This window comes from Sciurus carolinensis, chromosome 10 (genome assembly GCF_902686445.1).
Source record: "Sciurus carolinensis chromosome 10, mSciCar1.2, whole genome shotgun sequence".
Taxonomy (NCBI): domain Eukaryota; kingdom Metazoa; phylum Chordata; class Mammalia; order Rodentia; family Sciuridae; genus Sciurus; species Sciurus carolinensis.
This window is the reverse complement of record NC_062222.1, coordinates 103193311-103337489: the sequence shown is the minus strand read 5'-3', so window position 1 is coordinate 103337489 and position 144179 is coordinate 103193311. Positions and strand designations below refer to the sequence as shown.

At 33.8% G+C, this 144179-nt stretch overlaps 1 protein-coding gene across 1 annotated transcript; it reads right to left on the bottom strand.

The window, feature by feature from the left end:
• Window positions 1-47778: 47778 nt before the first annotated feature.
• On the bottom strand, window positions 47779-141478 carry Gabrg1 (gamma-aminobutyric acid type A receptor subunit gamma1). Its single transcript, XM_047567570.1, has 9 exons — window positions 141276-141478; window positions 119706-119854; window positions 105549-105616; window positions 73268-73488; window positions 72296-72378; window positions 70047-70184; window positions 69768-69920; window positions 64519-64730; window positions 47779-53550 (listed from the first exon to the last, which is right to left on the bottom strand). The coding sequence occupies exons 1-9, from the start codon at window positions 141377-141379 to the stop codon at window positions 53281-53283; spliced, it is 1398 nt and encodes a 465-aa protein (XP_047423526.1). The 5' UTR covers window positions 141380-141478; the 3' UTR covers window positions 47779-53280.
• Window positions 141479-144179: the final 2701 nt, after the last annotated feature.

Below are 144179 nucleotides of genomic sequence, written 5' to 3'. Positions count from 1 at the left end.
TCAAAATACTTTTCAGTAAAATAGTGGCTAATCAATTGATTATATGGTTCTGCTTGAGCACCCATAGATCTTGGTATCTGAAAAGGGGTGGTACCATAACCAATTGCCCTTTGATAATGAGGTATAAGGGAAATAGAAATCTTGGTGTTTAATTTTAGATGGTAGTATTAATGAATTAAGTTATCTGTTGTGGAGTGGAATGAGCATAAGATTTAGAAGAAAGTTCTCTCATTTAAGGTATAAATTTGGACAAATCAATTAACCTTTCTCAGCCTCCTTTCCCTTGCATGCAAAGTGAGAATTAAAGTAAGATCTCTTTCTCTAGTTATGGTGAAGATCAGATAAGATAATGAATACAGAAGAGGCTTTCTAACTGTAACAATATTTGAAATGTTAATAGAGCCACCTTTCTTATTAGTGTGTGAATTTCTGAAAGCCAGGACCTTATCCACCTCAACTCTTCCAAATGTTTAGTTTAAGACCTATACTTAATTTATACTCTTTGGAGATTTAAGAAGGAAAAACATATTTAACAGGCAAGATTTTTTGCTTTGGCAGTTATATGCCTATGGTATGATTTTTCATAGCAAATTTTCATTTTGATAGAAATGTAAAAAATATTTCAGATTTTGTGAGGCATTTCTATGTCCTTTGTATGAGCAGGAACAAAGGTTAAGAGGCAAAATGATTTTGTGCCCTCTTTCATATCGATAAAGTTTTGCTTTATTGAGCAGGAATTACGGAGACACAATTGCAAACATGCAAAGTAGTGTAACAGGGGTCCACTTTTGAACATAACCCTTGCTGCTTATTTTAAAAGGAACATATTTTTCTTTTCCTCTTCTCCCTCTCCCCCTCCCTAACCTTGGGACAGGGAACAAGATTACCTGGAGTTATCAGTTCTCCACAGGAAGGAGATGTCACCAGAAGAACTAGGAAGTGACTATCTCCCAAATTAATAAGTGAATTTCAACACACCTTTGGGGCACATCTGTGGACCCCTGGTCAGAGCACATGTGGAATGTAGCCTTTGATTAGTTTCTTTAAAAGCCCTCTCTTTTCTCTGCAGAATCACAGCCTTAAGGACAAGAGTCCCCTGTGCTTCTCCTTTGCTAGCAAAGCAATAACCCTTCTTTTTCCTTTTTCTCAACACCGTGTCATCATTATTGGATTAGCATCAAAACAAGGACCAAGTTTTTGGTAACAGTAGTAATAGGCTGCCACTGTGCTTGATTCCTTCAGAAAGCTAAGTTTGTATGTGTCCAGGAGGAAACAAACTACTTGCACTTTTCAGAATTTAAAATGTTATCAAAACTTCTTTTAGGAGAAGTAGAAAATACTGGGTAGTGGGAAAAAGAGAGAAAGAGAGAAAGAATTATAAATAAAAGATTCTAGAATATATAGAAGCTAATTGGGCTTTCAAGACAAGCTACTTTGAAATAGTATTTCAGCTCTGTTTCAATGTCTTTATCTATAAGAGTGAATAATAATAATATTGTTTTCATAGATTATAGTCAGAAATAATTGTCTCAATATATTAGAAATATTTTATGAATTCCTATGCCTTGTTTTACTCTAATGTTTATTGTGACGGGTTGACATATTTGACTCCATAGAAATGTTATAGGCCAAGCTAAATGGGCAATGACTAAAAACAGACTCCATTTTACCTTGAGACTCCATGTTATAAAGGAAATGCTTCTCCCATGGCAACGCCCAGCCCTTTACCCATCAACAGTTGCTTAGCATGACTTGTTTGGCAATAAAAAAATTACAAAATGGCAATTCTTATATAATGAAAAATTGTTCTCTTGTTGATTCCTAGTTTCCTAAACAATGTACCATGTTAATGGTGATGTTAACAGTGATTGTTTAAATGTTAGTAACCATTCTTTAGTTTGTACCTAAGTAAGGTCATTTTGACCCACTTCCCCCTCTGCTGATGATTTCAGATTCCATGATGTTTGTTATGGGGTGCAACTTAAGAACAGACCCATCACCACTGAGAAGTCCGCATTTGAGAGTATTTATTAAGTTGGCCAGCTAACTGTCTCACACAATGCCCCAAAAAAAATGGCTATTGGGAGAACAGCCCCGACCACAGGGTTATAGGGGTTCTTATACCAAAAATCACATCAATCATAAGTGTCTGTTGCTATGATTCAAAATTACAAACTAACATCATGAGATCATCGACAGAGGGGGAAGTGGGTCAAACTGACCCTTACCTAGGTACAAACTAAAGAATGGTTGCTAACATCCATACAATTACCGTTTACATGGTACATTGGTTACTACATAGGAGTTGCCATTGTATATTATTAAACATATCACACTAAGTAACTGATGATGGGTACAGAGGCGGGGTCTTCCCATGGGAAAAACTTATTTCCTACATAACATAGAGTCTCAGAGCAAAATGGAGTCTGTTTAGTAATTTCCCTTAGAGTCTGGCCTATAACATTCTCATGGAGCCAGATCTGTCAGCCCATCACAATGTTAGTTTGTAATTTTGAATCTTAGCAACAGACACTTATGATTGATGTATTTACTTATGGTATAAGAACCCCTGCAACCCTATGATCAGGGCTGCTCTCCCAATAACGATTTTTGGGGCATTGTGTTGTGGAAATGACAAGACAGCACTCAGAAAGTAGGAGAAACCAAACTTTATTTTATGCCGGTGGGCCCAGAGGAGATTAGCACTCCAAAATTCTGAGCCCTGATCCGCAGTTTCTCACAATATTTATAGGTTATTTGATGTCATCTTAGACCCATCCTATCTTTGGGGCTTTTTCCTCTTTTTTTTTTTTTTTTCTTTTTAAATTCCCGATCTATGCAGCTGAAGGCCTTATGCTGGATCTCTAACATAAAGCATACTCACAGAACAGATAAGAAGAAACAGCTCTTCTCACAGACAACTATTACATTTCAGGAGGGAGTAGTCAGACTCTTGGTGCAGTTATTGATAACGCAAAAGGTAGAGACCCTCCTGGAGAAAGCCTAAGAGAGGGGAGGGGAACTGACTCCTTCCCCAGGCATTGAACTCCTACCATAATCTTTTTGCAATTTCATTTCACAACAAGGTCTGATTTTGTCATCACAGTGTGACAGTCAGTTGGCCGGCTAATAAAGACTCTCAAATTTGGACTTCTCAGTGGTGATCGGTCTGTTCTTAAATTGCGCCCCATAACATTTATTTTAACCTAAAATTAGAGATGAATAAAAGACACTCAGGACATCATAGAGCATCTTTGAGCACTAACTACTGAATAGATTAGCATCTGTAAGTGCAAAGGCAAATTAAGAAATTGTCCATACTACAAATTTGATGTAATTTCCTGTCAAAATGTTCATGTTATTCTGCCATAGAATAAGTAAGGTCCTGCTTCCCAATAATATTTTTCATCCTTAACAAGATGCTGGTTCAGTCCTCTCTATGTCACTTGCTTCCTTTAGAAATTATAAAAGGACTTTGCTGCAGGTTTGGCATGTAAAGAATGCCCAGCCATAACTGTTATATTGATACTGCCTGCTTTTGGGACCAATTCTGCTTCCTCAAATGCTGAAATATGAACATTAGAGAAGCACACGGATGCAAGCATATGTAGAGCAGGTTTTATTTAAAGGAAGTAACCCAGACTTCTCCTGGGAGGGAGAAGGGAGCCATGGTTGGTTTTCTGGTATCCCAAGAAGTGAGAGTGGCCTGCCTTTTTTATAGACTAAAGTTTCCTTTGTTCACATGTTCTCTCACCCCTTATCTTTCCTTCCTGCTTACATGACTAGGCCCAGGAGATGTTGGTGGGATGGCCAAAATATGGGAAGCAGATGGGCAGGTGGAAGGGCCAAATGGAATGATCCAGGCAGGTAGTGGCCCAGGGGGCATTAATTTGCAATTACCTGTCTGCAGGCTTTTAGGAGGGGTAGTATAGGCAGGTAATCTTAGTGATCAAAGGGTTCTGGAGACACTGACATTCCAATATCCCAGAGGCGGAATCCAACTTCCCGGATCTAAACTGGCCTCCATTTTTCTATTCCACCTGATCACCTGCCTATCCTAACTGCCTGTCTAACTCTGGCTTTAATACGACCTTCTTGAGGTGGAGGTAGTGGGCCCTCTGCCATCTTTCTGCAAATTTAATGCATATGGACACAATGCACAGATTTCCACACCAGGAGTGGACCCCATTACCAGGGTCAAAGATCAGATTGAAGCAAGAACAAAGGACAGGCATTTGGTGTAGATGGATGATAGGGTTCCATCAGGAAGATGGAAGCTGATTTGGGTCTTGGGAGGTGGAGAATGACTCCAGGGAACTGAAATACTAATACCTCCAGAGCCCTTCCGCCTGTCCCAACCTGTTGTCAAGGTGATCTGCCTACAGGGAGGGAGGAATTGTTCCTCCCTACAAGGGGATGTTAATGAATGCCTCCAGGGTTCCTGCCTGGATCCCTGGGCAGCTTTATTCCCCCTTGGCCCACCTTTTGGTCGTGGGTCATGTTTGCAGAATGGGGCAGGAGAGGCCAGGAGAACAAAGAAATCCCAAAATGTATAATAAAAGGGCAGGACGCCCCTACTTCCTTGAACACCCAGCTCTGGGACCTCTTTTCTGTGGAGAAGTCTTTCTCCATTCTATCCTTAAATAAAATTTGCTTTCTACACTTGCCTCTGCATTTCTTGGGTTGTTCAGTTCTCACATTTGGGAAACAGAACTCTTGGCCCTGGTTGATTTTCATCACCAGCAGTATCAAGATGAGAAATGTGCAAAAATCCTGAATTGTGTTCAACAACCCCCTCTGCACCTGCACAGGCAACACTCAAACTATAGAAATTTGAAACACATATCTTCAAAAAAGCCAGTCCAGGAGCCTTGGCCCACATCTGTTTCTCTTGCTCTGGAGCATAAGCCCTCTGAACCCTCATTAATCTGCTACTGTTTGCCTCCTAGTGATTTTTATCTCAAAGTCAGCAAAAGAACACTGGATGATCACCAATAATCCTTCACAGATTAAAAAAAAAAAAAATCCTGAAATTTGTATGAGACCACAAATGAAACCAAATAGCCAATACAAACTTGATCAAAAAGAACAAACCTGGAGGCACTATGCTACCTGATTTCAAATTATATTACAAAGCTAGAGTAACCAAAGCAGCATGATAATGACACAAAAACAGAGCAGCTCATGGATTCTCTGTTCTAGAGTCCATACACGAGTCCATGTGTTTTAGAAATCTTTTTGTCACCTTGATAAAATATCTGAGTTAAACACCTTAAAAGAGTAAGATTTATTTTGGTTTGTATTTTCGGAGGTTTTAGTCAATAGTCTCTTGACCTCTATGGGCCTGTGGTGAGGCAGAACACCATGGTAGGGAGCACATGGAAGAACAGAGTGCTCAGCTCATGGTGGCCAGCGAGCAGAAAGCAGAGAAGGAGCTGGGGACAAGCAGCTAGGGATGAAATGTACCTTCAAACTCAGGCCCAACTTCAAACCGTCTCCAACTATGCCCCACCTCCCAATAGTGCCACCAGCTGGGGACCAAACCATCAACACCTGAGCCTTTAGGGTTCATTTCAGATCCAAACGGTAACACCTTGCAACTCTGGATAACTGGCAGAAGAATCAACTCAAACTTTATTAATACTTAAATATGAGACCAATTAGTTTTATACTTATGAAGAAAATAGGAAAAAGCTCCATGACATCAATATGAATAGTAATTTCTAAGGTATGGCCCCAAACACAAGAATAAACCAAGGGAATTGCATCAAGTTAAAAGCTTGTGAGTAGCAAAGGAAACACTCAGAGTTCAAAGCACAACCCCTTGGGAGAAAATATTTGCAATCTTTACAACAACTAAAAAGATCACATCCAAAATACATAAGAAACTCTACTCAATAACAAGAAAATAAATAACCATATTAAAAACTAGGCAAAGGACCTAAATACACATTTCTCGAAAGGAGACAAACATCCACCAAATTTGTCAAAAAATACTCATCAGCAAGGGAATGCAAATCAAAACCAAAATACCAGAATGGCTATTATCAAAGACAATAAATAAGAAGTGCTGGTGAGGTTATGGAGAAAGGAGAACCCTGACATACTGTTTGAAGAATTTAAATTGGTGTGGCCATTGTGGAAAACAGTATAGTTTCCTCAAAAGATGAAAAATGCAGTCATCATATGATCTATCAGTTCCAATAAAAATAAAATCAATATGCTGAAAAGACTTCTGTCCTTCCATGTTCATTGCAGCACTATTCAGAGTAGCCAAGAAAAGGCAAAACCTAAGTGTTCACCAAATGATAAATGGAAAAAGAAAATGTGATACATATACACCATGGAATACTATATCACACATTAAAAAGGAATGAAATCCTGTCATTTGCAACAACATGGATGGAGATCATGATGTTAAATGAAAGGAGATGTTAATTCAAATCAACCATCATGCACTGAGAGACAAATACTGCATGATCTTACTTATGTGTAGAATTTTTAAAAGTCAAATTCATAGAGATAGAGAATAAAATGGTGACCAGAGGCTGATAGGAGGGCAGTAGTGGATGGAGAAAGAGAAGATGTTGGTCAAAGGGTACAAAGTTTAGGCTACAAAAGAGGGACATGATCTAATGAACAACTATACAGCTGACTATGCTGAATGCATTGTAGACTCCCATATGCTAGAAGAGTGACTCTTTAATGAACTCACCAAAAAGAAATTATATGTATGTGAAATGTTATATATGATAATTAGCAAATTTGATCATTCCACAAAATATACACATATAGAAGCATCACATGATATCCCATATATACTTGATATAATAATATATTTATAATATAGTTACTATTTGTCAAATAAAAATAAGTTTGCTAATTAAAATTAAGTAACCATTTTTTTAAAAACGGAATGAAATTCTCCCATTACCTTCTTAGAGCATTTTATTTAAAACAATTTTAAATTCTTTTTCCATTTCTTTGTAAGATGCATAAATATTTTTTAAAGTTAAGTATGCCTTTTGTTAACTTCATACCTAGGATGATTTTTCTCAAGCATCTGAGAACTATCTCATGGGAATGTAAATCTCCAAGGCAAACGAACTTCTATTACCCAGTCTCTGTTGGAGAGTAGGCACTTAACTTGAACTGTCTCTGAGTTATAATACTACCCTTTAAAAAGGTATGAAAGTTTATTTTTCCTTTGTATAAAGTCAATTAACTAAGACAGATGATCACTGCAATTACCAGGTGAATGTAAGGTGACCTTTGCCAAAGCTACTACTCTAAGAACCCAGAAACCACTCCGGATGTCGGGAACTCACATATGAGAGTTTATTAAGCAAACAGGCTGAGTGTCTCCCTGCAGGGTAAGAGGAAGAGAGAGAGTGTGTGCGCACAAGAGAGAGAGTGAAATGGAGGAGAGAACATGAAAACGAGGAGGAGAGAGAGAAAAAAAATCGCAGGAGAGCCATTCTTAAGCAGTGGAATTCCGCTGGCTAATAGGGGACCAATAATGGAGAAGGATACTTGCAAGCTGACTGATGAACCAATAACTAGCTAGGATGTTCACAGACTGACAAGGTAGGTTGTAAATTGGGAGGCAGGGAAAAGACTGCAGCTTAAAGGGCAGGGGAGCAGCTTTATATTATATTATAACTACCAAGTCCTCTTACTTGAGGTCTAGTAATCATCTATCTGTATTAAGAGCATGTTGCCTTGTTCGGGTGTATAAAATTGTGAGATTCCACTTTGCAAAGAGCAGCTTACTTGTGATGTTCATCACTTTCAGGATTAATGCTTGCTCAATAATAAAACTGAGTTCTTTCTCTGCTATGTTTATGGAGAGGTTTTCTGGGTTGGCAAAAGACTGGGTTCAATTATATTTTGCCAATACATCTTTCTTTTTAATACATGGGTCAAGAAATACTTGAGCATTTATATTTATCAAGAGGAATCATGATGACTGTCAAAGAAGTTCTTGATTACTCCTTAACTCATGCTTTTATAGTTTTTTTTCTTTCCCACTTATAAAGCTGTAGTCACTGACAAGTGTACGATTTCGATAAAGCATTTTTCTGAAAGTGTTGGCAGAGAACTAAATCCATCAGAATCATTTGTTCTTTTGATAAAAAAAGTTAAAAGTGCATATGATGTGGGGCCCATTTGTTCTTTTGATAGAAACATTTTAAAATGCAGATGATATGGGGCCCACTGCATCACACTTACCTGAAGAATTCTTTTCTTCTACCTTTGGGACCAAACCCATATGTGTGCTAGGCCTGTACTACCACTGAGTTACACTCCCAGCCACACATAAGTAATATTTAAATTCAACTTCTGAATCCTCTTCCATTTGATCATCATTAAACAATGAAAACAATGCCTACTTCTTTGCGTTGCTATGTGAAGAGTAATTTTTGATGTAATAAGTTATTCCACTTTTACTAACACTGTACCATGACTTTGCTGTTGTTATTCATTTTGTCTCAGTCTTTGTAATCTGTGTTTATTAAAATTTCACCACATCTCTTGCTTTCAGTAAAGACATCTGCTTGCAATTTGCTTGTGAACGTGACTAGACTAAGTCACAGAAAAACTGTCAATTTAAAAATATATATAAAAATAAATTTAAATTGTCTTAAAAAGAAATGGCATTAATATTTACAATTCCCAAGAAACTACTTCAAGCCAATAAGAAAACATATTAAACCTATAAGAAAAATAGACCAATAATATGAACAGCCAATTTGTAGAGAAAGAAATCTCAATGACTTAAAATATATGGAGAAAAAAATGTTAATAACCCTACTAGTAATTAGTAGGTCAAATTAGAAACACATATTTCATCACTCATGCTATCAAACATTATTAGATAAACATCAAGTGTTGAGTTTCATGTGACAAAATATTAACCTATATGAGTTCCCCTTAGTGGAAATGAAAAGAAATACTTTTAATAGTGTATAGTAAAATTAAATGTTTATTTCTACATGAGCCAGCAATTCTTCTCCCTATCCAAACATACATAAGAGCTCAAAAGAGAATCTTCCAGAATGTTTACTGCAGGTTTGATTGATTGAAAGAGAGTCAGAAACAATTTAGGTGTGAACCAGTTTCACTGTGCACTGGTTACCATGTCAACCCAGTGCACCTGGGCTACTATTATTACTCAGACAAGTTTGGTGAGATATAACACACACACACACACACACACACACACACACACACACTACAAAGAAGTAATAAAACTTCAAGTTTCATTACTTACAGATAGATAGTAAGGACCAACAAAAGCCTAAGATTCATGATGAACTGATCACCCAAGAATCAGGAAAGCTGCCAAGGATGAATGGAGTCTTGTGTGCAAATGTCCCATTGACCCATTTGAGGAACCTGAAAAACAAACTGCATTGAGTTTATAACCTGAGGGCAAACATGACACTTTGATCTAAAGTACTAAAAGACATGTTCCAGGAGGGACAGGAACAGAGTGTGGGCTGTTCCATCCAGCTCTTACTTATCTCAGGATATTACATATCCAGTACATTTCTATAGCTATTCTTGAAATCTACAAGCAAGCAAGAAAGGAGAACTTGATGTGTTTCAGGTCACTAGGAAGACTGTCCTGCACAAAGTATCTCTAATTAGAATAGTTAAATAAAATGTTGTGAATATATTCTGTAGAATAGTAAGCTGCAGAAGCAATCCAAAACATAGAATAGCATTTATATACTAAAGTGGATGGATCTTAAAAATACAATGTCAAGTGAAAAATTAAATGTAAAAATAGATCTGTAATACAACACAACACAGCATAAGCAGCAATATACAGATTAAAGTCTTCAGACTTCAGAGCCATATTTTCTGGGTGTGACTTCCTGCTAGCTATGTAATCTTAGGCAAATCATATAATTTACCACTCCTTTCATCAGATTCCAAATCTCTAAATGTAGAAAATAAAAGGACCTGTACCATAAAATTTTTTCAATGGTTAAATGAGGTAAAAGAAAAACTTCAAAAAGAGCCTGGTACATATTGAATTGAATTATTCTTAGAATTGTAAGATATTAATTTTATTTTAATATATATCTAAAACATGTACATGCATCCAATGACACTGTATACTTTTTAAAAGATCCAAATAGTTTCCTAATGATATATGAAAGTGGCACTTCACTTAAAGTAAAGGTGGGATGGGTATAGTAATACAGCCACATCAATGTTTATAGCAGCTCAATTCACAATAGCTAGATTGTGGAACCAACCTAGATGTCCTTCAACAGATGAATGGATAAAGGAGCTGTGGTAAATATACATAATAGAATATTATTCATCCATAAAGAAGAATAGAATCATGGCATTTGCAGGTAAATGGATGGAATTGGAGAATATCATGCTAAGTGAAATAAGCCAATTCCAAAACACCAAAGGCTGAATGTTTTTTCAGTAAGTGGTTGATTGATACACAATGGGGGTCAGGAGTGGGGAGTAAGAAAAGAATGGAAGAACTTCAGATTATGTTGTGGGAAATGAGAGGGGGGAAGGGGCAGGGGTATGAAAGATGGTGGGACACGACAGACATCATTACCCTATGTACATGTATGATTACACGAATGGTGTACAACCATAGAAATGAAATGATGTACTCCATTTGTGTACAATGAATCAAAATGAAGTTCATAAAAATAAAAAAAACTAAATTAAGCAGGAAAATAAATGAAGTAAAATACAATCTAAGAAAGAAGATTTGTAAGTACTAATGATGATATTAAAATCATCCCATGAATTGGATTCCCATGCCACTCCCTTTTTCCTGCTTGCCTGATTCCCAAACTAATTTCTGATTAGGTATCTGTATGTGAAGATGATAGACTGCCTTTGCAAACATGTTTGCTCAAGATTTTTTTGAATTATGAAATATTAGCAACTCCAACAGTGTTCTGCTTCTTTATCACGCTAAGTGAACTAGGCCGATCCCAAAAAACCAAAGGCTGAATGTTTTCCTTGATAAGTGGATGATGATATACAATGGGGTTGGGAGTGGGGAGTGAGAGGAGAATGGAGGAACTTTAGATTACATAGAGGGAAATGAGGGGGGGTATGAAAGATGGTGGAGTGAGACAGACATCATTACCCTATGTACATGTCTGATTACACGAATGGTATGCATCTACATCGTGCACAACCATAGAAATGAAATGATGTGCCCCATTTGTGTACAATGAATCAAAATGCAGTCTGTAGAAAATAAAAAATAATAATAATAAAAAAATACAATAAATAGCACACATGTCAATGAATGATTTTAAGTCTTGATGTATAAATATAATATGTGGCATTTTTTTAAACAAGAGTAATCATTATCCCCAGTATTCATACAAGATAATACTTGGAAATCTATCCCAGTAAAAGCCAGTTCAATAATACCATAACAATAAAATGTTATTTTATACTGTGTTAAAGTTGTCAATATTAATAACCTCTTTTTATCTCAGTACTTCTTTGTATTTGTTGAAATTTCAAAAAATACGTTTTCTATTTCTTCATTGCATAAATATGACGTGGTAATTAGGTTTACCTCATGTAATGTGTCAATTTTAATATGTAATGATATGGTTCAAATAATAGTTATATACTTATAGCAATCACAAAAACAAGTATAGATGCTCCTAGACTTATGATGGGACTGCTTCCTGATAAATCCATTAGAAATTTGAAATACCATATATCAAAAATGCATTTAGCATGCCCAATCTAAATAACAACATAGTCTAGCAACACAGAATGCTGCAGAGCATGAGTGAGTTGTTCATCCTCATGATCACATAGAAACTGGAAGCTTGTGGCCCAGCATCTCTAAACAACATTCTACTGCCTGGGAAAAGATCAAAATTTGAAATTCAAAGTACAGTTTGTATTCAATGCATTCATTTCAGAACCACGATGAAGTTAAAAATTATAAGTTGAGCTGTTGTAAGTGTGAGTCCATCTACAAAGAAGTAGTAACAATTTTTTTGTTGAAATATTGAACTTTAGAATCCATCAAAACTGCTCTGGGCATTTCTCAACTTCTTTCATAATGGACAGTAAACTTAACATTAGGTGTTGCTATGAGATTTAAATTGGGTTCATGCTAATGTGAACCAGTTTCTCTGTGCACTGGTTACTGCCTTGTCTGGGTCTGCTGAAAGAATAGACATATACTCAACAAGTTGCATGAAGTACATTTATTACCTACAGATGGGCAGCAAGGGAATCATTATGAGCCCGTCCTACAAGACCCAGAAAAGCTGGTCAGGGTGAATGGAATCTCATTTCTGTGTGTCCCACTACACTTTAGCTGAGGGACACTGAAAAGCAGACCATCCTAGGTTTTATACCCCAGGGCAATGTGAATTGCTATCATAAAGTGATGAAGGACATCATGCTTCTGAGGGAGGCTAGGAATGAAGCGCTAGTTCTGACTAGTTGCTCCTTATCTCAGGATGTTGCACTCCCTACACTTTCTACAGTTATTCTGAGAACTTCAAGTGAGAAAGATGAGAAAACTGGGTGAGACAAAGGCCACTCGGAGAACTATGCTGCAGTTAATTAAGTGTGCAATATGTATTATAAACAACTCGATATTTACTAAGGTGCCATATCATGTATAAGACAAAATATTAAGCATAGCTTTATATTAAAATATGACAACAAGAGGAGTTTAGTTGTATTCAGTAAGGATTACATTTTTTATAGAAATGGAGAAAAATGTTTGCAGTTTCCTAGTGGTTTTTTTTTTTTTTTTTTTTTTTTTTGATGTTAGCAGTTGACAGCTTGGTCTGTAAAAGCATTAATCAGAGCTTTGGGATTGACATTTCAGTACAAGATCTTCTCCTGACATCTCCTGGGGTAAACATTATTGCTGTTCAAAAAACATAATGACCATCACATCATCCTGCAAAAGAAAATAAATGAAATGACATGTTTTTTTTTCCCCCCTGTTGAATTGTTTAATGCAGTTTACATTTGTATTCAAAACCAAGGTCAGAATTTTCTGTAATCAGTATGGGTTTTTATCTTTCTTTTCTTTTTAATTGGTGAGCTTTGAAGTATTATCTTTTTCATAGAGCCTTTGTTTCATGTAAAAAATGTTCAGGACAAAGGTTTATTTTTATGCAACTACTTGTTTATTATGCATATAAATTATTTTTTCCATGTTATTTAATAAATCATATTGTTTGATGTTTACACAGTATATGTTATCTAAAGATAACAATTCATTTCTCAGGGAACTCAGAGGAAGTCAGAAAATCTCCATGAAATAATATACCCAATATTTATGAATAATGACATTTTGAAAAAATACATAGTTGACATTTTTGAATTCCATTTTTGAAAGAATTAAAGTCAAATGCAATTTCAACAGGTCAGCAACTAGTTTCATATTACTGAAGTCAGATCTACATATCAAATTGGAGTGTATAGTGAATTTAGAAGAAATTGTTTGTGTTGCCAACATATGATAAAAGAGTCTTACCTTTCAATTGTCATCCAAAATATAACAGCCATCTGAATTCCTATCAATTACATAAGTCATCTGGGACCAACATGGACAAATTAGAACTTAAATATATTTTACCTTATATTGTTTTGTTTAACAGTCTGAATGCTGTAACCATATATTTTACTACTTGAAAAATAATTAACAGTGTTCTGAACAATATTGAGAATAGAAGTTTACCCATTGCAAAACACAGTAAATTTTTTCAGGTAATCACATTTAATGTTTAATTAAGCTATTAAGGGACAGTATGATATACTGTCAAAGAATACGGGTCTGACACCAGATACCTGGAACAGGATTCTGACACTACTACTGTAAATCATTTAATCCCCTGTGCATTAGTTTCCTTAAATTTAAAGAAAGGATAATAACAGTTCACAATTGGATGGGTGATTGTGAGGATTGAGTATAATAATACTGGCAAAGCACATGGAGGAGTGATAATATGCAATAAGCACCTAAAATAATTCTAAATATCACAAGTCAATATCAAGAACCAAGTGGGATAAGTATTTAGAAAAATATTATATTTGGGTATACTAATATTTCATAAATCTATTTGACTATTTAAAAGATATCCATGAAAAAATATGTAAATATTTAATTCAAAAAGGATAAAAATACATTATTAACAGAAAATAGTAAACTTCCTTGATAAAGAAAGCAACGTGTACTGAAAAAAAGTGAAAAAAGGTTTTATTGTTTTCAAAGTAGTTAAGATATGGGAAAATATAAGGTTGCATATAGGGAGTTTACAATGAAAATGACATTCTTTTATAATTTATAACATAAATTTGTAATAGCCATTGTATAAATAATTTGAAAATATTTATCATGAGAGGAAACATATTTTTATTACTTGTCCTAAGAATATAATTTTCTAAATTTGCTATTAGGTCAAAAAATGTTCTAGGCAAAATGATAGTATGACATAATCTATAACACTTAATTTTTAGACCATAAAAATACAAAAGTTGTTGTTAGGTATAATAGTAATTTCAGTTATTAAAATATTTGTGAAGTGTATTTGTTTTAGTAAGCTTTTTTGTTGATGTGACTGAAAGGTTCTGACAAGCACAATTGTAGAAGAGAAAAGGTTTATTTGAGGGCTCAATGTTTCAGAGGTCTTAGTCCATAGAAGGTTGTCTCCTTTCCTCAGGGCTCGAGGTGAGGTTGAACATCATGGCAGGAGAGGGCGGCAGAGGGAAGCAGCTCACATCACAGTGATCAGAAAGCAGAGAGCATCTCCACTCTCCAGATACAAAATATATACCCCAAAGTCACACCCAATTCCAATTTCCTTCAACCACACCCTACCACTTCAGTTACCACTCAGTTAATCCCTATCACGGGATTAAATCACTGATTGGGTTAAGATTCTTACAAACCAATCATTTCTCCTCTGAAACTTCCTGCATTGTCTCACACAAGAGCTTTTGGGGGACACCTCATCTCCAAACCACAGCAGTATTATAGCAGGAACTATACTTATCATGAATAATTAATCTAAAAAAGAATACAGTACAGACTATGTAATATGATCACAACAATGTAAAACAAATAAACAAATGGCTGAGAGAAATACATCAAGATATAATTATAATTAAATGTTTTGCAGATTAAAAAATCTTCATAATTATACATATATCTTTCTAAATGTTTCATAATTTATGTATTGAACAGATTATGTATAAAATGAGAGATAAAACTAGTTTGGAAAAAATAAGTAACAAGCATTACTGAAAAGAGTATGTGAAATAAAATTAATTAAATGCTTTAGAAAAAATCTCATTTTAATTCTGCATATATTTCTAATAATATATCATGCCACAGCTTTAAAAACACATGCATTCATTTTTGTATAATCATAATGGATCCCATGGATTTTTTAATTAAAATTAAAATTTTAAATTTAAATTTTATTTACTTGTTTATTTTAAACCCATTATTGACCTGGAAGGTGAGATTTAGAATAAAAGGATAATTGACTCCAGATAACTCATAAAGGATAGAGCTGGAACACTGGTATTCTGATATTAAACATGTGTCTCTTGCTTTGTATTTGTGAAATAACTTCTCTTTTTTTGCAGGAATTGGAGGAATATTCATGGATTTAAAAAAAAAGAGTCATCCCCATTTTGTTATTCAGTTAAGGGGCATTTATTGAACTTTCAACCTTTATTTGTTGTAGAATAAATACTGACTTGAAAATAGGAATGGCACAAGCTGTTATGGTTTGGAAGTGTCCCCACAGGCTCCTGCGTTAAAGACTTACTGGCTTGAGGGCACCCTTGGGTGGTGGTGAACCTTCAAGGAGTGGGGCCTATTGGGAGGAAGCGATATCACCGGGGGCCTTCCCCGTAGGGGACATGAGATCCCAGTTCCTTTTTCTCTCTCTCTCTCCACCCACTTCTCTCTTTCTTCCTTTGCTTCTTGGCCACCACGAAGTGGTCAGCTTCACTCTACCATAAGGGCTCCACATCATGATGTTCTGTCTCACCACAGGCCCAAAGCAACAGATCCAAACCATCAGACAAAGTAAACCTTTCCTTGTAGGGTTTCTTCCATGTCCAGCATGGGTGAGGGAAAGGGTTTCTGTCAAAGGACTGGGTCAGATGTAGATTAATCGCTAAGAAGTGTATTTAATAAAATAAACACAAGAGACAATTATCTTTTTAAATCGAAGAGGTTGTGACAGATTGAACCATGCTAAAATCTGACTTCTAACAACATGGAAGAATCTACCTGCCCTTTATTTATAGTTGTACAGATAAAGTGGGACCAGGAGATGCTTCTGTGAGGAGCAGGATGGGGTGGAGTTAAGGAAGTCATTTACTTTAGCGGGTCATACTAGTAGAATTAGCATTTTCTCAGTCGGTGGTTGAGTCACTCTGCAGAGAAGTCATATACCCCAGGCTATCTGAAACAGTCTCTCATCACTGCCAGTTCCTGGAAGTCAGACTTCCATGTCCCATAGCTCAACCAAGTCTGCTTCTGCTAGTCATGGATGGTTTCCCACATTTGCTCTTATTTAGTTGATTTTCTGAGGTATTTTGTCACAGACACAGAAATTTGAACTACATCAAATAAAGAAGAATGAAATTACGGTATTTGCTGGTAAATGGATGGAACTGGAGAACATCATGCTAAGCAAAATAAGTCAAATCCAAAAAACCAAAGGCTAAATGGTTTCTCTGATATGTGGATGCTAATTCATAATAAGAAGGAGGAGGCACTAGGGAGGAATAGAGTTACTTTAGATTAGGTAGAGGGGCATGAAGGGAGAGGAAGGAGCATGGGAGTAGGAAGGATAATAGAGTGAAACAGACATTATTACCTTATGTACATATGTGACTGCATGACTGATGTGATCCTATAATATTTACAATCCGAAAAATATGAAATTATACTCTCATTTATGTATGGTTGATCAAAATGCATAAATGCATTCTACTGTCATGTATAACTAATTAGAACAAATAAAACAAAATTTGAAAATTGAAACAAAAAAAAAGATACCAGGAAGTGGGGTTGTTGTTGCCATGACTACATCTAATGATGTGCTTCAAAATCTTTGAAATTGGATTCCTGGAAGAGCTTGAAAAAGTTTGAATAGGCAGGTTGGAGAAAGCCTGGAATATATAGGCAGAACTTTAATGGGTGATTCTGTTGGGGGCTCAGAGTCCAGAATGCTGAAAGAAACACAGAAAATAAAGGCCAGCCTCATGAGGTTTCAGATGGAAATAATGACTATATTGGAAACTGAACTAGAGACCACTTATGTTACATTTTGGCAAAGAACTCATCAACATTTTGTGCATGTCCTGGGCTTTGTTTAGTCTGAATACAAAGGTTATGACTAGCTTATCTGGAGGAAGAAATTTCAAGACAACACAGCTTTAAGGCAGTGGCATGGGTATTAGTGGCTACTCTCAGTCAAATTTACTGTGAGCATCAGGAACACAATTCAAAGCAGAAAGATTTGAGAAACTTGCAGTTTGGCTAGAAAGTGAGCAGTGTTTAAAGCTACTGTCAAAGAGGGTGCAGAGAAAAAAAAATTCAAAAGTAGCCAAGTGCTTTGTACAGAGACAATAGGACAGATGACTTGACAACATTTCAGGGATCAACAAAATCCCATCCAGGTATAGAAATATAAATTCATATAATATATTTTCCTTTGAACAGAGAACTTTTGGGCACCATGATGACTGTGTGTCCTAATGAATTGTTTCTCTGTGATGGATTTCCCTTGTTTAGCTGTCAATGCACTCAAGATTGTTGGAGCCATGGCTGGTCCAGGGCTTTGGTAAAGCCATTGCAGCAGCAGACTTGGACATAGTCCACATGATGCTGATTTTTCAGTCATGCAGAATACAAGATTTATGGGTTCAAACAGGCTTCCACTGAGGCTTCACAGGAAATCCCTGGAGGCCAGGTGGAATGTGACAGGATCAAAGTACCAGCAAGCAGCCCCTTATGATGATGCATGAAACTGTACGAGTGAAGCTAACATTACAGCGGACACCCCAGTGAGTTAGAGATGCCAAAGAAAGCTACGCATAGTGAACAGTGAGTTCAAAAGAGTGGCCATGTAGGTTACAGTCAGCAAGGCCTTAGGGTAGGCTACCCAGCACTTTGGAACCTATATTATGCCACCATGTGTCCTGAATACTGGACATAAAGCTACAGGAATTTTGGGTGTTAGTCTTGCCATGGTCTGATCCCTTCTTTCTGTGCTGCTATCCTTCCTCTTGGAATGGAAATGTTTATCCTGAGGACTATCAGTACTGTCTTGAGAGTATATAACTTGTTTGATTTTTTCCAGACACTCACAACATAGTTTGCCTTGAGTCTCAGAGGAGACTTTGGACTTGGACTTGGATTTTTTTTTGGCAATGCTGGATCAGTTCAGAATTTGGGACTCTTGGAGAATAAATTAAATGCATATTACATTCTGAGAAAGGAGTTTTGCAGGGCAAATGCAAATAGTTATGGTTCAGAAGTGTCCCCCAGATGTTTATGTGTTAAAGTCTTAGTCCCCAGCTGATGGCCCTTTTGAGAGACAGTGGAACCTTTAGAACATGGAGCCTAGTGGGAAGAAGTTATATCATTGGAGGCTTGTCCTTGAAGGGGATGTGGGACCTTGGCCCCTTCTTCCCTTCCTCTCTCTCTCTCCTTCTTGGTTACCATGAGGTGAGCAGCTTGGCTCCACCACAGGCTCCCCACCATGATGTTCTATCTCTCCACATGCCTAAAAGCAACAGATCCAAATAATCAGAGACTGAAACCATGAACCAAAATGAATTTTTCTCCTTTAGGTTGATCCTTCAAGGAATTCTGTCACAATCACAGAAAGTTGACTAATATACAACCATAAATCCATGAAGTGTGAAGTCATTAAGGTGAGTTTGAACTCATTATGTAAACAAATTTAGAAAATACCTTTAAAGATATGTGCCAAACACATGTAAGAAATGTCATCTTAAAAGCATATGCAAGAGCTACAATTAAAAGGTAGCCGAAGTGTATATATACCACAGTTTCTTTATCCATTTATCTGTTGAAGGGCATCTAGGTTGGTTCCACAATTTAACTATTGTGAATTGAGCTGCTATTATTATGGTATTTGTAGATAAATGGATGGAATTGGAAAATATCATGCTAAATGAAATAAGCCAATCCCAAAAAACCAAAGACTGAATGTTTCCCTGATAAGTGGATGATGATATATAATGGGGGTGGGGGAGCAGAGGGTGAGAGAAGAATGGAGGAACTTTAGATTACGTAGAAGGAAATGAGAGGAAGAGGGGCATGAAAGATGTGGAATGAGACAGACATCATTACCCTATGTACATATATGACTACATGAATGGTATGGATCCATATCGTGTACAACCATAGAAACAAAACAATGAACCCCATTTGTGTACAATGAATCAAAATGAAGTCTGTAAAAAATAAAAAACAAAATAAAAAGCAAAAAGGTAGCCAAAGCACAAGAAACTCAACTTAAGGAGTCAGGGGAAGGCTTCATGGAGGGGGTAACCTAGGAATATCATTTTAATGAATTAAGAAGGTAAAGGAAGAATGCCACAGATCAGTTTTCATTTTAGAGGAGCAGCCAGTAATCCCATAAACAGAACCACAGTGTGCTCAATAGAGAGTAAATGCAGCTGGGAAATGATTTTGAAATATTTTAGGTAATTCAAATGAGATTAAAATATATGGAGTAGGGGAAAAGAGCATCAAACAAAAAAAAGGAAATCAGTTTCTAGTTTTCATTACATTAAGCAGGCTAATATTGTTAGCCCATTGTTTGCTGAACTCTGTACTAGTTACAGTTTGCAGCAAGTAGAAAGAACAGATACAAATCCTGTGGCAATAGAGCTCAAGGTCAAGTGGGTAAACATAAATTTTTAAAATATATGATATTTAATTTAATTGCTAAGGAATATTTTGTGGAAGTGGCAGTGAACTAAGGCACTGTACAGGAGGTATGAGTGACATTTGAGTTCTGGCCTGTAGTTTTCAGTAGTTAGATTTAAGGTGAAGGTGATGGTTCACATGAAGCAAAGGATCTGCAGTTATAAGGCTGAGAGGTATACATGAACAAGGGGGTGGCTAGATGCATATAGGTAGAAAATGCAGGGGAGGTAAGGGGAGTTCAAGCTAGACAATCAGAAGTAACTAGATAACAGCCTTTGTTGGGGGGAGTAGAGAGTTATTTTAAGGGGAAAGGAAGTCACATAAGGATTTTATAGCACAAAGACTGCATTTCAGACTGATTCCTCATTTATCAGCATGCAGAGTGGATTAAAGAAGACAAGTTCAAAGACAATGATACTAATTTGGTAGGTGTTGTAGTAAACAAGGAAAGCGATGCAGATGCGTCAAGTCGCTAGGGTCATTTGGAGTAGATAAATCAATTTCACTTAACCTCTCTGAGCTTCCCTTTGGTCTTCAAGCAAATAAAGATGTTAACCAGATGAACTGGAGCTACCTTTCTGATGGAAAAATTGACCCCAGAGTGTTAAGTTGGTATAGTACACGAAAATGAGCATCCCATCCTTAGGAAGAGAATTCAGAGAGCAATGCAATAAAAATTTGATTTAACACATAGTATGAGAGTTCAGGATGCATGAATTTGAAAGAGAAAGATAAAAAGCAGCCACAAGAGAAAGAAAGGAAAACTAATAAACTGAAATGTCTATCTGCTGGGAACTGCTTCACACAGGCTTATTTGTGAGGATTCCTAGGGGAAGAGAACAAACTAGAAGAGTGTGAAATTTTCATCAGTAAGCTCCAAACCACATAAAAACTGCCTCCTTCTAAGTTTATGCACAAATTTCATACCAAACGGATTTCATTCACATTTGTGGAATGCTTTCTCCTTTGCCTGGTAACCTTTCACCAAAGCAAAAAGGGAGACCTGTTACAGGTCTAGAGAGGATTCTTTTCTCAAGGTCAATTTTTCAGCTCCTTTGCTCTTGTGTGTACAGTTTAACAAGGAGTGAAGATGTATGTATAATTGTTTGGCTGTCTTGTGTTAGTGTATGGAAATTCTGAGCAAGGATTTCTTTTTTAATAGCATATGAAAGTATATCCAATGTTTTACTCGGCTTTCTTGTTGCTGTGACCAAAGAGACTTGACAAGAACAATGTGGAGGAGGAAAAGTTGATTTGGGGTTCATGGTTTCACAGGTCTCACTTCACAGATGGCTGACTCCATTGTTCTGGGCCTGCAGCAGAACATCTTGGTGGAAGGGCGTGGCAGAGGAAAGCAACTCAGGACATAGCCACCAGGAAGCAGAAAGACCTCTGTCCACCAGGGACAAAATATGCATACCCACAGTGACCTGCTTCTTTTGGTCACACCCTACCTGCCTACAAGTATGCCCAGTTTATCCCTATCAGTGAATTAATGCACTGATTAGGTCAAGGTTCTCATAACCCAGTCATTTTACCTCCAAACTCTGAACTTCTGCACTTCCTTTCCTTGTCTCACATATGATCTAAACCATAACATCCAGGTTCCTTCAATTTTTAGCCATAATGGAGAAAGAACTGGATACAACTCCTCATATGGCCTATTATTGTATTCTATTCCCTCAATTCTATCTGCCTACAATTATGTTCTTTTCTCCCAAGGGGTCAATACACTTTGTTTCTACATGGTTGCCAAAATTTCTTAATTTGAGTGATCCTGGGGCCAGACAACCCCTGACTTAGGCACTCTTTTGTCTTCTGCCCTTATCATACATAGTGTAGTTATGATTAGATATATAGGAATCATAAACTTGAAGGCTTTTGGAGAATCGAATAATCTAACATCTTTATGTTGTTGCTAAAGCAACTGAGTTGGAAGTTTTCTGCTTTCCCTACCTTCTCTTCCTGACCTTGAAAATAGAAAAGGGATGCAAAATACCAAGAATCATAATATTGAAGGAGTCTCCTTCTATTTCATCCACCCCTCTAGTACTATGGATGCATCATCTTTGCCACCATTCTGAAGTCCATGCATAAAAATTCAATAGTATTTGTGTGAAATTTTCTAATTCACATTTTAGACTTTTCCTGAAATTTAGAATACTCTCTGCTCTTATCATCACAGAATTTTCACCCATGTAATTAAGGTGAAATCATTGATAAAAATTCAGAAATTTATCATTTTAATAAATATTATTATTATTTGTGTCCCTATAAAACTTTATTATTTATTTTTCTGTGACTCCTCTAACATTAACACTCCTATGTCATGACACTCCTGACTTCATTTGATACTGTAACTCATCTTGATGCCAGGGCCCCAGTCTTCATTTTTGTATTGCAAACATCTAACACAAAATAAGCAAGCAAATAAATAATTAAATAAGGGCTGGGTGGAGAATTTCAGGATGAATACATCCTCGTTTTTAAAGTAAAAAGAAAGTGTCACCTCTATTAAAGACAATTTTAAATAAGCATACATTGGTAGCTATATCAAAGAATTGCCTTTAAGATATCCTAATTTTACAAGTTTTGTTGCTTAATGAAAGCTGAGAAAAATTGGAATGATTTATGCAACTTCCAAAACATTCAAAATTTAATTATATAAAACCAATAGATAAAGCAGCAAAAGAGGCTAGATAATTAAAGTCATGTATCCTCTCATTTAATGATATAATAATAGTATTAAGAAACATTAACTAGAACTCATTTCTCATACCCAACAAGAGAAATAATCTATCTATCTAGGCTATGCAAAGAATTTGTGTGAGTTTCCATTTGTGTAAGACAATAGTGAACATGGCCTTTAGCCACAATTATGTATACTAACTTCAATCTCTACATCTTCAACTACTTTTTATTCATTCAAATCTGAAGTAAATTTTTCACACTGCAGAAAGAGGTATAGTGAAAGGTTTGTCACATTGTAATTCCAAGTCTTTATACATCAAATCATTGTTGTTACATAAAAGAAAAGAAATGCTTTGTGACTCAGGAGGCAACAATTTGTTTCCTGGATTTGGTTTTAAAATGAGAGATCTTATAAAAATGATTATTAGGTCAGTGACTAGGACTGCTTAATACTTATAAGAATACAATCTACATTCTGTAAACCAGAGTCAGAAATGAACCCTATTAGCACACTACCCTCCTTTGGATGTTTCCAGAAAAACTGTTCCTTGGATGCTTCTTTTTGTCAAGGCAGCATAAAAATCCCTGTGTCCAGTTTGCAATGTGAAAAATCAATATTCCCTTTAGTTTTACACTTCCAGAGCATACTTCTGCAGACATTATCTAGAAAAACATTTCTCAGAATGCATTCTGTGGAACACCAATTTGATTGGATTTTGTCTGTCTTCAGAGGAGAGATATAGAATGTGGCATTTTCCAAATTTACTGACAGAAAATCTTTTCTTAACAATAAAGCATCTCATAGGAATAGTGTTCCCTTAAAATCACTTAGAAAAATCTCTTCCATGCCAATGGAACTAGAAACAATAGAATGACAACTTATTAGTTGAGAAAACTGATGAGTTCAAAAGTGAGTCTTTTTTACAGAAAAAATTCAAGTGATATAATTACTACTTAGTACTGATAAATTTAATGCCAACTGAGTGTTTTAAGATTTGTCCTTTCTCTGTTCTGTATACTTATCTATCTATTCTCCTTTGGTGAAAACCCTGACTTCTAATAACATGACAGATTTCAATCATCTTCTCAGTCCTATAATGCACATAGCATAATTCCTACCTCTCTACCTTGAAAGGATATAGAAGCAAAGCAAACCCAGTCATAATGCCCATACCTCACAACTGTGTGTTGGGTTCTATTTTTTTTTTTTTTTTATCTTTTTGCGGTACAGGGTATTGAACCCAGGGGAACTTTAGCACTGAGCTACATCCTCAGTCTCCTTTATTTATTTATTTACTTATTTTTTTTTTAATTTTTTTTGAGAGACAGGGTCTCACTAACTTGTCATCCTCCTGCCTCAGCCTCCTAAGTTTCTGGCATTAGAGGACCTGGCTTATATGTTAGGTTTTAAATCTGGTTCTCCAAAAGCACACCAGGAGTACTTGGAGAAAAGGTGATTTGAGGGAAAGCACTACATAATTCTAGAGTATTTTACTGTGCTAGAAAGTATATAATAGCTAAAAAATAAGGAGCCATATCTAAATGGCACAAGAGCCACTTTGATAAACCTCCCATTGACTGACCTGAGAAAATAAATAAGGATATTTCTGAACTATAACACATTGAAGGTAAAAGAATTCATGAGTCTCATATTGTGAGGGTGAATGTTATATGTCAGCTAGACATGGTCACAGGGTACCCAGGGTCAAACACAATTTGGGGTGGAGGTGAGGGATAGGGGTGATTTTTTCTGGATGATATACACATTTGAAACTGTAGATTGAGTAAATCTCATTTCTCTCCTAACGTAGATGAGCTTTTTTTTTTTTTTTTTTTTTTTTTGCGGTGCTGGGGATTGAACCCAGGACCTTGTGCTTGCGAGGCAAGCGCTCTACCAACTGAACTATCTCCCCAGCCCCCATCTAGATGAGCTTTAGCCAATCAGCTGAAGATCTGAATGGAATGAAGAGTGGACCCTCCCACAAGTAAGAAGGACCTGCTCCCCTCTGATCACTTAAACTGGAACTTTCTTTCTCTTTCTTTCTTTTATCTTTTTTCCTGGTCCTCAAATTTGGTTCTTCTTGGGTGTTAGACCAGTCAACCTTTGGACTGGTATTTATAACATTGGCTCTCCTGGTTCTCAGGACTTAGAACTCATGTCAGCAGTAAAAATCAAGGAAATAATGAAATAAGGGAAAGATTTTCTTCACAATAGAATGTCAATTAACAATTACTAAAAAAAAGAAAATGATGGAATTGGAAAAAATACCATTATTCCACCATTGTAGTAAGAATAAATTCAAGCAAGAATATTATAGTGTTTTTCTATATTAACTATATTTTAATTCATTGTAAGGGAAACTGTGAATGATAATTGTCTTACAGAGTCTACACAAATATAAAGAATAAGAATCTGATTTAACTTTCCTATGTGCATATATGAATATATCATAGTGAATCTCACCTTTATGTAAATACACAGGCACTAACTAAAAACAAAACTGTAAGTAAATAGCAGAAATATCAGTAGAGTAGAAGGAACAGAATAGTGGAAGGAAGGAGGGGAAGAAAAGGGAATGTATTGGGGACTGAATTAGAATTAATTATATTCTGTGATTTTATAATTATCTCAAAATGAATAATATTGTCTTTTATAACTAAAAATATTCAATTAAAAACATGTTTTTCTAGAAGAATTCTGTTGACTATCTGGTAGCAATGCTGATTTTTTCCCACTGAAAATATTCGGTATTTCATAATGTGACTTTTAACCAAATATTTAAATTAAATAGCTTATTCTCTACTGCTGTCTCTAATCTTTAGAGTCATTAACTCTTTTCTTGATAAATTCTAATATACCATATGTTCCTTCCAACTTTCACTTTTGTATATTTTTAACCAACTGTGCTAGGAACAAAGAATAAAATTGACTATTTACGTACACATTTCATGATTTGTAATATTTCTATAGTTGTTTTGGTTACATATATCTTCATTAACCACCTGATATAAAGTACTATTACAATCATTTTGATTATTTAAAAACAGTTATATCTAATAAGTGAGTAAAAATCAATTAGGTAACCTATAAGAAACAATAGGAATCTTAACTTCCTAACAGCACTTTTGTGAATTTATCAGTAGTCTTCAATTCAAACATGTTTTATAATGCTGACTAAAAGGATCATGTAACTTTCTCATTCTAAGTTCATTCATAATATTTCAGCAGACTTTGTCTTCATAATGACTAATAACATTGTAATTCCATAATTGAGGTCTATTTTCTATTTTTTTATATCTTTTTCCTTTTTGAATTTCTAGGAAGATGTAAGCATGCATTATAAACCCACAAGATACTTTTGATTTGAGATTTCAAAACTAAATATTGTAATGGAAAAAGCCAAATTAATTTGCAATTTTTTGGAATGTATATCTCACATTTATACATTTATCTATTACATACACACATATATTATAGTTTTTTATATAAATTTTGAGTGTTGTGATTAAAACCTTAGTGTAGTCAGGTTTCCTGTCATAATAAACCTTTATTGCATCAATACTTAAATATCTAATTTGAGATAACTTTCAATGCTACAGATTTAAAGTGACATTTCAAAGAATAAAAAACGAAATTTAGCATGGATTTAACTGGACCAAATTATAACTGCTAAATCATTGCTTGATTTATCAAACTCACTTTTCTTCTCTGGAATAGGAATGTCAAACATGAATGCATTTGAAATTGATTCTCTGTAACTGGAACATGTACTTTAGGAAACATCTACCTAGAGAACCTCATTTTCTTTTTGTAGATTATAGTAACAAGCATTATGAGATGTAGTTGTCAGAACTTGTCACTGCTTTAAAAAGTCCAGTGTTGAAGAAGAACAGAAAAACTGCTAACATTTTCTGATATATCTACATATCCCCAAAGTCAACTGGATATGAATTTAGTCCTCCTTTTAAAAAGCAGTGCAAGCAGTTCTGTTCTTCATGATAAAACAATTATAGCAAATACAGCATATGTTTAATTCCTTGAAATTTGAATATATTCATCTTATAAACAGCACAAATGTAAGAAAATTTTGCCAGTTAGCTTGGTAAGGTACTTTAAGAACAAACCAGTCTTCTAAATCACCCCAAAGCAATTTTTTGAAAGGTAGAAATAGAAATGATATTATCACAGGTAACTATTGTATAATTAGAAACTGATTTCTGAATTGAAGACTCAGAATCATAGGAAACTTATTTCAAGACAATCTGCTTCTTCTATAAGAACATAAGATATGGATTAATTTTAAATAATACTATAATATAAGGATGGTTTACCTGGGATTACTTTATTGATTAATCACAATTAAGATTAGATAAACCAAGTCCTGAAAAGGGTAAATCAAGGAATTGGCCTAATTTACCTTTGATAAAGAATGGCTAACTGAGATCCTGCTGTAGAAGGAATAAAATGAAAATTTTCAACATAAAATCATGAATGGTTGAATAAATGAAGATGTTTGAGGAGTTTGTTTCACTTGAACAAAATATCTCATAAATTATTTTTGTCCCTATAATAATTACTCCTACACAATATTTTTATTTTGCTAAGTATATTGACTTTATAAGAACATTAGACTTCATCTTAAGGTGATATTTGAACAGAGACCTAAAGACAGTGAAGAGACTAAGTATGAAGAGAACATTTTCAGGAAGAGAGCCTGCTAAGAGAAGACCAGGCCTGGGTGTGCATAGTATGTTTGAGCAAATTACAAAAAAGCCAGTGTAACCAGGGTAGGTAGAATAAGGGAAGGAGTGGAAGTGGATGAGGACCAGAGGTAGCAAGAGACCAGTTCATGCAACTTTGTAGGACATTTTAAGAATTTTGGACTTTTTTACCTGAAAGAGATAGGAAGTCACTAAATTGCTTCAAGCAGAGGATTGGAATGATCTGATTTACATATATTTTAAAAGGATCTCTTTGAATGTGACCTGAAGGTAAGAATATTGAAGGGAAGTTTAAGAGTCCATTTAATCCCAGAAAGACATGATAGGAGCTTGTTACTATGGGGAGAGTTTGGGATATACAAAGATGTTATAAACCTGATATATTTTTAGGTAGATTCAACAAGACTTGCTGATTGTGAAGTTTGTCTCAAAAGTGAAATTAAAGGACAATTCTAAGTTTTTTAATCTGAACAACTAACTGGAAGAGTTAAATTACATTAAAATGGAGAAGGCTAAAGGAGGAGCATATCTGAGTAGAAGGAAATCAGAAGTTTGATGAAGATTTATTTTTTAATTAATTAAATTTATTTTTCAGTACTAAATACTGAACTCTGGGTCTCATACATTCTAGGCAAACACTGAGATACATCCAAACCCTTTTTATTTTCCTTTGACCCAGGGTATCTCTAGGTTGCTTAGGCTGGCCTTGAACTTGCCATACTCCTGCCTCAGCTTCTCTCGTAGCTGGGATTACAGGGTGGGCCACCATGCCCAGTGGTGAAAATTTATGATTCCCATTGGCCAACCAAGTAAAGATGTTAAGTTGGAGGCTAGATGTGGGGTTCATGAAGGAGGTATGTGTCTTTAGATCTCATTTACCAGATGAAATCACCTAGGAAGAGAGTGAATTAGTAGAGAAAAGAATCTAAGGACTGAAATCCAAATACCATTCCCTATGCTCTAAAAATGTAATACAAGATATGACTTCCTTTACCAGACCTATCAGGTTCCATACTGAAATGATTGAAAATAAAGACATAACTTTGAGAGGAAAATAAAGGAACAGTGTTTGCATTTGTTATGAAATGCCATTCATCTTATTCTTCTTTTGGTTTTGTTTTGTTTCATTTTTTTCTTTAGGAATATAGAATATATTTTGGATGCACAGAAAGAAAATAACTTTTAAAAGGAGTCTGGCTACTAGTTAAAAAGCTATTTAGGAATTTGTGTTATTGCCTGACTTCTGTCAATAACAAAGTCTTTGTCTGGAAGGCCTTGCAGAGGAAAGCAGTCCTCCCCGTCAGACTTGGGCCCAGTTGATGCACTGCAGCCTCTGTGGGAGTTGAAAGACTCAGGCCATTGTCACTGGTTAGATTCTTTCTAGTATCAGGAGTCCTAGTTCCAAAGCCTTCATAACTAAATCTCATTAAGTGGGCAGAGGTCAAGTGCCTCCCCTTAGGCCTCTGTCTTAGTCCATTTTTTGCTGTTATAATAGAATGTGTAAGACTGAGTAATTTACTTCTTATAGGTCTAGAAGCTGAGAGGTTGAATATCAAAGTACCGGCATCTGATCAGGGCCTGCCTCATGTCATGACATAACCAGGAGGCCTCAGGTGGGGAGAGCAAGCTGTAAAGCAAGCTCTTGATCTTCTGGCAAAGCAACTAATCCCATCCTGGGTTCCCTGCCCTATGAGTTCATCAAACCCTAATTATATTCCAAAGACCCTACCTCCAAATGCCACCAACATATAAATTTGAGCATTGAGTTTCTAACACAAGGACTATTGGGGACACATTCAAAACCATAGTAGTCTCCTCAGGAGGGAAGAAGGCACAATCATTGAAGGCACTTTCCTCTACTCTTACTCAGATGTCAGTACTTTTCCACTCTTGGCCCTTAATCATTGGCCCTCCCCTCTAACCTCGCAGTTCATAAAATTTCTGAAGCCTTTGTTCCAGGCTCCCTCAGTAACAAGAAGATCCCCACAGTTATGGTCATATACCAATGTGCCGTTCCATGTGGTAAAATGGAAGAGCGTGTAGATGATGTCTTTTCCATTTAAGGCTCTGTTTTTACTACCATAGTAAGTATTAAAAGGCTTGACTATTTCCTTTTTGGCTTATTACATTAATTCAACTATCCCAACACCTGGAAGCTCAGTTGAACTGACAATGTAAATTATGCTTTTACATATTTTATCAGAACAAATTCATTATGTTTTATACCAACCTTGTGTAATTTTAATTTATATTGAAGAATTGTTCTATATTTGACAGTTATTGTGATTATGATTTTCTTTTCTTTTCTCTCTCTCTTTCTTTGCTATGCTGTGGGGTTGAACCACAGCGTCATTTGTGCCAGGCAAACACTCCACCACTGACCTTAATCCCCGGCCCAGGTAGTATGATCTTCTTAGCAATTCTTGATGCTCAGAGAGTTATTCTGAAAATCCTATAAATACCTTTAGTGGTCAAAAACTGTTCTTCCCTTGTGTTAGTGCTTTCATATTCCCACTAATGACTTGGTGAATGAATGAATGATTGAGTAACTCTTCTAGCAACATTGCTAAATAATCATAGCCCCAATGAATTAATGATACACCACAAAGTTGGTGCTATGGTTTGAAAGTGTCCCCCAAAAGCATGTGTTGGAAATCTAATCCCCAACCTTATATTGAAATTATGAAAGGATGAGTTCAGCTCCTTCTCTTTCTCCCTCTCTCTTCTGCATACACCATAGGAATATGCAGAAAGAGGATCATTATCAGATACTTTCCCCTTAGTCTTAGACTTCCTAGACTCCAGAGCAATGAGCTAATACATTTCTGTTCATTACAAACTACCCAGTCTGTTAATTTTTTTATAGCAGCACAAACAAAAACCCTTAGTATTGTAATTATAAATTATCTGAATGTAATACCAATTACTTAATTTCCCAAAACTTATTTTTATTGTTTATTTAATGTTAAAATAGGTAAACAAAGTTTAATCTACATTAAAATATGTATTTTAACATAGAACATGTTTTAATTATTTCTTAAGAAGAAAATACTGAAAATTCTATACATTGCAATGCTATTTTGAATCTAGATATATAGAAAAATATTATTTATGGGTTATCATGGCAAGTGAGATGCTTCATCAGAATTTCAACATTATTTAAATTGTCATTAATTATATTTTTAATAATAGGAGTCAAAGAACTGATATAGTTTAAACATGACAAGTACAGTTTGATGAAATTTGTGTGGAATGAAGTTAAGAAAGCTGGTTCAATTTTCATCTCATGAACTTGCTGACTGATGATTTTTATTAATATCCCTAAGTGTGAGTCTCAAGATTTTTGTCTCTAAAATTAATCACAATATTATTATGGGAATCAATTAGCTGGTATAGTTTAAAATGACTATATATTGTGTTCTACTGCCCAATCCTGCAATATTACTTTTATTGCAATGTCAAATTTGCTAACGAATCATTTGAATGTCTTACCATGTAACAGGAAGTAGACCATGCCTGGGAATAGGAAGTAGACCATGCCTGGGGAAGTCTGATACCTTCCCACCTTCAGTGTCTTTGCCCTTTGTTTTCTTAATTCTTATGAAGTTTATGACCACAGATAATCCTTTATCTGAAGAGTATTTGTTCTTGTGATTCTAGTCCATCCTCTCCATCCTCTCCCAAGAAAACTCTCCTTCGAAACTTCTTCTTCCTTCCTCACCTCCCACAGGGTTAGATTATCTGAACTGGTCAAAGCGAGAGCTCACAAATCCAAGAAGAATAGTACTGTGGCAGAAAAAGGGGTCAAATAAATATTTGGCCTTAATATACTACTTCTTTAACTTTCAGAGAATAATTAGCCCTTATTTCATTAACTGTGTGTAATGGTTAATTTGAATTGTCAACTTGATTGGATTAAGAGATGCCAAAGATTAAAAGACTTCTTTGTGTGTCAATGAGGGTGTGTCTAGGAATGATTGGCATGTGAAATAGAAAACTGAAGTGGAGAATCTCCCTAAATGTGGGCTGCATTGTCCAGTAGATTGGAGATGTGGATGAAATGAAAATTGGAAGAACAAGGAGGCAGCAGCAGATGCAAGCTCGATTCTTCCAGAACGGGTTCTTGATTGCTGCTGTGATCACCTGAGGATTATCAGACTCTCATTCCTTCGCTCTTCCAAATTGGACTCTGCCAGTGATTCTTCAGAGAGTTTCCAGAAGCCTTCAGTCTTGGACTTGGGTAACATCATTAATCCCTCTTGTTCTGAGGAGCATCTTGGACTGCATGGCTGCTGGTTCCTACAGATGGCAACTATTGAGACTTCTTGACTATCTCTTAGCATTATGAAGATCAAATGAATTAAGTTTCCCTAAAGTACCTAGCAAACAGTAAGACCTATAGAACATAAGTCAATATTACAGTTCAGATAAACTCTTCCATGTTAGCCCAAAGAAGGCAGTGAAGACTTCTAAAAACCTCCTCTCCTTATTAGTAGAGTCTGAGTGCTTACCAGACCATTTCCAGAGATGAGATCTCCTCTCCATTGCTGAGTACAAAGGAATGCATAGAGGTCAGGATGGGGTAGGAGATTTTCTTAGTTGGGGAGAAGCTACATCTTTATAATTTGCAGAAATATTGTGATAGTCAGGTATAAAAATATAATGTTAAATTGCATAATTTTAAAAGTACATCCAAAGAAGAGATGGTAGTAGTAGTCATTAATTTTGTTTATTAGGTGTTTTCAGTTCTCTAAAGTTAATTTTTCTACTGTTGGTATAGTGATGAGAAACGCTAGAATTTTGCCCATTCATTAACCTGAATCCACAATGAACGTGGATCCCAGACAATGGATGTGAGAAATAAACTCCTATTGCCCCAAGGGGGCGTTGCTTGTTGGCATTGCATAGTCTAGTCTATCTGTACTAATACAATGTTTGTACTCATTTTACAAATGAGAATACAGTATATCAGATAAAGTATGTTACCTGCTAATAGACATGCAGCTTTTATATAATAGATAGCTGCATTAAACTTAGCTACCTGTAATTAACTCAGTGTGACTGAAACTTGGAGGCCAGCCTCCATCAATAACTGACAGCTGATTTAACACCCTCCTCATGTGGGAACTTACTCAGAGAGAGCTCCTGACAAGGGCAAGTACATTTCCCAGAAAAACTTACAGTGAAGAGATAAGCTAGGATAAAGAGAAGGAAAAACAGATTTGAAAAAGTAACTAATTATTACTCTGTTAAATGAAACTAATAAATATCAGCCAGTTCTCCTCCCTTCTCACAAGATCCAAATTCATTAATTTATGCAGTAATGAATACTGACATGTTCCAGAAACTCTCCTGTGGAAAATTTTGATAAGAAGCTCACACGTGGTTCCTGCCCTTAGGTAACCTAGGTCTTGACAGGATTCAGAATTAATAAAATACATATGGGAAAATTTCATAAATTATAAAATCATATCCCTGCATAATATAAAAACCCTTTAAAGATAAAGGTATGTCTGTTGTTGTGAAGATATTTCTAAGAGAAGATAACAATAGTAAGAATGGGCAATAAAGAAAATAATTAGAGGAAAAGAATGAGAGAACATTAATTAAATGTAAAATCTTAAGGGAAAGTTGTTATGAGGTAAATACTAGTATATGCTAGTTTTCTGTCTGGAAAATCAAAACTTGTAACAAGAAAATTATATAGCAGCACATGTGTTATAAAGCAGAAAGCCTGGAATCTACTGACCAAGGTAATTAAAATTTGGCTTGACTCATTTGTATCATTCATGTTATTATCTTTTTTTTTTTTTACTATGTCACTTAATATTTTTGTGATATGATATTTATCACAAAATATTTATTAGTTTCATTTAACAGAGGAATAATTAGTTACTTTTTCAAATCTGTTTTTCCTTCTCTTTATCCTAGTTTATCTCTTCACTGTAAGCTTTTCTGGGAAATGTCCTTACTCTTGTAAGACTCTCTGACTGATTTCTCTAGCAAGTGCATTGTTCATCATAGACATTTAATGATAAACTACACCTGAGTTAGGTGTTCTTGCTTTGAACACCTAGAAATATCAGATATTTAAAAATAAAAACTTGGGCTGGGTTGTAGCTCAGTGGTAGAGTGCTTACAGAGCATGTGTGAGGCACTGGGTTCGATTATCTGCACCACATATAAATAAATGAATAAAATAAAGGTCTGTTAACAACTTTAAAAAATTTACAAAAATAAAAAAATAAAAACTTTATTAGTGTTGGCCCCTTATATTTACATCTTAAAATATTAAGGAATGTGTAAAATATAGATAATGATGACTTAATGAATTAAATATTAACTGAGATCATCTCCAACTAATTATGAATAATTACTTTGTAGGTGTATACATTTCTGTGCAGAATCTAATGAAATATGTTTACTACATTAACAGACATTAACTCTGATTTCTTTCCCACATTTTTGTCTGGGTTTGGAACATCTTAACCTTTGTATATTAGCACTTCAGAAATTAAAATGAATTCAACAAAGTTCATCGAGGTATCTCTAAAATGGTGCATAAACCTTCTCCAGATAACTTGACTTTAAATATTGATTATTTTTATTTACTTTCTCTCTTATGCTTCTTCCGTCTATTAAACTGCATGTAATAGAAATTCATGCCAACCTCTTTTTTATTTTATTTTCATTTCAACTTTATTTCCAATGGTTGTGATAGTTTAGGTCACCTCTTTCTTTTTCTAGTCTCCTTCTAACAACACTTTCTGAGATTCTGTCAACATAATTGGCGTTACATAGGTTACAGATTCACTTTATAGAATATTTTGCAGATTAAAAATATGAGGAAAATTTGATTAACTAATTCAAACATGGCCTTTAAAATCTGCGATTCAAGTTCATGGCATATATTGTTCCTTTCACCTGTTCCAAGCACTGAATAAACTGTACAGTTCTTTCCTGTGTGTTGAAAGGTGACTGTTTAGAAATCAGAAAAAGTTAATCAGAAAAAATTGGACAAGAGAATGATTCACATGAAGATTTGCAGCTGTAGGGAAATCTAATTGGATGGAGAGTTTTTCCTAGCAGATGACGTTGGTCTTCAGTGCTCCATTATTGAAAGGCTCAGCTACTCTCCTGTCAACTACTCTCCTCTTCTCATCTTTTATGTATCTTAAATGAATAAATCGCTTTGACTATAGTTTCTATTCTGTCTTACTTTATGTTTGTACAAACATTATTCTTTCACAGACATTTATTGAGTCCTATATGCACATCAGATCCTGTAAGTGCTGGGATACAATGGATAAATGGCATGGTCTCTGTCATGGATATTGCAATCCAACAAATAAATGCTCTAAGATAATGTCCCATTTAAATTTAAGAAATAATTGCTATGGTGCAATAGGTGAAAGACTCTACTGGGAAAATCTGGTTTAATCTTTAAATAAGAGATTAAGAAAGTATTCTCTGGGGAAACTGGCAAGCTGAGATGAAAAGAGTACTCGGTTTTACTAATGTGGATTCCTCTCAAAACTAAAGATTGTGGGGGATGGTCCCCCAAATCAAAACATTTTAAAGACAAAGAGAATTATTTTAAAAAGGAAGAACTGCCAGGCAAAGTGGCACATGCCTGTAATTCCAGCAACTAGGAAGTCTGAGAAAGGAGGATTGCAAGTTTGAGGTCGGCCCAAACAACTTAGTGAGATCTGTCTCAAAAATAAATAAGTTAATAAAAATAATAAAAAACTTTAAAAAATCAAAAAGAAAGAACTTGTTACTGCCATGAGCGATTGGGGCTTAATTTTGCTGGGACCTTTTGAGAAAGGTGTGGAATGTCTCCTATAATTTTTTATCTGAGATTTTATCTCAGGAAGAACCATTTTACCCAATGATTGAAAGTTCACTCAGAAATTTTTAACTGCCAGCATTTCTAGACTGTACCTATGCATGCCAATCAGGCTTCTACCTATCTGATTACCATAACATTGTTTGGGGAAAGGCTCAGCGCAGAAAGTCAATGATACAAGTCACAACAGTGAGTTAAGAAACTGTCCTCTAGAAGGGATTCTGTATCAGTTTACATACATTCCCAGAATCTAGAACCAGATAGAGACATATTGTCTAGAAATATTAAGTCAGACTCAAGAGATGTTGGCCCACCCAGTACCACTAAAGAATACTTAATGTTCAAGAAATGGAACTTGCAGACATCCAGAGAACCTGAAGAAAAATGGATAGAGATGAAGGTGGAGTAATGGGAGAAACAAAATGTGTAATGACATTAGTTTCGTATTTTTTTACTAAAACAGTAGTAAAGCTCTAAAATGTGCTATACGAGACTTGTGATCTAAATTATGACCTAATTATATGAGGCTTGTGTTCTAAATTCTCCATACCTATTGAAAAAATAGCTAATTTCCTGTGCTTTCTTTAATTCACAGTCTTGATATTGAGAATTAGACTGCTAAGATTTTTTTTTACACAAAAAAATATTACCTAGATCCTGTCATAGTATAGTTGCCCTTGGTTCCTAGTCAGCTATATTTGGAGAAGTCCAGGTAGTGACAAGAATTATAATGGTTATGATTGACATTAGATGTATCAATCATATTATAATAAGTACTATAATTGACACCCTAATGTCAATTAAGACATTAAGAGATTTCTGCATTCTTTTTACCAACTAGATAATAGAAAAATGTACTCCAACACATTCTTATCCAGTCTTCTCTCAAGGCAGAGAGGCACCACCAATAAGCCATTTGTACTATCTACATATTATGTAGTCAAAGAAAGGGCTTAAATAGTCTATCACTGAAAGTAAGAAGAAGGCAAACATCAAAGCTACAGAATTTGGGAAATGATGAGCAAATTGTGTGGGCTGCTAACATTTAGTTCATGAGCCTGAACGATGTGTAGAGGGCTCAGTGATGCACACCTCAATGGCTGGGAACCTAGTGCAGCACCATTATTGAGATACTCAGGACTATTCTAACAGGTGACTTAATGACATCTCACTAACCTTGCTAAATCTTTCTTGGAGCTATGCTGCAGTCTTAGAATCTTCCTATCTGATTAATCCTTCTTCATTTCCATCACAGATATTAGACACCATCATGGTCTGTCTTCTCTGGCTCTATTCCCTTCATCCTTCTCTGGCAGTACCACCAATACATTTCTTGCATGCCTATCTCCATGTTGGCTTCTTCTTGAAGAACCTAAGTATCACACCATATGTTTTCTCCTGCACCTCACCACTGCATATGCACCAAGAAATGAATTCCTTTAAAGGATGAGTTTTGGGTATTTACTTCAAATAAGTCACATTTAAAAATGGATATAATATTCCTAGAGTTTGAAATGCAGGGATAAAAAGAAAATTATCAAGCCTTCTGATTTGATGAGTTTATCTTGCTACTCTTCATAACATCAATTGTATCTGAAATTGTTTGATCATTCTTAATTCTGAAAGTTGAATCTCATCACTCCAAGAATTTCTACACTAATTCTTAATACTAATGGATGCCATGCTGTGTGTGGAAAAAGTCCCTGAAACAGAAATGAGTAACAGATGTTTTTTCAGGTATTGGAAAGATTCTTGATTTAGATTTTCAAAATGAGGTTCAAAGTACTTGTACTGTATCTAATTGTGCAGAAACTGGTAAATGGGAACTGAGTGGCATAGTTAATGTGATTGAACATTGTAGAGAGCTCTGTTTTTCTCTAACTGGACTTTTTATCTGGTTTTCTATGAAAATACTAGGGTAACGATTACTATTAGTGGAAATATGAATATTGTTCATAGTCAGGATTTTATAAAACAGACAAACAGGAAGTATGGTTAAGCCTGAAAATTGTGTATTCTTGAATAAGTATCCATTGAATTCAGTAGAACTTTTAGAAAAGATAGTTCATATTCAAAAGAATTGAACATTTGAAATAATCACTGGAACAAGTCATGGAGTTAAAAAACCTGAGTCGAAGGATTTTGTTTGTTTATGGTAACTTATAACAACTAAGAGACATCGCCTAAGAAATCATATTCAGACTCTAATAAATTGGAATAGGAATTGAAACCACAGTGAGATTCTGCAGTACTTTGTGATTATGGCAAAGGTGTTATTTCCATTTTTGCTCCTTAATGGAAAATTTGGAGTAAGTGGAGTAGGTAAAAATTGTTTGTTACTTTTATGACTTTTTAAGGCATTATTTCATTAATAGCTGTTCTCATCAGTTTTGAGGGTCTTTAGCTTCAATTTGTTACTATGGCTAATGTACTTTTGAAATGATAGTATGTTTGTGTTTTTGGTATTTTGTAATTTGGAATAAAATATGGTTCTAAAACAATATGATTTAGAAAAATAATCCTTTATGTTTGTATTACTATTTGACATTGAGAGTTGCTGTTTCTAATGTGTCTTTTAATGCTTGTTAATTTATTTTGCTTCTAATAGAGTTAGCCACATTTTTCTTATCATTTCCATATAAATTCATGAAAGAAGAATGTCTACACACATGCACTTAAGCATATGCATGCATACACACACTATATTTAATTTAGGGTGAATATTAAAAAAAGGGTAAATAGTATACAGCAAAGAACATGGGTATAGATTTTGCCACTAAGATAATTCAAGTTCAAATCTTACTCTGCCATTTATTACCAATATGACCTGAGTACATGTCTCTAGTATCAGAACTTTCAGTATTAATTTTAGAATAATAATTTTCACAGAAGGACTTCTGGAATTAATGTAATGAAATAATGTAATAAGCATTGACACTATTTAAGCCCACCCATGTTGACAAGGATCTTCTTCCCTGACCTGGTTCCATTTTTATTTTTGCCCTGTTACCACTCAGGAATTTTTCAAATAGTAGAATTGAAGCAACCATAAAAACAGTTCATAAGCTTTAAAACTGGCAATGAGAAAAAATGTGTTGCATAAAATTTCCTTGTGAGAAAAAAATTAAAGAGGGAGATTGTGTAAATATTGATACTCAACTTATAATTAATTTTTATAAATTACAGAAAATAATATTTGTTAGAATCCCTTTAAAACATGTTCTTTCATTACTGTACCTGATTTGAAACTTCTTCAATAATGGTAAAATTGCCTGAAAGAAATAATTAATAAATTGTTTTTGAACTGTTATTAAAATGAAATATTAAAAGTACATTTATATATAGGCACATTTATTACTGTAACATTTCCTGTAAGTCCTCAAGCTACCAATATTATTTTAAATCGTCATACATCTGAGATGTCATATTAAATATTCAGCCTGTGCAAATGAAAATCTAGCACCAGGAAAAATGCTCTCTGAAGCTATATCTTTGTGATTTCTGTGAGGCATTGCTAATCACAAAACTCCTGGAATGTCATTTTAGAAGTTCATAGTAATATGTAGCCAGTGATATTCTCTGTCAGCCATGAAAGCATTTTTGCTGAATTTTATTTGCTAGAATTTCATATAAGAACATATTGTCTATACACATTAATGCAACAGGGCTATAGTTTTCCTTATTTTTATTTTCTTTATTTTAAAGGAAATTTCTATGAGAGTCATGCTGAGTGTTTTTCAAAAAAGTTTATGTCAATTTTGCTCCTTAAAATGTTGAAACAATTGCCTATTAAATTTCTCTTGACTCTGGTGTCTTTCTTCCTTGATTCACATTGTCATTGTAGCTAATGTTGTCTTACCAATCTTGAATATTCCATGATGCCTTGTTAATAGTATTGTGTAATTGGCAAAGCATTTGCTGATGTCTCAAGTCTTTATTTGATATTTTATCTTTCTTAACTTTTCAACTTTGGTTATACTAGATGTATTTTTAAATTTTTTATTATTTTGCAGATAATTTTTCTATTTTACTCTTAATGACTTGCCTGTAAATATCACCCAAGTGCTATCTTACTTTCTTACATGATCAATCAACACTCCACTGGTGACACCAGAAGTATAGGAGTATTTCCCCACTCCTGAGAAATATCCTCCAGCAGACCACACCAGCTTCAATTCAATTCTGATACAATCTACCTGGAGATAGTGCTAGATCTCACAAATAAATGGCTCGATCCCACCCAACTGCCCACTTTTCAGACACCAGTTGTGAATAGTAAGTTGTCAGCTATACCTCTGGCCTGTTGGCTATAAATCAGGGATCCCACTACCCCTTCCTAAAGTTCCAATAATTTGCTAGAACAGCTTTCGGAACTCAGAGAAATATTTTCCTTATGATTATTAGCTTATTAATATAGGATCTAATAGGATAAAGATGAACCAGATGACCAGATACACAGACCTACCTTAAGCATGCTGGAGAACACTTATGTTAGCCTACAAGTGGATAAAATCATCTGACACAAAGCCAGTTTTATAATAAAGGATTGAACACCTGGTATAATTTTTCAGAATACTGTCCAGAAAGAGAAAAATAAAATGGTTGAATAAATATACCCTCACAACATTGTAAAGTACAAAAATCCTCAGCTTAACTGTTGCTAGTTGACAGCTATCTGTTCAGGGGAAAGAAGAGTCTAAGCAGAAATAATAGCTTATGCCAATATTCTTAGCTGTGAACATCTTGGGTCTTTAAAATGGCAGTAGACCAACTTGCAAATGTTGGCAGAGACAAATATTATAAGGATTTCTAGGAAATAAGCAACTGATTTAATTTATATTAAAAACAAAAGCAAAAAATATTTCAAAGTGCTTTGTGAATTAATGATGGCAGAGGAAAAGGATGGAAGTGGAGAAATTTACTGCTGAGCAGATTCAGGAGTTCAGGAGAAACAATGCAGATGATATTCCCTACTTTGGAGCAATAAAGCTAGAGAGAAATGAATTGGGAAAGTATAAACAAATATATTAGCAGGCATGCACATGTACATTTCTCTCAAGATCTTGAAATAAATATTTCTTTAACTGTCTATAGTTGGGATTCATACTTTTCAATTTGCTACCAGATCCATCAATTTACCAATATGAGCCAGGATGCATCAGAAATTATGTATTTAGGTAATTTATTGACCTCATAATTATTTAAATTAAGAGATCAATATATGTTCATCCATTTATGAAACCTGTACATATTCAGCATAATTGGAGGGACAGTACAATATAAATGTAGATTATAATAGCATTACTATTACTAAGGAATCCTGGACACTATCACTTAAGGTGTCTTAACTTATTTACATAATTTTGGTACCGGTGATTGAACTCGGGCACTCCACCACTGAGCCACACTCACAGCCCTACTTTGTATTTTATTTAGAGACAGGGTCTCACCGAGTTGCTTAGTGCCTTGCTTTTGCTGAGGCTGGCTTTGAACTCACGATCCTCCTACTTCAACCTCCTGAGCTGCTGGCATTGCAGACATGACTTACCTTCTTCTATAGGAGAGAAGTTGTTACCGCTTAATAAAGTGCCCCAAACTTACTGCACTGAACACCTACAGAAGTAAGCTCAATATTTGTAGATCAAGAATTCAGATGTGGCACAGCGGGAATGGTTTGTCTTGATTTCACCACATTTAGAGTATTGGTGGAGATGATTAGAAGGCAAGGGGCAGCTCCGTGCCTGGGGGCAGGAGTTTTCTGGGCATATCTTTGATCACAGGTTTAGTATTTGATTGTGACTATCAAGTGGAACTTTTGTGGGCCTAATGGCTAAAACATCGACACATTGTTTCTCCATGTGACCTATCTGCATGGATTCTTTTGGGCTTCCTCATGGAAGGTTGGCTAGAGGTAAGACCTTGTAATATAAAAAAATAATGCAAAAGTTGTGTTACATTCGATAACTTCACCTTGGAACACTTGCTACATTGCTTCCATCAGAGTCACAATCCCACTTGAATTATGAGGAAGTAGTCTAGGTCTGCTCTGTTAATGATAGGAAGGTCAAAGTCACATTATACAAACATATGCTTTGGGAAATAACCTTAAAATAATTTCTGGACATCATAATCTACCTCACATCCAGTTCAGTAACTAACGGACTCAGAAAATATTATAGAGGCATCTTCACGTGTATAACACTTTAGTTTAAATGCTACTTTAATTTTCTTCTCGATAGTTTAAGAAATTCAGGTCATGGTTGAAAACTATGCCATTTAAAAGCCATTAAGAAACATACATATTTTAGAACACTAGAAAAAGCATTTTAGCTTCTTATTAGCTTTGCCTATGATGAATCACAACATGAATCAGCTTTACACTAGGAAGTCAGTACTGCTCAATAAACTAATCAATGAACTAAGCCTTGAGCATATGGTAAGCCCTTTACTCCCTCCAAGATATTTTAAGTTTCATCAAAATAGTTCAAACCAAATGCATATCCAAGAAATGATTTTTTTCCAATTCCTCTGAAAGTTCTCATAATATATTTGCACGTATTCTTGAATGCTTGCTTTCTTAACTGTTCAATAAATCTACCAGAATTTATTGGAATTAGCTCCGAGAAACCCAGGAAACATAGTGCAATTGGCTCTTCATGATCACATATTTATTGACAAAGTTTAAGGGGGTGATAAAAATATTGGATTATGACCTACATATAGATCAGCACCAATACACTCTTCTTCTAACATATGCTTAGCATGATAGAATATGAAAGAGAAGGTTATGGGAGGTATATTCAAATAGGCATGCCTGTCTGTTAATAATAATTTGTTCAGGTAAGTCTCTGTGCTAAGTTATTCCCACCATTTACTTACTTTAATCTTGCAATATATTGGTATAGTATTTTAAACAAATACATTTTTTTTCTTTGTATTATTTTTTCAATAGATGAAGGGAAGAAATCCTGGGATAAGTCATCTAAGGTTTATATGGTAAATCAGCAGTAGTGTATGATCCATATTCATTTCAAACATCCATTTTTGCACCTCCAGGGCTTGTGTCTGAGTTCCAGAGATGAAGACAGAGAAGGCCAAAAGCTGACAGCTCTCAGGGCTGATTTTATACATCATCCTAGTTTATTCCTTAAGAAAAATAACAAAGTCTTGATGAAAACATCTCCCGGGCACTTTCTTACGTGTTGTTAATGAGAGTGGATCTTATGGTCACCTCTAAATTATTAAAAACTTTAGGAGACAAATATTCTTTTTGCCTTTGCTTCCATAGTAGAGAAAGACGAGGTTTTCTGTGAAGGCCCCTGACAACACTTGGCAGTGTCTACTGCACACCCTGTAAGGTCAGTGCTGTGTTGCCATCTATACTTTACAGTTGACATGAACACAACTTGGAGAGCTAAATCATCTTCCTAGAGTCGCATGTTCAGCCACTAACAGAGCTGGGGCAGAAGTGTCGCTTGCTGCCGACCAGCGGGACAAATGACACTACTCTTCAGAAGTTCATGAAGCAGCTTCCCTTTATTCCGATAACACCCTCAATATATAAGCAGTCTCATGCATATGCAATTGCAACCAGATATATCCATCCAATCCTATTAAAGGTCAAGCGATCACGAGCTCAAGCATACATGTAAGATATATCTGTCCACGCGCTAGGCGGCTAAACCAATTATCATACAGCCAATGGTAAACCCTTCCTGTTTTTCTCAAGGCGCATTCAGCACGCCATTTGGCTCTCTGCCAGTCGCCATCTTAGATGCATGTGGCATAACCCTGGGCCCCGGGTCTCGCCCGCTACACAGAAGCTGAGCTTCATAGACAATTTTTTAATTGCTACATAATACTGCTTTATACTACTGTCCTGGATCATTATTTCAAGAAATCTTCCTTTCTTAAGACATGCTTCACATACACTTTAGGAGAAGATGCTTCCAATTCGGACACCTGCAAGATGCCAAAGGTTTCCATAAAAGTTATCTTTATTAAATCATCTGAAGGATATATTAGTTTCAAAGGGGAAAAAAGCAAGACTTAGAAATTAAATAATGTGTTCGTGGTCACATATGATGGAAAATTATTATTTGATTCTTCATAATTTCAAAGTTCCTTCTGTTTTTTGCTATACAGCAAGACTTGTGGTTTAAATAACTATAGTGACTATTTCTATTGCACACCACACATGTACACACACACGCGCGCGCACACACACACACACACACACAGACCTCTATGAACTGTAAGAAAACACATAAAGTACACGTGTCATCTTAAACACTGCTATAAGCACATTGTTGTGTAAAAGATTTAAAAATTTTTCATCTGGAAAAGCATAATTTCTGTGCCCACTGAACAACTCATCATTTTATTCTCTTTAGAGCTCCTAGAAGCCACCATTCTACTTTCTGTTTCTATGAGTTTGACTACTTTAGATCCATCATAAAAGTGGAATCACATAGTATTTGTCTTCTTAGGACTTATTTGTTTTACTTAGCACAATATCCTCAAGGTTCATCCATAGCATGTGCCAGGATTTCTTTCTTTTTTTTTTTAAGGCAAAATAATATTAAATTGTATATATTGACCACATTGTATTTATCCATTCATCTCTTGAAGAACATGTAGGTTGCTTCCACTTGAATACTGTGAATAATTCTCCAGTGAACATGGGTGTGCAAATACCTAAATATCTTTTGGAAATTCTGCTATATATATATTTGATTTTTGGATCATTGTGTAAGTAATTTTAATCAATAAAATAATTTAAAACACTAAGGCTGAAGACATCATTTGGAGGGTTCCTGTTTTTTCTTTCCCCCCTCATCCTTGAAATCCTGTAATAGAACATTCCTGTGACATTTGGTTTTCAGCTATATGAATTAAGGTAGATAATTTATTCCTCTGATTTTCCAAGCCCTTATTTGAATCTTCTGTTTTCAATCCCATACTGGACAAGCAGGTTCTTCTGCTCCTGTCCTCTAATGTTAATGACTACAACAAAATATAATCATAGTAATTCTTTTGGACTTCTGCTGTAAGCAGAGTCTGGATCCATGGAGATGCGGTTTTGTAGAGCGCTCACAAGAGCAGGTTCTCAGATGGACATGCCTGGGATTAATCCCACTTATACTACTCACTTCTTCTGGTCTTTGGGCGAGTATATCAATGACTCTGTGCCCCAGTCCCTTCTGTATAAACTGAGGATAATAGCAATAGCAATTTCTTAGGGTTATTGTAAGGATTAAATGAGTTGTTACTGAAGTTCTCATGAAAATAACCAGTAAATATTATGCATTGGCTACTACTACTTTTTCTTTTCATCATATTTTTTATTCCTTGTTCATTTCTTTTCATTTTTTTTTCTTCTCAGAATCCCCTACCTCCCACAAGTTCTCTTAAAAAAGCATGTCTTTCCCCCACTATAATTAGTTCCGTGTGTCACTTTCAATTTCCTGTACTACATTTACTTGTCAAAAGTAGTTTGAATTAGCCTATATAATATTACAAATATTTATTTCGCTACCTAAGAATACCATCAGTACATTTTTGATGTGTGCCTAGTAGAAGAAAAAGTAGGCCTAACACTCCATCATGTTGACTTAGGAACTGAATTTTTTAACAAGTCTTCTAAAGCACAAGAAGTAAAATCAAGAATCAATAAATGAAATGGTATCAAACTAAAAAGCTTCTTCACAACAAAGGAAGCAATCAAGAATGTGAAGAGGGAGCCTACAAAAAGGGAGAAAAATCTTTGCCACCTGCCCCTGAGATAGGACATTAATCTCCAAGATATATAAAAAAACTCAAAAAACTTGACACTAAAAAAACAAATAACCCAACCAATAAAAGGGCAAAGGAACTGAATAGATCCTTCCCAGAAGAAGAAATGAATGGCTAACAAATATTTGAAAAAATGTTCAACATCTCTAGCAATTAGAGAAATGCAAATTAAAATTACACAATTTAAATGTTCCACTGTTCTCCTGGGCCCATGACTGAAAATCATATCAAAAACTCAGTGAGGTGAGAATAAATTTTCCTGTGTTCCTCACTCAGGCTCAAGGAGACAAAGGCAGTGAGGACAGGAGGGATTATGCCACTTGCAAAATATGGAGGTGGTTCTAATTCCTTTGTAATATTCTGTAAGTCTGGGGTTTACATTATAAACAAAGAATGTATAAGCAAAAATTTGATCTTAATATATATCATAGTATATAGGTCACCTAGCTTTCTGGCTCACAATTTTGTCTATTAATTGGAGTGCCTGATATCAGTCCCTCATATTTCATGGCAATGCTAATATTCATCTGAAATATTAATACTATAAAGCTTATATAATAGAATAATATGCTAATATTAGTAATTAATATTAATGTAAAGAGAGGATTTCAAGTTTTACATTTTATGATGATAGATATCTTTTAAAAAGACAAAGAGAAAACTGAAATTTTAGCACAATGATTTAAAGGTCAGAAATTAAATTAAATTAAAATCCAAATCTGAATAGCAATGTAAGAAAATTTTAGTTGTGCCTTGAATTAATATTCAGATATTTGATTTATGGTAGATGTAAGTATATCATGACCAAACTAGCCTATTGTATAATGTTAACTCAAAGAAGGTTGCATATTTTATTTAGTGTGTGCAATTTTTAACAAATTATTCTTAGTGATTATTTGAAATGTAAATTTTAATAATTGAAATGCACATGCTGAAATGGAGAGGGAAAGCACATGAGTAATAGGCAAGGTGAATTAAATATTTATTCCAATGAAATTATTCGTAAAAGGCTGTTTGGTTTTGGTGCTCTAAAAAGTGTTGGTAAATGCAAGATTATCAACATAATATTAATGAGGAAATCTATCACAAAGGAGAAAAAAATTTAAATTATTCTAATATTTACATTTACTACTTATCTTTTAAAGAATTTTGGGTCATCTTTAGTACTAAAGAATCTTGTGTCCATCTCTAGATTGACCTCCTTTATCTACTTTAAATTACATTGAAATAAGTATGAAAAAGCATGTGTTTTCATTAACCCAACAAATGTACAATAATTTTTCATACATTTTTAAAAAGGCATAGCTTTGATTACTATATTTTTTAAAGAAATTAAGAGTATGAAGTTCAGTAGAGAGCAATTAATTCCGCTACTTCATATGAAACTCTTCAACCGAGACCTTTTTCTTTCAAAGTTAAATCTTTAAAATGTAAGAAAATGCATATTTAAAATACGGTCTTAGTAAAGTTTTTCTGGAACAGGCATTCTCCAATTTCTTTCTGTAATGTGTCAGAGAGTCAATGTGAAGGCATTACAGGTCATGTGATCCTACTGCACATCCTGGGCTATGTCATTATAGCAAAAAAGCAGCCATAGTCAACATGTTAATGTGTTCATGTCCCAATAACCACTGATATGACCGTAGTCCATAGATCCCTTTTCTAAAATGTCAACATTCTCTATTTTGATTGGCTATCAGGAGTACTTTTTAAAAGGACTTTTAGAATATGTGAAAGTGGAAATAAAAATCCACTTTGGAAAGAATAAGTAAAGGTTAAAAAAGATGTTGTACTTATGCTATTACTGAATAACATAGTATAGTAATTTTTTTTGCTTTAAACGGAATGGAGTGGGTTGTTTTTCAGGTTCTCACTTCCCATTTGTGAAGGAATTGCACATCTACTGGAATGAATATGAGCAACCACTTTGCCATTAGAGTAATTCTTTGTAACTGAAAGATAAGTCTCTTTACAGCTCAGACATACGTAAATTTGATTTTAGCTTACAGGTATATGCCCTGGGAATGTATGTGCTACACTGAGCAAAATTTTCCTATCTGCTAACAGAGTCCCTGTCTTTGAAGACTAAATAATTGATATCCAATTCATTTAAGGTTGCAGACAGAAACATGTACTCAAGAAACTAAGTCACTCCCCTCCTTCTATAGCTTTTTATGAAATCAGTGTATGTGCTACTTTGGACCTTAACAAAGGATCACCAACTTTTACTTTAACATTGTACTTTGGAGTCAGGGAAGAGAGAAGTGGGAAGACTTAAAAAAAAATCTCATTTTCCTGATTTTCTGGCTTTCAATTTTCCTTTGGTAACTTTTTTCTCAAGTGAAACCAGACTTTCTCATAACATGAGTTATTTGCAATGTTCTGAGTGCTTTTCCTAATATATATTGTTTTCATTGATTTTCCTGAGTAAGATTATAGGACAGTTCATATTAGAAGGAAATCACAAATTGTTGGAATAATCTAGAAATTTATGGTCTGAATAATGAAACTATAAATATTAATTATCTTTATTTAACATCTTATAGTTCAATTCCTTTTTAAAACTCTATCAAGGACAAACTCTTACCTTAATTGCCTTAACTCAACAAAATGTGAAATAACACTGATCAGAAATTAACTTCAGTGTTAATGTCATGATCACACACTCTAAAACAATTCAGGGAGACAGCTGTATGTAAACTATCAAAAAGGACACATGTTAAAGAAAATGTAACATGTAAACTCTTTATTTCACAACAAGTTACTAGTTTAGTTTGTATTTAGGATCATGAATGTACAGAACACTTGAAAAAATTGAAATATTTTTGCCACACACTTACAAATGCTTCTCAAAATCATGAAGCAGAACTAAAGTAGAAGCCATTTTCATCACAAACCGTAAAATTTTATTATGTGAAGTAACTACATACACTTAATGGATGCAAATAGCCGTTATTACAGCAATTTATTGAAATTGAAAATATTTCCATTTAAGTCAATAATATCCTAAAAGTCTGTTCATTATCCCTTTTTGCTTGGCTACATTTCAGTTATCACAGTATGTACTACTCAGAGTCAAAGGGTCCAGGTACATTTCATTGTCTAACAATAAAAAATTCATTTATTTATTAAGTCAAATATTTCAGAAATTGTTTGAGGATCAGAAATCAATTTCCTGAATTTGCCTGGTATCACAGTGGCTTATTTATATTCATGCTTCTCTTCTCTTCCTCTCCTTGTCCATCAAAACATATAGGTATATATGATATATATATGGTGTGTATATGTGTGTGTCGTGGCTAGAAAACAAGAGACTAGTTAAGAGAAAAACCTTTCAATAAGGAACAGATTTAATGAAAATATTAATCTGGACAGATCATCCATGATTTACACTTCAGGAAAAAAACATAGATTCTTAAAATATAATCACTGGATTAAAATGCAATAGGAAACAAGATTGTAACACAACCAGAATTTCTTTGTAGCGCTTTCATGTCCTTTTACTCTCAGATAAGTATTAAAGAAAGGATTTCCCACACACACACACACCAGGTCTTTTGGTTAATATTGTTTATGAATCAATGCCTAATGTCTGTCACTTTTCTTTCTTAAGAAAGGCAATCTCTCCCTCTCTCCACTGAAAACTTCTGTCTTTGAGTACTAATCTTTTTTTTCAATTTTTCTTTTCTTTCTTTCTTTCTTTTTTTTTTTTTTATTAGTTTTAGGTGGACACAATACCTTTATTTTATTTTGTGCTGAGGATCGAACCCAGGGCCTTGTGCATGCTAGGGGAGCACTCTACCACTGAGCCACAACCCCAGCCCCAAGTACTAATCTTCATCCCCTCAGCTTCTATACTTAACTTCCTTATTTTTCTTACTCCCAAGATCATGCACCAATAAGATGAAGGTTCTTCAGTTTTAATAATGGCTCTTTTGTATTCCAGTATCTTTGTGTACTTTTTATGAATTTATAATATCTCATCTCCTGAAGTATGTATTCTTGCTTCTCTACCATAGGAAAAGGACTGTATTTTCAGCCCTTCGAATGGCTCTATATGAATCTTAACCACCAATTAAAATGAAATTTTTTGTGCCTATGATTCTGTTTCTTTATCCAAGTTATCCTCTCACCTGGAATTTGTGATCTCTGTTTTCCTCACCTATTAACATATCGAATCCCCTGTTTCTCATCTCTAAACATATATCCATGAAATCTTCTCAATGTTGTCCTCCTTTCCTTGAATTGTATAACTAATCTTTTTGTTTATTTGACTCTCTGTACCTTGAGAGTTCATCTTTATGTTTTTAAATTACAAAGAACATTACTTTATATAGAGTGCTACATAAATATTTAAATTGGATTACTTTACTTTCAAAATGCAAGCACAGAAAATCAGAGCCAACCTTATGTTTAAATGTGGTCAATGGTGTTTGGAAAGTCCATTAGGAATTTATTTAATAAAGACTTGTTAATAGTTTTCGCAACTTCATAGTGGCATGATAAACCCTTCCTAGCAGTAGAAGACAAAGAATGGTCAACAGAAACAGTACCAATTAGAGGTGACCTTCATATACCACGACACTGAGAAGCTGAATAAATTTGATGACTTCAAACAACATACTTGGTCAGAGATAATTTTCACAATGTCTATAATGGGACAAATGCTAAACCATTAAAGTATCAATTGGGTCACGTTAACCCTGGTGCTGAGACCAATGAAATAATCGCGAATGTGACTTCTTGCTCCATCAAACTTTACAAGACTGAGAATAAGCACTGACATGGAAATTGGATCATTGTAATGCATGTATTTACTCATTTGCTGTGTTTATTGAAATACTAGTTGTTAGTTTCAATTTTGCTCAAACAAATCATCCTATTTAAAGTTTTTCTATATAATCAAAGTATAGAATGCATTCAGTTATAATACATTGACTTGAAACACAATTTCAGCTTTATAGTTATGGGCCCCTTGGTGTGAGAGTACTACCAGTTATTCTTTTTGATCTTTAGTCATTGTCAAGAAAGCAGTCCTCAATTTTGTCCTTGTTCTTAAGGAAAGATCTGGTCTGTTTTATGACTACATAGATACCTGAATATGGAAACACACTAAAGGCAAAAAATCCTGATCATCACTTCCTTATTTACCCATATTTACTGTGCTTTTGTCCAGAATTGATCCATTTTAAAAACATCTTAATGAAATCTATCTTTAACTTACAAGAAAATGCATTCAAAGAATTGTCTGATTTTTGTTTATATCAAAACTTTATATTTAGTTAAACTTCCTGGGGGAAATGTTCCCTTTCCCTACTGAATTCTCAGAACTCTAAGTACCAGTATTGTTTTTATAAACAACTCAACACTGTAGTAATTAATTTCAAGTGAGTCTAATTTTATCCATGCAGTTCAAGGATACATAAAAAGTTACCATGTTATTGTAAATCTAAATGGGGAAAAAAATGTGCTAATTGCATTTCTTTTTCAGAACTTTTGCATCCTGGTCATATATTTAGAGGCTAGATCTACATGAATTTACATTTTTATAAAATGATTCTACTAAATCTTTCTGCTTCAGTTATCTTTCTCATCTGTTTTATCCACTGTTTTGCTATAAGTGTTAAAAACTTTTTCTTTTTTTCATCCAGGGAACACAAGTCCTGGTAAATCCAATAAATTTAGACATAAACCACCAGGAAAAAGAGAAAGACTTTTTCAAAAGGTATTTCCCAAAATGGTAAAATTAATACCTAGAAAAAGAAAGGAACAAAAACTGGATTGCCTCCCATTTGAAAATAAGTTCTTTTGATTTCTTGAAAAAGGGTCTAAATGCATTTTGACATTTTCATTCTTAATTTTAGAAATAATCAGTTTGTATACCTCACTTTCTGATCTGCATATTTAAATAAAACTGCTCAAAATAATAGTAGCTTTGAAAACAAAGGGCTTTTTTATTTTTATATACAAGGAATGTAAATAGAAAATCATCTTTTATATTTTCATCAATTTTATTCTCACTTTTAAATATTGTCAACATTTAAAGTCTAGTTAATAAAACACCAATGAGAAAATGAAGGCTATTTATATCAAGCGTTTTAAGTACTTTAAAGTGTAGTCATGCTCAGATACAATTGAAAGAGCCCCAAAGTCAAAACTGCCCCATGATAATGAGCAAGCTGTAGCTTAAAACATGTGAACTAGCCATAAAAAATTTAATGAAGTATTTTATTTCTTCATGGATACTTTATTTTTCATTTATCCTGAAATGAATGTGCACGTTAGGACATCCGCCAATACTCAATGTTATAAACCTGAATGCATGAATAATCTACAAATGAATATATACATAGCCAAAGTTTAACTGGCTTTCCATTTAAAAAAAAGGCAGTCTCAGTGGACATTTTCATTAATGTTCAGTTCCTGCTACTTTTCTCAGAGTAGAAAAGCAAAGCAAAAAAAAAAAAAAAAAAAATCAAATTCAGCCAGGTAATACCCAGTGAAGTATATTTTGATTAAGAAGAAAAAATCCTATATGTTCCAAAAACATAAGTATAATCATGCCAGAGCCCCACTCACTGACCAAATGGAGGAACCCCACATTACAAACTCACGTGTCAAATATGTAAGTGATAGCTTCATCATCAACTCTTTTCAGTCCTCAATCATAAAACTCTTAATTCTGATTTTGCTCTTGGCAATATAAACATTTTTTAAAGTTTATCTTCAAGCAGACTGTGGTAATTCTCCAGAAAATCAGGTTGTATTGAATGTATATGGAGCTCATATAAGCAATTGATATGCTAAATGACTAACAAATATGATCATTGAAGCCTAACTTTAATTCCCTTCTTAACTAGAGATAGTTGACAAGTATTGATAGTCTTTACATAGAATGAGACCTTATCAGCACTTTTTCTGCTGCTGTCAGTAGAAATATAGAGAGCTGCCACACTAATGTTCATTGAAAATGTCTCTAAAAATTCCACCTTTAACATGATTTTGAGGCTTGTCCCATTTTCTAGAAAAGAGAACAGAACCTTTTATAATGTAGTTGTGAAACCGTACCCAGAACTCAGGAGGAGGAAAAGGTCATTTGTGATACAGACCTAAAGCTGTTTCCCAGGTACATAAGGTCTAACAAATGTTAACACCACATATTCAAGAGCATATCCTCAATATGACTTGCAACTTAATTTGCTAAATAACTTTTTAACCATTAAGAATACATGCAACTACTCTTCCCTAATGCTTGTTAACTCAGGGACTGTAAACACTCTTTTAGCACTTAAAAAAAACAATTATCATTTCCCTTTGCATTTAATTTTAGTGTGGGCAGTTTTTAGCATTTCAGTGTTAACATCTTCATGCTTCATAAATATCATTAAACAGAAAATAAAATGGATAAATGCAACATTTTTCCTGAAATTTTTTCACCTTGCTTTTCAAAAAATGGATGCTAGTAGTTTCCATCCAAGTTTGCAAATCCTCAACTAAATATTGTTGAAGTTCTGCTTAATATTGAATCAGGAAATGGACTGGATTAAAGGATTGATACTAACTGGCCATTTCATAAGTCATCTGTAATTCCCAACTAGCTTGATTTAATTATTTCAGATTGTATTCATAGATCATGATATAACTTTCCACTCCATAAATTTATGCAACTATAAGTTGTCAATTCACAATAAATAGTTTTTAAGAATTAAAAAATAATGTCTTCTGGATAATGAAAACATCTTGGAAATAAATCCAAGGAAATCATGGATTTGTTTTTAACGAAGTGTATCCCAAATGGGGCAGATAAATAAAAATCAAGAAAAAAAATCAAGTAAGCAACTTTTCTAGGCAAAAAAAGTTATTAAATATTAGGCATTAGTCCTCCATTACAATGATAGTTATAGTTAAACAAAATACATATTAAATGTATTTCATCTTTAAAATATGTATCATATAACTTATGAGGCATTCAAAATCTTAACAGGACATCTGTAAATTAAAAATACATATAATAATATTTTAACCTACTGGATCTGACATCTAATCAGTTTCCTATAAATTTATGTAAATGAAACTAAAAGTGGTTATTTTATTTACCTATGAAGGTCTTAAAATTGTTACAATACTATTCAGATTTTAACCATTGGATTCTTCACATTTTAATTTGACCCTCATATTACTGAAGTACAGCAGATTACATCAGATTTAGTCAGATATCTTATGATTTTTTGTTTAGTAGTAGAATTTATAAGTAAAGATAGCCAACCCAGTAAACCAGATTGAACAGTGCAAAAGCTGTTGGAAAAAATATTCTCGAGTAGGAGTCAATTTTGGCAATGCGTATGTGAATCCTTCCTTCCCTCCAAGATCCTGTTCTGCAGTCTTCAAAGCAGCAGAAGAAGCTGGCGCAATCTTTTCCCTCCAAACACTGATACCCATAATCATCTTCTCCTTGCGGCAGAGAAATGCTATTCATTGGAATCAGAGTGGACCCAGCATGGAGACCAGGGGATAGCTGACAAAATAATAAATTAGTTTTTGAGACAAAAAAGCAGCATAAAGACAGATCAATTTGTTCCCTCAAGAAAAACTCTGGGAGACTGATAAGCAATACAAGTAATCGTGATTTCCAAAAATCAAGTATTTTCAATTTTAATGTATTTTTAGATTACAATTTACAACTGCAACACATAACTTTCCTTACATTCCAAAGATTATGTACAATACAAATAACTCTAAAAATAAATATATATTTTATGCCTTTAGAAAGTTGGTCCACCGAAATATTGTCAACTCGAATCTAATACTTAAATTAGAATAAACCCTATATTTCTATGGTATGTTACACTAAAATGTTTACAATGCAATATGTTTGTTTGAAATATCTTGTTATTTATTTTTGTAATAATGAGAATAAATAACAAAGAAGACATTTTAAAAATGCAAAAAGCATAAGAAGTAAATGGACAAAAAAAAATTGGGAGTTTGTAGTGTATAAGTGCAAAGTGCCATATTTTGAAGAGATGTACAGAAGGTAAAAACCTAGATTTGGGAACAATTGGTGTTCAAAACTGGCCATTTTACCACTCTGGCTATCATCATAGCTGGAATTATATTAGCACCTAATTTTTGTGATGGCTGTGATGAGTAAATTTCATAACTCCTGTGGAATGATCAGTGCTTCATCTTACCTGGTAATAATAGCTACCACAATTATCAGGATTACTTGGAAAACATATCAAATTAACATTTTATAATGCCAGTATCTGAATAATACTTAGAGAGAAAAGTGTTTTTGAAAGTATCATAAATCAGTCAATACCAGAATATTATAGAGCAAGAAGGTAAGGACTTTAGAGTTGGACGGACTGAAATTCTACCTAATTGAGCAGAGTAGTATAAACTTGAACAGGAAATACAATTGCTCTCTTGCCTGAGTCTTCTGCTGTGAAAGAGTCACAACAACAATACTGTAGCTCTGTTTGAGGATTAAATGAGATGATGCCCATCAAGCACCAAGCAAAATATGTGAAGTAGCAAGTGTTCAATTTTAAGCAGATAATCATTATTGTTGCTGTTACTGTTCTTTTCACCACTGACTCCCAATAAGGACGTACCATCATCAACTATAGAATATGTAACAAGACAAAAAAGTGATAAGCAATAATAACAACAAATCCTGAACTTAAAGAGTACCTGGAAAAAATTTAGTAAATTTTTGAATAAAAAAGCATGTAAAATATGCATGAAGACAGCAGTTTTAGTAACTGGTCCTTCTGAACGTCTGCCTATTTTAAGGGTTATCTAAGTTGTAATCTAACAACTTATTATAATCAGTGGTTTTATTATCACAATGCTAAATAAAATGCCATTTTATAAAAATTATTTTAACTTGATCTTAATTCTTTCTAATGTGAATGTTTACCAAAATTATTTTAGTTTGAACTTTGAAAAAGATAACTCCCACAGCAAGACAAATTAAATACTTTATGGAAAAGAGTTTACAAATTAAACAAAAATAAGAATTTCTTGAAATTTGGACCTATATTCAAAGTCATTCTATTTTTTTTTAAAGAAACAGAATCCAAGTCAGTAAATATTAAAAATTCATGATACTCAAAATGAAGCAAAAAACTGCATGTAGTGATATTTGAAAAAGATGGAGACATGCAGTCATAATATCCATATTGGAAACAAAATGTTCAGCTTGGAGATAAGCATCAATGGCCTAAACACAAATAAATTCATGACTGCACTTGGACATATTGTAATAAACAGAGGTGGCTTATTATGCAGTGTTAACGACAGTTCTTTTGAGGGTGAACCTTGTGGTACTTGACTAGACTCTAACATTTTTGTGGAGCACTAAAATTATGTAAAAAATGAGACCAATTGATATTCATTTCCTTGCCACTTAATACTTAAATAGCATATTTTCATATGCAAATCAGAGTGAAACCTGATTAAAATACAAGTTTGTTAGCGGACACATTTAAGGTTTATATGGTTGAAGACATATTTCCTATATCCCTATGTCACTCAGCACTGCCATAAACAGAAATATGGTGTCAGAAGATATCATTTATGCATGAGAGGAATGATCAAGAATGAAAGTGCACAAAAATGGAGAAAATCTGCCAACAGTTCACTTTATGAATGAACTAATCTGGTGGTTACTGTTATGGAGAATCTCTTTTAATGATACTTGGACAATTTTCTTGTTTCTTGCTACTCCTTTCCTCCCTCCAAAAAACCAAATTGATAAATTAAAAGAAACTGTAGTTCAATTAATAATGAAAGTGAACAGAAATAGACTCTATCTAGGCAGAAAAAAATACCAAAGCTCTGACACAGTATCAATAAAATAAAATACTGCTGACACACAGACTTCTGAGTTGGAAACCACTGAATGATTAATGGGAAGAATATATACATTCCAAACGGCACTTTCTGAAGTACAACTACACTATCTTGGCTACCCTCCAAGACAGCATACTTTGTAAAAATAAAAGTAAATCAGCTAAAGTGAAATAAAAAGACACAACACACTGGAACAAGATTTTCTTTTAGTATTACTATAGCTTAGAGGATAGCCCTTGTTTTATTATTTTCACAGTCACTAAGATTAGAGTTAAAAATAATTTTCAGAAATTCATTCCATTCCCACTACTAAAGATACATACATCAAGTGCTATTTTACTATTATATTAATAATATACTGAAATATGTAAAATAATATTTTCATCACCAAGACAAATGTCAAATAAAGATTAAGAACTAGATAAATCATCATTTAATATAAAATACATATATTTAGTAGTATGGTTTAGATATGAGGACTCTCCCAAAAGCTCATATGTGAATTTATAGAGAGAATGATTAGAGTATGAGAGGAGGAAACCTAATAAGTGGATTAATTCCCTGATGGAATTAATAACTATAGGCAGGTAGAATATGGCCAGAGGAAGGTTACTAGGTGTGACTTCAGGGTCTGTATATTGTCCCTGGTGAGTAGAGCTCTCTCTGCCTCCTGGCTTTCAGGTTCTTAGTTGTTTTCCTCTTTCATGTTCTTTTTTTAAAAAAAATATTTTATTTTTTTATTTTTACAGACTGCATTTTGATTCATTGTACACAAATGGGGTACATCATTTTGTTTCTGTGTAGATTCATACCTTTTGTGTAATCATACACGCACTTAGGGTAATGATGTGTCTCAGTCCACCATTTTTCATAACCCTCCGTCTCATTTCCCTCTACGTAATCTAAAGTTCCTCCATGCCCTTCTACTATGATGTTCTAGCTCATCTCAGGCCCAGCTATGGAGTAAGCCCACCATGGACTGAAACACTGAAATAGTGAACCAAAATACATTTTTTCTTCCTCTAAATTGTTCTTGTCAGGTATTTAGGTCACAGTGATGCAAAGGCTAACTAAAACATAAAGTTATGTATTTATTTAATTACTATTTATACTATATGCTAATACCATGCATGTTATTAAATTAGTAATATAAACAGCAAATATTATTAGATAAATTTATTAATGTTATGAAATGCTAATATTACTCATTAATTCTCCTTGTAAAACATTATACGTGAGAATGCCAACCTAAGCACTGGTTTTTCTCTACCTCTCTTGTATAAATCTTATGTAAGCATCAGTCGGAATGTTCAAAATAATGAAATAATAATAATAATAATGAAATAATCAGATAATTATGAAATCCGGGTCAGTACTTAAAACAGGGGGTGGATTTTGGTGAGGGGGAGTAGTCAATCTGCCTGTTAGAAATTGTGAAAGTCAAAGACCAGAGGCCAATGGGAAAAAAAAATTATCTAAGGTAAAGGCATCTCAGAAATGCCAAGGAAATGGAAACATGCATGTGGAAAATGTTTTTTTTCCATCAAAACTCTAGAGATGTTCCCCTAAGGGAGAAAGAATGGCATGTTAAATAGGATGGAAACATGGTGTCAGCTAAATGCCCATCCTGGATCATCTGCGCTGATTTGAACCAGCCCTTGTACTGTGCATGCCCAGAAGTCGGAGGCTGGCAGGTGGTGGTTTGCTCATTGTGGGAGCTCCATAACTTCTTGGAGGACAATAATTAATAACATCCCACCATCTCAGGGAAGATTAGGACTCCTTTGGCAGTGTTGGAATGTTCTAGTAATGTCCTCATTGTCCTAATATTTATCATTTAGAGAATGTGTGTGTATATTTGGAAGCAATGAGATGTTATGCTCCCCAACACACACAAAAATGAAATCTGACAACTGAAAACTCGACACTTAGAAAACACACTTGCAGGGACCACTGGAGAATAACCATTAAGAACTTTTGAGGTAAACCAACAACACAAAAGAAAAAAGTGATATGAAACAGTTAGAATTACTGACTAATAAATCAGTAAACAAGAACATAATCCTTGTAATTAGTTCACTCAAAAGTACTTGAGCTGATAAATCCATTATAGGAAAAGGTCTTATTTTCTAGCTGTTCTAGAAAATAAGACCTCTCAGAAATTCAACATGTTAGGATAAGTTTTAAAATACTCAAAAAAAATCTAAACTAAAATCTTGAGGAAATTCCCCATCCTATACAAGAAAAAAAAAAAAAAAACCTTACTGAAAATAATGATACAAAGAAAATCTGGAATGTACAGTTAACCTAGGAAGTATAAAAGCATCTAACAATAGGTTTTAGAGGACAAAATAGAAACCTACTGGAACAAAGAATGAAAAAAATTCACAAAAATAGCAGAGGGGTCTATTAAGTATTGAAGTAAAAAAATATACTGATATTTAATAAATATTTTATACCATGACCAACACAATGGAAATGTTAAGAAAAGAAAAAGGTTTACCTACAAATGATAATCAGATTGGCAGTCACAAACATCAAGTCAAAGCTTAACGTTAAAAATTAACCAATATAGTAACTATAAATCACAAAATAAAATACCGAGAGAATAAGGTAACAGTAGAAGAGCTAATTACTCTTTGATTTTTTTTTTCCTATTTTTGATACCTTAAAATTTGGTATACCAAGAATTAAAAGCACAAAATAATCATCAGAGGAATGTGAAAACAGGGTTCATTCTGATTTGGGACCAAGGTTGCTAGGTAGAGAATTTATTCCTAATTGTACATTATTGATCCATTTATCTATCTGCTTCAACCATATACTGTATTACTATTAGTTTAAAATTAGTTGTTTTTTAAATGAGTTTTCCTCAATGATTATTCTTGTTTCTTTCAGATGTAATAGTCCGTGGTGCTTTAAGTAGGAAGAAAAGCATGAAAGGAGTTTGTATGAAAGCCAAAGTGGAAAGAAGAGCCATTGGTGGTATCTAGACACCTGCAGAGGAACATCATAAGACCATTGTCACAACTGACATTAAATGATGACCCTATCTGCTGAAAACATCCCACCATCCACTGACTTTTTACAATTCCTTCAGGAACAATTTTGCTGTATTTCACATTTCACCAATATCACATAATCCCTCCTGGGAGCTTTGCCAAATGCCATTTCAGGGAAAAAATATGCAAAATTTGTGAAATTATAGATTGATGCGTTTTTTTTGTGATTCTAATACATACTCTGAAAGGTGGATGTTTATTCATACAGATATGCATCAACTAAAGAAGATTATCTCTTCATTGCAGAGAAGAGTTTGTGAGGTGGGAGTTGGGAAGAAAATCTCTCTATATTTTATCTTCATCCTAATACTTAGGTTCTGGTTTTCAATAGTGTAGTACTTCCTGAACTATTGTAACAGTCTCCAAATTTATTTTCCTGACTCATTTGCCATCCAAGTATATACTTTGTTACTTCTAATTTTCTTTCAAAAACATATATGTAAATATACTATCCTACTAAAACGATGTGCGTGACTTACCAGTGCTGATAAGACAAAATCTACCTGCTTTGTATTGCACTGCAGGCTGCACAATCTGGCCCAAAACTACTTTTCTAACCTCAGCATGGGTTAATTTATTTTCTAAGGTTCCCATTCTCTAAACCAGCTCTGTCCTGATAGAAATGTCCCGAATCTACTTTGTCCAAGAAAGCAGTCACCACATGTAACTACTGAGCACTTGAATATGCTAGTGCTAACAAGATACTGAATATTAAAATTTTACTTTAATTAACTTAAATCAACCTAGCCATATGTAGCTGGTAGGAACCAGATGAGCCATCAATGTTTGGGACATAAATGTCTACCTTTTGTTTTCATTCGTAAGCTACACTCAGCTCATATGTTTCTCTCTGTCTTCAATGTTATCCCTACTTGTTTCTTCTGAAAACTGTAACTTATTTTTCAAAGAATTACTTCAGTGATGTCATATGTTCTCTGAAATTTTCTCTACCCAAACACCCTTTGAAAGAATTAGTTTGCATGCTTTTGGAATGAATTATTTACACTTGAAATTAAAGGAAGTCTTCCTACTTCACTGTGACCCACATTGACATAAGCCTGTTTTCAACGCTGTGTGCCTGATAAATCAATGTTTCACAGACCATATTGCACGGTATCTCAAGACTGCCTGGGATGCTAGGTATTGGCTACATAGACCACGTTTTTAGTGCCTATGTCAACAAGAACAGCTCCTCAAAAAAAATGTACATATATATATATATATATATTATTCTTTAGCTTATTTATATTCATTGTAAAAAATATTCTGCTTCTGAAACTGTATGAGGAAATATCCATCTCATTATTAATTCTCTACTAGCTTCTTTCTTTACTTTGGATTTTTATATTGCACTGTTATATATATTTCACTTTATTATCTTATATTTGAATTTCTATTTTCCCACAACAAGATTGAAAGATGTCCAAAAGCAGAGAACATATTTTTAAAAATTTCTATTTATTTATTTATTTATTTAAGCTCTGCAGATTGGATCCAGGCACACTTTACCACTGGGCTACATCCCTATTTTTATTTCTTATTTTCAGACAGGATCTCACTAAGCTGCTGAGGGTCTCACTGACTTGCGGAGACTGGCCTCAAACTTTCAATCTTCCTGCCTCAGCCTGGCAAGTTGCTGAGATTACAATTGCGTACCAGCACACCTGGCTCCAGAGAACGCATTCTTGTTGTCCCAAAATTACCTCATCCATGACTGAGGAAATACATTTCTATCATTTTATGTTTTAAAAAAATTGAGACCCTAAAAATGACTTCTGTTCTCAAATGTGTATATCTAGTTCCTGATAGAGGAATAACAATATACCTAATCACATTCTTAATGAGTGGCAATGAAGAAAAAAACATATATATTGGATGGGAATGTGGACCTAATCAAATGTCATTAATATGCACAATTAAGAAGGAAGAAGAAAACAGAGAGAGAAAGGAAGAGTGAAAGAAACCAGGCAGGACAAATAAAAGAAAGATTGAAAAATAGATGAAAACGAGAATGACAAAAGAAGACAGGAAGAAAGAGTTCATATGGAGAATAAAGTAGAAAACATCTTTATTAATTCAAGTTTTTCTTAAAGGGTTCATAATTGCTAATAATCTGTGGTGTTCAACTATAATCTCTACCTAAAGAAAATAAATCAGGACTTTCTAGGATGCTTAGTTCTAAGCAGTTGAAGAGATGCCAAGAAGGGGACTTCAGTTCTGCTCATTAACTCACACGCTGACCTTACCGTGACTCTGGCAAAGGAGCATAGTCTTGTCCTGACCATTGTTTCAAATATTTGTAAAAAAAAAGGGGGGGGGAGTTCTGAACTTCAAACTATTCAGAATTTTAAGTCTATTAAAGAAAATGAAGGAGAAAGAGGCAGATAAAAAGGGGTGGTCAAAGCACAAGCAGGCATAAAGACAAGATGCTGCAGGACTCTGAGCCCAGGTTGCATGTTTAATTTTCCTGATTGAAAAAAAGAAACATGTGGATTCCACAAGACCCTTAAGTAGAATATATAAGATAACAGCAAACAGAGTTGTCTATTCTTTTTTAAAAATGTAAATATATTTTTTCTTTTTTCTTTTTAGGTATACATGATAGCAGCACAGTGACATTAATGTTTATAGCAGTTCAATTCACAACAGCTAAGATATGGAAACAAATTGGGTGCCCTTCAACAGATGAAGAGATAAAGAAAATGTGGTCTATAGACAGTGGAATATTACTCAGCCATGAAGAAGAATTAAATTATGGCATTTGCCACCCAAGGGATGGACCTGGAGACTATCACGCTAAGTGAAATAAACCAATCTCAAAAACACAAAGGGCTGTCTATTCTTTATAAAAGTACATTCTTATTTACCTGATTAGGAAGTCCATATGACTGAACATTGAACAAGGCAGGAAGTCAGACTTGATTACTAATCCTGGGCTTTCAAGCACAATTTAAGACTGAAAGAGCTCATTAAGCACATAACTGCACAAAGAAAGAAAGACTAAGGAACTTCAGTTGGGATGACTGCAAAAAAATATTTGTGTCACCTAGGTAGTCAGTTATGTCAGTTGAACTATTGCTGTTTGTCATCATTTAGTGGTTCAAAGCTGTCATTTAATTTCTATTCTTGGTTTTTTTATATATAGAATTTTGCATCCTGGATTAAATTTTAAATAGTTGATAGATTTATTTTTTTCCTAAATAACTATACTAGAACAGGATCTATGAACTCAGGTCTGAATAACATCACAATTCTAACATTTGCTTTCCACTGTCTCAGCTCTTTGGAGTCATCGTGCTCTCTAGAACTATGCCATGATCTGCAGTCAACAGACCAGCAACCACCCTACAACACCCACTTTTCAGTTTTGTGTCGTTAGGTAATAAAATGACAGAACCTATGATCTGTATTCTTAGAGTGAAATTAGAAAATCCATTTGAGAGTATACTTTGTCTGACTTCTATTATTAGTTTTTTTAAATTACGTTTTTATTTTTCCAGACTGCATTTTGATTCATTGTACACAAATGGGGTATTTCTTTTCATTTCTATGGTTGTGCCCGATGTAGATTCATACCATTCGTGTAATCATACATGTACATAGAGTAAGGATGTCTGTCTCATTCCGCCATCTTTCATACCCCTGCGCCCTCCTCCTTCTCATTTCCCTCTACCTAATCTAAAGTTCCTCCATTCTTCTCTCACCCCCAACTCCTCCAGTCCCATTATATATTATCATCCACTTATCAGGGAAAACTTTCAACTTTTGGGTTTTTGGGATTGGCTTATTTCACTTAGCATGATATTCTCCAATTCCATCCATTTATTTGCAAATGCCATAATATTATTCTTCTTTATGGTTGAATAATATTCCATTGTGTATATACACCACAGTTTCTTTATCCATTCGTATGTTGAAGGGCATTCTAAGTTGATTTCACAATCTAGCTATTGTGAACTGAGCTGCTATAAACATTGATGTGGCTGTGTTACTGTAATATGTAGTGCTTTGGTTATAAACCGAGGTGTGGGATAACTGGGTCAAAATGAGGAATCTCCACACTACTTTCCAGAGTGGCCGCACCAATTTGCAACTCCACCAGCCATGTACAAGTGGGCCTTTTCCCCCACATCCACACCAACATCTATTGTTATTTTTATTCTGAACCTTTTCAATCAAAATTTCCAGAACTAAAATTTTGAAGGTAGTAAACACACTATACAAAAAAATCTAACATGCTATACAAATTATATCTAGCCAGATTTAATTAAATCTGGCTTTACTTAAAGGTACCTTCCTTTAAATAAAGGAAAACCTTCATTTTTCTTTACCTAACAAGTTAGCAATGAATTTTAAAGCTGACATTCTTACTCTTTGGTGTGTTCATTCAGGGACATCACTATGTGTAAGCTAAAATGATGTAATCTTAAAGAGTTACAGGCTCATTGCACAACGCAAATCTTCAAATTTGTACTGCCAGAAATGTGCTTTGCTTTTAGAATATTGTGGGAGTCTGAGAACAAAATATAACAGGGCTTGCCCCTTGGAATATAACATGAAAAGTAAATTATAATTTAAATGTATGGCAAATTTTCATAAAGAAACTAATAAAAAAAAAAAGGAGAGAAAAAATAAATCACTGAATCCTGAAACTAACTAGGTACTATGGAAAACTCCATGCCTCACTGAATATACAACATGGCAGACTTTTAAAGTTGCACCCATCGTAGCTGGTTTATACAGTTCTCCTTTATTTGTGTATTTTGGAACAAATCAGTTTTGAAAACACTTAATGAAATTAATGATGAAGCATCTTTTTGTTAATTTTGGAGAAATAAATGTCTACTTTTTTGAATTTCCTGAGAATAAGGAAATATGAAGAAAGGGTTACAAGTTTGAGTTCTGGTACCAAAACAGACCTGAGTTTGAGTCTTGGACCTCTCACTTACTAAGCTGTCCTTCTGAAATCACTGAATTTATTCTTTATCTTCTGAGAATAAATGAAATCATGCATATAAAATGCTCTGAGGAGTGCCTGAAACACTTAGTGTTATATATAACTTTCAGATTGATAATTGCCATTATATAAGGAAGTTATGATCAATTATCCAATACTTAAGTATATTAGAATCAGTAAAATAAATTTTAATATATGAACCCATATAGTATAAATTAAGGTAGATAATATATGATAGGAAAGGAGGATTAAGGGAGTGTAACTATGTAACAATTTGAATTTATTTGAAATCCAAATTCTAACACAAAAATAGAATTGAGGACAAATCCTAAAAATTATTTTAGGTACCAAAAATATATGCCACTTGTGGAAGATTTTATCATATTAGAAATTACTCTGCAAGGGAGATCCAATAGGAATATTGAGGAAATATAAATATAAAAATTGGCAGGAAATGTTGGGCTCTCCAGTTTCATCTTTCTGTGTATCTTTTGTCACAGTGCCGCAGACAATCCCTGTTACCTTAAGCAAATAACCACACAAGTATTTGAAACAGCATCTCTGAGTAAATTGGCATTTATGAAAAAAATCTTTTGTGACATACCGAGGGCTTGTTTTTTAACTTCTTGTCTCTAGTAGTCTTTCCTTTTTTGTTGCTAGTAAAATAATGCAAAGTTCCATATTCCATCAAGGCTGCAAAAACAAAAATGAAACACACAGAAACAAAGAGATCCATCGCAGTCACGTAAGAAACCTTAGGCAAAGACTTCCTGGCAATTGTGCTCAGGGTTGTCATAGTCAAAACTGTAGTGATACCTATGGAGAGAGGAGAAAAAATAGATTAAAAATAATTTAACTCTAGTTTTTCATCTGATCAGGCAACATTTTGAGCTTAAATAAACAATGGAAACAAAAGAATATGATTACCAGGGATTTACAGAAAGAATTACTGGTAACCATGGCTACGCTATGTTCAATGTGCTCTTTGTGTCTGTGAATTTGAGTCATTTAAATTACTGTGGACTGCAAATTGATGCCCATATCCATCCGTCTCTTTCTCCATTGTAATAAAATACCAATTTTTTAACTATTATGTGGTTGCCTGGAAGAACAACTTCATTTGCCACCTTCTCAGCAGCAGAATATGACCACAGGCTAAGATCTAGCCAAGGGGAAATGAGTCCAGAATGAAAGCAGTCTAAAAGATGGCATCGATGAAGTGGGAAAGGCCTCTCTCTCCCTCTCTGAATGCGTTCTGTGGGAATGCAATGGCTGGAGAGCCTGCAAACATCTTAGACAAGTCAATGATCCTGGGAATTCAGATTACTCACAACTCAGAAGAAAGCTAGGAGCCTGCATGCGCCCCACTTCAGTGTTCCATGTGACCTTGTCCTACCTAACACTAGGCTTGCTCAGGGGGATCATACACCATTCTACCTAACTGAAGCAACAGCCGTTGAAGATTTTCTACTATACGTGGTTGAAATTAATCCAAATGAACATACAGCCTTCTCATTTGATAAATTAACTTAAACCTACTTTTTAACCTTAGTGTTTAAGTATCTAGGCATAATTATACCGAGTGAATGCTTCAGAAGGACTGAGTAAAGATTTATATTTTTAATAACTCAATATGTGTAATAGGGATATGTCCAGGAGCCCTACCCCATTGTGTATGTCTTTGGAAATAACTACCTCTTCTTACCCACTGGCCTTCTTGTGGTTCCTGCCATTAATCTTAGGTCACTGTTATAGTTTGCACATGAACGGTCCTCCCAAAGCTTCTGTGCTAATGCATGGATGTTTGGAGGTGAAACGAATGGATTGTGAGAACTGTAACCTAATCAGTCCATCCTAGTTTGAATGGGCTGACTGGTAACTGTAGGCAGGTGGTTTGTGACTGGAGGAGATGGGTCACTGGGAACGAGACCTCAGAGGGTGCATATTCTGTGTGGCCTCTTCTTTCTCTCTGCTTCCTGGCTGCTATGAACGAAGCATCGCTCCTCCACCACATCTCCCCGCCATCAGGTCCTGCCTCATCTTGGTTACCTAAATCACATGCCAGACCTCTTCTTGCCTAAACTGCTGTAATTCTCCTTCTTTAGCACACTATATATGGCTCTATGGTTGGAACATGCCCATCTTTCTAGTTTTACCAGTTCTTAGACTTGGAAAAGAAAATGTCACAAGTGTGTTGGAAGCAAATGCAGATTTACTCCTTGACTCCACCTATTAACTTTACTATCTTAAGGAAATTTCCTGACTCCTATGCCTCTCATCTAAATATTAGCACAGTAATACCTTGCTTGATACCTATAATCAATACATTAAAAAGTAATTAATTTACTTATTCTTAAAATGGATACTTGTTACTGATTTTAAATCTTTATTCCTTTCTAACATTAGTATTTTAAACTATAGTTTCTAACTAAAGTACTGTGTCAGCCTCATACTTCATTAAGTCACTGTTCTAATGCCAGCTCTGCCGAAAGATTTACCAGACACTGTACTGCATGATAGCAAACATTAGATCCACCTGTGTCTCACATGCATTTATAAGGTAGGTTCTATTAAAATTCAGTTTGAAATATTTTCTAACTTCCCTTTGTGTCTTATTTGACCCAAGATTATACAAAAGATCATTCTTTTTTAAATTTCAAAACTTTGAGGACATTATTAGTTACATTATGTTTGTTAACTTTAAATTTACTTCCATTTTTAAATTTATTTATTTTTTAAATTTTTACAGACTGCATTTTGATTCATCGTACACAAATGGGGTACAACTTTTCAGTTCTGTGATTGTGCACAATACAGATTCTCACCATTCATGTAATCATACATGTACATAGAGTAGTGTCTGTCTCATCCCACCAATCTTTCATACTTCCATATTTGTTAGAAAATATATGCAGGAAAACTTGAATCTTTTTAATTATGCTGAAATCTTGTTAATGTTCCACATGCACATAAAGATATTATATGTACTGAAGTTAGGTGCTGTGCTCAATATACATTGATCAGTTCAAGTAGTTGATAATCTCATTCAGATCTTCTACATCTTGAATGATTTTTTTCTTGTAGTTTTCATACTAATGAGAAAGGGACTTTAAAATGTCCAATTAAGATTGCAAATATGTCCATTTCTCCCATTATTCCTGAGAGTTTTTGCTTCAATTATTTTGAAACCAAAACTGTATTTTAAATACTTTGTATATGGTAATTGCTAAATAATTTCAAGAAATGCAAGTCTCCTATTTCCCTCAACTTCCACACTTTTGGGGAGGAAGGTATTAAATAAAAGATCCCTATAACCAGACAAAGGAAGATTTTTGTAACCATTTCTGGATTCCAAAATAAAGTCCCATCTCGATTTTAAAAACCTTAAAGTCAATGTGTGGATGTATTTTAATATCAAATGATTATATTAAATGTTGCTTTAATAAAACACTATTACATTTCTGTTTAATAAGGTAAGGAATACCACAGTACAATTTAGCTTTCGGAAATTTAGCAATTAATATCACAGTTATTAAATTGAGAAGACCATGATGGATTGCCTATTAAAGTATCTCTGAACTTTTGATAATAACAAAATTTTCGGGATAATAAAAGCACAATAAGAAACCAATTCAGATATCATTATTATTTTCTCCATGGCTTCCTCTGGGTCAAGATCCTATGATAATCTTTCATCACAGATGGAAAAAAATCCAAGTTCTAAAAATGGCTCCCAAAGACTTAAATGATCCAAGCACTGTCCATCCTCCAATCTCACTTTCTGACACTATTCAGTCAGTTCTAGCCACAGCTGTCATCTTTCTGAACACCAAGTTTAGCACGGCAAGGTCTTCCTGCCTGGATTATTCTTCTACCAAATATCCACCAAGCCCTTCATCATTAGGTTGCTGCTCAAATGCCATCTCCACAGAGGACACTTGGGACACCACATTTTGCTATAGCAAACGTGTCCACCCACATCTCTTGCCATTTTCTGACCATTTATTTTACTTCTTTTCATAGCCTTTATCACTCACTGAAATGTAACACTCTTTTTGTATTTTATCATTACCCTTTTCCACACTAAAAAGTCCCATGCACACGAACACTTTTTAACTTTTGTTTATTGTTAGCAGAGCAGCACCAAGTATGCTCCCTATTTCACAGAAAACATTCCATAAATGTTGAAATGCAATGTTGAGTAAATTACTTCAGGAAATTGCCCCACAACGAGATGTAAACATATGTATGAACACTTAGGAAATCGATTCTATGATTTCATAGGGCCTATAATTATAAGAGGTCTACTTTAAGTTATTTCTAGCTATGCCTATCTTGGCAATACACATGCTAGTAGTATTGAAAAAAATATGAATTCATGTAAAAACATAAAATTGGATTCGCTCTTTCATGGCACTCTGGCATATGATTTTTTATACAAATCTAATAGAAATAATCCACTCAAATTCTCTTTGGGAAAATAATATAAAAATAAAAGCAAATATATTAACTTATAATCGTAGTAGCATATAAAGAACCTATAATAATACATAGACTTTAAAACACAAAACAATTTGAAATAATTGAAAGAAATAATGCTTATGAGTACATAGAGTCGCAAAGAAAATGCGTTTCTAGAGCTACTTGCTTCAGATATCATTGCTGCTACTTTTATGTGATTTAAAGTTCACTGTATTTTTTTTTTTAATTTTAAAATTTTTTGGTACCAGGGTTTGAACTCAGGGGCACTCGAACACTGACTGAGCCACATCCTCAGCCCTATTTTGTATTTTATTTAGAGAGAGAGTCTCACTGAGTTGCTTAGCACCTCACTTTTGCTGAGGCTGGCTTTGGACTTGCAATTTTCCTACCTCAGCCTCCTGAGTCGCTGGGATTACAGGCATATGCCACTACACCTGAATGTAGTTCACTATATTTATTAATGGAATTATTTAATTAATTAATTTAATTATTTAATTTAATTAATTATTTATTAATGGAATTATTAGAAAAACCACATGAACACTTTTTACCATTGAAATAGAAACTGTCTCAAATTTCCTTGTTTTTAAATACATAATTATCATCATAATTATTGACACACAATTAAGATTCATATCTTAGACTGATTTTTGAAAATAAATTAATCAATTAGTAAATTTTCTTTGTGTATGAATATATGAATGTAGGTCATCACTTTCTTTTTTAAAAATATGTGGTAATTAGTCACTGATTTCCCCATATGATTTGGTTACTACAATAGATTGCTATAGAAAGAGAAAAAAAATTATTTTATCCATTATGAATTACAAATTACTCTTTAAACAAATACCTTCAAATATTCACAGATTAATTGCACATTTTATATACTACATAAGCTAGGGAGTTTCCTGTTCCTTTCAGGTACCTGCCCTTTGGAACAGTTGACTGTTTATTTGCAACACTATAAGAGGAAGGAATTTTAGAGCCATTCAAACATGCACTAGCAAATAAATAATGAATATTAGTGATAAAATAAAACTTGATTAAAGTCTCGAAAACATTTACCAAAATGAGATTCAGATATTTTGTATGATTTTCATGTATAAATTGTTATTGTGAATCTATATTTCCTTTGACCTCCTTTAGCATGTAAAATAAGGAATTTTCTGAAATTTCAAGTTCTTTACTATTTTATTTTCCACTTGTTTTTCATACATTCCTTTCAACATGGTATTTCACTAGAATTTCTCTGTATGTTTCCCCTGATTATGATCTAAAGGAATATTTCTAGTATTTGCACCTGTAGACTATTATTTACCACAATGTTTTTAAAAATCCTTTGAAAATATTGCATAATATTATATATCATACCCAGTGATGTTCTCGCAGGTACTGCATCTTTATTGATCCAAAAAGACACCCAAGAAAGAACAACTGTAAGAATGCATGGAATGTAGGTCTGAATAGTGAAATATCCCATTCGTCTGCTCAGGTCAAAAAAAATCGTCATGATAATATAATCCCCTGGAAGAAAAATGCATGTTTTACTTTGGCTAGAAAATGTATAAAAGTGTACATTTCAATTCATATACTTAAATGCCAAAGCCATTCTGTGCTAACATCATTCACCAGTTTGTGTTTTCTCCTTACCAGAGATCGTGTGAGAGATTTCAGTTGTGTTCCGTAACCCTACAAAGGCAAACTGATATAATCTCCAGTATTTAGGATCAGCCACTTCCACAGAGGGCTTTTTCCACTTATACTCAATTTCATTTTTAGGATATCCATCTGGCAGGAGAATTAAAATAAAAAATACATAGATTAGCAAATTTCAAAGCTGCTAACATTGCAAAACCAACATTATCCAAAAACCAACTCTTGGAGATTCTTCCCTCATGTGTTATTATAAGATATGTCATATATAGAAAAAAATGAATGAAATATGCATGTTTAAAGCATAATCATGTTTAAAAGTTATTTCATCCTCTGTGTTAATGTCACAGCCAACTTATTTTTTAGCCCTTGATATTTGGGAGTAGGGACACTTCTTCACATGAATCCTATGTATTCAACATTTTATATCACGATTTATGTAAAGATTATATTCTATTAGAATTCACCCCGCAAGACAGTCAAAACCAAAGCAAGGAATTACCATGTTTTGAAAATGTTCTCAGGTCACAATTGCCTGCAACTTAACCTTCTGGTTTCAACTTTTTATGTGATTGTTTCTTTTCTTTCTTTTTTTTTCTTTGTGGTCATATTTGTTTCCCTATATTTGATCACTTGTATGTTTTTTGAAATATTTTAATAATATGAAGTTTTAATTGCTTTAGTACAAGGGTTGCTCGACTATATTCTAAAAACAGAATTCACAAATACTCTAATATTTCCAAAATAGTATATGACTTTGCAGGATATCCTATTGGTAATGCAATAAATTCACTTTCATCTCTGCTGACCTATTTAAGAAAGTTTTCCTTTTTGCTCTCTAGGGTTGTAGTTACATTGCTTTTCCATCATTCCTATCATTATAATTCCAGAGGAAATTGAGTGAAAAGTGATAATATATAGGAATGTGGATATAAATAAACATGAATGTGTAGATATTTAGCCACTCTGATTTTAAAGACATTGACTTTATATTGGGGTTAGAGTAAAATTTTTCACACATATTTGTTATGAAATATTAGAGGTAGAGGCTAAATTTCCTACTAGGCCTGTATAGAATGCCTGAAAAAGGTACTTATGATGATTGCATTGGGTCATTGACATCCAATTGCATTTACAGGGATGGATTATTAATTGCCAGTAATGGCAATCAAAGTCAAGGCAAAATCACAAGATTTAAGAAAGTCAACTAGGGGAGAGGGCACCAACTGCTACATCATCAGGTATTTACATTTACTTCTGCTTGACAATTTGTATTAATCAAGTCTTTAGCCCTGATATGGCTATCTTATACATTGAGGGAGATATGACATCATTAATATAAAAAGATGTGGTAATGAGATAAAATTCATGAAGATTATCCAAGAAAATCTTTAATAAAGGGCTACAAGAAATATTTAGAATTTACTAAGGTGGGGAAATACTTATGAATAAATACTTAGATCATAATCTACTGAGAATAGGTTCTAAAATGTAAACTGTGAAAAAAAATTCAATTGTGAAGGTAGGAAAATAGCATTAGATGATTTGTGGATATAAGCAATAGCATTTTTTAAAGTCATTTATATTGCCTAATTATTATCTAGATGAGTATTTTCCTAAGAATATATGAGAGGACAAATATATTAGTGAGTATAAAATAAAATTAATATTGCAATAAAAATATTATAACTATTTTTTCTTGGAATAAAATGTTAGGTTCAAGTTAGTTCTAACCACTGCTATATTTTGTTTTTTTTTTTTCCTTTAATTAAAGAAGTTCATCTCCAACTCATTATAGTCTTTTCAAATATTTGCTTTTCATGTAGTAAATATTCTTTACCTAAACAATTTTTGAAACACATTTTAAAATCTAAGGCAGTAAATTTAAATGTTGACTCCAGGAAAATGAATATACTTTGAATCAACTTTTTTTTTCCAACTCTGTAAAAACATTTGAATACAAACCTATCTTAAGCACCCCTTTATTTATTCAAGTTAAGAACAATATACTTGAATACCCTAAAAGTTGTAAAGATAATTTAATAAAACATGTATACATTCACTGCACATTTATTGTCAGTTTTTGATTTAAAAACAAGAAATTCATGCATTATTTATAATTATTTTATCTGAGTTGAATATAATCCACTCTTCTAATGTCCTTTTTCTCATTTTGTTTTACATTTTTTAAAGAAACAAAGTTTGAGACTAAACTTGATGAAATTATCAAGTATTTTCTGACTTACAACTTGAAAATTCCAGTGGACAAGAATGTTCATCCATAGGAAAGTTATGAAGCTGAAGATAACATTCTGCGTTAATTGTCAATCTGTTTAGATGAAAAGATGAGTATTATATAAAGACAATTTTCAATTGCTAAACTTTCTTATCTAATTACAAAACATGATTTTAGCCTACAGTAATGAAGTATCATGGATTAGAATGCAATAATCATTTTAAAGTCTCAAAGTCTTAAATGATGATATTATAACATTTTTAGGTGAGTGTGAAAGTTCTAACATTCTCCTTTCCAGCCAACCATGTCACTTCTGTATATATTTTAATGAAATCTATTTCTACTTAAAAAACTCATACTTCACCATGTTTGTATAATTATATCAAAATAGATTCAATTGTCATGTATAACCCAAAGGAACCTATACCAAAATAACAGTGATTAAAAAAATTCATACTTCAGGATCTTCAAAAATACACATGCACTTACCTGCACGTGTATGCACACACCAGATTAACAAATTGTACGTGGTTAAGTGTTACGATTTTTTTCATCTTAATTTATCATGAATATTTTCCCATTAAGAATAATTTTTAATAAGCAGATATCTTCAAGGAAATGAACTAAATATATTTGAGCCTTACACAGCAACCTTATACATCAATCATTTCTTAAAGAAGTTCTACTACTTTCTTGAGGATGTTTTACTAATAGAGGTTGTTTGAAATTCAGATTATAGAATTTTATAGCAAGATAGGATCCTAGAGAAAAATCTCAATAATTTGCATTACAGGTTACTTTTCACATAATAGTAACTCTGAGATTAAGTTGTGCCCAAACATTTCGCCATTTTAGATTTTAGCAGAAGAAAAAGAGCTCCACATTTCCTAACTGCAAGTTTGAAGGAGAAAATGCAAAAACTAATTAAATATTAGATTTGAAAATAAATTAGTGTAACTACAAAATTTTCAAACGATATTACCTGAGAGTATATAGAACTCGTCCATCATTCCAAATTCGCAGCAGGCGATTAGGAGTTGTTATCCAGTGTGCATCTGATTTTCTTGAGTTTCTGAAAAAAGTGTCAGGAATCCAAATTTTTCCAACCATGTTACTGTTAAGCATGAGCACCTTCATGGTACTATTGAACCTCAAACGACTGTCGAACCAGGTTTGGGCAAAAATTATATCTATTGTGTACTCCTAAAGGATAAAAAGAGTGATAATGACATATTAATAAAGCCAGTATTATAGGTGCTTGTTTTTCAAAGGTTTAAATTTTCACATTATAAGGTTCCTACAAATTAATAGCACTTAAGTTCAATCTTTTTGGAGAAAAAAAATGATGCATTTTCTTAACTCTTTCTTCCAATAATTTTTGTGAATCATATAAAATAAAATCCAAGACTTACAGCAATGTCTGCTGCCCAGTGTTGCTTCGTTTTCTTCTACTTTATAAATTCTATTCAAAGTTTTGTCTTCTTTATGATATAGGCATTAAAGGTAAAAGCAAATTCACATATTTGCTTTAAAAAGCAAATTTATAGGACACTGGCCAGGGCCTGGAAGCCCAACAACAAGATCACTCACCAATAGCCACTGACGGCCTCTGATCACCTGCTGTTTGCCCATTTGCCCACCTTTTGCCTGCCCATTACCCACTGCCCGCCATTCACCAGCTGATTGCATGCCAATCACGTACCAATAGCCCATAGATAACCCACTGCCCTCTGCTGCCTGGAAGTCCATTGTCAGGGTACCTATAGGTTTGGTTATATGCAGCTGCCCCCATTTTGGGACACCAGCCAGGGCCTGGGAGTGCAGGGCCAAGGGGCTTGCAGTTTTGCTACCACTATTGTTGCCATCTCAGGGCGCAGCCACCTTAGTCTGGGGACCTTGGTCAGGGACTGGAGATATAATGTTGGGGTACCTCAGGTCTGGTTGTACCTGAGGTCTTTCTGGTGGGTGTGCTACTGGCCGCCATCTGACTGCCCTCTGCAGGGTTGCATCTTTGTGTGAGTGCATCCCTGGTGGTCTGTCTGCAAGTTGAAAAGGCACTGAGATCTTGGAACTGCAGAATGGCAGAGCTAAGGAATCTGAAACCCAGATCCATCAGATTGCAGCTGGACCTGCTTGGACCAGTCTGGGCCTGGCTCGTGTGTGGAAAACTGGAGACTGGGGGAAATTCCCTGGGATGGGGGGAGCACAGGTTGGAGAAACTGGAGAGAACTGGGCCCTCTCCAGCCCAGTGAGTCCTGAAGTGCATGGGGATGAGAAGAGCCAGCTATGATAGGTGGGAAGACTGGAAGAGGGTGTGAGGGTATCTTGCTACCAGTTTGCCAACCAGTCTGGCACCCACTGAACTGGAGCTACCTTCAAACTTCAGATGACCCCCCCCAATCAGCAGAGAAAGGAAACTGAAAATATTTTTGAAAGCCATGGAAACAATTGTTCAATTTTCCATTCCCATTTTCCTTCCCTGCCCCTCACAATTCTACTATCTTTGAATCCAAATATTTTTCATGCATCAATTTACTGAGGAATGGGATGTCTGAATAGTATATTACAGTTTTGTTGTGTATTCTTGTATTTTTATATTTTAAAAAATCTTTATATATTTTTTCTCTCACTTTTCTGTCTCTCTGGATTCTCATTCTCATTTCTCTCATGGTAACAGCCAACTTCCTCTCCTATTTTGCTCTTCTTATAAATTTTTGCCTCTATATTCTCTCCTTCATCAATACCACATCCTACACTACTTCTGATTCCTCTTTGTTCATCATTTGAAATGGTAAAACCTTTTTAGTGACTTTTCTCTTTATACTGTAGGCAGTAATTGAACGAATCATTTCTACTTATTGCAACAAAACTGTAGAAGCCTTAATAGGAGCTATTTGGTTTAAGGTGGTACATTGTTTGCTTTGGATGCTACTAATATTGGTCTCTCCCATAAGGGTGAGGTACTAGAAACCTTCAGGGACACTATAAGACTACAGGGTAAAAACTGTTCTGCTTTAGATCCATAGCTCTAGCTGGGAAGACACATAAGCAACATGAAAAAACAAGAAAATGCAGCTCCTCAAACAAACCAAGATGTTCCAACAATAGAGCCACAGACAACACAATAAAAGAAATGTCAGAGAAGGAATTTAGAAACTACATAGTTAGACTGATCTTCAAAATAAAGAATGGTATCAGAGAGAAAACACAGGAAGTGAAAGATCACTTCAACAAAGAGGTGGAGATTATAAAAAGGAATCAAGCAGAAATCCCTGAAATGAAGGAAACAGTATACCAAAATAAAAATTCAATGGAAAGTAATACCAACAGACTATGTCACTTGGAAGACAGAATCTCAGGTAATGAAGACAAAATATATACTCTTGAAAATAAAGTCAACCGTACAGAGAAGATAGGAAGAAACCATGAACAAAACCTCCAAGAATAACATCAGGAGACCAGACTTATCAAAATAGATGAAGGCATGGAGTTATAAACCAAAGGAATGTACAATCTTTTCAATGACAATATCAGAAAATTTCCCAAATTGAAAGAATAAAATAGAAATTCAACTACAAGAGGCTTATAGGAACCCAAATGTACAAAATTACAGGAGACCCACACCAAGGTACATTGTAATGAAAATGACTAACATATATAATAAGGATAATTTTAATGACTGCAAGAGAAAAATATCAGATTATGTATTAAGCTTCAGAATTGAAGATGAAATAAAAATCTCCCTTGATAAAAGTTAAAAGAATTCACAACTAGAAAGCCTGCACTACAGAACATTCTCAGCAAAATATTCCATGAGAAGGGGGAAAAAAAAAAAGAAAGAAAACCAGCAAAGGGAGGAACTACATGAAAGGAAGAGTCAATTAAAGGGGAAACTAAGTGAAGTTAAAGACCAAAAATAAACCCAAATGACCAAGAACACAAATCTTATTTCAATAATAACCCTGAATGTTAATATCCTAAACTGATCAATTAAAATACACAGACTGGCAAATAGATTTTTTAAAAAGACCCAATAATATGCTGTCTTCAAGAGATGCATCTCATAGGAAAAGACATCCACAGAGTGAAGGTGAAAAGATGGGAAAAAACATATCACTCACATGGACTGTGTAAACAAGCAGGATTTTCCATCCTCATATCAGATAGAGTAGACTTCAAACCACAGTCAGAAGAGATAAAGAAGGACATTTCATACTGTTTAAGGGACTCATACATCAACAAGACATAACAATCATGAATATACATGCCCCAAACAATGGAGAATTTATATACATAAAACAAATTCTTCTCAATTTCAGGAATGTAATAGACCACAACACAATACTACTGGGTGACTTTAACATATCTCTCTCACCACTGGATAGATCTTCTAAACAAACACTAAACAAATAAACTATAGAACTCAATAATACAATCAATAACTTAGACTTAATAGATATATAGAGTGAGTATATATCTCACTATATCACTCACTATAAATGAGTGAATACACTTCACTTTTTTCTCAGCAGTACAAGACTCCTACAAAATAGAGCAAATGATATGCCACAAAGTATCTCTTACCAAATACAAAAAATTAGAGATACTACCCTGCATTCTATCAGATCATAACAAAATAAAACTAGAAATCAAGGATAAAATTAATAATAGAAGCTACTACAATATCTGGAGACTAAATAAAGCGCTCTTAAATGATAAATAGTTAGCAGAAGAAATCAGGGAAAATATAAAAAAAATACTTAGAGGTAAATGAGAACACTGATACAACATATCAAAATCTCTGGGACACTATGAGGGCAGTGCTAAGAGGAAAGTTCATTGCATTGAACTCATTCATTAAAAGAATAAAAATCAATAAATAAGTGACCTAACATTACACCTCAAAGCCCTAGAAAAAGAAGAACAAATCAACAACAAAAGCAGTAGAAGACAGAAAATAATTAAAATCAGAGCCGAAATCAATGAAATTGAAACAAAAGACAAAAGAAGTGAAAGACCTCTACAATGAAAAATACAGAACACTAAAGAAACAAATAAAAGAAGAACTTAGAAGATGGAAAGATCTCCCATGCTCTTGGGTAGGCAGAATTAATATTGTCAAAATGGCCATACCACCAAAGTGTTACACAAATTTGATGCAGTCCCTATTTAAAATCCCAATGACATTCTTCATAGAACTAAAAAAAGCAATCGTGAAATTCATTTGGGAAAATAAGAGATGCAGAATAGCCAAAGTAACCCTTAGTAAGAAGAGTGAAGCCAGTCGCATCATGATACCAGACCTTAAACTACACTACAGAGCTATAGTAACCAAAATGGCATGGTATTGGCACCAAAATAGACAGGTAGACCAATGGTACAGAATAGAAGACACAGAGACAAAGATACACAAAGACAGTTATCTCATCCCAGACAAAGATGCCAAAAGCATACATTGAAGAAAAGATAGCCTCTTCAACAAATGGTGCTGGAAAAATTGGAAATCTGTACATAGCAAAGTGAAATTGAACCTCTATCTGTTACCCTTCACAAAAATCAACTCAAAGTGGATCAAAGACTTAGGTACTGGAACATAAACCCTGTGCCTAACAAGAAAAAGTAGGCCCAAATCTTCATCATGTCAGCTTAATACATGACTTCCTTAACAAGGCTCCTAAAGTGCAAGAAGTAAAATCAACAATCAGTGAATGCATGAATTCATACTAAAAATCTTCTTCTTGGCAAAGGAAATAATTGATAATGTGAAGAGAGAGCCTACAGAATGGGAGAAAATCTTTACTACACACAGCTCAGATAGAGCACTAATCTCCAAGATGTATAAAGTAACACCATAAAAACGAACAACCCAATCAACAAATGTGCTAAGGAACTGAAAAGATACTTCACAGAAAAAATACAATCAAACAACAAATATAAGAAAAATGTACATCATCTCTCACAGTTAAATAAATGTAAAGTGAAACTACTCTAAGATTTCATCTCACTTCAGTTAGAATGGTAATTATCAAGAATATAAGCAACAATAAGTTTTGGCAAAGATGTGAGGAAAAAGGTACACTAATACATTGCTGGTGGGAGTGCAAATTGGTGCAATCACTCTGGAAAACACTATGAAATTTCCTCAGAAAAAAATGGAATGGAACCACCATTTGACCCAGTTATCCCACTCCTTGGTATATACCCAAAGGACTTAAAATCAGCATACCACAGTGACACAGCCATAGCAATGATTATAGCAGCTCAATTCACAACAGCTAAACAATGGAACCAGCCTAGATGCCCTTCAACAGGTGAATGGTTAAAAAATATGGTATATATACAGAGTGGATTAGTACTTAGCCTTAAAGAAGAATGAAATTATGGCATTTGCAGGTAAATAGATGGGCTGGAGAATATCATGTAAGTGAAACAAGTGTGAAAAAACAAACGTCAAATATTTTTTTCTGATAAGTGGATGCTGATCCATAATGAGGGTGGAGTAGGGAAGAATGAAGAAACTTTGGATTGGGCAGAGGGGAGTGAGGGGAGGGGAGGAGTTGGGGATGGGAAGGACAGTGGAATAGGATGGACATTATTACCTCATATATATGTATATAAGGTATAAATTTTCAGCCAGAAAATTTATAATTTGCTTAACTGAAATAAAGAGATAAATTGAGAAGGAAACTGTATTTCATCTATTTTAAATGAGTAATGTTGCAATTTAGAAAAGCACATGTATATTGAAATCTAAGAAGAGCCCAGATATTATGTAATTGAAAAAGATATGTTATTTAAAATGGGATTATACTTATTATATGTAATAATTTAAAAATATAATGTATATAACTATGTTATAAATATATGACCTATTATGGATGATTTCTCCATTTAATGATATAATGTGTGATTATCCACTATATTTAGCACCTATTGTTTGTCGATTATTGTTTTGTATTGATGTAAAGACATGAAGTCTTTGTACACAAAAAATATTTGCATAGTGACCCTCATTAAATTTTATTTGGTTCTCATGCTGATAATTAAAATTTTGCTTGTTTTATGTTAGTGCGACACAGAATAAAACTGGGCTGAGAGTATTTTTGTAACCATGCAAGCTTTGTAAGTTCCATTAGCATAATTTTGTTGATGAACTGTTTGTAACATGAATAGAGACAAAAACATATGACATAGTAGAAGCTAATGAAGCAGATTTATCCAGTAGATGCTTAATTATCATGCTGAGTAATATTAATGGAGCAGTATATAATGTGAGCATGCATTCAGTAGGGCCAATGGATTCCTATATATAAGATCAGTGGTGTAATTCCTCGTTGAAACTTGTTGGATTAATGTCATTAATTCCTATTCTGTCCCCCTTCTCAGACTTGATGTCATTTAAAAATTTTTTTAGTCAATTATAATTTATTCAAGTAGACGCTTCATCTGAAAGAAATGATTAATTCTTCAGAGTCTAACAGTGTGACCATGCTAATGTCACGGCTTTTGGTTTTAGTTGTAAATGTGAATGAGAGAAGACTCATTGTTATGATTTAGACATGAGAAGTTTCCCAAAAGCTTATGTGTGAGACCACGCAAGAAAGTTTAGAGGTGAAATGATAAATTATGAGAGCTTTAACCTTATCCATGCATTAATTCACCAGTAGGGATTAACTGGATAGTAACTGTAAGCAGGTAGGTGTGGTTGGAAGAGGTGGGTTTCTGGGGACGTATCACTGGAGTTTATATTTTGTCCATGATGAAGTAGGCTCTTTCTGCTCCTTGATTGTCATGTCATGAGTTCTTTCTCTGCCACACTGTCCTTCTGTGATGTTCTTCTGTATTTCCAGTCACAGCAAGGGAGGCAGCCATTTATGGACTGAGACCTCTGAAACCATGAACCCCAAAGAAATGTTTCCTCTCCTAAAACTGTGCTTGTCAGGTCTTTTGGTCACAGTGAAGAAAAAGCTGACTAAAATATTCTTTCTATTAAATACCCTGGAAAAAAAAATCAGTAAATGTTATTTGGCAGAATTGTGTCATGCTTTTGGATGGTATTAAACAGCAGAAACTGCTTAAGACACCTGTCAGGATTATAATTTGGCAACTACCCAACAATGGCTGGTAAAAAAAGCTGCATGTTACTTGGTTGGCATACTTAGCTGCAGTATTCCTGACAAACAGGACATTAAAGGTGGCATCTGAAAACTGATTTATCTAGAGGTAGAACTTCACAAGCAGCTATGGATACTGCTTAGAAGCTATTACAATTTTTTTTTTGTTTTATGCATGCATGCATGCATGTATGTATGTATGTATGTTTTACTGGAGATCTAACCTGGGGCCTTGCCCATACTATCACTTAGCTATTTTCCCAGCCCAGAACTTTCTTCAGAACACTTAATTCTAAAAGTAGTCATCACTGTTGGAAGGGCTGCGAATCAAGTTTTCCTTAGCAATGCATCTTGAAGAAAAGTGAAGTTTTCTGCTCACAATTATTCCTTCAATGTAAGATTAAAAAGAGAAAGATGCAGAGCATATGTCTTGATAATCCATCCTTCCTAAAGCCTCACAGAGGCTAATACACCCAAGCCCTTTTAAATGGCTAATCCTGAATAAATGCCTCACTGAGATAAGAAGGTCAATCAAGTCTGTGCTATTTTATAAGTAATCAAAAAGTTCAACTTCATTTAATCATTGCATTAAGGGAAATTTCCAGAAAATGATCAAACTATGTTCTCATGTGTCATTTTTCTATTTAGAGGTTAAAATCATCTTCATAATAAATAAGAAAAGAAAATATGAAATGGGACTTCTATTCACTAAGAATAACAAGTACAATAGCTCCTAGGATAAACGTTTTGAAATGAGGAACAATGCATTTAATACTTGAGATCCAATGCACTTTATACACTTTATTTTATTTCTTTGCAAGTTAGTTGACAAAAATAGCAATAGTGCATGAATGTGAAAAGTGGGTCATCCTGACCTCTAACTTAATAAACTCAAACCATAAGCACAGAAGAATGCATAGTGTCATCTTATTAATACATTGTCAGCTTTGCAACTATGCACTAGATCTCACATTTAAAAGTATTAGTTAACTCAATATTACAGTCTTTCTAGTAATGGAAGAAATTTGACACAAAATACAAGATCTGCCTAGCTAACTAACATAGATGCACACTTTCATCATAAGGTTTGATTGATCCTGATCTGGTTTTCCCACTTTGCATTAATCCCTCCCTAAAGTGTCTAATCACATGACAAAATTATAATACTAGGCTAAATTATGGTTAGCAGGAAATTAGATTTTAAAACTAGAGCTCTGTATAGAAAAGTGTAGCTAATCCACAGCATGAGGAGTTTTATGGGTAAATTTCCATAAATATCATCTCTACTTTGCTCAAGTATTTTAAAAACACCAGCTAATTGAGACCATCACAACATAGTAAGTAAAACATACTTGGAGTTGTTCCATTTTTTAAAAGGAAAAACATTAAGAAGCAAAGAGGTTATAACTCACTGCTTAAATCTTTGGTCATATAGCAAATGTGAAAAAAAAAAAAGTGATGAATCCTGGATTCAGTTACTAATTTTTTGGACTCAATTTAAAAAAGGAAAATCAAAAATTTTAGGCATTATAGTTATACATAAGAGTGGGTTCATTTTGATCTTTCAAAAATATATTTAATAAAGTTTTCTCCATTTCAATTCCAGCTATCCCTTTTCCTTCATCCCTCTCTCCCTGTAACCCCCTTCCTCTTCTCTATTCGTCTTCCTTCTTTGTTTACTTTTTAATTGAGGCATCGTAGTTATAAATAAGATTGGAATCACTGTGGTAAACTAATGCATGCAGCTAGTGTGATTGGGTCAATTTTAGTCCCCAGTTCTTCCACTATTCCTCCCCTTCTCATTCCCCCTTGGTCTGTGGCTTCTGCTCTACTGATCTTCCTTCTATTTTCACAAGATCCCATTTTTTCACTCCTTTTTTCTCTATAGTTTCTGAATATGAGAGAAAACATTCAACTCTTACTTTCTACGTCTGACTTATTACACTAAGACGATGCCTCCATTTTCATCCACTTACCAACAAATGGCACAATTACATTCTTATTTATGGCTCTACTTTTGTTTCCATGAATGTAGATCACAAATGCATAGAATACCATGGGTGCTCATCCATTAACTTGATCAGCAAGATCAGCAAGTGTTTTCTTATTTTGTTGGTCTAGTTAGTTCTACATTGTGCTCGTCTTGCATGGATGACAATGGAACTGCTTGGTATGAATATACATATAAAAATTGGAATTCACAAAACTTAAGAAAGGTATATATAAAGTGAAATCAAAATACAGATTATTTTCGGTTATGACAAATTAAGACAGATTTCATGATGAAAACTGTATTTGACTAGAACCTTGAAGGATGAAGGAATATTCAGATACATGGTAGAATTAGTTAATAAATGGAGAGGGACAAACAGACAGTAAAATGCAAAGCCTAGCCAGAATGGTAGTGCATGCCTATAATCCTAGTGGCTTGGGAGGCTGAGGCAGGAGAATCACAGGTTTGAAGCTAGTCTCAGCAATTTAGCAAACTGCGAGCAACTAGTGAGAACCTGTCTCAAAATTAAAAAAAAAAAAAATTTGAAAAAAGAGGGGGATGTGACTCAGTGGTTAAGCAACACTGGGTTCAATTCCTGGTACCACAAAAAAAATAAAAATAAAAAGAGAGAAAAAGAAAATGCAGGTCATAGTGGGGAAACTGAAGAATGTAAACCATATGAAATGAAAAATGTTCATTTTTGTGTGTGTCAGGAAATACACATTCTTCAAATACACAGGATATTCAACATGTGGAAGAGTTTCCATCTACTTTATCTACAATTACCAATTTCTAATGATTGACCTTGAAACCTAGATATTGTTTAACCCATGTACTGCTGAAATGAGTATTATAAGCTTAAAATTCTAAAACCCTATGTGTTACTTTTCTTCATCATACTTTGTCATACATTTCTTACTGGATATATTTTCTACAATATTCCATATATAATTTCAAAGACGAACACATCAAATGGTATAACCACAGAACAAGTAAGCTCTACAAAAAGGGGAGATAAAAAAATGAACTTCACATCAATAAGACATTTACAACATAATATAGAGGTTAGGGTCAGCTTCCAGACATATAAAATAAGTATTCTGAGATCTGCAGTAGGAGCTACCTTTACAAACTTATATTAGCCAGGATTCTCCAGAGAAACTTAACCAATAAGATAGACGGACAGATGGAAGAGAGAGTAGCTAGGTCTATTTTAAAGATGTGGCTCATGTAATATGATGGAGGCTGGCAAGTCCAAATATCTTTCTTCCTTTTGGGATGTCAGTATTTTAAGCTTCATCTCACTGAATGAAAAATGTTAATCATATGTTTAAAAAAATACCTTAACGGAAAAATTTAGGGTGGTATTTGGCCAGATATCTGAGTATCAGAACCACCATAGTGACACACAAAAATTAACCATCAAAATGTATAACAGTAGGGATGAACATTCATGGATTCAAAAAGCCTTAATAAAAACCATCATGTACTTCATTTCTAGACAAGAAAAAACAAGCAAAAGCATGAAATTCACTCTGAGTCTACTACTTTTACTAAATTAGAAATGTTTTCATAAGATTTTAATTAAATTCAAATATACATTTGGTAATCTTTCATTTAAGCAGATAAAGCTAAAAGTAATTTTCCTCACAGTATTCTCCTTTGCTTTCTAGAGTCCATCCATCAAATTGTTTTTGCAAAACAAATACATTTTCAAGTTCTATCATATCAAGTTCTGATTTTTCCCCACTCTAATTGATACAAGGAAATAACCTTACAAGGTCATACAGCAAGTAAGAAATTTGGATCACATATCTCACAATTTTAACCTCTTCACTATAACATATATAACACTATATCCCCATGAGACATAGATTTGGAATCCAGAGAGATGAAATTCATATTTTCATAATGACTAGTTTTGGTTACTTATTTCATAGTTCTTTCTTTTATCATATTTTCTATTTTATTGACATTTATATCCTTGTTATCATTGTGGAATATCTGAATGAATGAATGCATTCAACCTGCTTGAAGCATACTTCCTAAGTATAAAATATAGTATAGCAGTGTTCTGCTTTGGCTTTGAAGTGCACCCCACCCCCACTCGAGCCAAAAAAAAAATCTTCTGTGTTAACGCAGGACTATTCAGAGGTGAAATAATCAGACTGTGTGAGCTATAATCTAATTGGTTCTCCCATTTTGAATGGACTGACTGGGGGGGAGGTAACTGTAGGAAGGTGGGGAATGGCTGGAAAAGGTGAGTCACAGGGGGTGTGCCCAGGAAAAGTCCATTCTTCCCTACAGCCCTTTCCCTGTCTCCTCTCTCTGCTTTCTGGATTCCACAGGGGGAGCAGCTTTCTTTTGCTCTGCCACACAACTCCCCCTTCCATGATATTCTAAGTCACCTTGGACCCAGAACAATGAAGTTGGCTGTCTATGGACTTAGACCTTTGGAAACCATGATCCCCAAATAACTTTCCCTCTAAGTTGCTTTGTCAGGTATTTTGTTCAAAGCAACCCAAAGCTGACTAAAACAGACAGCAAACTCATATGTGCACAGAAATTATCCTTGCTTACAAGATGTACCCTCAGTTAAAAGCACAGTAAAGGATTCTCTACAGTGGGTTCTTCATATTCAGGTTAAGACTCTTCTTCCTGCAAAAGCCTCATCACCAATTGGCAACTGTGATTTCCATATGGATGTGCAACATCTGTGATAGTTTGGTTCAGTGCTAGATAACCACATTAATTGGTCTATGTTCTGCAGGAAAAGTGTTTCTATATTCATAATTGCATTATTTGTTGCTGCCTAAACTAACCTACCTAAGTTTAAGAGAACCCTATATTTGAAATGATACATTTAGAAGAAATTCATAGCTTAAATTATCAATTACTCATATTATTTCTAGTTTATGGATTTCTTACCATTATTCATAATCTCAATTCAGAAAATCAAAAATTTCCCAACATTGTCAGTAGGTTGCTACCGGGAGGGCATTGTTGCCACTGCTGTTAGAAGTCAACTTCCTGCATTTACCTCAGTCCTGTAGTTTGGATCCCATTGTGCATATCACAATACTGGGTGTTTCTACTAGAAATTCCAAGACTTGTTATAATTTTTACATTATATAATATATAATACATAATGTATTTCCATAACTAATTTTTCATAACTTCAATTATAATGTCCAAAGTTGAGACATTCAAACAAGCTATCCCCTATTTTAATTAAACTTCAGAACAACCAATGTTGGCTCAAATCCATTGCCAACTTAAGATCTAAAACTTTAGTAAGTTATTTAAAACCTTTGTAAATATAGATTTTTTTTTTAAATCACATGGACTTAAGGATTCGGCATTGTCTTTTAATTATGTACATAATTTTAAATAACTTTTAGACAAGCAATCAGTGAGACAATTGCTGAATGTATCAAAGGTGTGTGCAGTAGTGAGAAATTGTGTACAATGCAAAGACCAGTGATTGGATGGAGTGAGCAAACCATGTCCCGGTTCTGAGTCAGCCAATTGCTAAAGTATGGTGCTGACCATGTCACCCACCCACTCTCACTGGTAAAATGTGGGAAACAGGCAAGATCATTACTATGGTCTTTCCCAATCTGACTTACCATTGAAACATTGTAAATGTTGGAAATTAACTTTCTAAAAATGTTCTAACTGTAAGTGGAGATAAAAACTGAGTATAGTATCTCCCAATTATGCTTCCTCATAAAAATACTTCCCATCTGTATGTATCATTGTCACATTCATTTAATCCTGTCTAATTCCCTCTAAATTTATAGTTAAAAATGGTTTAAGATAGTGGTTGCCAGGCAGGGCACAGTGGCATAAGTCTGTAATCCCAGTGGTTTGAGAAGTTGAGGAAGGAGGATCACAAGTTAGAGGCCAATCTCAGCAATTTAGGTCCTAAGCAATATAGCAAGACCATGTCAAAAAAAAAAAAAAAAAGAAAGGAAAAAAGAAAAAATGAAAGAAAAAGAAAGAAAGGAAGGAAGGAAGAGAAAAGAAAAAAGAAAGAAAGGAAGAAGAAAAGAAAAACATAGCGGCTGGCAAGCTTAATTAATCAAATTTGTTCATAGGCATTTTCAGAATTATAAATCCAGATTATTGCCTCGGATTATTAAATCAAAATCTGCAGGAGTGGTGTATGAGAATTTGAATTTTTCTTTTAAAGAAAACACTTATGATTTTTTGATCTATAATTTGAGATTATGAAGATTTGAAAATTTTGCCTTATGATTCCATCAATTCCTCAAAGTTTTATATGTAATAGACTTCTGAAAAAGAAGAAATAAATTAATGAAAAGCGAGAAATAAAGAGAAAAGAAGAAGGAGGAGGAGGAGAAATAATGAAAGAAATAGCAAAGAAAGAAACTGAATCAATTAAAATTTAATTTCAAGTAACTGAAATCTAGTTGCATGATTTTCAGACTTTAATTTTAGAGGTAACATCATAAATGGGAAAATGTGGTCACTATTCTTCAAATTGAATCATGTGGGCTACCTTCTTTACATACTAGCTCTCCATATTAACTACTATATGAGAATGGTTGCATTAAGAATGCATTAAGAGTGCATTTGGTTTACAACATTCAACTAATACATGAACCTATACATAATTTTAGATTGTAATCTCCAAGAGGCAAAATGTTAGTTGTCTGAAGTTATCTAAGGCCATGCCACCACTCCTTTTTCCTAGGTGTGTATTTTTTGCTCTGTTTTTATATTATTAGCAGTGTTAACTTGTCACTCTCCTTTTATAAATTAATTTTATATTAAGAAACGGAACAATCAAAGAGGTTATGTAATAACTCAGTTCAGCATTGAAAGTCCTTGCTAATTATCACATAGTTCAAGTAATTCAATTTTAATCACAGGGGTTAAAAAATAAGAAATCACAGTATATGTTTGAATCAACTATAACACGTGACATGAGGTAGTGACTTGGAGCAGCAAAGTTGAAAGCAAGGCTAAAACCAGGCTTTAATTTACCTGTATGAAAAGTCAGAAGCTGAAATAAACAAGGCTTTCATCCTGCCAGCACTTTCTCCCTCAAATGTAGCCAGAGACCAGAAAGACCTTGCTGTGAAGGTCTATTCTGCATCCTCTAACCCATAGGACTCAAGACTGTAGCTAAATTGGGACTCTGTCTTAAAAACTGTTACTAGAAAATAATTCAAAATAGACATCATCATAGTTTTCAGGCATGTGTATGATACCTTAAGGAAATAATTATGGGTAGCTAAAAGGATTTAATAAACAACAGGCATAATCAAACAAATTAGAAACAATCAAATGTTAAATAATAGGTTGTTAAATATATCATAGTACACATACAACCTCTAATATTATGTAAGATTTATGCTTATCTAAAAAGTAATTAAGTAAAATGACATTCATAATACAATAAATAGAATGATGCAATGTCTTAAAACAATATATATGATATTGAAACATTTGGAAAAGCTATGTACATAAAATTACTTAAAAGGGTAGTAACAATAGTGACCACTGGATACTCCAGGATAGTTTAATTTTTTTTCTTTTACCTAAATGTAATTTCTACTTTTCCTACAGTAAACATGTATTTCTTATTTTTAATTACTTCATAATATATGTATATATATATTTACATATAAATAAATTATTGGGGTTTATTTTGACATAATTATACAAGCAGGGAACATAATTTACTCCAATTCAGTTCCTAGTACCTCCCTTTTTCCTTCCCACCTCTCTCCCACTGTTTCCTTTCCTTTATTGATCTTTCTTGTATTTATTTATAGTTTTCTCTTAATTAGTGGATTATGAAAATACATAAAGGTGAAATTCAGTGGTATATTCGTATATGTACATAGGAAAGTTTGATCAGATTCATTCCACCATTCTTCCCTTTTCCCATCCCTTCTTCTTCCCTCATAATTCCCTTTCTCTTCTCCACTGATCTCTCTTCTATTTTCATGGGATTCAAGAAAAACACTATTTTTCTGAAATTCTGTTTTAGAAAATGCAGCATTGCAGGGTACCACAACCATAGCACACACCTGCAATCCCAATGAGTAGAAACCTGATGAAGGATTACAAGTTCAAGGACAATCTCAGTCACTTAGTGAGACCCTAAGCATCCTAGTGAGACCCTCTCTCTCAAAATACAAAATAAAAAGGGCTGGGAATGTAGCTCACGGTTAAGTGCCCCTGGATTCAATTGCCAGTATTAAAATTAATTAATTAAAAACAAAATTAAATACAGCATTAGGTCATCATGTATAATTTAAAATCTGCAGGGAATTATACACAGACATTTTCCTGACCTTTCCCTTTTATTTAGTCTAGTATAATTTTTTTTTCTCATCTTCCTTGATAGGTTTTATGCTTATCTGAAAGGAGGCTTTATCTTTTCTAACTTAAAAACCAATACACTAATTGCAACAATATAAAGGGTAAATAAATATGACAGGTCCATGAAATAAAAATAAAATGTTTAAATGTAATTTAAACAAAGAGATATATATGTATACATATATATATATATATTTACATATAAATAAATTATTGGGGTATATTTTGACATAATTATACAAACAGGGAATATAATTTACTCCAATTTGGTTCTCAGTACTTCCCTTTCCCCTCTCCACCTCTGTCCTGCTGTTCATTATTTTTATAATTCTTCAATATTTAGAAGCTAATTTTTTACCTTTTTTAAAAATTTTATCTGTTACTGTTGACTCAAAAAGTAACTAAATTTCATAATTTTAAAAAATAAGATCTGTCTAAAGAAATAGATTTTATATAAAGTTATGAAAGAAAATTTAACATGCAGAAATAAAAAAATTAAAATTATTAAAATATACAAACTTAGAAAATAAACCTAAAATTTTAAAGTATAATTGCATTACTTCAAATTTTATAATTCATTACTTCCAAGAAGTCTCAAATCTTTCTTGTTTGCAGCAGATGTAGGTCTGTTATCTAGAAAGGAAAAGAAATCTTATTTTCCTGTTGCTTTTGCTGTCCTAATTCCTCAAGTTAATGTATTTAGCAGGGAGTGATTTTTTTCCTATTAATATAGTAAAATGAAAAAACATTTTCTATGATATAGAAAAGTTATGCCTAAGGCTTTGTCTCCTTAAATCTAGAAAGCAGCAAAACAGAGAGAGAGAGAGCGTGCTCTGGGAGAAAGTGAGGAAAGGATGGAGAGTGAAAGAGTAAGAGAGAGACAGAGATAGATCAACCTACGAAATATTACAGCCAGTCGTATGAACCATGATGGAGAAATGTGGTTTTGCAATGAAAAACAATATGAAGAAAAATTTCCCTCTGCCCAGTAGTTTTCCAATATGCTTAGAATGTTTAACAAAAGTTGCATGTTAGGGAGAAGAGTACCTGTCTCCCGCTCCAGGATCTGGCCCTACAGGGAGGAGAGGAATGTGCCAGTGCTGTGGTCTCATGGCTCCCCAGGCTGGCCTCCATCTTGGGAGACTGCAGCATGCCATACCCTCCCTCCCACGTGGTAGCCCCCATCCTAGGACAAAGACAGGGCCTTGAGGCAACAGCCTGCCGCATCAGAGCCCACCACAGCACTGCATATCTAAAAGTCACCCAAAGCCACCACATGTCCTGCCCTTGCAGCCCCATCTCTGAAAGCAGTCATCTCCATCCTAGGTCACCTGCGTGGCCATCTTGGGTTACCGCTGCTGCTGCCACCACCATCTTTAGTTGGGGCAGCTTTCATCATGGAACACTGGCTGTAAAATAGAAGCCCAATATTGAGGTACCTATGGGTTAGCTCCCACCACCACCACTAACTAGGGATGTGACTGCTTCCATCTAAGGACAATAGCCAGGACCTGGAAGGCCACTTCCAAGGTCCCTATAGGCTTGGTTACACCTGAGAGTCCCTTTCTTTCTTCTTTCCTGCTAATAGTCAATGTCTACTGATTCTTCTTTCACTCTTCTTATGATTTAATATCTCTATATTCTCACCCCCTACCCCAAAATATCACACCCTACACCCCCCATTCTCTTTTTGTCCACCATTAGAAACTGTAGACACTATTGCAAACCTGTTTATACTGTAGAGAATAATTGAAAGCATCAATTATGTTTACTGCAACAAAACTGTAAATGTCTTAATAGGGGCTAACCAATTTAAAGCTGCATATTGTTTGCATTGGGTGCTGTTAATATTGCTGTCTCCCTTAAAGGAGAGGTATTGGAAATCTGCAGGGACATTATAAATCTATAGGGTAGAAACCTTAGTACCTTGAGGTTTGCACTGCTAGAGAGGAAGAAATGTGAAAAACATGAAAAAATAAGGGAAGAAAGTGCCCCAAACAAACCATGATGCCACAATAAAATAATTCATTGATAGCACAGTAGAAGAAATGTCAGAGAGAGAATTCAGAATATACATAATTAAAATGATCTGTGAAGTAAATGATGACATAAGACAGCAAATGCAGGAAGCAAAAGATTACATCAATGAAGAGATAGAGATAATGAAAAACACAAACAGAAATCCTTGAAAAGAAGGAAGCAATAAACCAAATTAAAAACTCAATAGAAAGCATCACCACTAGACTAGACCAAATGAAAGACAGAACCTCAGACAATGAAAACAAAATATATGATCTAGAAAATAAAATTCACCACACAGTGAAGATGGTAAGGACCCACGAACAGAAATTCCAAGAAATATGGAATAACATGAAAAGACCAAATTTAAGAATTATTGGGATAGAGGAAGGCACAGAGATACAAACCAAAGGAATACACAATATTTTTAATGAAACAATATCAGAAAATTTCCCAAACCTGAAGAAAGAAATGGAAAATCAAATGCAAGAGGCTTATAAGACACCAAAGGTATAAAATTACAACCAACCCACACTGAGGCACATGATAATATAAATGCATAGCATATAAAATAAAGATAGAATCTTAAGGTCACAAGAGAAAAGTATCAGATTACGTATAGGGGAAACCAATTCAGATCTCAGCAGATGCTCAGAACTAGGAAGTCCTGGAACAACACATACCAAGTTCTGAAAGTTAATGGATGCCAAATTAAAAACTCAATAGAAAGCATCACCACTAGACTAGACCAAATGAAAGACAGAACCTCAGATGGATGCCAACCAAGAATTTTATATTCAGGAAAAGTAAGCTTCAGAATTGATGATGAAATAAAAACCTTCCATTATAAACAAAAGTTAAAAGAATTTACTACTAGCAATACAACACCACAGAACATTCTTCACAAAATATTCCATGAGGAGGAAATGAAAAATGACAATAAAAGAAAGGAAAGGGAGGAACTACACTAAAGGAAAAGTCAAAGGAGATACCAAGTCAAGTTAAAAACCAAAAAATAAAGCAAAATGACTAGGAATACAAATCATCTCAATAACCCTGAGTGTTAATAGCCTAAACTTATCAATCAAAAGGCACAGACTGGCAGATTAGATTTTAAAAAGACCCAACAATATGCTGCCTTCAGGAGATCCGATTCATAGGAAAAGACATCCACAGACTGAAGGTGAAAGGATGGGAAAAACCATATCACTTACATGGACTGTGTAAGGAAGCAAGGGTTTCCATCCTCATATCAGATAAACTGGACTTTAGGCCAAAATTAGTCAGAAGGGATAAAGAAGGACATTTCATACTGCTTAAGGGACTCATACATCAACAAGACATAACAATCATGAATATATATGCCCCAAGTAATGAAGAATTTATGCTCATAAAACAAACCCTTCTTGATTTCAGGAATCTAATAGACCACAACACAATACTACTGGGTGACTTTAGTATACCTCTCTCACCAAATAAACTATAGAACTCAATAATATACTCAATAACTTAGACTTAACAGACATATATAGAACATTCCATCCATCACTGAGCAAATACACTTTTTTCTCAGCAGCACAAGAATCCTTCTCTAAAATAGAGCATATGTTATGCCACAAAGCAAGAAACTTAAAGACAAGAATCACATGATTATCTCAATACATTTAGAAAAGGCATTTGATAAAATACAACACTTCTTCATGTTCAAACAAAATACTAGAAAAATTAGGGATCATAGGAACATACCTCAACATTGTAAAAGCTATCTGTGTTAAGCCCAAGGTCAACATCATTCTAAATGGAGAAAAATTGAAAGCATTCCCTTTCAAAATCAGAACAAGACAGGGATGCCATCTTTTACCACTTCTATTCAACATAGTCCTCAAAACTCTAGCCAGAGTCATCAGACAAATGAAAGAAATTAAAGGGATATGAATAGGAAAAGAAGAACTCAAACTATCACTATTTGCTGACAACCTTCAGAAGATCCAAAAAATTCCACCAGAAAACTTCCAGAACTCATAAATAAATTCAGCAAAGCAACAGGATATAAAATCAATACCTGTAAATTAAGTATATTTCTATATATCAGTTATGAATCCACTGAAAGAGAATTTAGGGAAACTACTCCATTCACAATAGTCTCAAAAAATAAAATAAAATACTTGGGAATCAAACTAAAAAAAGAGGTGAAAGACTTCTACAATGAAAAGTACCGAACATTAAAGAAAAAAATTAAAGAAGAACTTAGAAGATGGAAAGATCTCCCATGCTCTTGGGTAGACAGAATTAATATTGTCAAAAATGGCCATACTACCAAAAGTGCTATACAGATTCAATGCAATTCCAATTGAAAGCCCAATGTCATTCCTCATAGAAATAGAGAAAGTAATCATGAAATTCATTTGGAAAAATAAGAGACCCAGAATAGCCAAAGCAATCCTGAGCAAGAAGAGTGATGCCAGAGGCATCACAATACCAAACCTTAAACTATACTACAGAGCTATAGTAACAAAAATGTCATGGTATTGGCACCAAGATAGACAGGTAGACCAATGGTACAGAATAGAGGAAACAGAGAAGAAGCTACATAAATACAGTTATCTCATCCCAGACAAAGGTGCCAAAAACATACATTGGAGAAAAGAGCCTCTTCAACAAATGGTGCTGAGAAAACTGAAAATCTATATGCTGCAAAATGAAATTAAATCCCTATGTGTCACCCTGTACAAAACTCACCTCAAAGTGGATCAAGGACCTAGGAATTAGACCAGAGATCCTGCACCTAATAGAAGAAAAATCAGGCCCAAACATTCATCAAGTCAACTTAGTACCTGACTTCCTTATCAGAACTCCTAAAGCATAAGAAATAAAATCAATAATCAACAAATGGTATGAATTCAAACTAAAAACTTTTTCACAGCAAAAGAAACAATCAATAATGTGGAGAGAGAGCCTACAGAGTGGAAGAAAATCTTTACCACATCAACTGAGGTATAGCACTGTTCTCCAGAATATATAAAGAACCCAAAAAAATTAACACCAAAAAAATCAAATAACCTAGTCAATACATGGGCTAAGGAACTAAGCAGACACTTTACAGAAGAAGGTCGCAATCGATCAACAAATATATGAAAAAATGTTCAACATCTCTAGAAATTAGAGAAATGCAAACCAAAACTAAGATATCATTTAATGCCAGTCAGAATGCCAATTATCATGAATACAGGCAACAATTAGTGTTGATGAGGATGTGTGGGAAAAGGTACACTCATACATTGCTGGTAGGACTGCATATTAGTTCAACCACTCTGGAAAACACTATGGAAATTCCTTAGAAAACTTGGACTAGAACCACCATTTGACTCAGTCATCCCACTCCTCCATCTATACCCAAAAGACTTAGAATCTGCATACTATAGTGATGCAGCCACATCAATGTTTATAGTAGCTCGATTCACAATATCTAAGCTATGGAACAAACGTAGATGTCCTTCAATAGATTAATGGATCAAGAAACTGTGGCATAAATACACAATGGAATATCACTGAGCTCCAGTCTTAAGGGAGAATATAATTATGGAATTTGCAGATGAATGGATGGAGTTGGAGAATATCATGCTAAGGGAAATAAGCCAATCCCATAAAACCAAAGTCCAAATGTTTTCTGAGGCAGCAAAGTGGGAAAAATGGAGGAATGAGATTGACATCATTAACTTAGGTACTTGTATGGTCACATGTATGGTATAGATTCTATATCATGTACAACCAGAGAAATGAACAGTTGTTCTCCATGCATGTACAATGAATCAAAATGCATTCTGCTGTCATGTATAACTAATTAGAACAAATAAAAATTAAAATATAAAAGTGTGTCTCTTATAAATTATAAATTTTTAAAAAGTTGCGTGTCTGTGTTTATTATCAAAATGAGACAGGAAAAGTAAGATAAAGTACAAATACTTGAATGTTAGTCTTCAACATTTTCAAATAGTTTCTTTAACTTTACTTCCCCCCAACCCAAATCAACTTTTACTGTTTGGTCATTCCATTTAAATGAATGCAAAACAAAAAACTACTACCGAGAAAAATCCTTTATTACCATTCAATAATGAATAATGTTTGCGACTTTTGTAACTCTACATATACTTATTTTTTGCCTTGCGAAAGGAGCAATTGTATTTTTCTTTTCAGCTAAAAGGAGTCTGAAAAGTGTTATTTTTGTTAAATATTTATATGATAGCCAGTATAAATTTACTTCATTTATTTACTAAAATTACTCATGTTTGTAGCCCTTTTTTGCAGGCAGTTATTTTAGAGGATAGCCCCGCTGGTTCTCTGTAACTTTTTAAATTATCCTCCTCATAGCTGGTGCCCCTGTTTCTCAGTCCTATTTGTCTCCTTTACCAAGACCAATCAGCATTTCTAGCAGGAAGAATCTATCAAGCTTCAGAGGCAAATTCTAGGACTATGTGACATATCACTTTTATAATTAGAATGGCGTGAATTAAGTTCTGTATATGTGAACTGAACTCTCATTCTTCATCAATTTTTATAAGTTGTTTCTCTCGTTTCTCATTTTCAAAGTTCCTGTATTAGTCATCTCTTCAATGTAGTTATAAGGTTTACCAGTTCCTATAAGTAAACCCACATCTAAATCGTATCTGGAATTTTCCATTATAGCTATATTTGTACTTACTAATCTTGTGCTATAGCCTCTTTTAGATACCCATAATATCATCTTGAACTTCCTAGAGCTGTCATGGATCTTGACTTACCTTGAAGAATCGTTATAACCCTTGAATGTTGTACTTGCTAATAAGTAGTTAAGTTGCTATGGTAAGACAAGTACTCAAAAGGCTAAAACATACCTCTAAACTTGTAAAGTTAAGAGATTAAAACATGCTTCTAGGCTAACTTAATACTACTAACACTCTCTTGCCCCCAGTTCTAATTACTTATGTTTTCTATTTATATGTAAGATAGATTTAATTGGAAAGTATATAAAGTTGAACTCCTTGATTCAGTTTTTTCAGTGCATGCTATTTATTTTGACTATAAATTCTTAAAATGAGAATTAAAGAAATGATCTATTCATTGACTGATTCACTCATCATTTAAGATGTAATTATTGAATATATTTTTGATAGGAACAGTGAGACTGAAAATGTCAATGTAACCCTGAAACAGGAAAGAAAAACAGATCTTATTGTAGAATAATGGTTTAGGTTTATAAGTAATTTATAGAAATGTTATTTTATGCAACCCAGCTTCAAAACAAGCATCCATCTTGCAACAAAGTAAATTTTGGCTATCTTAAAAAAGAAGACAGTTAAGCCAATACATTATTTTTTTTTCCTTCCAGTCACTTAAATTGTATGAATCGTTAATGAGAGAAAAAAAATTACTACTCTCCTGCTAGCTTAATTATGCTCAAGTTTGCTTGCTTGATTACATTCACATTCAAAGCAATTTTGTTCATTTTATGAAAAGTGAATTCTAATTTTCCTGCATTGTTTAGTTAAAATAGTCTTTCATGTGAGCTTCTTATTAATCCCTTCTATGACAATGTTTTTCTTTAATAAACACTATAACTGTTCCATAGGGTTTCTCTAACTTGTTTTACTATCACTATTTTCAATAGCAATTTCATTTAATTAGCTTTTTTAAAAAAGTATCACTGTCCAAGGTTACCAGTGTGTAATTTGCCCTAATGGGAAAGCAAAACCTTTACTAGTATGAATCTTTTATAGAGGAAGATCATCATAGTAGCCTCTAGGTACCCATTCATGTCAAAGAGTTTCCAGATTACTGATACAACTTTGAATCTTATTTCTGTCTATTTTAATGACTACATTTTATATTTAATAAATTTTGGAAAACTGAAAAGAAAATCTCAAAACAAAAGATACACAATCAGGAAAATTCAGACTTTACCATATGCTCAATAGGCTTATCTTCTCCAGGTGTTGGTTACTTAGAATCAGAATATTTTAGGATTCTTTTCAAGAGAAAACATAACTTATAAGTAATGTATTACCTTAGGAAACTCTTTTTTGCATGATGTTCAAAATTTAACCTTATTACACACAGATACATAAAATGTTTTCTCTTTATAAAAATCAACAGATCATAATAGGAATTTGTGGCAAAGCTCGCATTAAAATCTCATTGAAACTTTACCCTTTGTTTCTTGTTGGCACTGTTGTGTCTTCATTTTCTTGCCAAATCTGCTGTTTAATTTACTACCTCAGCTCTCATGTCCTTAAATGGATGGGTTCCTAAGGCTTGCTACACATCCCTTTTTTTCTCTTTCTTTTTTGTTAAGGCTTCTTTCCCCCAACTTGCAGAGGTTTAGCAAATCTTTTACAAAGATTTATTTCAGCCCCATCTTTCCACAGTATGAGCCCTAATTTAAGAGCAACTTCTAGGCTAGACTGTCAGGATATCCCAATACCTTCTCAAAATCAATCTATCCACAGTCAATTCCTATTCATTTGCATTATGGTGACAAAGATGTCAGTTATGGTATGACCCAGATGCTGTCACATTAGCAATCAGTGCAAGTAGCTGTTAAAATGAATGCCAGTTACATACATGAACATCATGTTTAAGAAGAGAAAAATGGAGTGTGGCTATATTACTAGAGGAATAAGGAGAGACAGGCAGAGGTTAGCATATTAGGATGGTTCTCCAGGTATAAAGTGATTAAGTCCAGCAATAAAGAGATAGTTTGGCTCTTGTAATAATTAAATAAACCAAGTGAGGAAGAAAATCAGCAAAATGTCAGAGAATTATCTTTGAATGTTTTATGGCCTGAATTGTGTTATCCCCAAAATCCACACATTGGAGCCCTAATGTCCAATATCTCAGAATGCTACTGTATTTGGAGATAGGGTCTTTTAAGAAATGATTATTTTATTTTTTTTAATTTTTAAATAGTTTTATTTGTTCTAATTTGTTGTACCTGACAGTAGAATGTATTTATACATTTTATAGATCATACATAAATGGAGTATAATTTCTCATTTTTCTGATTATACATATTGTAGGATCACGTCAGTCATGCGGTCATATACATACATGAGATAACAATGTCTGTTTCACTCTAGTATCATTCCTATCCACATATCCTACCCCTCCCCTCACTACCCTCTACCTAATATAAAGTAACTCTATTCTTCCCTATCCCCACCCCACTTATTGTGAATTAGCATCTGCATATCAGAGAAAACATTAGACCTTTGGTGTTTTGGTTTTGGCTTCTTTTGCTTAGCATAATATTCTCCAATTCCATCCATTTACCAGCAAACTCCATAATTTCATTCTTCTTTAAAGGTAACATTTCATCATATATATATATAGACATACACACACACACATACCATATTTTCTTTATCCATTCATCTGTTGACGGGCATCTAGGTTGGTTCCATAGTTTAGCTATGATGAATTGAGTTGCTATAAATATTGATATGGTTGCATCACTATAGTATGCTGATTTTAACTCCTTTGGGTATAAACCGAGGAGTGGGATAACTGGGTCAAATGGTGGATCCCTTCCATATTTTCTGAGGACTCTCCATATTGCTTTCCAAAATGGTTGCACCATTTTGCATTCCCACCAGCAATGATTATTTTAAAATGAAGCCTCTTCAATTTGACTTGTAATAAGAAGAGAAAATTTGATACAAAGAGATATCAGGGATAAAAAATCCCACAGGAAAAACTATGTGAGGACACCGTGAGGGGACCATGTACAAGCAATGAGAGAGGCCAGCCATCACTCTGAGCTGTTGCTTCAATCTCACAGTCTTTGCTACTTTGTTAAGGCAACTCTAGCAGATTAATAATACCCACAATAAAATCAAAGGAGATAGTATAGTATAACATTATAGATAGTATGACACATTGAGTCTATTAAATAGGACCCAATAATTTGAATCATGAAAAGGGAATAATAGGAATTGAAATTGAACATTATACAGTGGATTTTTTCTGTTGTTTATATTAAATTATGTCCTTCAAATAGTATCACAAATAGTAATAGAACATTATGTATAAAAGAACATGAATAGCACACTTTACTATTTTCCTTCTTAAATGGCTCTCCCTTGACATTTTCTCATATTCTTTATTTCTTTTATTCTCTGTACCTTTTCCACCCCAAACTCTGTTTTTTTTTTTTAAGTTTTAACACAACACATGATAATCATACATAGTTATGAGCTATGTGATGAGCTATTTGATGATTGAATATTTATATATAATTTATCATGATCATAAGATTTCCATCTCCTTAAACATTTATCATTTCCTTATACTGGGAACCTTTGAACTCTTCTAGTGCCTTATGAAATGTATCATAATTTGTTGTAAACTGTAGTCATTCCTTGCTGCAGGACACTAGAACTTATTCCTCTTATCTGTCTTCTCCTGTACTCTTATCCTCTTCTAGGCCAAGATTTTTGAATTATTTGTTCATAAAATTAAATCCACAATCCTACTCCCTCCTCAGCACCCTTAAGCCAGTTTCTGATTACATAACTGTCCTAGCAGGACCCATCTGTATCTTCAGTGCTCTGTGGCACTAAGATTCAATATGGGACCAGTTCTGAAGGTGGAAGATGATGTTCAATTTGACTGTTTTCTTTTCCCTACCTTCATCATTTGTAATGGTTAATTTGAATTGTCAACTTGGATTAAGAGATGCAGAAGATTAAGAGACTTCTGGGTGTGTCAATGAGGGTGCGTCTAGGAATGATTGGCATGTGGGAGAGTGAAATGAAGTGGAGACTTTCCCTAAGCATGGACAGCACCATTTGATAGGTCAGAAGCTTGGGTGGAAGGAAAATTGGAAGAACAAGGAAGCAGTAGTGGATGCAAGCTCAATTCTACTTGAACAGGTGTGCTTTTTTTTTTTTTTTTTTTTGTTACTGGGGATTGAACTCAGGGGCACTCAACCACTGAGCCACATCCCCGGCCCTATTTTGTATTTTATTTAGAGACAGCGTCTCACTCAGATGCTTAGTGCCTCGCTATTGCTGAGGCTGTCTTTGAACTCACGATCCTCCTGCCTCAGCCTCCAGAGCTGTTGGAATTATCAGCGTGCACCACCAGGCCCGGCTTGAATGGGTTCTTGACTGCTGCTGTGATCACTTGAGAATATCAGACTCTCGCTCCTTCACTTTTCCAAAGTGGACTCTGCCAGTATTCTCCAGGGAGTTTCCAGAAGCCTTCAATCTCATACTGGGGTAGCATCATTGATCCCTCTTGTTCGAAGACTTGAGCATCTTGGACTGATTCCTCCAGCTTTCTGGCCCGTAGGTGGCTATTGTGGACTATCCAGCATCTGATTTTGTAAGCCCAACTAATAAATTCCCTTTTTATAATTGTACTTTCTGTTGATTCTGTTCCTCTAGAGAACACTGACTAATACACCATTTTAACAAATTTCATCTAACAGAGATAATTACCACCTAATTGTTAATGCCTGTAGGCCTAATTTAATCTATTTCTCATTGAATTTAAGGTACATGGGCAATTCATTATTATTCCTCTATTCTTCAACTTTTTAAATCCCTCAGATTATGATACATCTTCTCTTTGTTCTTCTACTCTTCTGACTTTCCTGAATGTGCCCCCTTTCTGAACTTCTCTTTCTTTCACCTGTATTTTTTTTTATTGTAAACAAATGGGATACACGTTGTTTCTCTGTTTGTACATGGCATAAAGGCATACTATTTGTGTAATCATAAATTTACACAGGGAAATGATGTTTGATTCATTCTGTTATTTATTCCCTTCCCCCCATCCCTCCCACCCCTCTTTTCCCTCTATACAGTCCTTCCTTTCTCCATTCTTGCACCCCTCCCTAACCCTAACTCTAATCCTAACACTAACCCCTCCAACCCTCATTATGTGTCATCATCCACTTATTAGTGATATCATTCGTCCTTTGGTTTTTTGAGATTGGCTTATCTCACTTAGCATGATATTCTCCAATTTCATTCATTTGCCTGCAAATGCCATGATTTTATCATTCTTTATGGCTGAGTAATATTCCATTGTATATATACCACAGTTTCTTTATCCATTCATCAGTTGAAGGGCATCTAGGTTGGTTCCACAATCTGGCTATTGTGAATTGAGCAGCTATGAACATTGATGTGGCTGTATCTCTGTAGTATGCTGATTTTAAGTTCTTTGGGTATAGGCCAAGGAGTGGGATAGCTGGGTCAAATCGTGGTTCCATTCCAAGTTTTCTAAGGAAACTCCACACTGCTTTCCAGAGTGGCTGCACTAATTTGCAGCCCCACCAGCAATGTATGAGTGTACCTTTCTCCCCACATCCTTGCCAACACCTGTTGTTGCTTGTATTCTTGATAATTGCCATTCTAATTGGGGTGAGATGGAATCTTAGGGTGGTTTTGATTTGCATTTCTCTTATTACTAGACATGGTGAACATTTTTCCATACGTTTGTTGATTGCTTGTAGATCTTCTGTGAAGTGTCTATTCATTTCCTTAGCCCATTTGTTGATTGGGTTATTTGCATTCTTGATGTAGAGTTTTTTGAGTTCTTTATAGGTTCTGGAGATTAGTGCTCTATCTGAAGTATGATTGGCAAAGATTTTCTCCCACTCTGTAGGCTCTTTCTTTGCATTGCTGATAGTTTCCTTTGCTGAGAGAAAGCTTTTTAGTTTGAATCTATCCCAGTTATTGATTCTTGTTTTTATTTCTTGTGCTATGGGAGTCCTATTGAGGAACTCTGGTCCTAAGCCAACATGTTGAAGATCTAGACCTACTTTTTCTTCTATAAGATGCAAGGTCTCTGGTCTGATTCCGAGATCCTTAATCCATTTTGAGTTTAGTTTTGTGCATGGTGAGAGATATGGGTTTAGTTTCATTCTGTTGCATATGGATTTCCAATTCTCCCAGCACCATTTGTTGAAGAGGCTATCTTTTCTCCATTGCATATTTTTGGACTCTTTGTCTAGTATGAGAAAATTGTATTTATTTGGGTTTGTGTCCATGTCTTCTATTCTGTACCATTGATCTACTTTTCTATTTTGGTACCAATACCATGCCATTTTTGTTACTATTGTTTTGTAGTAGAGTTAAAGATCTGGTATTGCGATACCCCCTGCTTCACTCTTTCTGTTAAGGATTGCTTTAGCTATTCTGGGTTTCTTATTCTTCCAGATGAATTTCATAATTGCTTGCTCTATTTCTGTAAGGTACGTCATTGGGATTTTAATTGGAATTGCATTGAATCTGTATAGAACTTTAGGTAGTATGGCCATTTTGACAATATTAATTATGCCTATCCAAGAACATGGGAGATCTTTCCATCTTCTAAGGTTTTCTTGAATTTCTTTCTTTAGTGTTCTGTAGTTCTCATTGTAGAGGTCTTTCACCTCTTTTGTGAGATTGATTCCCAAGTATTTTATTTTTTTCAATGCTATTGTGAATGGGGTAGTTTTCCTAATTATTCTTTCCAAAGATTCATCACTTATGTATAAAGATGCATTAGATTTATGTCCATTGATCTTATATCCCGCTACTTTACTGAATTCACTTATGAGTTCTAAAAGTTTTCTGGTGGAATTTCCTGGTTCCTCTAAGTATACAATCATATCATCAGCAAATAGGGATAGTTTGAGTTCTTCTTTTCCTATTCATATCCCTTTAATTTCTTTGGTCTGTCTAATTGCTCTGGTTAGAGTTTCAAGGACAATGTTGAAAAGAAGTGGTGAAAGAGGGCATCCCTGCCTTGTTCCAGTTTTTAGAGGGAATGCTTTCAGTTTTTCACCATTTGGAATGATATTAGCCATGGGCTTAGCATAGATAGCCTTTACAATGTTAAGGAATGCTCCCACTATCCGTAATTTTTCTAGAGTTTTGAGCATGAAGGGATGCTGTTTTTTTTTCAAATGCTTTTTCTGCATCTATTGAAATAATCATGTGATTCTTGACTTTAAGTCTAATGATATGGTGAATTACATTTATGGATTTCCTGATGTTGAACCAACCTTGCATCCCTGGGATAAAACCCACTTGATCATGGTGCACTATCTTTTTAATATGTTTTTGTATGCGATTTGCTAAAATTTTGTTGAGTATTTTTGCATTGATGTTCACTAAGGATATTGGTCTAAAATTTTCTTTCCTCGATGTGTCTCTGTCTGGTTTAGGTATCAGGGTAATATTGGCTTCATAGAATGAGTTTGGGAGGGTTCCCTCTCTAAAATAGACCATATATTATGCCACAAAGCTAATGTTAGTAAATACAAGAAGATACAGACACTACCTTGTATTCTATCAGATCATAATGGATTGAAGTTAGAAATAAATGAAAGAGTAAAAAACAGAAACTACTCCAACACCTGGAGATTAAAAATATGCTATTATATGATGAATGGATAACAGAAGATATTAGGAAGGAAATTAAAAAATTCTTAGAGGTAAATGAGAACAAAGAAACATCATATCAAAATCTCTGGGACACTATGAAGCAGTACTTAGAGGAAAATTTATTTCATGGAGCGCATTTAATAAAAGAAGTAAAACTCAACAAATAAACGACCTAACACTACAGCTCAAAGCCCTAGAAAAAGAAGAACAGACCAACACCAAAAATAGTAGAAGACAGGAAATAGTTAAACTCAGAGCTGAAATCAACGAAATTGAAACAAAAGAAACAATACAAAAAATTGACAAAATAGTTGGTTCTTCGAAAAAATAAACAAAATTGATAAACCTTTAACCACACTAACAAAGAGAAGACGAGAGAAAACCCAAATCACTAAAATTCAGAATGAATAAGGAAATATCACAACAGACAGGATTGAAATACAAAACATAATTAGAAGCTATTTTGAAAATCTATACTCCAACAAAATAGAAAATTTCGAAGACATCAAAAGGTTTCTAGAGACATATGAATTGCCTAAACGGAATGAGGAGGACATACACAATTTAAATAGACCAATTTCAAGTAATGAAATAGAAGAAGTCATCAAAAGCCTACCAACAAAGAAAAGTCCAGGACTAGATGGGTTCTCAACTGACTCCTACAAAACCTTTAAAGAAGAGCTCATTCCAATACTTTCACCTGTATTTTGCATACATTGATCTCATTATATGGTCTGATCCTCAGAACTGTGCTTTTCTTAATCTAATTATCCTCTTGAATTATCAACATATTCTTGTGGTTTTAAGATAAATTGTATGCTGGTTGCCCCATTTTCCTTCCTGATTTATGTTGATAATCAGTTCTAGCATCTTCCCTGAAGAGCAGGCTTATCATATAAATCACTGCTGGACAACTCCTCCTGAATGTGCCTATTGCATTTTGGGCCTGGATTTCCTGTCTCAAATAACGTCACTACCATCTTCAAAATCATCCAGCTTTATAATTTGCGGTCAGCCCACATACAGTCATTGAGTCATCAAATCTAAAAAATTCACCTAATATTTCTTAAATGTGTTATTGTCTGCTTTAGATCAAATGTTAATGTTTAAAACCTTGGAGATCCATTACCCAGACTAATGCAGCAACCTCTTAACTGGTGTCTCTAATTCTTATCTTGGTCTTTTATATCCATCTTCTATACTGTTATGAGTAATATAATGAGAATATCAATCTGCCCACAACAGTCACCTGCTGAAAGCTTCCAGACATTTCTTTTACTCCAAAAGATACAGTGCATACAAATAATAACACAATGAATGAATTTCCTATTATGATGGTTTACAAGATCACACTAAAGAAGGCCCTTAATTTTTTCAGTCTGAGTTCCTTTATATTTCAGTCAACACCAAATTTGTGGAAGTTCTCCTCATCTTTTTAGGCCATTCCATTTCTCTGATTTGGGGCACTCTGCTTTCTCTGTCATGAAGTCCCTCACCACCTCAGACTGACTGTTTTTTTTTTCCTCAGGCCTTTGAATTTTCTTTTTCCAGGTTTCTTCAGAGATCCCTTCTTGACAGACCAGTGACAATCATCTGTGTCCTAGAATAGTCTTACTAAATTCAGAACACTGGAAGAACAAGCTAGATTTTGTGATGGGCTGATAGATCTGGCTCCGTGAGACTGTTACAGGCCAGACTATGAGGGAATTGACTAAACAGACTCCATTTTGCTCTGACACTCCATGTTATGTAGGAAATAAGTTTCTCCCATGGGAACACCCTGCCTCTGTGCCCATCATCAGTTACTTGGCATGACGTGTTTAACAATATAAAATGACAATTCCTATGTGATGAAAAATTGCTCTCTTTTGATCTCTATTGCTCCTAATCAATGTATCATGTAAACTAATTATGTGGTTATTAGTAATCATTCTTTAGTTTGTACCTACGTGACCCATTCCCTACTCCCCCCTCTGTCGATGATCTCATGATGTTAATGTGTAATTTTGAATCATAGCAACAGACACTTAGGATTGATGTGATTTTTGGTTCTTATACCTATGGTCAGGGCTGTTCTCCCAATAGTCATATTTTTTTTGGCATTGTGTGAGACAGTCAGCCGGCCTCCTTAATACAGACTCTCAAATTTGTACTTCTCAGTGGTGATCAGTCTGTTCTTAAGTTGCGCCCCATAACGGTTTTTAGATAAGGGATATATTAGTTCCAATTGCCAAAACCTACCACAGAATATTTGCATATGTTGATCTGAATTTATTCTGTATTATCTATCAAAAATTATATATTCATTGTATTATGAAGGCATATAGTCAAGATATCTATATTTTAATATGAATTACTCACCATATTTATGGGGTCAACTGGTCCAATGCTGTTTACATAAACATCAGTTTCTATTACTGTGGGCCTCACTGCAAAACACCATGAAGAGAATATTATCAGAAATTATCTTAGAGAAATCATCATTTTAAATAAATCCTAAAAAGTCAGTTTTTTAATTTCAATTATAAAATTATAAAATATTTACAATTAAATGTAGACACATGGTCCATTTCAAAAACATAAAATTTTTTTCAATTCAAATATCAATGATTCATCTAAAAATTAATGTTTTTAACTAAAAAGTTCCAATGTGATAATAATTTAGATATTTAAAATATCTAATCTGTAACCTAAGATAAGGTGTCCAGTGTAAAATATAATTTAGATATTTAGAGCTACCTAAAATAAGAAAGCTAATTCAACAAAATATTTGCTAGATAATTAACTTGTAGAATTTTGGAATTAGGATGTATGCTAGAGCTTAAATAGTATATAACTCTACCTGTTGCCTACCAGTAATGTTCTGCTAAATGCTTAATGAACTTGCTGTCAGAGAGGAGAAAAATGCACTAATTTGTAGCTTGTGCTGATTTCAAAGTTGCAAATACTCCTACAATGTCTGATTAAACATACCAATGTGAAATCACTGAATTCAGAACTGGACTAATATGTGAACCAGTATGAGCCAATTCTAGCACACATTGGAACTTGTAATATAGCTATTAGGATTAGAGGACCTAATGTCTATTAAGAAAGTACCTCCAGGTCTGACTCAAAGGAACTTAACAAGTATTTGTGCATACCCCTTTCCTCTCTTCCTTGTTAGCAACATTCCTTTAGACTGGTGAATGCCAGCTTCAAGTTTCCAATGTAAGACATCTATCTACTTAATTCTCAGTTATTGTATAGACATCCCTATGGACCTTATTTATTATGCATTGTATGTAACCATTAGTATTTTTGCAGTTAGTCTTTAAAAAATACATTCAATATTTTTATATTCTATCAAAATACATGGAACTCATCAGCTTTGTAAACATAAATCAAATGATATAATTAACAAATATCCACAGCAGTGCCTTATTTGATGATGAATTAGATGTCCTGATTCCCTTTTGGGATTTCCTTTAATGAGATTTTGGGTTTTATTATGGTTTACAAGCAAGGTGTCCTCCAAAGTCTCATGTGTGAGACAAAGCAAGAAAGTTCAAAGATGAAATGATTGTTTTATGACAGCCTAAACCTAATCAGTGCATTAATCCAGTGAAATGGTTTAACTGGGTGATAATAGGTAGGATGTGGTTGAACGAGATAAGTCACTGGGTGCATGCCTTTGGGGTATATGTCTTGTCCCTGGTGAGCAGAGCTCTCTGCCCACCTTGGGGTCCGAGCAACACAGTCAACCATCTATGGACTGAGACCTCTGAAGCCATAAGTCCAAAATAAACATTTCCTCTTTTACATTGTTCTTTTCAGGTCTTTTGTTCACAGTGCTGAAAAGACGGACTAAAACAGCTTCCTTTAATGAAATCTACCAGAGCATGGTGATTTAGATAATACAAATAAAAGTAGGCTATGTAATTTATAGAGGATTTTACAATTTAACTTAGGTTGATGATATTTTCTGAGATGAGTTGTTTTAATTATTTGCCATTTATTTCTGACAAGTTATACATTTTGGCCAATTAATATCATATAATGAAGCTAATTACAGCTAGTGTTTTTTTTTTTCAAAAGCCAATTAACAATAATACAATAGTATTTAAATTCCATTTACAAAGCAATTATAACTGGTGTAAGCACATAACCATTCTTACATAGATTTTTTTCAATTATACTGATGAATCAACAAATATTAAGTAAGCTACTGACTTTATTGCACAGTACTCAGGACTGTTTATACTGAGAAATAAATGATTCTTGAGAAAAATTTTAGTTAAAGGACATGCTTGTCACATTTGCAATGCAGAAAGTTTTGAGTATATTAGTTATCCTACTTTCCTGATATCAAAATTTCTTAACCAACTATAGGATGAATATATCTGGCCTTAGCATATGAGCTACATCGATGGGGACGTTATCAACATGAAACAACTGCACCTAGAATGGGACAGTAAGTTCAAGGTAGAACACAGCTATCATCAAAGAAGATACTTCGTTAGCAACCTTTAAATAAATATATATTTTCAAAGTATGAATTTTGTAGTTATTTTGTAACTCATTTTATAATTTTATGCTTCTAACGTTTGATCTAGTACTTTAATTTGCATGCCCATAAATTGAAGAAGAATAAAGACAAAAGTGAAACAAACTATCTCAGATTAATCTTAAAACTATAGCTGGTGATTATATGTGACAAAATGTGTAACTAAGAGAAAACCAACAGAAATCCATAACTGCTCCTTAATAATGAGTCATTACCACTTCGATTGACTGATGCTATGAATAATACTATGGATAAAACTAAAATTAAAACTTCTTAGAAGGTGAGAAAATACCTTTTCTTAGTATGATGCTTTTCATGTTTTTTTAAGTACAAAGTTTGTTCAACTTCAGCATCTTCATGATGCTCAAAAAGGAAAAACACCGCATTTCAATACGAAACTTGAAAAATGCAACTGAAAAGGAATTGTCATTCCAGAACTATTTAATAATGTCTTGAAAGTAGGCACAGATTATCTTCAATTCATTAATACACACTAAGATCCAACATCTTACTTTGCATTAGTGTAACAATGAGTCAGAAACCCATGTACTGTTATAGTGGATTACATTTTTTTAATATATAAAAGGCAGGTAGAGATGACACTGGGTTATTTTTGCAAGGCCTCTTTCTGTGTAGTTATTTAAGTACTTCACTTTAAGTACACCACCAGAATATAAGTAGGTAAACTCCCAGAGGGAGTGAGTAGATACAAAGAACAAAGATTCAAAGTAACTTGAGCAGCCACAGAATAGGAAGAGGAAGAAAAATTTAAATATCTAAAAAGAAGAAAAAAGTGAGACCAATAAAATTTCCACATTTGTTTACTAGGCAACTAAGGCAAAACTGAGTACAGTCAACCACTGATGTGAATAATTGGTTTATCAATAAGAAAATATAAATTAAAATGCAATACTCAAAATATTTTTTCCTCAATTGATTTTAACCATGTTTTCTTAGTCACCATACTCCAAGCTTCCTAAGAAATTTTCAACTGGTTATGTAGATTTTGGTAACATTTATGTTTTAAAATCAATGAAATCAATTAATATCTCTAATCCTGAGGAGCAGTTTTATAGGGTTTTTCTTTCACATTCTCATGCAAGAATAGTCATTAAAAATAAATAAAACAATAGCCCCACTGATCTAGATACTAGAGTTATTTCTTCAATGTATGTTATTCCATTCAACTGATATATTAAGAGAGAGATTATTTAATATCTTTCAATTCTTAAAATGTCTCAGTCTGGTTTAGTTATCAGAATTATAGTGACTTAGTGAAATGAGTTGTGAATCTCTATTTTTCTATTACTAAAAATTATTTTATAAGATTTATATTACTTCTTTCTTACATATCTGATAAAATTCACTAGTGAAGAAAAAAGGTGTAATAACTATTTCTGAACTATTTTAGGACTAAAGCCTGAAAATACATTCTAGGGTAAATGGAAATTGGACATGAGTACTCAATGGTAGTAAATATAACAATATCATCTTTCTGGTTTTGATGGTTGTGCTACACTTATATGAGGTAAAAATAAATTTAAAATAGATATAATAACAATAAAATATTTAGAAATTAAGCAAGTATTTAAAATAATCCATTGGTCAGGAAGAAATTTAAGGAAATAACTTTTTCAAAATAAAAAAGAATGAAAACCAAGTTATGAGATAGTAAAACTGACCAAAAATAAATAAACAAATTAATAAAAAAACGGTAGAAGAAATCTTTATTTGCTTAAAGAAAGCTTGCGTTTATTAAGAAAATTGAATTTATAACTAAACATCTTCCAACAAAGAAAACTCCAGGCCCACATCACAGTTTACAATCATCTCCTTGGACTGGAGAGAAACACTGGAGTAAGGGCTGGAAGGAAACAACAAGACATTTAGTTGAACTTTCAACAGGCAACTTCCCCTGACGGTATTTGCTAATCCCTAAAGTGTTCATGTGGATGAGGTGATGCCCACAAACCAAATACAAGCTGTTGCTAAGCATTTACAATAACGTGGGGGAATTTCAGCTATTTCAGGAACCACCAAGGTACGAGGTTTCTGTTACCAACCCTAAACTCACAGTTCAGACAACTGAAATAATTATTCCTCAGGAAAAGGGAAGCTTTAGAAAGAGCATGTTCTCCAGTCACAATACAATTAAATTACGTATCAACGATAAAGATTACTAAATAAAAGCCCAGTTATTAAAACTTAGCAATATTTATATAATTAATCCATGTCCCCAAGAATAAATTACAAAGGAAAAAAATATGAATAGTTAAAGCAGTGCTTAAGAAAATATTTACAAATTTCCAAATATTCTTCCAATATTCTTCCAAATATTCTTCCAAATATTCTTCCATCTCCAAATATTCTTCCAAAAACATACAGAACAACAAAAATAGAAAAATAGTGGTGGACAAAAATTATGTCCTCAGCATGGTTTGAAGACAGAAGGTCCAAATTTCCAAAAGACCATAAAAAAGTGAAAAAAAAAAGAAAGAAAATCAAACACTAGCAAGAACTCTACAGTACCACTTTTTCATCAACACTGTAGACTGAAATAAAGTGTATAGAAGAGAGAAAAAGGGAGTCAGCAACAGGCTTGTGATAGATCTAAAAGGACCACTGAAGAGAATAAGCATGTCACCAATTTGAAAATATTTGGAAATGTGTTCCAAGACCAGAACAAGAACTAAGAGAAAAGAAGTCTCTAAACATATGTGATGTGAAAAAGTAGTCTTCAAAACAAGTTGTTTCAATATGATGTTGGTAATGGGTTTGCCATATATATTATTATATTGAGGTATGTCCTTCTATATCTAAGTTGTTCAGAACTTTTACAATGAAGGGATGTTGAATTATATAAAATGCTTTTTCTGCATCTATTGAGAGGATCATGGGACATTTTAGTCTTGATCCTATTTATGTGATGTATTACTTTTATTGATTTGCATATGTTAAACTATACTCAAATCCCTGGAATAAAATCAACTTGATCATGGCATGTGATCTTTTCAATATGATGTTAATATGCAACATTTTGTTGAAGATTGTTCCATCTATGCTGATTAGGGATATTGGTCTACAGTTTTCTTTTACTATTTCGTACTTGCCAGGGTTTAATACTAGTTAATGTTGACCTCATAGGATGGGTTTGGAAGGGTCCCCTCTCTTTCATTTCTAGGAAATAATTTGAGGAGCATTATATTAGATTTTCATTAAACATTTGGTTAAATTCAGTGGTAAAGACATCTAGTCTGAGTTTTTTGTTGTTTTTAGGAGACTTTTTATTACTCATTCAAAGTCTTCATTATTGATCTATTTTGGTATTTGATTTTCGTAGGCCCTATGCATCCAGGAATCTGTCCATTTCTTCTAGATTTTCCAAATTATTAGCATATAATTTTTCCAAGTAATACCTAATGATTCCTTGAACTTTTCTTGTACCAGTTGTAATGATATCTCATTTTTCATCTCTAATATTATTTATTTGAGTCTTCTCTCTATTTTTGGTTAGTCTCAATAAAAATTTGTCTGTTTTTTTTTTTTTTTTTTTTTTTTTTTTTGTTTGTTTTTTCTTTTTTCCCAGTGATGTGCATCAAATTCAGAGCCTTGGATATGTCTGGCAAATGCACTACCACTGAGCCACATCCCCAGACCCAATTTTCTTTATCTTTTCAAAGAACTCACTCATTGTTTCATTGTTCCGTTTTCTTATTCTTTTAGTCTCTATTTTATTTATTTCTGCTCTGCTCTTTGTTACTTCTTCTCTTCTGTTTATTTTGGGTTTTGCTTGTTCTTGCTTTTCTAAGACTTGACATATATTTATTAGGCTATTTATTTGAAATCTTTCTATTTTTTGATGTAGGCACTCATTGCTATAAACTTCCCTCTTAGCACTGTTTTTTATGTACCCTACAGGTTTTGGAATAAAGGGAAATGGATGAAACTGGAAGGTATCCTGTTAAGCACAAACTACTTCCTACAAGTAGAAAAGGGATTACTAGAGTCTAATACTAGGTATTAGGGGGACAGCAGAAGTCGAATGGGGAGAGAGACAGAAGGAAGAGGGAGAGAGGAGAGGAAGAGTGATGGACATAATGCACAGTGCATTCATGTATGAAAATACAACAGCAAATCTCACTAATATATGCAATTAATATGTGAGCACTTATTTTATTTTTTTAGGTTTTTTTAAAAATATTTGTTCCTCAGCAGAGAAATATCAAAAAGAAAATCATAAATCCACTTTAGAAAATGGATGGTAATGGGAAAAAGAAGCAAAGAGAGGTGGATTTTATGCCCCTGCAAAAATATGATATCTACCCCACTAGAGAACAAGCACCACCACAGCAACATATCCATTCAAAGTATCTGGGTTTTGTTATTATGACATAAGAGGACAATCAATCAACTGATAATCTGATAAAGCACCTACAAACCACAATATAAATGATAACACTATTATTGCAAAATAACAAAACTAGATCCAACACAAATCAGTGGTAGAAAAATTCCCAAAACACATTTCTCAGCCACATCCTATGGTAAACTACTTCAAATGGTTAAATGTATTCAAACATGTACTTAGGTACAGGAAAAAATAACTTCAACTTAAGTTTGGAAAGCAAGAAAGAAGCATGCACTCCCTGACCTCTTAAACAAAAAGGCAGAAATGAATAGAAAATTGATTAAACTTAGGAAAGAAATGGAAGAGAAAAATAAAATTACAGATGACCAACAATCAATACACTAAAAAATTTAGTAATAGGCACGAAAAAAATCTGAAACACATAAATGTGAAAAACAGAAGTCAGAAGACCAGAGAACAAAGTGGTACAAACACAAGTAAGAGTGTGATTAGCATAGTTTTTAGTGAAATTCATGATGAAAACCAATATTGTAACTAATATTCTACACTGTAATGTAGAATAAATCAATAAATCTATAAGTAAACTTTTCCCAGAGTAGAAAGAAAACCTAAAATTGCATTATGAAAAGAATTATCAGAAATTTGGGGAAAAAAATTAACCAAGCTGAACAACTTTGAAACATAACTATAAAACTCTTCAGTTTATATATAAAGAAAAATCCCAAGGGTAACAGAGCTAAAGAATTGGATAGGTATCAGACTTCTCAAAATTATTCAACAAAGCAAGTCACCAGTGAAATAACCTATTGAAAAGAAATTCAATGACAAAAAACATGAACCAAGGGTTTTGTATCCAGCCAATTTGTCCTTCAAGGATCAAGTTTACAGAAAAAATAATTTTCAGCATATAAAAACAACTTGAAATATCTACTCAAGGTAGAAATGACCAGAAGAACTTTAGGAAACAAAGACTAATGAGAAAAAATTTAAACCTATTGACAAGAGATTAAAAGATAAATATTACAAGATGTACCCCCATAAGGTATAAATTCGATTTGCAAATATGTATTCCAAGAGAAAACAAGAAAATATGCAAGAGAACTATGAATAAATATTATTAATTGGCATTAAAAATATCCATTTATCCATTTATATATATGCTATTGTTATGGTTTGAATCTGGAATGTTCCCCAAAGGCTCCTGTGTTGAACACTTGATCACCAATGCAGCAATGCTCACAGGTGGGGTTTCTGGGAAGTGACTGGATCATGAAGGCTCTGACCATAGCAGTAGATCTGTCCACTGACAGGTTAGAAATTTGATGTCATTTTTGGTAGGTGTCGAAACATGTAGGATGTGGGGCCTAGTGAGGAAATAGGTCACTGGATATTCCCTGGAAGGGTACATTTTGTCCCCATCTCTTTTCTTTCTCTTTTTGTGTCTCAGTTACCACAAGTTAAGGAGCTTTCCACCATACCCTTACGCCATGATCTGCCTCGTCTCAGGCCCAAAGTAAAGGAACCAGCTGACCACAGACTGAAACTTCTGAAACCATGAGTCAAAATAAACATTTCCTCCTTTAAGTTGCTTTTGTCAGGTATTTTGTTCACAGCAACAAAAACTAACAGAGGTATGACAATATATTTTGAAAACGCAGAGAATTAATAATTAACAATAAAAAGTAAGTAAGTACTAGAATATAAAACGAACATTAATCAATCAATAGTCCTTGACATATGGACAAGAAAACACTACTTGTAGTGACAAAAGTAAAATTTAATACTTGAGAATATCATGCTAAATGAAATAAGCCAATCCCAAAAAACCAAAGACTGAATGTTTTCTCTGATAAGTGAGCGAATCAAAATGCATTCTGCAATCATGTATAACTAAATAGAATAAACAATAAAAAAATTAAAGAATAATACGTTTAAGAAATGTAAGAATCTGTGTGAATAAATCTTTTAAACACTGCTAAAAAACAGAAAGTAAATATGAAGAAAGACAGTAAATATGAAGAAAGATAGTAAATATGGAAAGACAGTCTTGGTTCTTATATCAGACAACTCGATGTTATAAAGATGTCTGTCATCCCAAAGTTGATTTTTCAAAATATAATACAATTCCAATAAAGATACTTTTTTCTAAGGAACTAAACTTGTTGGTAATAAAAGTTGGTATATAAAAATACACTAGGATAGCCAGAATAAAACTAAAAAAGAAAATACACCATTGAATCTCTACCACTAAATATGGTAGCACAAATAACTCATTAAAATATCAAATAACAAAGGTAAGATTGACTTTTTAATAAATAATGCTGAGTCAACATAGTAGCCATTTGGAAAGAATAAAATTAAATTTGTATTTCACATTGAGCACAGTAATAAACTCCAAAAAGATCATGGAACAAAAAATAAAAGCATATAAACACTAGAAAGGAACATGGATGAATTCCTTTTTAAACTCAGTATAGGGGATGATTTTTAATATGACTAAATGTCCAAAGACAATAAAAGATTGACAAGTCTGAATAAATAATAATAGAAAAATTACAACAAAAACCTACTATAAACAACACCAAAAGAAAACTGATAAACTGATGGAAAATATTTGCACAATATATCACAAAATAAGGGCAAGCAATCCTGTATTGTTTTCTAGAGTTGCTGTTGAGAATTATCAAAAATTGGTAGCTTAAAACTACATCAATTTGTTCTTTCATAGTTCTGGATACCAAAACCCAAAATCAAGGTGTTGACAGACTGCACTCCCTTTAGAGGCTTTTGGAGAGAATCTGTTCCTTGTTTATTCCAATTGCTTGTAGTTGCACCAATCCCATTTCTCTGCAGTCCACTTTTATATCTCCTCCTCTATGTGTCTGTCTTTGTGCATCTCTTTCATACCTTTATGTATTCTATCTGATAAAGATTCTTGTAATTGGACTTGGGACCCACTAGGTAATTCCGAGCGATATCCTAATCTCAAAGTCTTTAATTCCATTATATCTGCAATGATCATCTTTCCAACTAAAGTTACATGCATTCTGGGGATTATGACTTGGCATCTTTTATGGTGCCCACTACATTCCCTTATGTATGTATAAAAAAAAAAAAAAAAACAACTCTTAAAAGTTAGGGATTAAAAACCCAAATATCCATTTAAAAATAGGAAATAAAAATAAACCTAAAATTTCCAACAGTGATATTACATTGAAACTCAAACACAGAGCATTCTCTCTCACATATAATTAGAGAAAACAAAAATTAAAACAGCAATGAGAAACCACTTCTTAGCTATCAGGATTGCCCAAACTATAAGTTAGGCTATCCTGATGTAGGGACTGCTAGGGAACAGGCCTCCTCATGTATTATTGATAGAAATTAAAAATGGCATAAGTCTTTGGGAAAAGAAGTTGTCAAATAATACTGAGAAAAACTAAATATGCATATATATTTTGACAGATCTCCACTGTCTAGAAATTCACCATGAATTAAGTAATCAATAACATGAAAACATATACATACTTTCTTGGTATTTGCAAACTATTGGAAACAATCATTCATAGGAGAATGATTGAATAAGTCATAATTCTACTACAATGCATATATCAAAAAATAAAGATCTAAGTGAAAATCAGTAAAATGCAAAATAATAGTCTGCCTTTCATGTAAGCTAAAGGGTACATAAGAAAATAGAGCTGTATTTGTTTGTTTGTGCAAATGAACACACAGAAGACTAAGTACAAACAAATGACCTTAGTTAGCTCTATAGAAATGGAAACAAGGCAGAATTTAAGTTAGGATAGAGACATTCCACAGATTATATATTCACTTATGATTCTGACTATAAGAACCACGATAATTCCCCATGCATATAAAAATAATTTAAAATAACCACAATGTGGGATGAGCTGAAAATTGAATATCACCAGTAACACTTGGATCAAACTGTGTTAAAAATGAGGAACATAATAACACTGGAGGAAAGTTGAAGAAAGACTAACCTAATTAAATTTGGGAAAGAGTATTCTGATTATATTCTGCAAAACAAAAGACAAGAAGAATTGTATATAAATATTTTATTCATTGTTTAATTTGCTTTCATAATATCTACAATATACAGAGATACATTAAGTTCTAAAACTACATTATGTATTTACTAGAACTGAGCAAATAGGATACATGAGTGTCAAGTTCTCATGTTGGAAAAGGGGAGTTACAAATAAGGAAAAGACAAAGGCTGGAATGAATCCTGTGGTGTTTAACATGGAATCAGAGTTATCAGTTCAAATTCATGATTCATGGTATATGTTCAAAGAAAAGAGAAATATAGATGCATATGGATGTGTGTAGAGCACATTTTATTACATAATTCTATCCACCGAGAAGGTCACAAAGCATGACACTCGGTTTTAATGAGTGTAACAAGCTCCTAGATCTTGAATTCTAAATATCATTCTTAAAGTGGGGGGAGCAGAGTCTGAGTATTCTAGGAGGAATAGTGAGCTCTATTGATGGGTCCAGATGGACCTGGAGTGTCTGATGTATTAGAAAGAAAGTGGGAACTTATAAAATAATGGAATTTGTGCAAGGACATAGGAACTAAATTGTAAGAGGCTCCAGTGGCTAAATCTCTAATAATGCATAACAAATAAATGATGAGATTAATGGCTTATAAATTATAAAATAAACAAGTGTCTCTGAGTTTGTACTGATGCCAGTAAGTGAATAAACAAGTAAATGGAGGAGAAAGAACAACTCTGTCTTATGGCAGAAGTACAATTAACACACACAGAAGGAATGATGGCAATCAGCATAACAATAAAGGTCACACATAGGAATCACTGGTTGACACTAGAGCATTCGCCAAGAGTACACTGAGAAACATTTGCATAGTTAAAACACGTTAAAAAACCAAAATGGTGAAAATAAGTACTTTCCAGTCGAGAAATTCAAAAGAAGCCATCCATAAACACATAAGCAAATTAACATCACAAATACTAAAATATTTTAACACATGGACCTACTGCAGTAACACTCTGAAAGGGCAGAATATCACAATTGTATTCTTGGTAAAAGGCATAATCTCACCCTAATAATAAAAACATCAGAAAAACTCAAATTCAGAGGCACTCAATTGACCAGTACACTTCAAAATTATTATAGTCATGAAAGAAACAGAAAAGTTAAGGGGTTATGGGAATTTCATGTACAGATACCACATTACTAAGTATAGAATTTATTTTCAAATAAAATCACTTAAACAGGGGCTGGGGAGATAGCTCAGTTGGTAGAGTGCTTGCCTTGCAAACACAATGCTCTGGGTTTGATACCCAGCACCGCAAAAAAAAAAAAAAATCGCTTAAACAACCTAGTGAAACAGAAAATTAAGTGAAAAGAGATTAGCATAATAAATCAAACATTATAAAACAATGAAATTTAAGATAATTGTTTAACACAGAAAATTGACAAAGTCAAAATTTGATTCTGTGACAATACTAAGATTAGAAAAAATCAAGATTAATGCACAAATGATGAAACAGATTACTAATAACAGATAACAAAGGGGAAACTCAAAATTAAAACTATCACAAAAGATAACATAAAACAATTCAGTACTAGCAAATTTGAAATTTTAGGTTAAATTCCTTGTGAAGTTCAACTTATCAAAATTGAGAAAAGTAGAATAGTAAGCTCACATATATTTACATCTATTTAAAACACTGAAATGTTAAAAATCTTTCCCCAAAATCACTCTAAGCCAACATGAATGTGACAAAGAATTCTTTTAAATATTCTAGAAAGAAACAGCATCCATCTTAGATCAATTCAGGGATAAAAAAAGAAGAAACACATAACTCATTAGTAAATGCTAGGACAATCTGATTCCTTAACTGAAAACACATTACAGAAGAAAAGTACAGTCAATATCCCTCAAAAACATATAGAATTCCAAAGTAAAATTTTAACAAATTGAACCTACTGATAAATTTTAAAGGTAACTATATCAGAATCAAATGTGATTTATGAAAGGAAGGAAAACTTTAAAAAAAATTATTTCATAAATAGTAAATAGAAATAACATGCAAAATATGAACAATATGATTGCTTCAATATTTGAATGAAAAGTATTTAAAACATGAGGGTTTGGAGAGGAGGGACACTAACAAAATAAGAACAGAAAGTAATCACCAAAGGATGGTTTTAAAAAGAAGCCCACAGCAAACATCATACTGACTAGTAAAATATGGATTGCTTTCTCTGGTATAAGAAACAAAAATATTCAACCTTGTACTTTAATCTTACTCAGAACAGTATGGCATGAAAATGTATGATTTTTAAATAAAGAAGTAAAATATTAATTACTTGCAAAAATAATCACGATTTTCTATCTTACATAAAAGCAAGAGGAAGAGCTGGGCAAGGTGGCAAAGGCTTATAATCCCCAGCTACCCCAGAGGCTGAAGCCTGAAGCAGGAGGCTCACTAGTTCAAGGTCAACCTGGGAAATTTAGCAGACCTGTCTCAAATGAAATTTAAAAAGAATCTGGGATGTACTCAGAAGTACAACACTCCTGGGTTCAATCCCCAGAACAACAACAACAACAACAAAAAGAAAGAAATCCAGAGGAACCTAACAATAAGTAATTAAAATTAATAAACTTAGCAAGGCTTTTGAGAACAGAGAAAATATGGAAATGGTCTACTGTAATCATGAATACTGAAAACTAAAAATTAGAATAAACCTTTTTTAAAAAACACATTCATTCTTGCATCAAAATTTCCAAATATATAGAATTAAGTCTAACAAAAACGATAACATGTATTTATGACAAAATAATTTAGAAAAGTAAACATATAAATAGAGAAAAATACAGTGTTCTGAAATTTGACATGGTAAGAGTTCAGTATGGTAAAGATTTCAATTTTCTTTTGTTGACTACAAATGTAATCCAATCGCAAAGAAAATCTTTGTTCATTTGTGTTTGTCTGTTTTAAACCATTATAGTTGGAAAGTTACAAATTAATTATGCTATTGAACTTTTACCAAATCACAAGGAACCAAGAGTAATGGTCTTGAATAACTAGTTGATTACTTCCACTTAGGGTGTCATTAAGACAGTGTTAATCAAAATAGCATAGCGGCTGGGTGTGGTGGTACACACTTGTAATCCCCAAAAGAGACCCCAAGTCAACATAAAAGTTAAAAAGGATTGGCAAAGCACTTCTGTTTCAATTTTCAGTACCAAAAAACAAAAATAAACAAATAAAACCCACAAGAATGTGGCATTGGCACAAAACTAGGATTCCCAATTATTTTCAAATATATTTATGAAATGCTGCTCAGTCTTTCAGGTCATTTTATCAAAACTCTGAAGTAGTACTTTTAAGATAATAGTTGTAAAAAAATTACAAAATAAATATTTGTCTTTTGTCTCACCTCAGACTGTGAACAGTGACTATTTCAACCATAACCCTCAAACCCAACATGGACTCTGACATACACCAGATACTTAAAAGATTTTAAGATAAATGTTTGAAATAGCATCATGAAGATATTTTTCATATTCTTCAAAATCCCAGAAGGAAAACAAACTTACCTCCTATGTCTGGACGAAGTTTATTGTCATAGCCCTGAAGCAATGAGTTGAGAATTTGTGTGATATCTCCTTCATGAATTTTTGGTGCCAAGACCCATGTTTTGTTCACTGTTAAATCCTCATCATCTTCGTCATCTGCTTTATCAACACTAAATAATTCAAAGAAAAATTGGGGGGATAGAAATTTCAATCAAAAATTTTATATAAAGAATAGTTTAAGATTATTATAATAGCATAAGGAAGTAGTAATGGGGGAAAGAACATTACATAAATATTGCTTCCAGTAGGACTAGTGCCTTTATCTTGAGAGATATCTGACATAATAATACTTGAAAATCAACAATTTGGGGCCAGAAATATAATGTACAATATTGATTTCAATGTTATTATTTAATAAAGTGAATCTTGACTACTCTCCAAATTACTATTAAAATTCATACAAACTACAGGCTAAAATGTGAATGGTGACCCCTAGATTTGTGTACTACCTTTAAACTATCACACCCCAAAACAAAGAGTAAAAAGTAAAAATTACAGAACAAGTCATAATAGCCTACTAGAAAACATATAAAAATGCATGTATATAAAATATTAAGGAAAGATGTAGGAAGAAATATTTGAAGAAAGATAAAGGAATAGCATTATACACTCTCATGTTCCTGCTCCTTTAGTTTAAATGAAAGAAAAAAAAAAAAAACAGATATCTTTTTCCAAGAACTTTGTCAAAGATTATGTGATCATCAAGTCACGAGTGGATGACTCACCCTCTGCACATATTTTCTTAAGGGACAGGAAGAACATATTTATCAAATTATAAGATTAGAAGGAAGAACCAAGAGATCCAAATACCCCCTGCCTTTATTTTGTAATCGAGAAAACTGAAGACCAAAGGACAAATCTAAAATTGAAAATAAAACTGACTCCCCAGCTAATATTCCCTGCCACACCTGTGTGCTTAACAAGTATAAAGATTCAGCTTAATTCTAACTTGTGGTACAAATATACAGTAATGTAGATATTCATCTAGGAGTCATAAAATGTAGCAAAGTTTTTGGTTTTTTTTTTTAAACACACTAGTAATCTCACCCTCATCTGAGGAATATCATCATCCTAGACTTAGATTTTTAGTAAGTTTCTAGTGCTCCAGTGAAAAGGGTTCCAAAAGACTAAATGTGAACATAGGGAGAATAAGTAAATCTGTATTCTACTAGGTTGTTTACATATATTTGGGAGATATATTCCAGGATATATTCCCATAGTAAATATCCCACACTTTATCTTAATATCTTTAGTTGTTCTTCTTTACTATCCATTCAGATCTCTTCTGATGTGGACCTCAACATCTTACCAAATGCAGCCCCATCTCCTTTGATCCTTAATGGATATTGCTATAACTTGGATCTTAAATGTCCCCCAAAGGTTCATGTGTTAAGACTTGGTCCCCAACCTGTGACACTACTGGCAGGTAGTGGAAGCTAAAAAGGTATGGTCTAGTGGGAGGATGTGTAGGTAATTGGAAACATGCCCCTGAAGGTGATGGTGGGACTTCCTTCTCTCCTTCTTCCTCTCTTTGCTTCCAGGCTGCCATGAAGCATATAGCTTGCTGCCATGTCACTAGCCCAAAAGTAATGAGTTCAACTGATCATGAACTGTAACCTCCCCAACTGTGAGCCCAGTAAACCTTTTCTGTGTGTAAATTGATTATCTCAGATATTTAAGTAATGACAAGCTGTCTAACCCACATATTAACAAAGTAATTAAAACATAATTTTAAAGAATTTACTCTCATTTCATCTTTACGATAATTCTATTGATAATTATTATCAACAAAAAAGGGTATGTCTTATTTTTTCCATGTCAGTCTTGTCCAGGAATTATACTTCTCACCCCACTAACTTCTAACTCGGTGGTGTTACCTATAATGCCCTTTTCTGCAGGATTATTCATCCTTGACCTGTTGAATTCAGGTGTATAACTGGGGTGAGCTTTGGCTTATGGAAAATAAGTGACACGTGTCACTACCAAGTAGAAGGTTTAGTGTTATTGTAGTTGATTGTGTCTCTTTTGTCCTTCTACCTAAACACCAATGATGCTGAAAGGTTACTCCATTATTTCATTACCAGAGTGAGGGTGATGTGAACAGTCCCAGATGAACCACAATGAACACATAGCCTGAATGAGAAATAAATATTTAGGGTTACAAGTTGCTAAAGTTTGGGAGTTGTTTGTTATCATAGTTTAACAGCCTCTGTACAGTCCCTTTTATTTTCATCTAGTGATTGATAAAACAAAATGACAGTTTTTAAGTAAGACATACCTCTATTCAACTACACCAAAATTTCATCATTTCCCCCCACCAACGCCACATGAATTAAACAGGTAACCTTGGTAAAACCTCTCCTAAGATATAATTCCAGTAAAGAGGATGTGCTTGTTATCCAACCTCAGGAAAGCTCCCTGGTACCACCCAACGCTAACCATCAAGAGCCATGCGTCTTTCATATGATTATATTCCATGGCTTTACAGATAAGGAAACAATCTATGAGAAGGTATTTAACTTGAACAAAGTAACATTGCTAATACAGCAGGTCTGGTATTCTGACTACTGTCATACACAATGAAAATGTAATACTGTTTCAATGTAAGGAAAATTTATAAATGAGCATGAAGACTTTGACCTCACTCTTCTAAGGATGCACTAACTGTCAAAAACAGTGCAAAGATCAACTTTGGTCTCATATTTAGTTAAGACCTTTACTTAAGTTTTCTCTTACAGGAATTCATTTGATGTATTTAACTTGGTGAAGCATATACTATTGAAACATATGACTTTCTTCAAAAATTTCTTATTATTTTCCCTGCATATAACAGTAAATATACATACATATAAAACAGTAAATATATGTGTGTATATATGTATGCATATATGCATACATATATATGTATAGCATATATAAACCAAAACATTGAAAATACTGAACTATTAAGAATCCCTGCTGGTGTGTTTTCTTAACTAATTAGCTTTGTTGACAATAACCCAAATTTTAGGTTTCCATTCAGCCCTGAATCCCAGTTTTATAGAATGAAATATCTGATGGATACAGGCAGGTCATGGCACATATAAAGAGTTGATTTTTTTTTAAACTACAGTATAGTCAAATGAAAATTTCAAGGAAAAATATTTTTTTCTATTTTGTACAATAGCAATTCAACAAACCACAAGCTTATAATGATTTATATTCTCCTTTTCCCAGATAGCAGCAGTAACATGAAAACTGTCAGTAATAATATCACAAAGCCATCTTTCCTCATTTTTGCCAATAACAGAAAGAAAATTTCATTTTAATTTATCTACAACTTCCCTCTAAGCAATCAAAATTACCCTCAGAATATTTAATTACTTTAAGTAACCTATTATTGTTATTATTATTATTATTATTATTATTATTATTGTGGTTAAATAGTACTTATAAATTCTGTTAGAGCACAGCTGATACCTTGATCTCCTTTAGAGGGCTGGGAGGTTTTTATAACTTTTAATATTTTGGATAACTATTCATTTGATAGGAACAGGTGTAATTTTTTTGCTTCTTTTAAATAAATTAAATTAGTATTATTGTTTCCTAAATGGAAATACTTTTAGATTCTTGATAATGTGATTTTACAAACTGATGTCTTCACTGTTGTTATGAGGCAACTGTATGTCTGCAATGTACCATTAAGGACCTAGTATGTTTCAGAAATTGTGTGTCAGTTTCTTTTCACATATTATGATATTTAATCCACATTAATTCCATGAAATAAGCACATATATATATATATATATATATATACACACACACATATATATATATATATATATATATATATATTTTATGGATGAGAAAAGATAATAATTTCCAGGATATACAACTATCAAATAATACAATAAAGATTTAGAACAAGATTACTTTAATTTGAAGACACATTTCTCTTCCCTTTGAAGCTTCCCTGGTACCATCTCATGTCATCTTTACTAAATAATCCAAGGGGGTGGATTTTGTATTTCAATTCAAAGGAACACAGAAACTGTTATGGTATGTAATTGGGAATTACTTGGATTGTGTGTGACTAGAATGCTCAGTCACCTAGCCCTTGAGTTCTGGGAAGATAGAATAATCATCTCAATGAATCACACTTCTGATGAAGACTTTCTAATGCAGTCAGTCTCTGACCCAGCATTTTAATTCACTTATGGGGAATTACCATGTATTAAAAATGCATGAAATGCTGGGAATACAAAGGCAAATAACACTGTATTTGACTTAGATGATCATATTTTCTAATAAAGGAAAAAAATTGTTCAAACAATAGAGAAAACATCATACACAATGAGAAAACATCATACCATCACATTAACAATTTAATGTGATGGCAAAATTTTTAAACAATAAGAGTATGATTTCAACAAATGACACATTCACATAACAGAATGTACACATCCATTCGAGTGGTGGTAAAAGTCTGTAAAAACATAAAATTATGTTCATAAGTTAACACTGCATGAAAAATAACAAAATAATCTGTTTCATCTATGTATAAAATATCTTGAAATGTTTGATGTGAAAACAGTATAATGTACAGACAATATTCTACATGAGTAGCATTATGAAAAATTATTTTTTTCTGTATGTTAATAGTATCCAACAATTTTCCTGGATTCATTTTATAATATAAATACAATATAAATATAATATAAATAATTTGACAGGAATGCCTACCTTAAAATAAATTGCCTCTTTTTGTATATCAGAAAGTACTCTGAAATAAATGTCTAATCATACAAAATAAATAATTAAATAGAGACTTTTATGGAGAGAGACAGAGCGTTATACCCTGTCAAGAAAATTATCATGGCAGCCCTGAAAATTCTCCACTCAGTTCTCTGGACTGGGAACATTAGCTGCCTGCCAGCCTGGCTGCCAGTGCTCAGGATTGGCAGAGTCTGTACAGAGCCAGGCTGCCCCAGGCTGCTTTCCGGCAATAACTGAATGTGAAGGGAGCATTAGTGCAGATCCATTCCTGAGTAGGGGCTCCTCTAAAAGTCTGCTTGCCTTGGAGGAACCCCACTAGCCTGGCAAGACTTTCTTAGAAGGGCACTGTACTCTGAGACTCTTGACACAAACTCCTTCTTCCCCCTCTACTTTCATAGATGTCAGACACGCATGTTTACCAAAGCTTCTCTTCTCTCAAGCCTGCTCCCCCTTCCTCTGTCTACTTTTCCTAGACGTTTTTTTTTTAAAACTCTCTTGCATGTCTAATTTCATGTTGACATCCACTTCTTAAAGGCCTCTGCTTCTACATTCTGCCATTATAACCTGTAATGACTTATTAAAGAAAGTTTTGAGTCACATATATAATTGTTTACTTCTTTTGGTCTTAAATATTACTCTAACACATCATACAACATCAAACAATTTTTTTTCAGATGATATAAGAAACTATTGCATTTTTTTTCAGATGATATAAGAAACTATTGCATATTTTTTTCTTTTGGTACCAAGGATTGATCCCAGGGGTGCTTAACCACTGAGCAACATCCCCAGCCTTTATCATTTTTATTTATTTATTTATTTATTTATTTATTTATTTACTTATTTAGACAGGGTCTTACTAAGTTTCTTAGGGGTTTGCTAAGTTGCTGAGGCTGGTTTTGAACTGGCGATGCTCATGCCTTGGCCTCCCTAGTCACTGGGATGTAAAAAGTACTTTAATGACTAAATTATTCTTCTGTAACAAAGTTTTGAGTTAATACTAAGAGATGACTAAATAAAGACAAAACATGAAGAGGACTATGTCATACAAACATGAAGAAGAACCATCTTTATCACTAGAAGGAAAATATGTCCAAAGCAAGTCAATCAATTACTATGACCATTTTTCATGCATAAGATAAATATTCACCAAAGTTTGGCCCAATCAATGCTTTATAACTGTTGTCCTAGAATAGTTTTCAATAGAACCTTCTCACCACAAAATGACCTACTTTGTATGATAAATTATATAGTCACCCTGTATACAGTTCACGTAAAAGTGACTGCAAATATTCTGATTCTGACACTTGAGGGATCCTCTTCCATTAATCTGCTAATAAAACTGAGATGAAACCCAGAGTAGCTTAATGAATTGTCTAAGGAATCTGACTAAACCTGGAAGGAATACTGATAGAATTTTTCCTCCATAGTTTGAGAAAACATCTTATAATTGCAAGTGAAACGCACTGAGGATGCCATTTATATATTTAATTGGAAAAAAGGAACAATTGTTGCTTCTTGTACTGAGTAGAAACATGGTAAAAGAGAATGAGGAAAAATATAATAAATACTTTGTGATTTTTTACCCACATTTTGACATTTTTATATTAATTGATCATTATATCATCACAGGAAAACTTTTTCCTTGCTTATTACAAAGCAAATATCAAATTTGGTTCTTTACATTATTATTATTTGAAGTTACCCTACTTTTATTCTCTAAAAATTGATGTTAATAAATATTAATAACAAGTTCATCAGTTAACTCACTTAGTACTGACATAATAGCTAAATACACTTGGACAAGGAATCTGAATCTTGCCTTCTTACACTTAGAAAACAAATAAATATAGTCACAGAAATCATGATTACCACTATCACTCTTATTTTAATGCCATCAAATACAATTAATTAACTAGGACATTTTGCTACTACTATCATTTTAATATTAATAGATAATTAACCAGATTGCTTTGATATCATCATTAGTGTGTGTTATTCACTTGAGAAAAAGCACACATAAGTGATTATACTGGGAACAAAAGTATGGATATAATCTAGAATTTGCTATTTTCTATAGAGTTTAAATTGTTAACATTTACACTAAGCATCTCTAGGAACATACAATGTTCTAAGTGCTCACAGGATTAGAACCTGTTGTGGCCTACTGTTTACATAAAAAATAAATAAATAAGGAAATTGGAATTCTGAACAGGTAAATTATTTCAGTAAGGTCTCACAACTACTTAATGACAAAATAAGTTTCACATAACTCTCATATCACATAAAGAATGAATATAATTAAGTAATTCAGAAGTACCAATGATCATACTTACCAGGTTCCTTACTAGTTACTTGGAAGAATATCTTCTAGTTAAATGTGCTGGTAGGTTGTAGCAGAAAGAGGTTACTATGTAACATTGTAGGAACTCCAAAAACAGTAGATGATGCAATCATCAACTGCCTATGAAACCAACTCCCAGTATAGAGAGTAAAATCCTCTACATTTCTCTCCCTTTCCAAATGATTATAACTGTTGTAATGAATGTGGTAAAGTGTTATAGTAAATCTAATACTTAAGTGTCAGTAGTTAATTATTACATTTCTTGATATTCATGTGGATCCCTAAATGACACAAATATACATGTAACAATAGTAAATTATTAAGGCATAGTCACATAATTCATTTTTCCAATCTAATGGATATGAAATAGTACCTAATTTTTATATCATCATGTTTCCTTGATTGTCAGCAAAACAGAATACTGATAAAAATTTGTGAGTACAGAATAATGCTAAATGAATAGCACCTATTTGTATATATTGGTCATTGGACTTATGTGAATTATATTCCACTTAGTTTATTTCTTATTTTATTAAATTTTATTCAACTTCATTTGAAAATATATATTAGGTGATTATTGTGTACCATGCATTTTCCTGCATGTTGAGGATACAAAGGTGAATAAAACAATCCCCAGAGGAAAGTTCATAAATAGAAGATGAAGGCTTAAACTCTATATTAATATTAATCTTTTACTGATAGTGTGATAGTGTGTCATAAGTCATTAAATATCTTTGAGACAGTTTTATCATTCAACTTTTAGAACTTAGAGCTTTGTAAATCCTTGGATGGTGAACAAATATCAAAAGCTTTTGTAACAGGTAATTTAGGACTTCATTCTGAAAATGGTAAAGTGGACATGTTATCATTTCTTTCTCAGAAATCAACCAAAAGTAGCAAAAACAGAGAAAATAAAGTCCCAATTACCATCATTGATAAACAAGAAAAATGAGAAAATCCGAATCACAAAATTAATGGGATGGCTTTGATATTTGAGGGAGCCAGAAGAATGGCCCTTTCTGAAGTTAGGGGCATAGTTTTGAACAAAGTCAAAAACGAAAGAAAGAAAAAGAAAAGATGCATGTTCTGCAGATGTGGGTCTTTTCTAAAACCAGCTTGCTAGAAACAAAACAAAGTGAAATGAAAGCCAAAGTCAATCTGCTGAGATTGAAGGAAGAATAACCCAGAATAATACGTCTATATGTGCACACAGCTGTGTTTTTCATGGAAGAAGAAAGTTTCTGCATTTCAAATAGTCCTATAGCTGTCTATCTTGGCTGCCTGAACATTGAGGTGTTGTAGGAAGAGTTTGGGAGTATGTGATAATTTATATAATCAAAGGGAAATGTTTTGTAACAGGTAATTGTTAACTTGAGGGAATATTTTAAATTTAAAAACTTCCTATACTACACAAACAGAACTTACTTCAGACTATATGAATATAGTCATCATAAATGTAAACATCAAATATGACTTGATCAATATCATATTGTCTATCTTGAGATAGATATTGCTGATTTCAGCAAATATTTCTGAAAATACTTTCCAGTTAATCTGTATATGATCATTAAAAACAAAAGTGATCCATAAAATCATGAACAAGAAATGGACCAAAATATTTTGTCTCAAGGTTCCAGTAGCTCTGTGCTTTCTTGTCTCAAATGGCTAGTTTTATAGACACTTGTGAGTATAATTTCCTATTTTACTTTAATTTAAATTTATCTAAAAACAACCCTCAAGCATGTGCCCTGTTTGTAGCCTGAGGGACCCATATCTCAGGCTAAGTTGTTCAGAATAAGGTAGACACATTACCCCCTAAGTGAGCCAGTCATTTACTCCTGCCCCTGGAGAATTTTAACCAAGCAATGCAGAAACTGCTAGTCTGTAGTGCAATTCAGGTGAAGGTTTTACTGAAGAAGGAAAATGCAGGTATTTCTGCTACCTGGACCTCAGGACTTTCCTGTCCCCAACTTTCCTGATGCTTGGTTGATCAATCCTTCACTGGAGCTCAGGTGATACCCTGTAGTTAGTCATTCATGTATTTGTTTATTTAGTTATTTTGCTTAAGCACAATTCTATTATTTAGGATTAAAAGAATCTTATACTACAAAAGATCTTGACAAACAGAGTTAGAAAAGGGAAGATATATGTCTCTTGTTTCATTTTATATTGGTAGGGAAGAGGCAAGATGACCAGGGAGAAGAATATTCCTCCACTCACCATCAACTGCCTGAATTCAACATAAAGTGAGGCAGTCAATGGCAAAGCTTGTTACGTGCACAGTTCTTCAGCAGAAAGTAACCTTGTCTACCAACAAACAACATTTTAAAGGAATAGGTTTTATTAACTGAAAGTATAGTTTATCAAGAACATTATTACTACTTCCAATTTACATAAAATCTCATAAGGTCATAACTGAAAACTAAATGAACACTTGGTCTTACTATGCTCAACTGAATTAAGCTCAGGATGGCCAATATTTTTAATGCAGTTATTAGGCATATGAATTTATTTTGCTATGCTGAAAAGCTCCTTTTATTATTATCTGACCTTGGAAACATTTCTTAAATAAGATTTTGTAAGTCAAACAAAATAACTAGACATAATTTTAAACAATAATTTTCCAAGTTTGTCACGAGGCTGGATGCAAAAAGAAAGATGGAGGAAGGATGATGGTACTTGATCACCTGGTTCATCTTTTCAGTTCCAGTGTAACCATTTTGATATCATTATTTTGAATATGATTTCACAATCATCCACCGCTACCCTCTGCCTTCTTGAATATGGTTTCCTTACTTTTCATTAATTAGAATTCATTATAGCTCATCATTTCTCAGCTAAATTTTAAATATGCATTATGTAGTATGAATAAAAGGATTGTTATGTGTTTCCCTGATAATACATGATAACAATATGTATAATAAAATGTTTTAACCTGATTGTACAAGTTGCTATTTAGTAGTTCAATGCAGTGGTTCTAAATTTCACACACACACATACATGAACAATATGTACATGCACACCCTTCTCATTATCAGTTACTTCCTCTGTTCCCATTCTTTTCTTCCATCTTTCCTTCCTTCCTCCCCTCATTCCTTCTTTCCTCTCCTTCTCTCTTTCAATCTCCCCCTCTGTGTCTCATAGGAGGAATTATGACCATGATCTAAAATTGTACAGTTTGGGATCACTGAATAGAAATGACAGTCCCCTTGGCATTGGGTTTGAAATATCAGCAATCCTAACCTATTTTAATTTATGTTGTCTAGACATACTGTACTCTTATTAATTTGTTTTCAAACTACAAAATTCTCATGTTTTACAAACTTTCCAATTGGGCAATATTTCTACTGAAGATTTTGACCTTCAAATGATTTGTAATTATGATCACTATTTTCTTAATTGAACTATCATTGGAATCTATTCTACAAGTGGTGATATAATTTAATTTTAACAAGAAAGAACAGTAATAAAATGAAAATTTAATTCCATATTTGTTAAAATATTGATGTATGATAAAGAAATACTTATGCTAGGAAAAACAGGACTCTAAACAACACAATGGAAAAACAATAGGTTTCCTTGCACATTCTGAGTATTCGTTAAGTATTTAAATATATATAAGAAGTATCATTAGAAAAGTTTCTTTTTCATTCCATTTGAAATACTTGGGGAAGATTCCCAATGGAAGATGATGATAAGAGTGCAATGAAAAAAATACTCAGAATTATATAATATTGGAAAAACTTAGATGGAAAAAAGAAATGAGTTTATACATTTTTCATATGTGTCTCCTAAGTAGGAAACCAAGTTGGTCTGCCTTTCTCAACTAAGTTAATCTCAGGATGGCCAATATTTTAAAGTTAAAGATTATTAAGTAAATGAACTTTACTTACATTAAGTTCTTATATAAAGAAACAATTAGCCTACCAGGGTTAAGTCAATTTCTAAGATGTTCTGCTCTCTCAATGTATGTAAGATTTCAGTAGTTAATTTAGATATATCACCAAATCATTCTGTGAAAAGTGATATTTTGTTAAATCTCTTCAACTGAAAAACAATTTTGTTCAGTTCAACTTGCTTAATGTGGTCCAGGCATGCATTCATCAAGTAGAAGCTAAATGTGGAATTTCTGCCCTCACTGATCTTAAATTTGTTTAAAATGAAAGAAATTCACTCTTCCACAATAATCTTAAAAGACAAGCTTTTTTCTAGGGTTCTCAACACATTGTGTTATTCTCACCATGATCCATGAATGTGAGAATTTTCTTTAGTTTTCTGATGCTACATCGTGCCTAGAAAAGTGGCCTGGCACAAAGTGGGCACACAATTATTTGTTGCAGGAATGAGTAAATGAACATGTATCCTGTAAATTTTGTAAGTGAAGATAACTGAATTCCTGAGAGGTTTAAGTAACTTGCACAAATTCTTACTTCTAGTCAATTGGCATAGGTAGGATAGACTAAGAAGATCGAGCGCATTGCTTCGTAGTTAACTATTTATTTATTTATTTATGAACCACTCTAAGCTAATGTAAGGCAGGGCCTAGGGCATTACATATATCACTAGCACCCACCTGACCCAATGTCTGACACACTCTAAGGGTCTAATAATATCTTAAAACTCACAGAACAAGTGAATGAATGGAAAAATATGAGAACTCATGGTGTTATTTTCAGGTAAAATTAAGGTGAATCTAAAACACAGGCAAGTATATCTATCGGGTAAAACAGGAGAATTGTGATAGCTAATGTTACATAAAACTATTTAATTTTTAATTTTCTGATATTAGTACTAATTCATCATAATTAAAACATAAGTAAAAACAACTGATTTATTTCACAATTGAAATACAATTTATGAGTTAATGTAACAAGGAAGATATGAGTCTTATGTGAAGAAAACTAAAGGAGTCAACTGAAGAATATAATGACACAAAAAGTGAAGACAAAGTAAATATGTGGCTATAAGTTGTTATAAATATCTCATTCCCAAATTGTTTAATTCAGTTTTAACCAGAATCCTATATTTTATAACAGCTTAAAATCTATTTAAGTCTAACAATCAATATGACAGTTAATAAGAAAAAAAAATTGGTAGATGGCATTTGTACTGCCAGAGTTTATATATACTATGGTTAAAACCTTTTATATATACCACATACTATAGTTAAAACTGTACTGTAACAAAACAAAGATATCAGTGAGAGCCACACATGGTAGTTAGTGTAGGCCTGCAATCTCAGGCATTCAGAAGGCTGAGGTAGGAAGATCAGTCCAGGTGTCTTAGTGAAACCCTGTCTCAATATTAAAAAATAAAAAGGACTGGGGATATACCTTAGTTGAACCCCCTAGTTTCTATCTCCAGTAACACCAAAAAAAAAAAAAAAAAAAAAAATCAATGAGAACAAAATTAAGTATCAAAATCAGATTCCAAATGTATGGAAATCTATTATAGGATAAAAGTGACTAGTTGATTTATAAATAAACAACTGAATTATTCAGTAAATTTATTGAAATGCAGATTAATTCAGAAGAAATCAAAATAATATTCCTAACTCACACAGTATAATGAAGAATAAGATATAATAAAGTATAAAATAATTAAAGAAAGTATTGAAAATGGTTTTTGTCTTTTGGGGTGAGGAGACCATGAGAGGTAATGGATAACCACAGTAGGAACAGAAAAAAAATTTAAAAGAATTTATGAATGTCATGGGTCACTTTAGACAATGTTAGAGACAAAACATCAGCCGACAAATATTTATAATATAGTTAGTATACAATAGTTCAGAGGGGAAAAAGCAAAAAATACATTACATTTTGCTAACATTTACTGCTTGCAAGAGAAAAAAAAATGTGACAAAAAATTTAGTCATAGTGACAAAATTCTGTGACATAATTTTAACCACATTGACAAAATATTAAAGATTTATTACATTAAGGACTGATAATGATATGAATGAATGCCACTTTATAGCTATTAATAGAATGTAAGAGTGGCTTTATGATAAGTAATTGGACAATATTGATACATATTTTGAAACAAAAGGCATGTATAGACACACACACAATTTTCACACCAGACAAAATGCAAGTGAGATAATCTATTATGGAATGATTTCATAAATTATACCTCTATAAAGCAGAATATTGCACCATCATTAAAAGGAGGTTAAAAAAAGGTATTTAGATCTAGAAATATATCTATAATTTTAGCACAGAGTGTTTCATTGGTTTCAAAAAAGATTTGGGGAAATTCCTAAGACTAATGGAGCATAGTTCATCTAGTTAGACACAAGAATGTAAAATTCTATTCACTAATAAAAAAGGGATTGTGTAATACCAAAGTAGTATTTTTTAAATTAGTAGATAAAGTGGCATATACTTAGATCATAAAAATAATTATTAAAATGTTTTTCTAAATGTCTTCGGTTATAGATTTGAAACATTTGAAGTTTATTAATTGATCCTTAGTATACCAACAAGTGCTACTAATAAAGCAACGCTCTTTGCCAACTTTTGAATTTTTGTTTTTGTTTTATTTACTTTGTTTGGCAGGTCAACTTTACTATTTAAAATGGAGTGTAGAAAACTAGCAACCATGCATTCCATGTCTAATCTTCAGGGGTGTGGTGAATATCCAGGGATAATAAGTGTTCTTTTGGAATCACTTACATATGAATATTTTTAGAGGAAGAGAAAAAAAACTTTTCATTATAGTATATTTTTTAAAATCATCTGTGTCCTGTTTTTCTATTTTTAGTTTGTATCCATATAGCCTACTAGCACATAAGTTAGATTAAGAAATGATTCAACCTTTCATGACATTCACATTTTGTAAATCTTTGATACATTTATGCACCGGATAAATGTTTTAAGGCTGCTAAAATTTTTGCAAAGTGAAATCATCATATTGAAACTTTAAGTTATGAAATACATAACAAAACCTTAAAAGTGAAAAAGATGGAAATTAATACCTCTGAATATAGAAGCATGTTTTTTTCCTCAGAATCTTAAAAATCAAACTGAAATATTTTCGTTAACATAAGATCCTTTTGGACCATTCACTTGAAAAAGGAGAGAATAAAAATAAGTGCGAAAGAAACAATCAACCTTTCCTTCTAATCTATTCCAGTTATGACAATAACTGATTTTTCAAAAAAAATTATTACTAAGGAAATCTCAGAAATAAATATATGTTCATAAGCCACCTGCACCCAATAAAAACATCATAGAATACAGAGATATGAGTAGTTCTGAAATCCAATTCAGTCAACATGGTTACTTCACTAATCATAAAGCTATTTTGTGTAATAAGTACTCCTTACTCCAGACATTGTGCTATATGCTGAAAAATAATTTTATAATGGTACACGTCAAGGATGGTTGAGAGGTGAGCGTGTTCCTGTACTTAGGCAATTCACATATTATATAATTATAAATGATGGTCCTAAAAATCTACCCAATGATTAACTTAGAGACCAGATCAATTCTAGAGGAGTGTTTGTTCGTTTGTTTTGCTATTCTGGGTATCAAGCACAGGATCTTACACATGCTAGACAAGTGCTTTACCATTGAACTACATACCGAATCTCATTCTACCAGTCTTAATGCTATCTGGGGAACCAAATCCAACCAACTTTAAAATGTTTGTATTAAACCAAATGTATTTTGATAATAGATTTTCTGATCCGCCCACTCCATCTACACACTGAAGAGCAGGATCTATCTAATTTAATTCCATATCCCTATGGCTTCACATAGTCTCCATTACTTTGTCATTCAAAATTTGTCTAAAACTAAACAGAAATGTAAAAATTTTATAATACATATTTCCTGGGAGAAAAGGATTGCCACAGTTCAAAATTTACCTATTAAACTAAATTATATACCCTTTAGTAGGATGTCACTATTTTAATGCCACAAGATAGATGGCCAGAGAAGAAAGTTTTCAAAAAACTAACAAACTATGAAACCAGAGCAGTGGTCACAGTTATATTATCTGTCTCTCTACACCCTTCACTAATAGTCCCTTGAACTTGTGCATATGACAACTGGCAGAATACAATCTTTTCCCAGAGTTGCATTGATGGCAACCTCCTTAGTATGTTCACTGCACCTCATCTAGAGTTCTAAGTAGTGGTTACAACATTTTATCTCTTTTACTTGTTTCTATTAATGAACCATCTCAACATAAACTACCAGTTAAGTTCACCAGAAGCAAGGTGTCAGATTTCTCTGTCCTGTGCTTTCTACATGTATATATGTATGTATCACATATCCTGAGCTTCTTACAAATATGTATATATATATATGTACATATGTGTGTGTATGTATCACATATATATCATATATACATATATATATGATATATATATATCCTATTTGTACTACACCAACACAAAGGGCAAGGACTTTATCTTGCTTTACACTTCATCTGCAGGTCCTCAGACCCTGATTACATACAAACGCTGAGTAAATAGTTGCTGAATGAATGATGTTTTTAATATATGTTTACAGAATGTATTAGCAGCTAAGACTATTTTCTGAAACAGGACTTGAGTTTGCCAAACTATTTTAGTACTGAGACAATTCAATTCTGAGACATTTAAAAATAGAAAGAAAATCATAAATTTATCTGCCTGCAACAGAGTACAAGAAACTGCTATCGGGCTTCTGTTTGAATAGACCTAGTGATTAGGCATCCATTATCTTGTTAAAGGACCTCTACATGGCATGAAAATCTGCCTTCGAGTAATATTCACTACTTGGTTATGGTATAACTGCACAACTATGCATCATAAATTCAACTGTGATTTTGTATAAAATCCTTGAAAATAAAGTAGCCATTACTCAACAAAACTTATCTACACAAAAAAAATTCTTGCTTTTAATTCTTTATCCTATTATCATCTTTTCTTGATCAAGGAGTTCAGGGTGTTGAAGTTTTTCCTAAAATAATTTCTCTAGCAGTGCGCATGATATCCCAGAAAGTACATAGTACATGCAGAGTAGATTTTTCTACTTACTGTGCTTCTCTCATTGAAAGGACAATTACACTATCTTTCTTTTCTTTTTCAGCCTTCCCCAGAATGTCCTTTCTTTCTCTTACCCTTCTGTCCTCACTATGTCTCTTCTTTCCTCCTTCCTTCTCTTTCTTTCCCTTCCCCTTTATCCACAATTTCTTTGATTTATATTGTATTTGTAATCTGAGCGGTTTGACATTTAAGAATGCACGCTTTAACTGAGTGTGGTGTCACATGCCTGTAATCCCAGCAGCTCAGGAAGTAGGAAGTAGGAAGATAGGGAGTTCAAAGCCAGCCTAAGCAAAAGTGAGGTGCTAAGCAACTCAGTGAGACCCTCTCTCTAAATAAAAAAGACAATATAGGGCTGGGGATATGGTTCAATGATTGAGTACCCCTGAGTTCAATCCCCAATAATCCCCCCCAAAAAATATTTTTAAAATAATGCAAGCTTTAGACATAGAACATTTGTATTTGAGTTTTGAATCCAACACTTACCACCAAAATGACTATTAATAAGTTTGCAAAAAATCTCTGTGCCTGTTTTTCCATTTGAAAAATGGGCAAGTAACAGTATCTAAACTTTTATTCTCCTTTCCTGTTTAACTGGCAATTTGATTAAATATCATCATCTAGGCTGGATATTTGTCATCAGAATTTTGGAGACATTTTCTCCATAGTCTTCTGATATAGCTGATGAGAAATATTATGACTCTTCAGTTCTCTTTTATTGATTGTGATTTGCTCTCTCAGCTTCCTCTAGTCTCAAAAATTTAAATCCTGGGGCTATGTTTACTTATTTTGACTAAAAGTTTTTTTTTGTTGCTGTTGTTTTTTTATTAAAACTGGAAATGTAGATCTTAGCAGATAGACAGGCTCCATATGAGTAATACTCCTGTCTACTGTATTCACCACTATAAACTTACCACATTACTCTATGTTCCATATGCAGCAGGTATTCAATAAACGTTTGTTAAATAATGAATAGGTGATCTCTCCCAAACCTAAAAGGTATTGAATTACACACAAGGATCTAAAGACTTTATTCTACTGGATTTAAAATTCCTTTAACAAAGATCAATAATACTGTGATTTACTGTGATTCTACAGAATAGATGTTATTCTGTCTTTCTCAGACAAAATAGTAAGTGCTAGGTTCTTTGCACAAATTTTCTTTCTTAGTCTTAAAATAATCTAGAAATAGAGATGACAAATGAAAACTCTCAGCCTCAAAGATTTGTCTGAAATTATTCCAATAGGAAATGGCAAAGCTGAAACTATAATTTAAATTCGATGGTAAAATCCACTTGGGGCTGGCCCATGTGAATTAGTCTCCTAAACCTTCTGCATTTATATCCATTCCGCCTCTTGCCTTGTCACATTCATTGACTGTAAGTGATGACATTTTCTCAAGATCTCAACAGCCACCTTTCAACTTTCTATCCTTCCTCATCTATCCTCTTTGGGCCTCCATCTTCATTCTTATATCCCAAAGCAATTTTAATCGCATTTAAGAAACTATAAAATATTGTATTCTTCTATTTAATGTTTGAATGAAATGTCAAACACTTCCTTTTATTACTTAGTCAAATGTGCATATCATAGTATAGAATGGGATGGAATTGAAGAAGGGTATTGTTTGTATAACCTAAAAAGACTCTACACACAAGGGACTTGTCAATTATGACTTTTGCGCTTTATCTTCAAAATCATGTTGTCGCTTGGTTCTTTAAATATGTAATTAACATGGAGCATCATTATTTTTTTTCTCAAGCTTTCTTGGTTATCTTCAGTATGTTATTAGAAAATTAAACCAAAAATCTAGACAACTAAAGAAAACTCTTTCATTCACTACCATGCCCACAGAAATAACTTTAAAGTACATTTTAAATGCAATTATATTTGAATATTTTCACTTGGGAAACTTAATGCTACATTGTATGATTATTGATCCATGGAAAACTTTTATATAAAAATGAGTTATTTTCCTTGAGCTTTACTCAGAATACAACTTGTTGGTCAAAGCTTATCACAGTTTGTATTTCAGAACAGATAAATCACAAGGTGCTTTTTCAAGTCCTTCTGAAAACCTGATTATAGCTAGATTTTTTTCAACATTATAAAGAAGCTAAAGGAAGCTGAGTAAATTTAAACCAACTTGAACAGAGACCACAGGGTCTCCTAGTGAATGAAACACAGGATCCATAACTACAGCTTTTAGTTATAAAACAAGGATCAGTGTTTACAGTTTACCAATACAAAAATCAATACAATATTTCTCCTTTATGCTTTTAATGAAAACTAATAAAGAGATAAGGTATTAATTAAAGGTTTTAGCAAAATTTTTAATGAAAACTTATAAGAAGAGAAGGTTTTGCTTCTGATTAAATATAAGAAACAATAGGGACTGGAGATGTGGTTCAGTGATAGAGTGCTTGCCCAACATGCAGAAGAAAGAAAGAAAGAAAGAGAGAGAGAGAAAGAGAGAGGGCGGGAGGGAGGGAGGAAGGAAGGAAGGAAGGAAGGAAGAAAGAAAGGGAGAGAGAGGGAGGGAGGAAGGGAGGAAGGAAGGAAGGAAGGAAGGAAGGAAGAAAGAAAGAAAGGGAGAGGGAGGGAGGGAGGAAGGAAGGAAGGAAGGAAGGAAGGAAGGAAGGAAGGAAGGAAGGAAGAAAGGGAGAGAGAGGGAGGGAGGGAGGAAGGGAGGAAGGAAGGAAGGAAGGAAGGAAGGAAGGAAGGAAGGAAGGAAGGAAGGAAGGAAAGAAGAAAGAAAGAAAGAAAGAAAGAAAGAAAGAAAGAAAGAAAGAAAGAAAGAAAGAAAGTAAGTTAGCTAGGCATGGTGGTGCCTCATCATAATCACAGCTACTTGGAGGACTGAGGCAGGAGGATCATAAATTTGAGGTTAGCCTGCACAAATTAGTAAGATTCTGTCTTGAAATTAAACAAACCAAGAACTGCGGATGTGACTCAGTGGTAGAGTACTTGTCTAGCACGCACATGAAGGAGATTCTGGGTTTAATCCCCAACAGAACAACAACAAAAGTTGGCTAACAGTGGTAATCCCAGCTACTTGGGAGATTGAGACTGAAGGATTGAAAGTTCAAGATGAGCCTGGGCAATTTAGTGAAACACTGTCTCAAAATTAAACAAAAAAAACAAAAAGGGCTGGGGACATGAACCCCAAGTACCACACACACACAAAAGCTTCAAATTTGGTAAATTCCAAAATAGATGATTTGAGATGATTGTGAAGATTAATTTATTTATTCTGACATCAAAATACTTACAAACAAAACTACCTGTGGTCAGTTTTGCAAAGATCCCTCAGAATGAGAAAGAGAAGAGTAAATATGATCATACATGGTTTATGCATTTAACATCAATTATCTCTATGTAAGTATTAAAAGCAAGAAAAGTTCAGCACAACTTTAGCTACTTTAAAAATGGAAGTCATAAACTTTCATGAGGCTCTAAGAGCTAATTATAACAACAGATTTGTTTTTAATGTATATTCACTGAGTGGAATAATACAGATTATCTGTACTATTATGATAAAATGAATTATTTATCAATTTAGCTGTATAACATTCACTCATACACATGGTAAAAAAAGTATATGGCACCCACATTGACAAATTTCCCTTTTGGGAACTACTAAGAAAAACCAGTGAAGCAACCCTTGAGTCATTTTATGTGTCAATTCAAATCTTATATGCATTGAATGTCAATACTGGAAACAATCATAAATGCCTACTGCTATCCTTCATTTTTTAGATTAAGCAACTGAGTCCAGACAGGTTAAAGATGCTTGACATGCATGATTGCGTGTTTAGACTGCTAAACCTGTGCTTGCCCACCACACCACTGAGTTCTTTAACTCTGAGAAACTGGAGTTCAGGAGCCAGTTGCAATTACTATAACATAAATAACCTCAAAAACAAAATACACCTACTTAAAGGATTTCTTGAATGAACAACATGCTTTTTACTATGTACTTTGCCTATAAGGTTGAAAGAGAAAGTTGTCCTTACAACTACAGAAGAGTATACAGGTTGTTACTTCAGAAAACCACTAGGTAAATTTGCTTTTACTCTTGTAATACTATGAAGATATGTGTTCTACTTAAATATCCTCTATAAAATTCTGTAATATATTCAAAGAAATAAGTCAATATGATACAACATATACAAGGAATAATTCATTGATGAGCATTTTGTTATCATATAGAATATTTGCCATTCTTAGGGAAATAAATAAATAAACTGAAACTGTGAAACCAGAAAAAAACAAATGACAAAAATTTTCTGGCAAGACTGAAATTACTCATACTTTAATCCAATCTCAATTTTCTTAGAGAAAATATATTTGTTCTATCTGCCGGTAATGGCAAAAGAAAATACTCACTCTAGCTATACAATAAAATTATGATAATAATTCATTTTAGCGATGCTACAGTTTTAAAGGCACGTTTCTATCTTCAAAGTTCTTTACTCAAGTTCTAAAAAGAATTATATAATACTATAATGTATCTTAAAAAATGCACTTATTTAAAATGAGTTACATGATTTGGGTAGCGTGGCCCAGACATATATAGCACCTACATTTTTTAATCAATATATTTTAATTCATTTCACCCTTTATTCTTTCACATGATCTAGGCATGATATCTGAGCATTTTATTTTCCTACCAGAATGATTTCAAAGTTTCATTGAAAGGTACTGCCACCCAATCTTATTCCTCTAAGGCTGGAGGCTTGTGATTGGTAATATCATGCACACATACAGCCAAGATACTCATTATCACCTTACATTTTGCTAGTGGACAGTCAACCAAAATAAAAACCACTCAAAACCGGTTTCAATAAAATACATAGGGTCATTTCTGTCTTAGAAATTGCACATTTTCAACCTTGATAGAGATTTTAGTCAGATTTATAATCTTGTAAAACACTGGTTTATTCCAGAAAGTTACTAAAGAATAGGAGGGGAAAAAAACCCACTGTATTAGTATAAAGAAAAGCATCCAACAAACCATGCATGCTGTTAATAAGAAGTTTGTGAGATAGCTCTGTCTTTAAAATGCAGAATCATCCAGAAAGTTCATCAATGGCATTCATTCACTAAATTTAGTAGCAAAGTCATTTCTACTCTCCTACAACCCTTCCCAGTAACTGAACCTTCACTAGTTTGTACTCTGCTTGAAGTAAGAAAGCAACTGAACAGATCTCAATGCTTCAGAAATAAGCTAATTTCATGCTGGGAATGAATAGATACAATGGGAAAATAAAGTGATGGTAAATAGTACACAACTTCCTCAGGAAATGAAATTTATTTAGAATGATTTAAAGAAAGGGAAATACGGGGGGAAGATTTGGATATCAAAGAATAGTTTTAAGTTTTTTAATTTACTCACCAGTTTCCCAAATGCAGGGTCAATAATAAGAACATCAACCTCACCCCTCTACTTTGACTCCACAGAAGAAAAGGGGAGAAGAGAAAAGCATTCCAAGAACCCATCGGGATCTCTTTTTCTGTTGGTACTGCACGAGCCCAATCTCCAAACCAGGACTTTGCCTCCCACCTCAGCAGCAGCCGAGCGAGTAGGAGCAGGGAGTGTGTGGAATGGCAATACACCTCCTAACCAGGTAGGATGCGACTCCCAGCGGAACTAAGCAGGCAAGCCAATCAAATCCAGAGGATGCTGGCATAAATTATCTTAAAAAGAGTTGGACCAATCAGCGGCCCAAGGAGGCGGGGCTTCTCCTACTAGAAACCGAGCCCAGTAGGGAAAAGGGCTCCGTTTTTCTAAAAGAAAATAAACCTCTACTTCCTCCCAGTCGCAGAGAAACGTTTGAGTGGCCTTGACAGATCCGCTCCCTAGGGAAAGACTGCCTCCTTCTCCTCCACGTCCCGCCCCCGGCCTTCCCTCCTGTCTCAGGGAAAATGCCTCTTTTCCTCCCCTGGGTTTGGCTTCCGAATCTGTTTTTCAAGAGAGACCAGGGAGAAGCAGGCAGCTTCTGTTTTCCCCCAGGCTCCGGAGAATTCTGTTCATTTTGGTTAATTATCTTTTGTTTATTTTGAAGGTGAGCGGTGCCTCGTTTCTCTTTGCACACCTCCTACCTGACCCAGTGCTCTGCACAAAAGAGCTCTCGGGAGATGCTGAACCTGTAACCAAATGAATGAAGGAGCGGGTTCGTCACATTCCGGGTAACAATGTTTCCTCTCCTCTCCCCGCCTTTCTAGCGAGAGGGTTTACAGTCAGCTTCTCCCGCCAGGCACCAAAGACGACACTAATGAAGAATGGCAGGCAAGAACGATCTCATTTCAAAACACAAAACACAACTCTGACTGTGGAAAGGTTCCCTTAGCCTCAGGAGGGTGGTCCTTGTTCTCTTCTTCCTCCCCAGTTGCCTTTGCGTTTATTGAGCTCTAGTGTGTGGCACCTAACTTCAGAGGGTCTGCTCTGAGTTCCCAGCAGAGCCGCAGAGTTGCCAAGGCAACCAGAAAGCCTCTGGCAGCTGGAACAACTGTACCAGCGAAGACGGTGGTGGTGGAGAAGCAGGCTCGGTGCCCAGCCATCTTCTGCCTTTACGCCTTGCTAAATCCCTGCTTCCCACGGAAGTCGCCTGAGGTTGGGGTCTTTCGCTGCCTCATTAATCACTCCACAACCACCTGGAACTGGCCAGATTCAGGGCTGAACTGAAATTTATCACCTAGTTACTTGAGAATATTTGTCTCCCAGCAAACAGTTCAAGCCAGAAGTAACAGTGTTTGTGCATAGCGGTAAGGGAACTGTTGCTACACTACTCACTGAAATCACTTAAAGGAACTGAATGGGAATAACAAGGTTAGGGTTTCTTTTTCTTTTCTTTCTTTCTTTCTTTCTTTCTTTCTTTCTTTCTTTCTTTCTTTCTTTCTTTCTTTTTTTCTTTTCTTTTCTTTCTTTCTTTCTTTCTTTTTTTTTTTTCTTGCCTGGAATAACAGATGTTTTGCAGGGCTACACTTTTCTTTCCTCTCGGGTTCACCATCCTTTCACTTTTCTGAAAATTCCTGTTGAACCTCCTTGTTTCTGTTCTCCCATTACACATTAATTAAGCAGCATCTTTCTCTTCCATAAAGCATGTTAATCAAAGCAGCACATATCAAATTACTTATATAACAATAAAGATCCATTTTTATAGACTGTGAGAAATAAATTTAGGTTATTTAGATAAAAGTTAATGCAAATGTAAGTCCTGAGTTTTGGGTTTTCTTTTCTTTTTTTTTTTTTTTCTTTTTTTCCTATTTCAATTAAAAATGTGCTTCGGAAAATTATTTAAATGTTTCATTGGATGCACACACTGATTCACTAATCTGATTAACCACTCAGTAGGAATTAATTCACTTGAAGTAAATTGTGAATAATAAATATTTGTCTAGTTACCCCATGCATTTTCCAAAAATTAGGTAAGGGTTTGTCACATATTGATGGGAATATAATAGCAGCTTATGTTATAAAACAGTTGTTGATAGTCCTCCCATCAATAACTCTTAAGGAGGTTTTGCTCTTACTCTTCTCAAATGTAACTGAAAGATGTGAAGAACAGTTAAAAAAAAAAAGTAATGAAGAAGAAAGGTGAAGGATATGTTCTTAGGTAGTAACAAATCACCTTTTTATTCTCATAGAAGATAAAGAACTGGAAAAAGAAAACTTCCCTGTATTTTCCAAAAATCTTTATTATTTTTCTAATTTTGTGCCAAAATATTTTCCAATATTTTTATTCATGTACATTTATTTGATTTTTTAGTCCTATGTCTCTTCATCTGATATATATTTTTCCTTCTTATGTGTTTTCTTAGAAATGGATCCTACTCTGCTGTCGCAGTTAATTTCCCTATAAACTGTGTACAAGGGATCTAATCTTACTGGAACCTGATAAAAGCAATGATACTTTGTATATCAGCCATATCTCAATTCTAACAGTCTGTCCCCTTTGATTTGACAAACCAGCTATATTTGTGGGGTGGAATGGAATAGAAAATGGAGAACCTACATACTGTATGTCTGAGTAAAACAAATAAGGAACATTGTGTTTAATCAAACAAACCAGCGTTTCATAGGAGCACACATCTAGGGAAACATATCCGGTATCTTACAAGATTCTAGATTGGAATTACAAAAGTTGCTAAGTAGGTAAGGAACTGGAAAAAGTTCTCTGACTTCCAGTGTGCAAGTAGTTTTCACCTGGACCATTTGGCACTTTGGCAATGTCTGGAGGTATTTTTCAGTTGTCAAAATTTTGGGGTGGAGTAAGCTACAGATATCTAGCAAATAAAG

What these genes read in the sequence shown, in the direction of transcription:
- Gabrg1 (XM_047567570.1), bottom strand. Translation starts at nt 141,379, where the DNA reads ATGGGTTCTTGGAATGCTTTTCTCTTCTCCCCTTTTCTTCTGTGGAGT. An exon ending in TCCACTGGAATTTTCAAGTT is followed by an intron (nt 70,185 to 72,295) that starts GTAAGTCAGAAA and finishes TTCTCCTGCCAG; the next exon opens with ATGGATATCCTAAAAATGAA. An exon ending in AGTTAAAAAACAAGCCCTCG is followed by an intron (nt 53,551 to 64,518) that starts GTATGTCACAAA and finishes TTATTTTGTCAG; the next exon opens with CTATCCCCTGGTCTCCATGC.